Below are 143,519 nucleotides of genomic sequence, written 5' to 3'. Positions count from 1 at the left end.
CCCGGTTTTACAACATTGCCATTATCGCAGAATGAATTACATCCAAAGCTCCAAATCTGCAACCATGGTAGCGAAAACATTGCATGCATGCAATCGAAAAACCAGTGACAACTCATTTCGATTTTGATCGAAAAGGTGTGGAGCAATATGCAACACATTGGGAACTCAACAGAACTCCCGCTTATCTTCACTATTCACATCAATGTTAAACCCTAGATGTTCAGCAATCAACAGAAGTAGACATTCCATCCATGGCTTAGAACAATCACCGACAATGACAACGCAAGGGGGTCTAAGTAGGAATTTGATTCGAGCCCATCAGCAAATTCAAAGTTCACATGTTCATGCAATATTGATATCAGATATCCAACAGCAAATGAACTGCGTCCAATGCCACAAACATGAAAACAGTGGTTAAAAACTTTTGCCGCGTGGATACTGAAAATCCTGCAGTTTACGCGCTCCATCTCTCTGCAGCACACTTCAATATATGAAGTAATTAACATTTCATGTCCAGTATGATCAATGCTGTGGTTGAAACAGATTGTAAACACAATCTGCGATCAACTGATTTTCACCAACAGAATCGTAGAAATCATCATTCACGACAGTCAACAACACACTTGATTCTCACGCTCACTGAAAACAGATCAATCAGTACATCGAATACTCCAAACCTGCAACCATAAGTTCGTAACGGCAAAGATCACCAAAACTCGTTGTCAGAGGTATGGTATGTGAAGCAAATGAAGAGGAGAGAGGAGCAATTAAATCCAAACACGCACAAGAATAATTCTAGGTGAGGGCGAGCATTACACGTGAATGGTGTAACACAAGCCATGGTCTGTATCTTTAAGAATGAATTGCAAAGTAAAGCATACATCTTTAAGCCTGCAACCCTACGTGGCCGAACCTCAATTGTGCCGCAGCAGCTAACTTACACTAATCCTAAACTCTTCCAGTACTCTTCAAAAAAAAAGCTGTAATGCGTGGCCGAGACAAGCAAAAATTGTCGGCGGCTGTGACAGCAGACTGCTCGTCATGGCAAGGAGGAAAATTCAAATCCAACAAAATGGAACTTCCTCGCGATGTAGGCTTCGTTTCAGGGCTCTCGGTGTTCAAAATTACGGAAGAGGACGAATCGCAATCGCTAGAGGAAGTTCTCATTTCGGGCGTGGTTACAGATCCAGTAACAATTGTTCCATTTCGATCACTGGAATTACCCAATGACCATTCAACTTGCGAGACCGAGACATCGACAGCTGGGACAGAATGAATGAGGGGTTTCTTCAAACTTATAAGGGATTCTTGAAAGAGGGTTTGGATCGGAGTTGAAGAAGGACGCTTGGTGGAGTGCGCAACTTCAGCGACTTCACCACGTGACACGTAGGAGTGTCCGACATTAATCCTCATATTCTGAGCCTGAGCGATGTCTTGAGTCTGAACGTGATGGTCTATCGGTGCCATAGCCGAAAGGTTGAGGTCCAGGCACGAGCGCCATGAGGCTGTGTCCAAGGCTGCAGAGGATCCACAATTGGGATGCTGTTGCTTTGGGAGGAGATGCTGGTACTGGCGGTAAGGGTGGTGGACATTATGGCTGCTCGTAGGCGACGTGGACCATGACTCCAAAGTGGAACTCTGGCTCGTGCTCTGATCCTCGCTGGAGAGCGGGCAAGTGAAATTGGTCTTCGCTTTAGACCCCCGCAATGCCCTTGCAGCTGCAGATAACAGTTCCAAGTGTACTCAGAAATCAAGACACGTGAAAATGGCGCAAATTGGGCATCAAAGAAACGCAAGACCAGGTTGGTTAGCTCCAAAAAAGCGTACCAGTATCGTAAGCTCTCGCGGCCCCTTCCGCAGTGTCAAAGGTTCCCAGCCATACGCGCGTCTTCTTCCATGGATCCCGAATTTCAGCTGCGAACCGCCCCCAGGGACGTTTCCTCACACCTCTGAAATGCACCCCTAGGTCGGTCTGATTCCCCTTCGTGATCTCCTTTTCTTCCCTCGAAGTCATATCTCTCAATCTCTCTCACTCCCTTCCCCTACCCCTCTCTGCAGAATTTGCAATAGCCTCCCCCGGCAACGATTTTCTCAAAATCTTCCAATCAAGGTGAAAGCATGCCCTCAATTCTGAACGCAGGAAACAAAACACTCCGCGATTGATGTCGACAAATTTTTCCTCAAATCCTTTCTCGTTCAAGGAAAACTACACAACCATTTAAATACTGCAACCTCTTGGTAAACGTCGAAAACGACAACAACTCACTGAAATGGAGCTTCAGTGTTGTCTTGCTCGGTCACAGCCTCACTCTCTTCTACACTCTGGTACAAGACCTGAACAGACTCAACCCTTACACAGCAATCGATCAAGGCAAACAATGGCAATGCTCTGTCTCTCTTTCTCGTTCTCTATCTCTCTCTATCTCATAGACGCCTGCATCTATATTCACTATTATTTTCTGGAATTCACCCACCGCCCACAACTGTTAACATAAGAGCTATGTCAAGCTATAAACAAGAGATCAGCCTACCGCGGAAAAGCAAACGTCTTGGTTACGACTCTCGATCGGGGCAGGGCAAGCAGACTAGTGATGGATAATTAAGTGAGAATGCGTAGCCCTTAAACCACGTAGCGCCAGCCACTACCCAGCCGACTATTCTTCAGGGTCTACTGGTCTACCTTTGCTGTGTGCCTGAGTGTATAGATACGGCTGAGGCTGTAGCTACAAGTACTTTGGCAGCAATGTACTGCCCTCGTGACAGTTCAAGGGGAGAGAAAGGGTCTGGCCCACATGGATCAACAAATGTGGTGGAAATCCACAATCTGCTCATCATGAGCCGGGGATGAATCGTTCATTCGAAGCAAAGTTGGATTGATCGACAGGTGATTGATTGCGGTTCCGCCGCAGCAGAGCATATGCAATGGAATGGCGGCATTAAAGACGCTGCCGTCCCTGCCTGCCACAGGCCCGCCGGCCAAGCGTCGCCAGGACTCGCCAAGGCCTGACTCGTGCGTAGACTCCATCCCCCTGAAATTCCATGCCTAGTATTCACCGCCTGCACGACGTAAATCCCGCACCTCTTTCGGATTTTGTCTCCAGCGACTCGTTCACTTCGATCGCCTTCCCTCTCTTCCTCGCCACCAAAGCCCCCTCACATTCCACGCGGCCAAGTGCCGCCGGCACAGACGCTGCATAGAAAATGGAGCCCCGCCGTGGACTAGAATCTTAGGCCTGGTTCAGCACTTGTTTGTCCCCTAGCTTTGCTGGGGATGTAGAGCAATGTCCTCAACTCACGACTTCGAGTTTATTTTGATGTATGTATGTGTGAATATATATATATATATATTTATTTATTTCTTTGATTACTTTAATTGAGGGGACGTTTATGGATTTCCTTTCACAGCTTCACAAGTAAATGAGGGTTTATTAAGAAAACTTTGTCTAAAATGTTCAATATACTTTAATGAAGTATTGGGAGTTTTTTTTAGAGGCAAAAATATGCTTGGCTGGTTTACAACAAACAGATGAATTCTCTAATATTGATGTATTGCATGATTTAAACTAAAACTTTTGCATCAACAGTGAATTTAAGTGATGAAACCATTATGATTGAATACTTTTTTTTATTAAATATTGCATCGACAGAATTTGCTTTATTTCAATTTTTTAAATAATAATGCTTCGTTTTATAAGACATAACTTGTCAAAATGTTCTGAATTACTTGGTTCTTTTATAATTCCTAATCAATTTTCAATTCTACGTTTGTTTTACATGTGAACTAAACACAACAACTCTTTATTTTTCTTCTTTGTTTGTCACCTCATACTTTTTCTCCCTTTAACTGCATAAAAATTTAAACTCAAAATCTGAGTTAAATATCAATTCAACAATCTCAAATACACAAATGTATACACAAACAATCATATATATATATGTAAAAACGTGTGTGTGTGTGTGTGTTTATGTATGCACTTACACACCCTTACATTCCCTTGCAAATTCACAAAACCAAAAAACAATCACAAGTTGAAGCCATGTTGTCGTTTTCATGCAAACTCATCCACGTGGACAACAACACCAAAACCTAATGCCATCTAATCCACCTACAAAGACCCATGTGATACCTGAAAACAAAGCGTTTGCCTCTATTAAAAGATAGCCTTGAATATTCCCGTCCAAATATGAAAAATGAGGAGCTACTATCTTCTCTTGGGAGGAAGAGAATGTTGCAACCCCTGTATCCGGGGCTCCATCACTAAACCTATTATAGTGCCTTTTTTGTAACTATAGAAGGGGGCTTGGCCAATAGAGGGTCTTTACCTGATTAGGGCTAATTTGGGTGGAATTAGGCGCCGTCATTAGGGCTAATTGGTGGGGTTAATCCAGGACTAGGTTGTCACTTCCTTTTATGTGCCAAAGGTTAATTTTTGAATTGTGGGGTTTGTTCCATTGCCTTGATTGGCTTGGTATGCATTAAAGGTTGAGGAGCTTCTTGTTGAAGAAAGCCTTTTATCTTTTGTTATGTGTCCTTTGTCAGAATTCATGTTGAGAACCCTTTTGTAGTTAAGCACTCCTCCTAAGTTGGGTTTGGCACCAAAAGCATATTTTGAGATACTGTGAGGTCCCTTTAAGTTTGGAGTGTACTTGGAAAAATTAATATGAAAGCCACCATGATTAATATTGGGTTCATATGATGACAGAGCAACAGTTGGTTATATATATATATATATATATATTTCTGTGATGGTTATATTCAATATTCATTTAAGTGTGTGTGTGTGTATATATGTGTGTGAATGAGAAATTTGTGAGCCCTGCACAACTGTAATTCCCTAGGAACCCAAATTATCTCATTTTGAATAGTTTACAGCATAAACATCAAATTATGTAAAATGCAATATAGAATGCTTGCAGTGCATTATCAGCCCAGGGAATTATCCAAATCTAATGCTCCCACACATATTCACCCAAGCCCAGAAGATTTTCTACTAAATGTAACATTCATTGAAATGCATGCAAATTAAGAGTGAAACGGACAGCACTCACAAACAATGCTCATATTATTCACTATGACAATTTCAACATGCAACACTAAAACAATCGTAAAAAATAAATTATTACAAAGTCTAAAAACAGGTTGTGCTTCAGTTTTCACTCACAGCCAGTAAAGGTTGATAATATGCATACACTTTGGTATATTTTGGGGCCAACAAATCTTGCTATGGGTATGGGGACACTTGGCGTTGCCTTCTAATAGAAGGCAACAACAACATCCATGAGATGCTCATGGGCTGTAGTATGTCTCGCCAATCCCACATGAACAGAGCAGCCAAAAGATAATTATGACAATATTAACGTGGCCAAATAAGTCATTGTTTTGTAGAGCCTGGCTCAAGTAACTCATGGACTTCTCTGCCACCATTGGCTTTGGCCCACAAAAAAGGCTGCATGGCCATTCCCTACAGCCTCTAGGGACTTGGTGTATACTTTAGAGTGGATGCAGCCTCACACAAGACCCTGTATAGATAATGTAATTTTTTTCCTCAAAATGCTTTTGTATTTGTATTTGTTCTGTTTACAAGAGGGGGACTGTGGGCCCTGTATGTTGCATACACTTTTATGAGTTCCATGTTTTGGTAATGATTCAATACCCACTTCACAAAGAGTATATATGCCTATGTGTACATATATATATATATATATATATATATATGTGTGTGTGTGTGTGTGTACATTTACACACATAAAAGAAGTGTCTGGACCAATAGTTCTGTGTCTTGTGTTGAACTGAAATGGTTGTTGTTTTTTAATATACATGGGTACTCAAGTCAAGTTGTTGTTGGTTGAAACTTTTCCCAAGTGCAATTTACATAAGGGTTGACAATTACTATACACATACAAATCATTAAATAAGTAAAATAAAATAGAAATGATGACTACAGGATACTATAAATGTCTTACCGAAGGATATCAAAGGAAACGACATGCGTCAGAGTGAACCCATTAAATATGATAACCGTCAGTAAATTTCTACCCTTTAGTTAAGGGGATCTGCGGGCTGCAGACGAGCAGGCAAAGGCTACAGTGGATGCTTCGCCATGAGTCCAGTCCCAGTGTGAACGCAACCCAGCCGTACGCTGAATGTAAAAGTGGGCCCCTTTTCTGAAGCTAGCGTGCCCCATACTCTTGTCACCGTTCCCCATCCCGTTCTCGTGACGTTCCCAATCCAGAAGTCAAGCACGCCTCCAGCGAAAGCGCCGTCTTGGAGGCATCAGTGCTCCCCTGCGGGGAGCAAAAACGAACAGACTCACAAGATGTTTATCATTCATCCATATTCCCAATCTGACTGCGAGACGACATGCACTTCACCATCGTTTTTCGTCGACCTCATTCTTCATGGACTCGTTTGTTTCCTGGTTGTATTAGGAGTGGTCTTCGTATAGGATAGTATAATAATAATAATCATAATAATAATCTGCACTCATCGGCTGACGCGCGAAAAAAACGCACTCAAAGGAAAGACTAATAGCAACAGTTTACAAATGGAGTAGCAAAATCCATGGTGGACGAGTCTCTCTTTTTTTAGGTTTTTTGTTGTGTGTTTGTGTGTGTGTTGCAAGAATGAAGCTTACGAGACGCATAGTAATTGGAACCTGTAATTGTGGCAACTAGGATTTAATCATAGTTTGTAAGAAAATTGGGTCACAAGCTTTGGTGTCTCGCGATTGTCTGTTTCGAGTGGAAAGAAGGAATGATGGTGAGCTTTCACCGAGTCCAACTCCCATGATCACGTCATTTATCTCTTTCACCAAATAGATGGCTCAAGTTGTTCCGATCTGATATCTCGGTCCCACATTTATTGCCTGCCGAGGCTCCTTGTCAACCAGTCATGGCGAGACGTTGTTTCCTCGACGACGTAGAATGTTGGCAACATTTGAACTGAGGAGACAAGGGTAGAGACTGTCTGCGCCGCTAGGCCCCTAATTTAAGGAAAAGCGGTGTGTGCATTTCACGAGCTGCTGGCAAATGTCAAAGAAAGGCTTCAATTGTGGGATCTCCGAGCTTTTCCCAAGAGCAGTCATCAGGGCACAGGAATAGCAGATTTTTTAAGTACATTAGTTTCCTTTTTTTAAATATTATTATTGTTAGCGAGTGAGTGGGTCCTGCTGCAGGTCTTGGGTCAATAGCAAAACTCGTGCTGTTACAGCCTTGTTGAATTTATACCCTGCGCGATTCGCTTTTCGTGGGGTTTTCTGAAAGAAGGAATTAGAGCAGCCACCTGTAAAAGAAATGCCGTGTAGGGCATATTCAATGTTATATTTTTGTGTAGCAAGTACATATATCGTGTTGCAGAGTGATGAAAAATAAATAAATAAATAAATAAAATTGCTCATCCATGAAGAGGAAATATAGGGATCAGTTGCGAAAGAAAAGTTGCTAAAACTCCTTAGTAGAGGAAAACGAAATTTCCAGAATATGAGGAAGTTATTCTGTTGCAAACATACCAGCTTTGAAAATTAAAATGAGAATGAAGGTCTCCGAATATTCCAGGGTAACACAATTAGTCAAGACGGGATTTCATATTCAAAGTAGATATGTGATTAAATATCCAAAAAGTAACTAGTACTGTAACTCCACTCACACTGACCAGGCGCCACCACTTGTCATGTCAGATGAAGGTGGATGAGAATGGGTGAAACTATTTCCGTTACTAAATCGATTAGGGGCAGGCAAATTTCCAAAAATAGGGATATGAGGCTCCAAGAGTCTTAAATGTCATAGAGTTGTTCGATCCAGCTACGATCATGGAATATCCAGCCCAGACCGTGCTGAGCCTGTTCCCAATGTAGTGAGCAGAAGTTCGCAAATACGAATATGTTTTACTTCGCCGAAACTACCCTTAAATCTCAGCTTAGTTTCTTCAGTTTCTGGGCTATGGTAATCCATTTGTGTGATTGTGTGCTAACAAGGGCAGGTGTCTTGCACCATTCATAGAACAGAATCAGCACCTTGAAACAGGTGTTTATACCGTATCAAAATATTGTATTCCGTTTCTAACTAGTGCTGGTGGGCTAACACAGGCGCCTACAAAAACAGTATGCCAACTCAATCTACATGAAAAGGTCGCCGAAAGGGGCCTCTCTCACGTGAAATATTGATCCCACGAAACCCTAAGTAGTTCAGACTAGTACCCCCAAAATGTACACTAGTAAAGAGACATGGACGGAAAGTTGTCGCACATGTTAGTGTGCGCCAGAGCTGTAGAATTAAATTAGAGAAAGTTTCTAACCAATCCTGGCCGTCACTGTTTGCGAGAGAGACTTCAGTTGAGTGTTCCATGTATCAATCGCTGTATATTTCCTCAACCCCTTGGACCTGAACTCACATATCAGGGCAGAATGCTGAGTCAGAATTGTGCAAGCTATTCATCAAGGCTACAAATGCAAATAATCGATCAGGCTACAAAGGAATGTTCTTAAACATTGCATCGATTTGAAGTCCAACCATTCAAAAGGCTTTTGTGATTTAGGCACTGCATACATAAAGTACCTGTCACCAAGTTCCAGCAATTGGTTTACTTGATCAATATGACCATGTACTCTATTATCCAGGATCAGAGATACAAGGAGTTGCTCCACATCCTTTTCAGGTATGTTCAGCTCCTGCGGGCCAAGTGATAATTAGTCCAAGTCAACCAACTTAAGGAATAGACTAAACACACCATGCTGTTCATTGCTATGAGTTGTGTGTGCTGAAAAATCTTCATGCCTGCAAAACGGACTTCATATTAAAATACCAGAAAAGGGTAACACTTTAGAAAAGGGCTTGTCCATGGGAGATCTATTTGTAGAAAATATTCACAACCACAAAAATGATACGAAAGGTGTACCTTAGATATGAAGGGAATACGTATTCGGGTATAAGGTTTAATGAGCTTCAGCAACACTTGCGTGCGGATTTTACTGAGCAGATCTTCAATGTAGTTCCGAATGAAAGGGTCATCCATTATGGTCTTTCTGTTACTCTATAAGCCAAAAACATCACCAAAACGAAACAGCAGACTAAGTACCATGCATATAACGCATGATCATATGATCCCCACAAAGAATCTCACAATTTTACGTCAGATACCTTACACCATAGGGAACGCGAACATAACTACAATCCCCAAGAACATGTCTCAAATCCAATCTAGAAGAATGTACCTTGAGAATTTTTTCGAACTCAAGAATTTCATTCCTTTGATAGGCAGCCACTAAATTTGTCATTGCCAAAATTTCTGGATCATTCTTGTATCTGTAGCAATTAAAGAAATAAGAAACACAAACAAGGAACCCCGGAGTTGCTGCAGTAGCCCTTGAAAATTTACAAAAAGTGCAATGCTCATGGTAAAAAGGAAACCATCTCGACACATCGATAAGTCTACTACTTTCAATTGCTGTTTGAATTACATCTATCAGTAAAATTCAGAAACTTACGGTTTAGCCTCCTGAGCATCAAATGGGTTCACCTCAGACTCCATAAGCATGTTCGCAAGCACCAAGTACCTGCAGTTCCATTCACAAACCTTCATGAAAAAGAGTCATTCCATTCAGAAGCGACTCTAAATCAACTGCAAAGTCGGCAGATATCCGCAGCCGCTGTGCACCTGTACCATACTTCAGTTACTTCAAATTATTTCTAAAACTTCCAATTACTACCGACTCACAGCTCGAAGCAAGTAACTTGAAGAACAAGCAATTTGAAATTCACATACTTCAAACACTGGATTCTCCTGTGGGTACCAGCCTCATCGTAGTTCTTGAATGCATCAAAAAAGTCAGTGGCTGCAACGGCCCACTGCCGCTCAGCCATGTTCATTTTCCCTCCACATTCGTGGATGATCCCCATAATGCGTGGATGCGGAATAGCAGACTTTATGTTCAGCGCTTTCAGGTATAGTTGCTGCAAGGTTCACGCTAAAAAGAATAAATACTAACTCTTATACCAATATACGAGATTCCAACACTAACGACTTCGAGATCCTATTGCTACAATGTCAAGAATGAATAATTAATTTTTTTAGTTCCACTAGATCTGGTAGCAGAGCTTAGGTCACAGAATTTCAATTGAAGGTTTCACTTGAACTAACCTTAAGTTTTTTGTTGTTCTTAGTCTCTGTATACATCTGAATTTCAATCGCATAAACTTCCAGCAGCTGCGTGCCCTTCTTCTGGTCATCTGTGCCATCTTCCTTTTGACAAGATTTGTGAAGCTCCTTCAAGATCTAAACACACGACCATTGGTCAGCATCACATATGATGCTACTGACGATGCAGTGCAACTATAAAAGTTATTCTACATAACACTGATGTATACCAAGGAGTTTCTTCTTCAAAAACTTAATTTTTCTATAGACTGAAAAATAAAGTGGGACAATATTTGAGGGCACAGAGCTGAAGAATGAACTGTTCACAGCAATAGGATAAGAAAACCATAAGCCATGTGCATGCTTGTTATAATAGCATGCACTCACTAGTCGACAATCCATTCTAACTGAATAAAATGGTAATTTAACTTACTTTGTTCATTCGACCATATTCTCCCATATCAAACCACAATTTGCACAACTTCAAGTTCGTTTTGAACCATAATCTCTGCACAACCAACAAATGCTATCTGAAAAACTACATAAATGCTTAATCAGACCAAACGATTGCAAGTGTTACACCTAGTGCAAGTGGTAAAGTGTGGTGTAGATTTCAATCCAAAGATTATATCATCTTTGAAAGAGTGGTCTGAAGTGAGGTGCGCATGACAAATTTGAGTTTGCCCTATCTTGATGTAAGATGACAGAGGCAATCACGCACGCCAGTTTTGAGAGAAAATGGATCTCCAATCAAGCTAACCCAAACCTGATTACGCAAAAAAATTCTACTCCAAGGTGAAAACGTTGATAATTAAACGAAAGTTGTAAACAAAAAAGTGGCAAGTGCAAGTTCGTACTTATCGAGTCACATGCAATGATAGACGACATATATAGATGGTTGTACAATTATAATGAGCACAAAGATCATAGAACATAGGAGAGCATTGGGTTCCCGGACATTCGGGCATGATATGAAGTGATAGAGTGGCAGATTGACCTCATTCCTAGCTTCTTCCAAGGCCTTTAGAGTGGTCTGGTAGAACTCCTGAAGCAACTCCAAGTTCTGATTAGCGCCATTTGATACAAAGTCAAGGATGTTGTTGATACATTTTTCGCTGTAATTCCGAGTAACAGCCGACTTGATGTAGGTCAACATTTCTCTATACGCATCCATCATCTGCTTGTAATTACCGACCCGATAATGAAGCTTGACTGTTTGCTTCAGCGCCTTGAATCCCCTGAGAACGTAACAAATAATCAGCTTTGCAACCAAAATCTACCACACGTAAGAGTAGTAGCAGTGAAGCAACGATTTAATGGAGCAAAGGTTTTCGTAGATGGTTTGCACGGGTCACTTAGACTACTTTTCAACTTGAGAAAGTCCAACAGATTAATTTCAATACCTCCTAAAATAATCATAAGCTGGCCGAGACTTCTCGGGATGTCCTTAGCACGCAGTCATTTCCGTGGGAGGGGCTCTTAGAAAATCATTACAAAAAAAGGAAAACATAAGAGCTTACCACTCCCCCTTCTCTCCTTCCATCCTCACAACTTCCGCAAACCCCTTTAGCGCTCCTTCAGGATCAGCTTCCACAAGTCCTATAACCGTTGCACCACAGTAAGACACGGAATGCAAAATTTTGGCATCATCATTCAGAAATCACTGCATTCCACATTGCAATTTAGACCGTGCCACACCAGGTCTATGAGAAGCATGTGCATTACGAGGGCATCTTCTATGTAAAGAGGGGCTCATGACAGCATGTACCTTTAGTATTGTAGTACTGATTCTCGATGTCAACATCTTGCTCTTCAGGCTCCTCATCAGAATACTCAAAGCCATAATCTTCCATATCCGCATCTGCAATGACATCCATCAAAAGAAAACCATGAGCTACTTACAATACCTAGTACAATAACCGTCACGCACAGATTCAAGTATATCCTTGTCACGTACTAGCTACTCCATCTTCGAATACTTGCCACCTTATTCATTGAACTTTTCCAACAGACTATTTGCAACTGTTGAATTTGAGTATAGTTATATCTTTCATAAACCACACTTTCTGTACTTCAGCAGTACGGCTTTCCCTCATTTTGTGGAATATATCTCATCAATGATAGCCCACTTGAAAGTGTGTGAGATCAAGTAGCTATATGTCACGAAGTCACAATGTCATTCCTGGAATACCAGCTTTTCAAAGTATTGAACCCTAAAAGAACCCTAAAATTCGAAAAGGACAACGATTATATAAAAGACAAATCAATTATGACGCAAATAGGTAACCACTGACCTCGAATTTTGTAAAACTTGCTGCAAGAGAAACCCTAAGCTATCACGACTGGTACACTTGAATTTCCATAGATGACGAACTATAAACTGCAATTTCGAAGAATTATAATAATGCAAGCTCGAATTGGTGCACAACCGTGTACTGTCCAGGCCAATTAAATATCACCAATATCCGATCTAGAAATACAAATCAAACCCCTCAATCAACATTACAGACCTCAGAACCACTCCTCTAGATTTACACGACTAAACGAGATAAACCCTAAAATTAAAACTTCGAGTCAATTTCAGCCACTGCATCCGCACAAGGACTCAAAACGAGCTCCGTCGATTGGCATGGCTCTATTCCGCAATATTTCCTTGCGTTCCTCCCAAAAATTCTCCAATTCCATTGTTGCAAGCTACTGCAAGAAGCTACGTCCAAGGTGCGCGGAAACACCTAACATAGGTCTCAAAAGAAGCGAAAAAATGGATCGAAGACCATGAGAAGGGCACAAACCTGAATCCATGGTTGATTGCTGCAAAGAGACGTCGGAGACGGCGATTCCAGGGCCAAGAGCAAGCTGCTAGAAAAAAAGTAGTAGCCCTGTTGTGGAGCCAAGTCTTGGGCCTGGGCGGCAAAGGAGTCAGACATGGTGACCAGTTATTGTTTTGACTGTCTGCCCGGTGCTTGGTTCGGAATTTTACACATCCGCGGGCAGGTTGCCCAACCTCAAAACAAAATGTTCACCTCATCAGGGTTTGCGTCGAAGTTTATTAGTATCAGAACCTTGATATTCCTCATCGTAGTACCCAATTCAGATATACACACATGTGTGTATATATATATATATATATATATAGTTGAGGGGATAAATTAACATAATAAACTAGAAGAGATAAAAACCATCTCTAATTGGTAACATATTTCATTGTTTTCATCAGAAGTTAAGTAAAAGTAAAACAATAACTTAATTTTTGATTAAACTCTGCACATGATGTTGTTACAGATTCTATGACTTTCAGACTAATTCAATTCGGTGATGTTAATACTAAAATTGGACACTAATACATACACATTAAGGTAATTACATCCATAAAATTAAAGCAAAATTGTTGTGCGCACACACACGACTCTGAAATCCTGTATCTCCTCCTAATTGTATGGTTGATAACTTCAACACCCTTAATCAAGAAAAATATTGCTAATCCTATTCAAGGTCAACATTAAAGCTTCATTAGACAAGCAATACGGGTTCCCTTATTTGTGATCAAACTCGACGCAGACGGCTGGCTTCCTCGGTCAAACAAGGGATGACCGCCGCCTTAATTTGCAACACGGTGTCGGTCTTGTCCGGACTCACCATGGAAATCGCGACGACCTTCGAAGATTGCCACGAGTTCGGCGAGAATCGCATCCTCTCAGACTATGAAGCCCACTCTGGGTGCGGCTCTAGATCCTCGTCCTCCGCGGTGGAAGCGATCGTGATACCTAAGCGAGGGGCTGAATAATGTTTCTTCAGTTTACGTGAACGCCAGAACAACACCATGCGCAACGCACCATAGTCGTAATCTCCAAGCGGAACGAAAGCGCGTCGTGGAAAATATTGGACGTGCAAGTTAACCGGCGAGTGACCTTGGAAAAATTGAGCCAGAGCGAGTCTGATTAGCAACGATGGCACAAGTGAGGAATCCATTCACACTTTTATGCTGACTTCCGGACATGAGCGTGGAAACTCGTTTCTCAGCATTCGAGGTTGTCATTCACTACTCATAGATTTTTCATGGCTTCAAAGAGCAACAAACTCAGCAGCTAACGCAGGTGGCGCCCAATCTGTTCGATTCCTGCTAGTCTTCCATGGCGAGAAGCAACGCTGTGGCAAGTCTCGAAATCCGTTCAATCGTTCTCGTCATGAACGAGAGAGACTGCATTTAAATGTCCAAAACAAAGTGCATGAACGAGAGACTGAAGTATTGTTAACGAAACAAATGCATGGTCGTGCTTGTACCGAACTTCTGCAGCATCGATGGGTTGATACCTGGGTTCCTATTTATCCACCCACTGAGACTCTGAATTGAATGATTCTGTTAATCATTCAACATAATGGATAAATGATGTGGCCTTGTGATGATAAAACTTAAATATTTATTTTTATTTTATTTATTGTTTATTCTTACATAATATCTTGGAATAATACTCTTTCCTGTAATTGCAAACTAAGTTTATAAATCTATACATGTCTCAATTTAAATTATACTTCCAATTTTTCTTTTATACAATACGAAATTTACATTTAATTACAAACAAGCTGTAATTGTTATATATATTTATATATAGAACACTAAAGAATAATGCCAATGATTTTTGATAAAAATTTGTAAAATACTACAAACAAATTTCCAAAACTAAGCAGACACCATTTGTAGATTGCAATGTTTGTAAGATTATAGTTAACTTTCATGTACTTAATTTTTTTATTATTGTGTTACACTGTTCATGCAATTTGTATTGGTGATTTATTATTATTATTATTATTATTATTATTATTGTATTGTATTACATTGTTTTAGAATCTAAAGTCTTTATTAATATATAAAATTGTCATGCAATGGAGGTCCCTACAAACTACTACAAAAAAGAGGTACAAGAAAATAAAAAATAACTTAAAATGTAAGTGTTAAGAAACAATAGCTAACACTTTGGTTTGTGCTGTGTTCAACCTTAAGAAATGACAAGACTTTTACAAATAACTTAAGTGTTACAAACATTTTTTAAGTTGGTATCTTGTACAACTACCTGTAAATTGTGTGTTACATTTTAGCAAATATTGTATATTTATTTAAAAAATATATAAATATATAAATTTTAAATAATTACAAAAGATAGAATTTAAATAATATGTATTAATTATTCTTGTATGAAGAAATGTTCTTTTCAATTGTATTTAAAACCATTTTTTCTCTAATTATAAGAACTAATGGTTTTGGAGTTAGAAAACACTCTATACAAATATTCAAGCCTAATCTTTGAAGTATACCATTTTTGAAATATTCTAAAATTATGCAATATTGGATTTTTTTGAATTATTTTTAAGCCAATTATATTACATCTACAAGTGGAACTTTTAGAGCATATTATATAGTATCATAATATATTTTATATAAGAAATTAGATATTAATGGAATTAAATACAACAAAAGAAGCCACACAATATAAAAAATAAAATTCTTTTTTACATTCTATATTTTTAGACTAGTTGAGAAACCAAGACAATTATGTAAATGTAAAAATATAAAAGACATACATTAATAGATGTAGTTTAGCATTAGAGAGAAAAAAGAAATAAACCAAATTTTATATTTATATTAGAAAAAATATATAAATAATATAATTTTAATTAGACTTAAATTTTTTTAAGTCTAATTCTTAAATTTATAAAATTAAATCAAAACTTGGTGCAATGTATAAGGAATTAAATAAAAGAAAAAATTTTAAGTCTAATTCTTAAATTTTTAATAAAATTAAATATATATTTAAAAATATATTAAAAAAATCCAATAACTTACAAGAAATTATAGATACGTTAGATAAGTATGATTAGAATGTGAGAGTTTAAACTATTAAATGAAATATATTATTAATATGCTCCTAATACTATTATTTAGTTAGTCTTACAAGATAGGCTTTTTACTCATTATTTAGTTATAAAAAAATCAAAGAATAGAATTTAAGGCTCATTTTTATATAATCTTCAATCATTTTTTTTTTACCACATGTGTCTTCAATTCCTACTTTCTACACTTTGCAAGTACAAGCAGATAATAAAGAAGATTTAATAAGATTGTAATTCTTAGATATTCCATCTTCTATTCTTCTAATAAAGTGTGGTCCATCTTCTACTAATCTTTCTATAAGTCAATGTTATATGACATCTAAAATATCAAAGCTAAGGATATTTTCAAAAGTCTCAGTGTCAATTGGAGAAAATAATAGGAAAATAATATATTTTCAAAAATATTTTAGAAGTAAATTAGAATGAAATATAAAAAGCTATCATACGAGGAGTAATAGATCTTAAGGGAAAAAACTTAATATTAAAAAAGACCAAGTTAAAGTAACCTAATTTAAAATTTGAAGTTCAATAGAAAATTTTAAATTAGGTTACTTCAAAAAAATCTTATGGGAATTGTTTTTTGAAAATCCGCCATATTATATAGAAAAGCAAAAAAACTGTTTTGGGGAGAAGAAGAAAAGAAAAGAAAGAAAATCATATTACAATAACAATGATAGTACATCACATACAATTGCATATTTTTTGAAACACTGAATAAGTTGCTTCATTTTCTGATTTGGTTTCCAGTAAGAGAAAAACGCATCCGTCCCTTACGTTCTTAAGCATGAACTTGAAATCCATAGTGTTGCGGACATGGACTCCAAATCAACCAATAAGAAAGACAGAAAGAAGACAAGTTAAAAAATAAAAAAATGGTCACACTAGCTTAAATACTAAACCACATCAACTACACATACCAAATGGAAGCAGTTGGAATTTGTGAAAAAAGAAATTAATAAAAAAATTAAAACTAATCCTAATCCATAGCAGCAGAGAGCATCAATATTGCAGAATGGGTGATTCTGCGTTCACACTGAAAATATTTCAAGTAAAACTGTGCAAAGAAAATTTATATAATCCTTGATGACCACATGAGCTTAAATAGTCGTCTATATCACGTGTATAAATCAAATGGCAACAGGAATATGAGAAACATATGTTAATAAAAAACCTAAATTCTAATCGCAAGTCACAGCAGTGGAGAGCTAATATTGCAAAATTCGTGAACAATTCTTAATGAGCACAAAGCACATACTTCAAGAACAGCTTTACAAGTCATTCTAAAGAACCCTTGCTGTTAAGAACAGGCTGACACAGAAGAAACAAAGCGAGTTCGTGAAACAGGTTTGACTCAATTCCCAGTCTAGTTTTCTCCTGCTTTTATTGCACAGCTGTGTCAAAAAAATCAGCGTGGATGCGAAAAACAACTACACAACAAACACCATGCTTACCAAAGCGTGTATGGTCAAAACGTTGAAAAACCATAGCGATCAGGTTGACCCTATGAGCAACACTGGACGCATCAGAATGGAAACAATTAATCCCCAAGGCTAACTAGCACCATCACCGCCTTGCTTAACGGAAGTATGACTGGAACTTGCTTCGTACTTAAAATAGAACCAGGAAATGGTTTCAACCCACCTCTCATCCCACCACACTACATTCTCCTACAATTCTGCGGATCTTCTTGCTTTCCCCCTACCATGACACGTTCTTCGGAAGAATACACCTTAACATCTTGAGATTTACTTCATCCTTAGCACACTTTCCTTTCCTCCGCATATTCTCTATCCTTGAAGTCCCCGAAAAGCCCCTCTTCAGTTCGATTCAGACAATAAAGTCCACACGTCAAACAACAGTCTTTCACTGCCAGCAAGTCACGCGGTCTTCAGGACACATATCTCACGGCGATCGAAGCTCCCTCGCAGACTTCCTCCTCCCTCAAAACGCCCTCGTCAGAAGCATAAAAGAACCAGCTCCGCATACAACCTGCTCAAACCAACACACAGCCTCGACCTCCCAAATCGCTTCGCCGCTCACATCCGCAACCTACAACGACTGACCTACAAAAAGCAGCTCATACAAGACACCATCTCTGCTGCTCGCTGCAACCTGCCTCCTCAATCTCTCCGGCGTTGCTCTGCAGTAGAGGACCATCCGATTCCGCCACAACCCCCTCAGTATCTCCGCGATGGACACTTCACCGCGGTTGGCCGCCACACTCCTGGCGCTGTTGTCGCTTGCTCTGTGTGCTGCCGCAACAGCAAGGGATCTTCGGGACTCCACCTCTTCGATCGACATACCTCGCGATGGGTACAAGCTTCGGCACACGCTCCACGCCAGGGGCTACCAGCACTACCGGTTCAATGGCACGGCGTGGGTGGGGTTCAACGCCACGGCGAAACTATACGATCAGCACAAGCAGGAAGTTGGCGTCCACTACTTTCTTCTGCAGGCTGACGCTCTGGGCGGGCGACCCACCTGGGAGTCTCTGCCGAACAAGATGCGCGGTGTGCCTCGCAGCAGAGTGACGTGCAAGAGCGTGGCGCAGGTGGCGGTGGAGCAGGAAAGCATCCCCTGGGTATTGCTGAAGTCAACCGGGTCCGCCGGCGACGAGAAGTATTTCGGCGGAGTGGCGTACGTTCGACGGATCAACACCAAGCACGGCCTTGCGCCAAGAAACACGAAGAGAGCCCTCGAGGGAGATGTGAAGAAGTCGGCATACGCATGCGACTACTCATTCTATGTGCCAGCGTAGCGGAACTGGTCGCCTCATGAGGAGTCCAGGGTCGAATACATCACAGCAAGTTTACGGAATGGCCCTGTTTCTTGACCAAAATGATGTGAGTCGATTCAACGTTGTAGACCGGAGTTGGACTCTATTCCTCAGAACTTGAGCTGCAAGTGCTGTTGCAGTGGCCTGGACTACGATGTCGTGAAACTGGTAACAGTTAATATATACGCGGACTCGCCTTTCCTGTGATTTTGAACCATTAGTCATCCTTGTTTCAATCAATTGACTTGATCGAAGAGCAGCAAACACCATCCCCTTGTGCCAAGCCACTTGCGAAAAGCAGTGACAAGCATTTGACGTTTGAAGCTGCTCTACTGCTGCGTACCACTCCTGCTTCAGATTGACAACTGATGTTCGGTGAGGTGTACTCCTCTGTGGAGTTCAGCCGGGATCGGAAGAGCTGTTCGGGGATGCTGATGTGAGTTGAAGACTCTTCCACGATCGTAGCTTATATCCTTCGGCAGCGATGCGGACATTGGGCTCTCTGCAATGCCCTGTGTCAGTAGCGACAAGTAAGCACTTGCTCTACATGGGCATAGTTACGTCATGATGACAGTGCTGCAATGCAGGGAGCCTTTCATAATCGTCATCGCAACAGTGGATCATTGCCCCTGCAACCTAGTTGAGAAACCGTGCGGGGACGCAGGGCTCATCGAATTTGAATTGCGATTAGCGCCTGTTACCGATGCGAGAGTCTCATAACCGAAGAGTAGTAGTTGGTGATCGGTATTAGGAACTGAAATGGTTCACGAGTTACAGATATTCCACCAGAGGTTGCTGCTTGCGTATGGGATGTAATCCTGTGAATGCATCAGAAATACAGAATGGAAATTGATTTCGTCCTGCTTCAGGTTTATGGTGCATTTACTGCTTTACTCTTACCCACAAATCATTACATGTTCATGTTGTTTTCATATGACTGGGAGTAACACAGTGCGTTTCGTGACAAGGCCACTACTCGGTTGGTCAAAATAATCTAATCAATATTTATACGTATATACGGTGACGAAGGGAGGAGGGTGTTGGATTCACTACCATTTATTTTACCGAGCAATATTTCTATAAGTGTAAGGCAGATTACTATTGTTCTCTCATAAGGTTAAACTACGTTCTCCCATGGAAAAATATCAGACTTGCACTTTCAGTATGCATTATTATTGTTTATTTCATATATCTATGTTATTATCCAATCTGCTGCATTTTCTTCATTCACGCAGTATTTCAAAGTCATGTTCGACTTTCACCTTTAAATGCCAAACGTGTGGTAAACCATGGCGGTAATGTAGCAGTTCCATTTAACATGGCTTTTTGTTCAGTTGCAAAAGAGTAGGAATTGTTATGGTGTAAATTGTTTCCCAATTATTTCAACTACAGTAAGCACCTCATGTTGACAATGGCAAAATTGATGGTTTCATGTACTGGGACAATAAGAATACCACATAATCATCCATAATAGACTAAGATGAGAATTCCCAGTGTAGTTTTCAATTCGGAATTTTCCCAAATTACTGTTTCACATTGCGCGTCCAACTTTCAATGGATTTTTTTCAGAGAGTGAATCTGAGTGGCTCTTGGGAGACCCTTTATCAGCAAGTACAACTCATGTTGCTTGGGAACCACCTGATTGTGCTTTCGAATATCTCTGAGTTGTGAAGGTCACTTGGCTTTCAGTCCCATGACGCTAGTTCAGTGCTGCTCTGAGACATCGAACTACGTCCAAGACTTTCGTTGGAACAAGCTGGCACTCTGTCGGAATTTGGTTCATTACCTATCCTCACCTCAAACGCTTTCTGTCACGTTGAAGTGCTCCTGATTAGTCCAAAAGCCTGCAAAACCGTGCTTCTTTTACAAAATCATCACCATGGCTGTGGGAAGAATGTGCTTCCAGAAATTTCTTGCAACCAGCATCATCAAACAAGTGACCCTGTCGGCGAGAACTCAAGCTTGTTAGCTGTGATGGAATTTTACGCTGATCCACTGGGGGAAAGAGTCTCAAGAAATCTTCTGAACTGGAGGCAGTGGGAGTCATCCCGCAAAACTCGAGGTGGAATCGTCTCTACTGATGGAAGATAGTGAACAATTCTACTTCGTTCCATTCGACAAGCAAAGATCCACCGTCTCAATGAGAAACAACAATCGTCTGAGCTGGATGTGAAGAGACCCTGGAAAAGTCTCCGGAAAAGCGGAAAATGAAACGAAAAAACAGAGAGTTCAAAACGGGGGCCGTCGTGATACCCACCGTGGAGAACTGATCGGCAGTGTGATGTATACAAGATCATCGACTTCCGCACAAATAATGAATGACTAAACTAAATGGACTAACCCAGAGGAGTTGCTCGATTTTATGCGCTCAAGAGGCTGCCTACAGTGATCCACGGAGATGACGCTGGAAACGACAGCTGCTCTTCACCGAGCTGTTTTCATTTTCATTTTCATTTTTATATTTGGCGTTAGTGGAGACAACCTTGGCTTCAGAAGTCAAGCCAGTTCGGCCGACGATTCAGCATGATATATGAGGGGGATACGTCACTAATCCAACAAGCAGGGCCACCCCAATTCATGAAGCTTCACAACGTGGTTCCTCCATGTGTCGACTAGTGTTCCAGCATCTTTTCAACAAACTGCAAAAAGTAAGTCGAGCTTTCGTGATTCGTCGATCCGCGACTGCTTTTGGACAACACCTGCGACGTCCAACAAATCGCTTCGAATACTCGCGGACGCATCCTCAAATCCTTCTCATCTGACCACGCACAATTGTTGGGGACAGTTCCATCATCCAAAATTGTGGTCACCCCCGAGACTCTATGTCCAAAAGCAGTCGCGGATCTTGTCAATGACTTCTTCATTGAAGAAACAGTCTCCGACATCACAAGCATATGATATTATGTGTTTTTCCTTGTTTTTGGTTTCTCTTGGTTGTGGCAAGGTACTGAATAGTGTACCTTGTTTATGAGATTTGTTGCTCAAAAAATGTGATCTCAGAATCGCACATTTTAATGCCAGTTAATGCAATTAGTGCAATGCAATGAATAATGAAAAGTTGACATTGGCATTTTAATCATTGTAACCACTACTGTTATGAAGTTCTTCACAGTAGAATTTTTTCTACAATAATGGTATGTGTTTTTTTACCATGATAGACTTATATTTCATTGCTCAGTGACTGGGTAATGACACCATATAAAGAATTATGCCATCAAATTGTGGACTTTGTGTGAACCAGTATCAAAAGAAGTGGTTCAAAATTTAAATGTTTTTGGAGTCAACATTGAATAATTGAATGTAGAATTACATTAAAAAACAAGCAATCAATTTAATTTTAGACACATCATGGTTGATGTAAATAATATTCTATCAAATGATTTCTAGACCATGGAATTTTTAATGTCGGAAAATTCAAATCTGATGTTCAAATAATTCTATAATTTATTCTAAATAATAATAATTAGTTTTAAAATATTGATGGATAAAGATCTAACAAATATTTTAGTTTAATACAGAATGCACTCTTAATGAATATTTAATTGAAAAGATAATATATACTTGTTATAGATGTGCACAAAATATTATAGACTTAAAATATTGAATATTAATAAAAAAAATATTATATTTATAATTATTTTTATATATGAATATTATATTTATAATAAGTAAAAGAATGTGCTTCAAATCACATATAAAAATATTAAATTTAATATTAAGTCTACATACAAATACTTTAAATAATTAATAACACCTAATAAATAATTATTTAAAAAAATTATAATTATATTGTTATTTATCTTACAATAAATTTTTTATGAACATGTTGTAAAGAATTCCTACATAATTTAAGTAAATAGAAGTAAATGGAAGTGTATAAAATATATTAAGTAGATAAGATAATCTTTAATCTTACTATTGTATTTCTTATATTCTAATCTTAATTTAAAACTTTCTAACCTCTTTATATTTTGTAATAGCTATTTTAGATTTTTATTTTATTTTATATTAAAGAATTTTTTTATTAAATTTTCTTTTTTGATAATAGATGAATGTGTTGTCATTTTACAAATATATCTAAATTTATGTACTTAATAATTTAATAAGACTAATATATATATATATATATATATATATATATATAACATCAAATTTATTTTTTTAAATAAAAAATAATGAACTTCTTTTATTTAGAAGCATCAAGGTACTTTAAAAGTAATTTTTTTTTCTAAAATTAATAATATTTTTACAATGAAGCATTGGTTTTTTATATCTTTTTTATTTATAAATTTTTAAGTTCTTATAATTATGGTAGATTCAATTAAGATGAAGAATTTTGTAATACAAATGCAAAAACAAATAAGAAACATGATGCTTGTTATATATTGAATTTGTCTAGTACTTCAACCAACATCACAAATAAACAATTATGAATATACAAGTTTGATAGAATCTTCTTTAATAAATGCACCACTTCAAATATCTTAAGCAAACACAACTACACCAATTAGAGAGTAAAGAGTTATTCTTGTATAATAGTTTGATGGTACTACACTTAAATTATGAGAATTTATCTATCAAGTGAAACTTTTTATTTATTTTTAATTTGTAGTTGTTTTATTCAAGTATCTCAAGTCAAATATATTGAATATTATTGAGTTGATCAATTTACACTTCCAAAACCATGAAACTTTTATATGCCTCTTTTGTTACTATTGTCGAGGTAGAGAGAATTTGCCTTAAGAAAGTGCTAGGCTTTTGGTTGTCACTAATTGTTCAATGAAGTTTCAAGATAGAAAAACACAAATTTCATATATAAAATTGTCCTTATAGGGGCAATGACATCAATGCATAAGCCTTAAGTACCAAAGATCATCCAAAATGTGATAAAAATATTCTAAAACCTCATATATCCTTAAGGTGAAAATTTTCCAAACTTCAATAGCTCATATCTCATAATTGGACTGTCCAAACAAATTAAATTTTTATATGAAGTACTGATATACTGTAGACAATTACTACAACAAATTTCAACTACAAATTTGTCACAAATCTTGAAATATCACCAAAATCCTAACAATAGCTTCAAATCCTATAATCAAAATAGATAAATCTCAAAATAAATTTTCTTACATCAACTCTTTTTAAATTAAGTTACTAACCACTTTATTACACATCAATTTTTATAAATATATTATATGTTTTAGTTAATTTTTACATACTATAAACAATTACAATATGACATCGTAACTTACATGTAAGATTAAAATCCTTAAGAATCAAATAGATCTATGCATAGGATGATATCATAATGCATTGTGATACCATATTAACATCAATACCCTTGTTTGTATTATCAAGGCTCAAAAAAATACAAATCATCATACTGACCTCAATCCTACTTGTCCAATTTTTCTAAGTATTATTGAAGGTTTGTAACATATCCATCTCTTGAGATTCCACATTACATGGATGATGGGGAACTGCTGCTGTCACCTAGGCAAGAGTTTGTTGAATCCATACTCCTAAAAAGATGTTTTTCAAAGTATGGTCGTGCTTAGCATGTGGCATGACTCGCAGTATCATGCAAGGGAAGAGGGTTCCTTTGAGGACGGCATTTGTCAACTGGGTCTAGGTTGAAAACTCTGAACTCTTTAACCTCCTCCCACCCGCTAAAAGATATAAGTTCGCATCAAACAAAAGTAAACTACTGATTGACCGGACATAAAGTTCAAAAGCCCACACTGCTTCTCTGAAAAACACTTCGCTCATTCGTCGGCTCTGGTTCTTTTCGACACCACGTCAACCCCAAGCATCCCTTGCATGTTGAAATGTCCCTCAATGATAAGGCCGGTTTGAATTAGACCCTGAACTTCAAGTAACAAAAAACATGATCCTCTGACACGCCATGCCGTCTCCTGGAGGAACCCACACGGCGATCGAAGCTCCCTCGCAGACTTCCTCCTCCCTCAAAACGCCCTCGTCAGAAGCATAAAAGAACCAGCTCCGCATACAACCTGCTCAAACCAACACACAGCCTCGACCTCCCAAATCGCTTCGCCGCTCACATCCGCAACCTACAACGACTGACCTACAAAAAGCAGCTCATACAAGACACCATCTCTGCTGCTCGCTGCAACCTGCCTCCTCAATCTCTCCGGCGTTGCTCTGCAGTAGAGGACCATCCGATTCCGCCACAACCCCCTCAGTATCTCCGCGATGGACACTTCACCGCGGTTGGCCGCCACACTCCTGGCGCTGTTGTCGCTTGCTCTGTGTGCTGCCGCAACAGCAAGGGATCTTCGGGACTCCACCTCTTCGATCGACATACCTCGCGATGGGTACAAGCTTCGGCACACGCTCCACGCCAGGGGCTACCAGCACTACCGGTTCAATGGCACGGCGTGGGTGGGGTTCAACGCCACGGCGAAACTATACGATCAGCACAAGCAGGAAGTTGGCGTCCACTACTTTCTTCTGCAGGCTGACGCTCTGGGCGGGCGACCCACCTGGGAGTCTCTGCCGAACAAGATGCGCGGTGTGCCTCGCAGCAGAGTGACGTGCAAGAGCGTGGCGCAGGTGGCGGTGGAGCAGGAAAGCATCCCCTGGGTATTGCTGAAGTCAACCGGGTCCGCCGGCGACGAGAAGTATTTCGGCGGAGTGGCGTACGTTCGACGGATCAACACCAAGCACGGCCTTGCGCCAAGAAACACGAAGAGAGCCCTCGAGGGAGATGTGAAGAAGTCGGCATACGCATGCGACTACTCATTCTATGTGCCAGCGTAGCGGAACTGGTCGCCTCATGAGGAGTTCATGGTCGCATCCGGCGCAGCTCAAAGTGCGCACAAGAGTTACGGAGGGATTCGTGACCATGACCAAAATGGAGGGATTAGCTGAAACATGTCAAGATCACAGAATGCAACGATCGCTCAGACCTGGAGCAGGAAGTGCTGTTGCAACGGATTCTGCGGCAACGTCATGAATCTGGTGGCAGTGGACAGTGCTTCTGAGTTGGTTCTGCAGACAATCCAAATCAGTCAACACTCATGTTTGGTGGAGACAATGATCCTCGTTGAAGAGCAGAAACCAGTCACCCGCACTTACAGTGAAATATGCACGAGACAACACAGTGGCAAACGTCCTACTCGAAAAGCTGCTGCACAACGTTCTTGATTCAGATCGGGAACTGATGTGCAGTGCGATACGGTCCCTTGCTGGAGGGTATCTGCAATCAGTTGAATTGCTCTCAGGAGCTGAAATGAGGTCCAGACTCCTCCACTAACGAAACTGATATCGTTCTCCAGTGATGCCGACATCCAGTTCTGTGCCACATCCTGAGACAGACGCAACAGGTGAACAGTAGGTCCAGTTAGACTTAGTTACTGAGTGATGACACGGAGCTCTTCGTGATTGTCATGGTAAGAGCAGAACGCTGTGCCTGCAACCTAGTTGGGATAGTGGATGATCTTGCAGGGATTTAACGAACAGGAAGTAGGATCAGTGCGAGTCACCGATATAAGAGTTCTGGTATCGAGTTAGAGTAGCTGACCTCCGGCTGCAGAAGCCAAAGCGGTTCACAGATGATTGTAGAATCACCCGGAACTGCTCAAGTGCGGTTGGTATCACAGTATATGCGTATAGTTCATAACTTATTGCATCAATTTTTCTGATGTAAAAGGCGTAACTGATAATGAGAAGTTTTTCAATTGATTTTAGTATGTGTATGATATAGTTTTGTTTTTGTTTATTTTTAATTTTTTTGTGGTGTGTCTCAACTAGAGTTTTTTGTTGTTCTGTATTAACATATATTTTTGGTTGATTTTCTGGATGTTTAATGTCTAAAAGGTTAAAATTCGATGGCATGGTTATTCTCTTCCACAAACACGATTAACTGTAAGTAGGTGGCGGCTATTCAACAAATTGGAAAAGAAATGCTTTTACCAGATCTCATGATTTTTCAGATGGTATGGCTGTATAATGTTGTTGCTAATTTGAAAAAGTTACAAGTTATCATAAAGTTATGTTGTGCCAATTCCCTTATGCACTAAACATATGCATTTTAACAATTAATAAGAGTATTTATTTTTAGAATTTAGATATTTTTTTCTCTTTAATAACTTTTATGTATTTAACCTCAAAAATATAAAATCATCAAAAAATTAAATATAAATTTATGTTTTTGTATATCATCTAATTTTAATTTGAGTAATTTGTTTTTTAATTTTACAGATGTAAAGTAAAAAAAAAGCAAACTAAGAGACATAAAATTAGTATGAAAGACCAAGTTATTAAATTAGAACAAGACTAAATATTAAACTAGGAACAAAGCATTATATGGATGACTTCAAAACATGTATTGGTAAGATTAAGATATCTTTTGTCTTCCTTGTTTGTTTATATTATATTTACAAGGTTTTATATAAGTCTATTAAAAGATTTTTATGAATTATAGAATAAATAAAAAACACTTGAAGCTATAAATTTTAGTGTGTTAATAACATCACTTCTTTACCTAGTAATAATGTATCCAATAAACTTTAATTATATATCTATTCCTATTTTTACACATAATATATTTCTAACTTTTATTTTTTTATTTTAATAATTTCTTTATTATAATTTAGATTTTGGATATATTTTAATCATTAAATATTTAAAAATTTAAAAATTTACTAATTCTACTCTACTTGTTAGTCACTATGATTTTTACTAGTATTTATGATTTTTACAATTTTGACTTAAACATGGTGTTCAAAAAGAACCAATTATATTAGAAACCTTGAGAGATCTTCAAATCTTGCTCCAATTCTTAATTAAAATATAAAAATATATTTATTATATATCTTCAAATCTTCATTAAAAATTTAAAAATATATTTTAAGTTTTTCGAAAATATTTATAAATAAATTATAAAGAAACTGTAAAAAGTCTTATAATATTTTAAAGATTTTTATACAAGTATAAGACTATTTTATTATATATTGGTAGTTTTTGTGAAAACAAAATAGATTTGAATCAACTAAAAAAATCTTATTTTTTACATAAATAATTAAAAAGTCATATTTTTTTTTTTTTTTTTTTTTTTTTTTGCATCTTTTACCTACTAACTTATATTTATGAGTTTTTAATAAATATTGTACATGAATAGAAGAAAATTTATACATTGGTCAAAATAACTAAATATTAATTATTATAATTAAAAAATACTAATTTAATTAAAATAATTACCTCTAAGACTTATTAATACTTGAATTTATTAACTATTTACTTAACAAGATTGTTCTAAATTATAAGATATCTTAAATCTTAATAACTATTTAAGTAATTGAATAGACTCTTTAATATTAGCATTTTTGAATCTAAAAAATGTAAAAATGTTGTTGGCAACAAATCTATCAATTAAGATATATTGAAAGAACTTACACCATATTCTTTGAAATTGCACAATTCTATATATTTGGATTTTTATAAATGTTTGATTTTTTTTTGAACATCACTAAATTTTAAAAAACAATATTTCTTTGAGAAAAAGTGGTATTATAATTTAAAATGATTTTAACAACAAAAACAAATGAACCTATTCTTAACCATTACAATCAAAATCCTCCATATTATACCAAAAAAAATTAAAATTATTATAATTTTGCATCTTAGTAATGAAGTGCTAATAATAATATTAAAATATAAATATGAATGTAATTCTAACATAAAAATAAGTAATTAAAATTAAATTTTAATACCAAATTTAAGGTTTAAGATTTGAGATTCTAGAATAATACAAAATTGTCAACATAGTAGCTAATCAAAGTCGGAGTGTAAATCATATCTTTTTTATAATAACTAATCAATATTATGATATAAAATTTATTTTATCTATGGAAAAAAATAAAATTAATAATAACTATTTTTATATCCAAAAAATACTTAATAATTTATTAATATATTGTCTTTAATCAAAATAGATAGTAATATTTTTTAATATTATATTAAAGGTGATATTTACTTACTTTTGTAATAAATTACTTCTAATTAATAATTAAAATGATATAAGTTATTAATATCTAAGATACTTAGTACCATGAAAAAATGGCTATTATATAATTATTTTATAAAAAACCTTTTATTAAAACCTAGAAAATTTAAAAATAATATCTAAAATCTTATAAAATTATTTTTTAATTATATTTATAAAATTTAAATATCTTTGTAGTGCAAAGTTGGAATCATATAATACTTGGACAACTTATTAGAAAAATGACACTTTGGAGCAATATTAGAATAATGTTTAGAAGTTAATAAAGATTTATGTTTATTACTATAATGACCATGTCTTAGAAGAAAAAAAAAAAGAAAAAAAATTAACACCTCTAATTTTTTTTAATAATAGAATTTTATATTAATAAGAATTTAAGTTTGAATATTTTTTTTAAAGTTGTAATAATTCTAATAATAAAAAATTTTACAAATATTATCCATGATTATTCCTATATATTATATATAACTATGTATAACATATATATACATATATCAGATTATCTTATTTTATATACAAAAGTATTTATAACCATATTATTAATAACAAAGATAATAGAGTTAAAATGTAAGAGATTGAATCTAAAATACTTTAAATCTATCCTATTGCATAAGATATTTCTAAAAAATAAAAATAAAAATAAAATTATTTTGGAATTAAACTTAGGACATAAAAATAATACTAAAAATATCAAAACCGAATTTCTTATTATAACTATTTTATATTTAAAAAAAATAAAAAAATAAAAATTTATTAAAAAAAATAAAAATTCATATATATATATATAAAATTAAAATATCTATTTTTTAATACCATTTAATAATTTGAATAGAATATATATATATATATATATATATATATATATATATATATATATAATGTTTTAAAAATAAATAGTATATATAACATACATGATTAGATGATTTCTTTAATCTAAGATAGGACAATATTTAATATTTAATTAAATTTTCTAAGGCTATTGAAGACTTAAAAAAATCAAAAGTATGTCAATTATATTGTTATTGCTATTAAAAGTAGGATTTAAAAATTAAATTTAATCAAATACATATATTGTATGGAAAGATTTTTTTTTTTTTTTTTTTTTTTTTTTTTAAATGAGAATGCAAATTTATAAAATTATAAACTACTTTAAATTGATGTAAAGTTATCTTCTATTTAAAAAACACACATATATAAAAGCTGTCCAAACTGAATTTTTTTTCAATATAATTATAATAAAAATTATTTTAATTTTAAAATAATAAAAACTTTAATTATAAATTATTAATTATATTCATAAGATATAGATTAATTAATAAAATTTAGATAAGAAATCATACTTTTTAATTAAATAAAACAAAGTTACTTAGGCATGAAGAATAATAATAAAAATTAAATATTTTACTATCAAATAAAATTAATTTAAAAAAATAAAAGATGATCAATTATCATCAAAAGTTTAAACTACATATTTAATAAAAAATTTAAAAAATGTGGTCTCATATAAATAATTAATATTACAATTGTATATAATAAAAAATTAAAAAATTAAAAAATAATTTAATTAAATCGAATATTATTAAAAAAGATATTTACATGAATAGAATGAGTTGATTTATTAAAATTATCAATAATTAGATCTATATATATATATATTATTTTTTATTTTAATTTTTTTACACTTTTTTGCTTTATTATCTTAATTTTTTTTGAAATTGATGAAATTCAAAAAACAAAATAAGAAAATTGTAATTAATAAATTAACTTTAGGATTTGAAATTTTATTTAGATATGAACAAATATGAGAGTGAGCTATATTTAATACTTTATACGACAAATAATAGTTTTATATACTACATTAATAATAAAACGATGAAATCAAGATTTCCACAATAATTTAATTATTTGGAACAAAGTTTATTTAAATTATTCAACACATTGAATTATATCTTTTTGTCACAATACCACTCATACATAGTTTCAAAGTTTTCTATTCTTTTAAATTCTTCATCTTGACATTGAAACCCCTCAATTTGAAAATGTTTGCAATTATCTTTTTTTTCTTCTAACTTAAAATTAATTTCAGTTCAAGTTCCTTACTAGCTAGTTGATTGGTAAGCTTTTTACTTTTGGCTTAAAAATTTGACATACTTGTCATTGCTCTAATGATGGAGTGTTCTAAAAACATCACTTGGTACAATGACCTATTTGTAGTCTTTAAACATCCAAATCAAGTCCATGTTTTAAAACTCTAATATAAGAGATATAATTGATATTGATTTCTATGTAGGATGAATCGAAATGTTTAAATTGACAAGACCATCTTATTTAGATGGAGTTCTAAGACTATTTATAATGTAGTACTTACAGTTACTTCATGAACTAATACTATGTACTAATATCATGTATTAATTTTGCACATACAATAAATACTTTAATTTTGGCATGATGACAATCATCTGCATTAACTATGTATTTCTATGCCAATGGATTAAATATCTTTGTTATTATTTCATTTATGTTTCAAAAATAATGACTAATAATTAGTCTCATTCTTATCTTTAGCCTAATTGGAACTAAGTAAACAAAGCATCATTAGGCTTCAACCACAATTGCTTGCCTTGCCTAATAATTATTGAAAGATTTGTACCTTGTCTCCTACATCCATGCCTATATTTTATGACATTGCTCTTATTGATGTAAGTAGTAACATTGTTGGAGCAATCAACTAAGGGTGCTTTATCTTGCCTTCTTCCTCTCAAATATAGACCATTATAAGAATTGAGTTAGACTAAAAAAAAGGTTAATTGAAGATGTAATATATTGGATGGATTGTAGTATGTATGCAAGTATTTGAGAACATCATCCTTAATGTTGAATTGGCATAGTGGTTGAGATCACAATAAGATTCAATGGATGGTTTGAATCATAAGTAAGTTTTTATCATTTATTAGTAATGATTTAAACCTTGGCTTGAATTTTAGAGTAATATGATTTATTAAATTAGATGAGTTTATTTTGTTATAAGACAAATGTTGAACTAAGTTTTGTATGTTTCTTTTGTTGATGCAAGTAGTAACATTGCCAAAACAATTGACCAAGTGTACTTTGCCTTATCTTCTTTCTTTGAAAAATAGATAGATAAAGAACTAAATTGGACTTAGGAGTGGTTTACTAAAGGTATAGTAGATTGGATGGATTAGAGCTTGAACAAAAGAATATAAGATTAGTTTCTATAGAACCAAGTTGCTACTATTTTTTAATATTATATTTAGTAATTTTTTTTATAGCTAGAAGTATGAAAGTGAATAGATTGTTATATTGATAGTGAGTTGTAAGTATGTTGTATTGATTGCAAATTAAAAGCATGCTATATTATAAGAGAATGGATTTAGTTTTTAATTTAGATAAGAATAGAATAAAAAGAAGTAATATTATAAAATAACCTGACAGGAAATGCAAAGATGTTGAGAAGAGAAGGAGGCACTGATGAGTGTGGAGGACGAGATGCGGCTTAATTTATAGGAGCAATATCAAGAATTCCAGCCGCAACTCAAAAATCTCATGACCCCGAGCACCTTGGTGAGGCGTAGAGGTGGTGGCATAGTGGTGATGGCACCACGTACAAGGCTCGCGAGTATGGTGGTGATGGCAGTGAGGATCTAGCAAGCTTGCAGTGAGGGTCGTGGTGTTTCTCTTTTTAATCAACGATGAGGAACACAGACCACGAGTAACATTGAGTACCACGAGTCACATATTGTGGAACAAAAATATCCCAAGTGTTTGATAGGAAATTCTTTAACTCAAAATCCACAATCTCACTGTGTTTCCTATTCACTTGGTTAGAACCGAGCGCTGTATGCAATCAAAATACCACGCGCCTGGTATGGATCCTTTAGTATTATGTGAAATTCAATAATACCTGTGAATTTCTTTAGTACCTGTGAAATTCAGTTCCTTTCAAATTCGTCTTTGTCCTCAGTCCTCTAAATCGCATACTTTAACAATTAAGAGTAACCAAGCTTATGAGACAATGATCTGTGCAAACAGAATATAGAAGTGGAGGTGGCAGCGAGGACCGCAGCAAAGAGGGGGTGGCAGCAAAACCTTCAAGAGACAAGGGCAGAAACGGACAAAAAAAGCCAAAAAGGGACGCTCACAACACAAGGCTTAGGCCCCATTCCAATGCATAATTGGAAATTTCTTGATAAGTTATCACACATAGGAATAGATCTGATATTATGGTAAAATTGAGGAATATGTGTGCTACTATACAAAAGGATAGTGCCATAGACTGAACCGTATCTTAACCATGCAGCACCGGAGCGCACTCACAATTTGATGTCGATCAACTCGATCTGGACAACACCATCATGAGCTTTGATTCGTATCCAAGTGTGCACATCGTGAAACAGTGCAATTATCAATTCTAAATGGTGTGGACCAGCATTCCAATGATGGCGACAGTTTCACTACTTGCCTCCAACTGCCAATAGTTTCGATGCTCTGTAGCTCTAGAGCTACATTTTTGATTGCTCGACTACTTGACAACAAATCACAATTGGAATGGTTCCACATCAACGCCCAATTTGTGAGGGGATCTCGTTCCATTTCGCAGAAGAAATCTTGTGAATGATATTTTCTGCTCTAATGAGGATTTGCGTGCTTTTCGCAGCCAGGATCGCAATGCGGTGAGGGTTGCTGTGCGAGAAAAGTAGCGGTGGCAGAGTGGGGGTGTCAGCAAGGCTTGCAGCAAAGTATGCGTGCCTCAACAAAAACTTCAAGAGACAAGGGCAGAAACGGACAAATGAAAGCCAAAAAGGAATGTGCGGCACGCAGCTTAGGTCCCATGTGCATAATTGGAAATATAAAATTATATAAATAGATAATATCATTAGACATATTGATCATTTTTTAAAAATGAAAACAATTAAAAAATTTATTTACAAGTCTACAGGTCTAAATTATTTATTATATAATATCAAAAGCATTTGCAGAATAATAAAAAAGAATCAGTTTTTTTTTTTTTTTTTTTTTTTTCAGATAAAACTTTTATCAAAGAATTTTTTTTCTGAAAAAGCAAAAATATTGTATTTTAAAGATTTAAATATGTATAAAAAATACTCAATATTATAAAAAATGAATTTTATTTAGGTTTTGACTTTTTTTCTTATTATTTCTTGTGTAGTTTAGAAATTTTTTAAACTAACTATAATAATAAGATTTGTAATGGAATGGCCATAAATAAAATCCTATTTATGTTGGTGTTCCTACATACACCTAACATAATTTACAGTTATCTTTAATACGTGGCATGAAAAAAAAAGATTTTAACTTCACTAAACAAAATTGATTAAAATTGTTTGATTCTTTTTAATATATATATATATATATATATATACATAGTTATTAGATGTATAATGCTAATAAGATAGAATTATAAAAAAAACTACAAAATCAATTATTAAATACAAAAGATTCAAATGGTTTTGGTCAATAAAATACAAGATTGAAAGTGATTTTAATCTTTTCTTTGTGTACTTAGAATACAATTGTCTCACAGATATTTTTTTAAGATAGTATATCTTACAGGTCAAGTGCATAAATAATAAGTTGCATTTTTTGTAACTTCTTTGGTTTAACAATCTCCTATAAGATTTTTTTATACCTACATAGCAAAGAACATATTTTAAAACATTTGTTGATTCATTATATTTCAAAGATACTTCTAAATTTTTATATGCTTAAAAAACATGTAATCAATTAGTCTTTTGAAAAAATAATACTATTTTAGACTTGTGCAAATAAACCATCTAATATATTCAAGTATAAAATTTAAAATGTTGTCGAATATTCTATCCACCCTCGATAATATCATTAATCATTAAGCATCTCTTTCAAAGTTGTAAAATTAAATTCAATATAACACCTCTTTTTGACAAAAAAAGAAAGAAAAAAGTCACTTTCTGAAATCTTCATCTTTACTTGATATTATACTTTCAAAAGTTGTAACAACTTAACTTGCTTAAAGTTATGACAACTTATCTCATAGTGTTACCAATGTTATACACGAACATGAATGAATATATAAAATGATTGCGCTCACTGGACATGTATGAACCTGAAAAAAACAGTTGCCATCGGCTGTAACTGGAACGACTTCAACACCCAACAAGCCTAATTGTTCATTCAGGCTTGCAATCTCCAGCACCTTATCCTGCACAATGTCACCTACTCAGCAAATGCCAGTGCAACTTCCCCAGTCTGTCATCTGATACCAGTTCATGTTAAACAACAGATAGGTACCACACCATAAAATTGCGAACCCTGAATCAGTCACAGCAACCACCTGTTTGATCCAGAAAACCCGTTACCTGATCGTGTGGAATTGTACCAATCCTATCAAGCAGCAGAACCGTTGCAGACTATGAATAGCAAAGAGCTTTCTGCAGCATACGGTAACCCCAACCAAACCAACTGAATACTAATGATACTAAGGCTTCAACAAGGATAGCTACAAGCAATATTGTTCCATGTACTTGCAAACACCAACAGGCTACTCCACACAAAGTACATGAAATCAAGACAAATTTCACTGCAGAGTAGTTACGAAGAGGACTTGAAGCAACACCTTGTATCGACGGCCTGATGCTCTCATCCGCAGGCCTGTCCGTTTCTGGCCCATGTCACAGAGAAGTAATTGTCTTCTTATATTAAGACTGGCTTCTCTGGATAACCCTTTGCATACCAAAATCTGCGATGCCGCTATCCAAAACCGAGCTAGTGACTTCCACAGCACCAAACTACACGGGTGGCCCAACGAAGTTCCCCTAACTCCTTCCAACTCCAGTGTGAATCAAGTCACACGAACTCGCCCTCACCACCGCAATCACACACCAATTATCCATCGCCTCCGCAGCCTCTCTACCCGCCAAACAAACTGAGAGAGTTCACAAATTTTCCTTGTGGTTGAGGGTAGCCATTTCGTGGAGTTGGCTTCTGTAAAGGAGAAATTTGATTAGCATAATACGTAAACCATTATCTCTCGTACCAACTTCTCACACATCATGATCAAAACCACAGTTTTCTGTTCATGTTCAAGGTTGTACCTATGGAATAGGATGAATTAAGAAATCTAAAAACTACATGTTGCAAAAACCAAGCTCAGGTTCTACAAGAAAATGATGCAAGAACAAATCACATACTAGTCAATCAAAGAATCCAAGCAGTTATGACTGGACAATTCTGAACGCCAAGCATGATATTTTCTCTTGTTAATGATAGAGAACATTCTATTTGTTACGGAAATTAAACCAAAGTGAAGTACAGTATGCATATAACATGAAGCACCATATTAGCATCATACCAAAATCTCTCTGTTGATGTCGCTCAAGTCTTTGACGATGTCCTTAAAGGGAGGTCTTTTGGAGGGATCATCCTGCCAACAACTCTCAACCAGTGATATCAATCTCTCATCATTTAAAAAGTTCTCTTTTTGGCATTCTTTACGAAGGGGTGGTCTCAAAGTACCCTCAATTACGCCTTGTCTCAATTTCTTTCGAGAATGCACGTTACAATAGAGCTCCTCTCCTGTTAGAACCTCAAATGCTACAATGCCAAAGCTGTACACATCAAGAGCTTTCGGAAAACAGATGACCTCTGTCTTGTCACCGAGCCACTTCAATAATTCTGGTGCTGAATACTTGGTAGTTCCCCATCTCGGTTGGAATTTACCTTTGGATTCTTTGTTCATGCTTTGAGCATTATCAAAATCAGCAACCTTAGCCAAATAACGTTTTTCATTCTCTGAAATCAAAATTTCGCTTACAAGAATATTTGAAGACTTCAGATCGCCATGTACCACATTATTTACATGCATATCTGCCATACCTTTTGCACACTGCAGTATTATATCAATAGAGTCATGGTGAGGAAATGGTGGCTCGCTGTCACCCGTTTTTTCCACTTTTTCAATTATCAATTGATATAGATTATAGGGCATGTACTCCATGAATATAGAACTCTTGTTTACAGCATGAGAGACCCCAAAGCAGTAAACAATGTGTTCATTAGATAGTGGTTCCACCACATTGAGCTCCTTCTCTATAGCATCCATCAAGGATTCAGTGTTACGACAATTATTAGTGGAAGATCTTCTTACGCAATCTTTTCTCACAAACAGACCACCTCTCCATGTCACTAACCATACAATCCCACAACTTCCGCGTGCCAACTCTTTCCGTGACATATCACCAGATTCGATATTCCATAGCAACTTTAGAGGATCTTTTTTAGAGTTTCCATCCACAGATCTTTTGAATCCATTCTGACCAAGATCACATGGTTCTTTCTTCTTCCTCCATTCGTGCACATTGTGCATCAATGGGTTCCCTTCCTGTAATGCCTTCTTGAAAATAGCACACGGAAAATGCACTCTCCTACTTGCCTCATTTCTTGTAGATTGCATCTTTGTCCAAAATGGATCACGTGGCAGAATGTTGCTGTGGATGATGATGCTGGAGATAAGTTTTCCACGTTCCTCCATTGTCAATATTGGAGAAAACAATTCTTCAGGAGACTTCTCAGAAGAGATGATTGTCCGCATCCATTGATTCCTTGCAACGCTAAGAAAAAACTCCTCAGACGAACGAGCAGTAAGGCAAATCTCACTCAAGAAATCCAATTGTGGCCCCTTCATATCTAGGATAGATTCACTGAACAACCGGATGAACTTGTGCTCGCTTAGTTCACCACATTCTGCAACGTTTAAAGCTTGATCAACAGGTTGAGCATTGCATAGTTTTATAACTCGATGATGGCAATCAAACTTCTCAACTTTGGGCAGGCTGCGTCTTGCCCCTTCCGCAAGCTCAAACTGCACTATCTTAGCAAGCTCTTCGGTAGGCTTGGCATTCCCACTCATATCAGTACTATGCTCCACTTGCACTTCAATATGCTTGACTTGCTGAGGCAATATGGTTTCTTCACTTGGGAAACCATCAGGTGGCTCTCTGTTCTCAGTCTTGGCGTGCTCTGGCACTGAATAATCAGTAGCTGATAAGTACTCAGTCTTGGCGTCCTCTTCCATTAAAAAATCAGTAGCTGAAAAGTATGCATTCTCGGCGTCTTCTTTCACTAAAAAACCAGTAGCTATCAAGAGCTCAGTCATATTTTTTCCTTCAAATAGACAAACGAAAGGTTGGAAATCTTTTAGCGCGTTCTGCATATGAGCCCCTGTAGTCGCTAAACTCTCCTAATACCTTCACCCTGAGAGCAATTCACCATCCAAAAAGATAACATTTTATATGTGAATAATCAATGTAGGAGACAAGTTTGGATGCAGGCACCCCATCAATCGATAAATTTCACTTTATCGCTTCCTACTGTCACGTTAATCTTAGTACAATCGATACAAAGCTTGTTCTTTTTCCTTCCTCTTCTCAAAGTAAGGCACAGGTGACTCTAACAGCACTGCTAAAGAACACACTGTATCCAAGTTTCACCAAAAAATACTTTTGAATATAGAAAATGAACAAAAACGAAAATGTTGAAGAGCCAAAAATGAAAATATAGTAAGTTATATTTTAGCCATATTTTTACTATTCAAAGCTTTTAAGCCAATTCCAGCACAAGTAGAAAAAAAACTGAAGAAAATTGATTTTTTTACAGGCAAACAAATTTTTTTAAATATAATATTTATATGTTTCTTCAAGGAATTGCTAACCTGCTCTCTGGGTACGGTAATGAAGTGCTTACCTTAATAGAGGAGAAAACTCAGAAGTTCGTCAAGGAGGTGCTATATGTGCACGGATCAGATTCAACCTCCCTTGATCTCTGTATCACAAACCATCAAACCCTGTGCTGGTTATCCTTGTCAGGATATCTGAACCAGTCTTGTCCGCAAACAATGACTCAACTAAACTTAGGTAACAAGTGATGGTGTACTAGGGTTACCCAACTCTGGCGGCAAAAACATAGTGCTAACCTAGTCAAAACAATTCGTAACCCATGTAACCTTAGATCATACAAAAGGAGGAAAGACGTACGATAACCGGCAAGATAGGTCGACAAACTTGTGAACCATCATTCGATGACTTGAATCCGAGTTAGGGATTTACTTGTAGTTGTCCAGAACAAGGACCAGTCTCCAACTTAGACAGCTTCGCCAACTCTTCTCAGAACCAATGGCCGCTTGCATTCTTCTGGTCCTTGTGGTCACACGATCAGAAACGCACGTCCTTCAATTCCACATTGGTTCCTCTGAATGTGGAATGTCCTCCCATGAACCTCTAGAGCTGCTGCACATCCTCTCAAGTGACAATGTTTACAAGTGAGCGGAGAAAGACCAAGAGGCCCTATCTGGGAGGATTACAAAGGCGCCACATTTCTCAACCCACATCCGTGCCTGGAATGCTAAATATGGTCTCCTTGGCGTGGCATCCATTTCCAAAATATAACTTCCGAAAAGTACTGAATAAAATATAAAAAATTAAAAGTTGTCTGCCAAGAAAGTTTGAATTTTTCCCATGCAGACAATGTTGTCTACAAAGTTATAATTGCATGGATGACTGTAAACTGGGACGAGGTCAACGTCATGTGCAACTTTGTTTTTACTTCTATGTTGTTCGGTGTTAGGGTTCCAATTTACTAACTTTCTGATGGATCAGTGCGCCCATAACTTCGCAGGAGCATCCAACACAAAAGATCCACATCCAGCCGCGCAGATCGGAGCTTTGGACCCTTCTTCGGTGAGCTTTCTTTTGCTGAAACAACTTAACTTAAACCCTTGTTGCTGACTCGATTCTTGTTTATCTTTGCTATAGTTTCAGAGGGTTTCCTAAGCAAAGGTGCTCCTGGCGTGGGTCATGCAGGTTAGCAACATCGCCCATGGAGTGGCTGCTGGAGCACCTGTTATCGACGTCTTCCTGTTTTTTTTCCCCAAATCTCCCCGTGTTCGTGTTGCTGCGTGCGGCGGTGTGCTTGTGGTGAGGCGCCGGTGGTGTTCTCTCTCTCGTTGGTGGCTCTGTAGTGGGAGCGTCGGATCTGGTTAGCATTGTTTTTTCTTCTCTTGTGATTCAGTGCTCGTGTTTCTCTCGCTGTTCAATTCTAGAGCGTCGTGATCTCTTGTTTTGTGCTAAGAAGCTGCCTTCATCCCGTTCGTGGTGTGCTGTGAGGTGCCTGTTCTGGTTGTTGAGCACCTGGCGTTGCTGATCTTGTCTAATATAAGGTTGCTGATCGTTGTTGGCATTTTGGATTCTGTCATCTTTTCCATCTGGTTGTTGTCACTTTTAGTCGTAAAATTGCGGGTTTGATTGTCCCCCTTTGGCGGACGGGCTACTTGTGTCTTAGTGTAGTTTATTCATTACTGTGTCGCCCCTTCCTAGTCCAGTTACTGCCGTAGAAAGTGTTTACTTTTTTGCATCCTCAAGCCATTTCCGGGGAGGCGCACTTTCTGTTTCTTTTGTTTTTCTTATCTCTCGCAGTTTCTGCGGTTTGAACTGTTGGCGTCGGCAGTTGTTGCTTCCTCGTCGTTCTGCTGGGCGTCAGGGTGGCTGTCGACAGGGTTTGGTTCCCTCGAGCTGCTTGGTTCTGTGTTTATTTCTTCCCTCCTTGTTCTCACGAGCTGCTGGATTTGCGGAAGTGAGCCGTGGTGCTGGTATACCTGTGGAGGTGGTTACTCATAGTACTGTGGAATTCAACAACGGTTTACAATGAACATGGAGTGACAGCTTAGTGACGCCTTCAGACTCCCATGTGTATGGGAAAGAATTGGTCTATATCGTCAGTGGGTTCGCGCAAGCTGGAGACAATCAGCGACTACCTCCGGTGAGGTGATAAGTGCGAGTGTGCTTTATCACGACTTAATATCCTAGTATCAAGACACATTATACACACAGACAAAGCTTGATTATACACAGCAATTCAGGATCACGGATTTGTTAAGATTTCCAGTATTTGATAAATACTCATCCAAGTCACGCTCTCCATATGTCCTGCCGGACGTGTTCACTTCGTCTTCACGTGCTCTTGGTTGTTCGTTTCGTTCTGTCGCTGTGAGGCGAGGTTCACGTTGCTGGATCTAAGTTGACAAGGACCCTGTCTGAGGTGTTTGGCGGACTAACGAAGGATCGCGTGACTGGTAGCTCTATTGCTGGGAAACCTGTGGAATGCGGCTTCTAGGAGTGTCAAGTTTGTCTATCAGTACCGAGTGTAGAAGAAGTTGAACGAATGTTGCGTGGGCTCATGCTATTGAGGAACGGTTTGCCGAATCCTTCGCTCTGTGCGATAGATCTTCGGCTTGGTGTAGTTGAAGCACGATTTGTGGTGTCGAAGCATTAACTAGGATTTGTTTCGAGTTGCTGCTGTGACGATGCTGCATTGGTGGGGAAGGTGAATGTATCCAGCAGTGTGGAAGTGGAGTGACAATCTATCGTCTCCTCTGATGAACAGACGATTGTCTTCTACGTGATCTGCCCTTGTTCCAGTCGTCATCACCTTCATGTTCTTGCTGCCGATGCTCAAGGCGTTTTGTTGTTCTACGTGCTGTCTTCAATCTCACTTGCACCTGCACTGGACACTTGAAGCAGGCGCCTCGGAAGGTCTTGTGGGTTAGTTACTCCGCATAGGATGATAAAATAAATGTTAAAAGTATTTAAAACGATTGTGGTATCAGCAGCATAGCACTGTTGAACTCAATCAAGGTTGATTCTGTAAGTCACTGGTCATCCTAGTTTTTTTCCAATACTGTCTCGTTCGTAAACCGTAAGTGTCGAGAAATCCTCATCGTAGACCAGAATAGAGAGAGGAAGTCTTGTTACCACAACCCATAGGAAGTCGTAGGAAGTTGCAAGAATGATCAGCACTTAACAATTACACAAGAGGACACATTAAATCTGCAGAAAGATTGAAGGGATCGTGTGAAGCTGAGTGCAAGAAGATCGAAATTTCTACCTTGTTCCAATTAGCCTTCGACGCATTTTATTCTTCAGTGAGAATTTCTAGAATGGATGAAATTGTACATGTACTTGGATAAAATTTGGGTGGATGAAGTAAGTTTAAGATTTGTATGAATTAGGGTTGGATAGATTAGGACTCGATGAATTTTGATTAAAAAATCAATAACTTAAAAAAGAAAACTTCATTCACATGAATGAGAACTTTTGTAAGACATGATCGTGCATAGATAAGTGTACAATCATGAGAGAATAATGGCAATTTAGTTGGATTTTTAATTACAAACATGACTAATTTGCTATATACTTAAAGTTGGATGAGTTATGTGGATTATGACAAATTATCAATTAATGGCATTTGTTTTAGTTCACAATTGGATGGATTGCAGCATGAGTTTAAGTATTTGAGAACATCTTCAAGACTTAGTTAGCAAGGTGGTTGAGATCACAACAAGATTTTGAGGGTGATTTAGGTGAATAGAAGGTTGGTTCACATGCACTTATTGGTAAGGGTTTGCAACTTGGCATGAGTTGTAGAATGTAATATTTTTTTATATTGTTATTAGTAAGGTCTATACTTGTGTGTATTAGTAAAGTACTAAGTGACTAATGCATTTTTTTGATGTTTTGATTTAAGTGAAGAATATTAATATTTGGTAAGAATACTTGAAAACTTAGATTAAAGTATTGTTTGTATGTGCTATATTTATGAGATTGAAACATGTAATTAGTTGTGGATGTAAATATTTAATGTAGAAGAATTTCTATTTTTTAATAGAAGGATGTATTTTTGCTTAATAGTTGAATTATGTGGAAGAATGAACATAAGCAAAAGTGTGGAAATAATTTTGAATCAATATACAAAGTGATTCTTTTATTTTCTTTATTGCCTATTTTATCATGGTAAATTAAAAATTACGAGTGTGGTGATGAGTCAATATAATAAGTGCTTCTAGGTCTAGCATAAATTGTTGTTGTTGTCTTAAATAGTAAGTATAGTACATGAGATTTGTAAGTTTTAAATTGAGATTGTGGATTTAGTATTAAAAATTAAAATTAAATTAATAAACTTGATTTGAGAAGAAAACTATTTTGTCATGATGAGTTAGAAATCACAAGGATATAGTAATGAGTTAGTATGATTAACATGACTTTAAATAAGCATGGATATAGTTGTATAAATAAGTATAATAAAATCAATTTTTTAGTATAAATTTGATATTAAGTTAGTAGAAGTTTAGTTAATATTGAATTTGAAATTAATATAAGTTTCAATTGCAATAATTTAATCTATAGAATTATAAAGATAAAAATAAAGGTAATTGAAAGTTATGTTGATTAAAAGTTGCAAGAAGATTTCATGGTGTAGTAGGTTGATGTGTATATAAGATATAATTTGGTTAGATGAATGTTGAAATTTAAGTTGGTTTTTTATTCAATCAAAAGGTGGATGTCTTTAAAGAACTTTATATCATAATGTTGCATTCATATTGTAAATGTTTTTTGAGAATGTTTGCAACTTGTTGAAAGATGGTTTTAATTGTATATCTAAGTTTGTAAGGTATATTTGATTAAGTAGAGGTCATTTAAGGTTAATGATTATTAAATTCTACTTTGAAGTTGTGGATTAAAGGTATGTTATAATAATATTTAAAGAGCTAAATTATTGGTTTTAGGATTATCTAGAATTGATGGTTTAGTCTTTAAATTATGGATTTGATGTATAGGGTAGAAAATTGTATGATGTATAAAGCAATCTAGATCAAAGAGTATTTGATGAATATCTACATGAAAAAAAATAAATTCAATGTATTATTTTATAGGTGGTGAAATAATTAGATTGGAATATATTTGATTAATTCTTCATAGCATGAATTTTAGATTCAATTAAGAAATATATTATGGTGCAAAGGAGTTTTCATTGCATTTGGAGGCAAAGATTTTTGACTAGTATGAAAAAATTCAATGATCAATTACAAGATATTGGTACAATATTAAATATGAAAGGTATTAGTAGAAATATTTGAAGAGAATGTTAAGCCTATGATGCAGCATTGCAAGTTTTATTAAAGAAAAAAGACTTGTTGAATAGAAATCAATGTACAAAATTATACAAGATCATCAAGCATATTATGAAGGTTTTTGAGTATTTATTTTGCTTGCACCAATGGTAGATTAAAATTTGAACTTTTATTAAGCGAATTATTTCTTATATTAAATAAAACCTATTTTTTAGTTTAAAAATGTGAAAAATTGAATTGGTACAAAACAACTCTATTCTAGTTGAATAATAAAGAAACTTTTAGAGAACTATTAGGGGAATTGAAATGTTGTTGTGATGTAGCAAGTGATGTGCTTTTAAAACATTATTCCAACAAATTTGAAGACATCACATCTATCACTTTTGATATTACAACACATGATGAAGTAGAAGAAGATGTTGAATTTCTATGGAAGAAGTTGATCCATAAAAATAAAGAAGAAGATTTTAAATATCATGGATTAACAAAGTATCTACTACAAAGGTTGGAAGACTTGCATTGCATGGAAGGTAGACATTTAAAATTATTATCAAATACAAAAGATCTTGAATTTATAGGACCCATAGATTAAGGAGCTTTGGGAGCAATTTATAATTCAAAGTGTTTGGAAATAGATTATGCAACTAAAAAATTTGATGTTATACTTGATAAAATATTTATCAAAGAAGTGAAAATTCTAGCAAGTTTAAGCCATCTCAACTTAATAACATATTATTTTGCAATAAAAAATAATGCTAATAAAAAATTTGAGTTTTTTGTAAAAAAACATAAAAAAGATTATCGTTACTTAGGAATGGAATTGATATAAAAAATACAAATAAATTTTAAAACCTAGATTTGAAATATATACTCTTTTTATTTTTTTTATTTTTTTAAATATCATTTTCTTTCCCAAGATTATGACACAAAAATTATTAATTATTTTAAAAATAAGAATAAGAACATAATAGAGAATATAAAAATGGTCTTCTTTTTTTTGAGAAAATAAAAATGTATACTATAGCCAAAGTTAGAATAATATTAATCTATATCTAAGAATATATTAAGAGAAGAATGATGTAAATATTGATAAGAATCTATGTATCTATATGTTCTATTATGTTATTGATGTATCACAATTGAGGGATCACATTTACATCCAATGACAAGGGTAGTTTGATCCTTGAGAAGGTCAATGGTTAGTCTTATCACCCTTGCTAAGAATAATAATAGTATCTTCATGCTTTTTCCTTGATATGTAAATATATTTACAAAAGAAAACATTTTTTTTCTAAAAAAAATATTTACAAAACGAATTGTGCAAAGACAAAATATTCTTGGAATTATAGAAATTAAACAAATTTTTTTCTAAAGTTAGATAAATAATATCTTAGTATTATTTGTAGAAAATTCTAGAATTACAAATAATAATAATAATAATAATAATAAAATCATTGTCACATTTAGATTCTATTGGAAGTCTTGAAGTAAGTGGACACATTATTGTCTGAATTGATTTTTATGCAGCTTTAATTTTTTTTTATGATTTAGAACATAATTCATAGTAAATCATTGAGGTAATTCTGGCTTTGAAAGTTTTTGCTTTAGATTTTCTTCATTTCATATGTAAGATTTCTTTGTTTACCCAGAATTACTAAATACCCAATTAATTGTTTTAGTGAACTGATATAATTTAGTAATCTATTTAAGCAATGGTACTTAAATGATTTTCAATCATGATTTCGTTCTTGACTGCAAATTGGTCTCTCTATGGCAGAAACTGAGGTTTTGCTATTTTGCTAAATTGGCTGTATTAAGGAAAATGTCAAAACTAATTAATCCACTTAGTGACAGTGATGTAAGATCTTCTTTGTTGTTGAGTTCTACAGTAATATGATTGAAGTTTTATGGACCTTTCACTATTCATAGCTATGTTGAGTTTTTTAACAATTATAATGGATGACTGAACATGAGCAGTTTCGTAGAAGAAGGCAGGAACCCTAATGAGTATATAAAGCATCTACTAAATGGTTGTATTCAATAGAATCAAGCATGAAAAGGCAAGGTGGATTTTTTCAAGATAAGTGAATGCATGGAGTATTGTGTATGGTTCAAGGACTTGGTTTCGGATGTAGGAGGTATTTTACGTTAAGATTGGTTCATTCCTTTATTTTGGAGATATTTCTTAATATATATTTTGGTGGTACACATATTGAAAAATGGCTCAACTGTGGCTTTTGAAGTTTCAGGCACTACAGAATCATTTGCCAGAACAAATTGAAGTTTTTCCAGCCGAAACTGAGGCATATTGAGACATATGCAATCAGTCATCCTTTGTAAGTACATTAGCTTTCCCTATTATTGTTTCTCTTTATAAAATTTTAATGATTATTATTATATTCCTAGGCAGGTCCGCCATCCACTTCAATGGTTATGAGCTCAACATTCATACAATGTGCATAGAAACCTTTTGTATAATTTTGGTCCATAGTTGTATTTTGCTTGTTCCAACACAGTGCTTATTTACTATTTTAGTTTTGAAATATTTGCTTTGAGGTCAATTGTGCATCTGATTATATAGGTAAATAATATGTCTTTTCAAGTAGTTACTAATCTACCTATTGCTTAATCATGATTGGATCATTTAGTTTATTTGGAGTCTAATTTATGAATTGTTTTATTATCATATCCATTCCAACTTAGTATATCTAGTTGACATGATGGCATAAGAAATTTTGCATGATTTTTTTTGAGATATTCTATAATCCCACACAAAATTAATGTTTTAAGTTAGGACTGTAAGAAAGTCATTACAATTATAAATTTAGAACACTAGTTAGATTGCATGATTGGAAGCATTCCTAATAGAGCATTTCTAATAGAACATAATGCTATATGATTTTTTTCCTTTTTTTATTTTTAATTTTTTGTAGGAGTCATGAAGGTTAGTACATATGAAAAATTCAATATCCAATGGAGATATGAAATTAAAAATAGAGCACTAACTTTTTCTATTAATATGATCAAATGAGTAGTGCAGATAAATAATAATACATATTGAAGAAGTTCATCTGAAGACATGAAGAGTTTGCTTAATTACAATTACTCCATGTTGGTTACATTCACTCTATGTTGGTTCAATGTGTGTGATCCAAAGATGTTTTATCCACCTCCATCACATATTAGATTTTATGCATTTATATTTTTGATTGCCAGGACCATTACGTTTTCAATTAGTGGGAAGAAGTCCTTGCAAAAACTTTATAAATGTAGGAATTAAAATCAATACTATATTACTTCTAAATAGTATAAATTGATAAATTTCATATATTTTTTAATTATTGTATATATGTAATTTTTGAAGGAATTTCAAGTAATTATAAAAAAGATATACATCTTTGGTAGTAAATACCTCATTTAACTAATCTCTAAATACTCATACTCAATTTTTTCCAATTTTTAGTTACAAAAGGTACATTGTGCCAAAGCACATCCATGTGAGTATCAAAATAGAATGAGCAATTGAGTGACTCTATTTATTTAGAATCAACTATCATAGAAACAATTCTAATCAAAATTTTGTTCAATTCAATTCAGTATTTTAGAACATATAAATCAATCAATCCTTGATTCATTTTCTTGATAACAATGAAGTTGGTAGTTACTAGTTACTTTAGTAGAATTAGACTTGGCTTAGTAGTTGCATATTCACCGTCCTTAAACTATGCAATATGAACAAACTGTAGACTTTATAAGAATGCTAATTGAAAGTGGAAGAAGTTGGAAATAGAAAAATTCAGTTAGGAATCAATGTAACTCAAATGATGCAAAATAATGGCAACCACTAACATTACTAAAGCTTGTATCAAACCTGGTCTTCTTAATAACCAATTCTCAGCACATTGTGCTTGGTTGGTAATGTCAAGGACAAGAACATGATAAAGACAAATAAACAAGTAAGACTTCTCTCATAGAAAGATGAAAAAATAGAAATAACTTGATATATATATATATATATATATATATTAAGAAAGAAACTGGAATGCCTATTGCCAAAAGCCAAGAAAACTAGAGACCCTTGAAACTAGACTAGAAGTAAGAAAGGAGTTGACAAGAGTGAAGAAGGCTAAACTCTTGTCTCTATATATACTATCTAACTAGGGGCTACGTGGCGACATTCTATAGGACCTTCAATATATGTTGACTTTGTAGGACACATGCCTTGACTTACAAGGCAAGTTTTTCTACGTGTGTGCCACATAGTTAGCTTGGTCTTCAAGCTCACAATATGTGTGGCACATGGCCAACTTGTTGACGACATTTCTAATGCCAAAAAGTCAATTAAAGACAACTATAAAGTCAAAGCAGTGTCTATAAAGCTTTTAGAAAGCTTTCATACCAAATACTATAGAATTAACTTAATTTTACCTATTTTTACTTAATTCTACCTATTTATACAAGTAATTATTGGCTTATATGTATATGTCCATGACATTACCCTCCCTTCTAGGGACGAGTTCCACGAGGAGTGGTCATCATAAGTTGAAAAAATCTATGATGCAACGAATTATATTCGCCACATACTCTGATCTTTGTTCTCTTTGAAGATGATTAATAGGGCCTCTCAACCATCGGTAGTGTCCCATACGAAGGTAGAAAGACCACCCAGTTATTTGATCATTGTTGAGGCCTTCATAACTTCCTTCGAATAAAATATTTGGAACACCATCAGGAGTTGTTCCTACCTTTAGTAAAATCACCAAACATCATGAGTCCCTTCCAAGGTCGTGATACCAAACGTGTTGTATCTCGCCATCTAATTGAGGAAGAACATGTCGTTCTTCAAGATCTTCATCTCGATTGCGTTGTCTTGAAGGTTGTGACAATTGTAATGTCTCGTCCGGTAGGTCAGCAAACAAAGACTCTTGAGTCGAATCCGATGGCTATTGGTTCTCCATTTTCTGAGCGTCACAACTATAAAGAAGCTACAAACAAGGATTGCAAGTAGAATGTTATCTTGCCTAGATCTTGTTTCTTTATAAGGAAGGTTTACATCTTGATTTTAATGGATGTTGTCGATGAAAAGCCTCCACCACCTTTACTGTATTTGCAAGATTCTTTACGGGCTTTCATGTGCATTCACTAATATCATATCCGCACCTATCGACAAGATATTCTAATTTATTTTGGTGTTGCCTTGAATCTAAGACTTCTTGTACTTCAAACTCTTTATTATTATCCACTTCTATAGGAAGAAGTGGAGCTTGTCTTCTCTTTAGTACGTCCACTATCTTGTATGGTTCAAGAAGAGACACGTAGAATATTGGATGGATTTTCATTGATTTTGGTAGATGTAAATGATATGCAACTGGATTGATTTGTGCAGAAATAGAAAATGGTCCAAGCTGTCGATAGTCCAACTTGTGACAAGGATGAGTGGTCTTGATATTGCGACAAAGTAATCATACCTTATCACCTATGTGGAATAGTGGTTGTTCATTTTGATAGACATCCGCATTGTTCTTTCATTGTTCTTGAGCTTCTTTTAAGTGCGCCTTCATCGTTGCATGTAGCTCAGACAAATGAATTGCAAAATCTTTCGCAACAGGATTATCAACTTTTGAAAAGTCAAAAGTATCAAGTCATGGATGATAACCATAATTAGCAAAGAAAGGTGTTTGTTTTGTAGAAGAATGTACCGTATTATTGTAAACTCTGCCAATGGTAAAAGAGCTGTCCAATCATCTTATTAGTAGTTAATGGTACATCTTAAATACTGTTCCATAACTTGATTAACATGCTCCATTTGTCCATCAGTTTGAGGATGGAATGACGAAGATAGTTTTATATCTACTTTTAGAATCTTGAAAAGAGTTCGCCAAAATCATGATACAAATTGAGTTCTCATATCTGATATAATATCCTTGTGTAATTCATGATAGCGATAGATATTGTTAACAAAGAGCTTAGCTATTTCTTCACCTATGATAGATTTTGTATATGGTACAAAATGTGCCATCTTGGTAAAACGATCTACTATCACGAATATAGAATCATAAGAACCTGAGATTGGAAGATCTGTGATGAAATCCATAGAAATAGAAGACCATGGTTGTTCTGGAATGGATAATGGTTGAAGAAGTCTGTAAGGTTGATGATGAGGAGTTTTTGATCTCGAGCAAACATCACAAGATTGTACAAAAATTTTAACAGCTTTCCACATTTGGAACCACCAAAAGTCCCTGGATATTAGTTCCAAAGTTTTATTGTATCCAAAATGTCCTGCTGTTGGAAAATCATGACGAGCTTGAAAAACATGTAATCAAGCTTCACCTTCTAGAACATATAGGCGTCCCTCAAAATATAATAGATTCTTCTTGAATTCAAACTTAGAAGTATCATGAGACTTTGAAGGATTTTTTTTCATATCACGAATAAGAGGATCAAAAGACATACTTGAGAGAACTTGCTTAATGAAAGTTGAATCAATAATTAGTGTTGATTTCATTGCTCAAAGATGAAAATGCTCTCGCTTCAAGAGAATTACTTGTGGTATATCAAAAGTAACATCTCCTTCCTTTGATAAAAGATAAGATCATCTAGAGAATGCATCTAACAAAGCTTGTTGTTTTCTTGGTCAATAAGTGATCTTGAATTCGAATCTTGACAAAGACATACTCCAATGGGCTTGGCGATGATTCAAAATACGTGTTGACATAAAATATTCAAGGTTCTTGTAATCCATATACACTGTGACTGTGCTAGAAGCACCTTCTAGATAACAGTGCCATTCTTGAAACGAATCCACGATTACAAGAAGTTCTTTATCGTAGATCTCGTAGTTGATTTCGATTGCTAAAAATTTTCTAGAATGAAAAGCTATTGGATGAAGTTTATCATATGTTCCCATTTATGACAATACGACACCCAAAGCAAAGTTTGATGCATCTGTTTCCATAAAAAATGGCTTAAAAAAATCAATGCAATATAAGATTGGTGCAAAAACAAAAGCTATCTACAAAGCTTCAAATACTACTTCTGCTTCTTGATTCCATTGAAGGTTGTCTTTACATGTCAAATGTATAAGTGGAGCTGCAACTTGAGAGAAGTCTTTGATGAAGATCCAATATTAGTTGGCAAATCTTAAAAAGCATTGGACATCTCTTATTGTTTTTGGGATCTTGCAATCCATAATAGTTTGAACTTTTTTAGGATCCATCATAAGTCCATCATTTGAAATGATGTATCCTAAGAAGTTGACTTGAGTAGTGTAAAATATACATTTTTCTATCTTGGCATAGAGTCCCGCATCTCCTAGTTTTTGTAATACTTGGCGAACATGAAGTTCATGTTCTTTTGGGTTCTTAGAATAGATTAAGATGTCGTCTAGGTAATACACAACAAAATCATCTAAAAACTCCCGAAAGAGACATTTATTAGATGTTGGAATGTTGCTAGTGCATTTGTAAGTCGAAAAGGTATGATGTTGTATTTGAAATATCCATACCTTGTTCAAAACGTAGTCTTCTATTCATCTCATTTTTTGATGCGTACTAAATTGTATGCTCCCTATAGATCTATTTTTGTATAGATCTTAGTTTGATTCAACTGATCAAAAAGTCCAGATATCAAAGATAACAGGTACTTGTTTTTTATAGTCATTTTTTTGAGTCCTCGATAATTGACACACATCCACTATGATCCATCTCTTTTCTTCACAATTAAAATTGGAGCTTTTACTAGAGATTTGGAATGGCGTATGAAGTTCTTCGCCAAATTCTCTTCAATATACTCTTTGAATTCAATAAAGTCATTTTGAGATAAATTATAGATTGGTCCAAATGGCGGTTGTACTCCTTCTTGAAGGTCAATTGAACAGTCATAGAAAAGATGTTTTGGAAGAGTATCTGCATTCTTTTTTTCAAATACATCTTAAAATCTTAATATTGGCTTGGAATGCCACTTGAAGTCTTTTCACTAATAGAAACAGTTGTGACATAAATGACACAAGATGATCCTTCTTTTACAGCATGCAAGAAAGCACTTGCATCTACAAATATAGATTTAATTATACTAGACTTATGACTTTCTACTTGATTAACTACACTCTTAGTTATACTTTCAGAAAATTCATGACTACAAGAAGTCTAATCTATTTTAGGACTATATTTTTTTAGCCATGATAAACCTAAAATGACTGAATTAGAAGGAGATCTAATGATATTAAATATTATAAAGCTACTATGATTATTAATTATTATTTCTATAGGAAGAGTTTCATGAGTAACATCTCTTGAAGACAACGGATGACCATCTATGACTTCTACATGAACAAGTTTAGTTTTCTTTACTAAAAATATGCTATATCTTTTAGCAAATTTTTCATTTAAGAAACATACTGACACTCCTGAATTTAGTAAGGTAAAAGTTTTGAGATATTTAGGTACTAGAATAACATTTATTGTAAAACAAGGAGATGGTTTTGAGGAGAGAATAGGACCTTCACTAGGCATTGTACAAGGTTCCAATCACACGGTCTCTATTATAGCTGGACAAATTTGTTTTCCGACATGCTATCTTCTTTGATTGTTGTACTCCTCATTTTATGGTTGCGTTACTTCTTTGGATAATGTTGAGCATTGTGCTTAGATTCTCTACAATATAAGCACAATCCTTCTTGATAACGACAAGTCTTTTCTTGCTCAGTAAGAGGTTTGAAAAGTACTGCATCAATTTACATATCCTGTACTTTCGAATGTATGTGTTGAAGAGGTATTGGTATTTCCATTGAATTATAGTAACGTTGAGGTCCACTTATACGGTTCTCATATCAGAATAAATTAACTTTAACTTTTAAAGTTTATTATTTAAATTATAAAATAAAAAAGGTTAGTGTTTTAGATTGTGAATATTAAAATAATACAATTGGAAGTATTTTTTTGACTTCTAATACTCAATAATTCTACCAACTTTATAATTTTTTATTTTAATTATAATAGACATTTGAATACTATTAATCTATTATAATTGAAGCTTTTCAATAGTAATCATTTATATACTATGATTTGATTCTATTCATTTTAATATGTATATGAAAATTGTACTATTAAACTTAGGATTTTTAATTAGTACTAAAAATAAAAATATCTATTTTATTACATAAGAAATAATTTTTAAAATATAAAATTAAATATAAGTAAAAATATAAATTTAAATATATCAATTTAGAATAGAAGTTTGACTCTAAAAACTATGATGAAATAAGTAAAAAATTTATATGATAAATTTATTGATAGTTATAAATTAGATAATATGTAGTATTAAGTTTACTTTAAAGGAAATTTAAAGAAGAAGTAGAATAACAACCAATAACAATCACTTATAAAAAGCCATTTTAAAAGATTAAAATAAGATCTTTTAAAAAATAATTTTATTTAAATACAAATAATAGTTTTAAAAAGTCTAATATTAGTTGGATTCAAAGTGTACATAAATATTTTTGCTGTTTTAGATTATACAAATATTTTTTGAATTTTTAAAATATTTTATTTTTTAAAACTCAAATTTATAAAATTATTATCAAGCTAACATAAATTATTTAAATTTATTTTAAAAAACAAGATGTATTCAAGACTGATTATGCAAATTAAATATTTTAGATTTTATAATTTAAAGATGAAATTATCTTGATTTTAAAAATTAATAATAAAAATTAATTTTTATTTTATTTACAACTTCTATTATATTTATATCTTCAGTTTTTTTGTTTTTTTTGCAAGATTAAAATCTCTAAGAAAAACATATTATAATCATTAGGATTATTAAAAATAATATATAATATTAAATAAACAGCTTGAAAAAAAATTCGCATTAAATCTAAAAATAATAACATACACATGCCAAATAAACATCCAAGGTTGTTTTGCAATCCACATTGATTTTAGTTAGATTAAATTATCTTCTATGACATAAAGATTTTTTTTTTTAAAATCTATTTTTTTAAGGATGTCTTTTTAAAAATAGTTCTGTAGAATTATAATTATTGAAATCTTTCTTAACAAAAGAAATTCTAGAATAAATTTTAATATCAAAATATATAAGGCAAAACATTTGGCTCTTCTCTTTAGTAGTATGATTTGTTATGTTATATTAGAAGTTGATTTTATAAGAATAACAAGAGGTCTATTACTACATTAGATTATTTAATGATACATTATCTACTTCTTGATTGATTGACCCTCTACTTTCATTAAAATAAAATCTCTTCAAGTGATGTTAAAATGATTAAATAAGATGGTTCTATAGTATCTATAGAACATATGTTTTCAAAAACATTCAATAACATTATATTTAATATCATCTTTCACATAAATAAAAATGGGTCATTTGATTTAGTAGATTAGTATGAATTGTTAAAATTAACATATGTACATTCTATTTATAATCCAAAACAATTTTATTATCTTTTACAACTGAGTTACAATTCTATTTTAGTTTTTATAATTTGACATTTAATATACAACTATAATTTTATACATAAATTTTTATACACTTCTTTTTAGACTATATGGGCCAATACTAGTTTAATAGTTAACTTGGTGTCTTTTAAAGGAATAATCTATAATTCATATAATCAACAATGCACAATAGAAAATTACATACAGATACACTATACATTATATAGGTCATTAATCAAAATTAATATTATTTATTTTATAATCAAAACATAATATTTTATTATGATTCACATTCCTACGCTCTATTAGAGATACTTCATGCACTAAACAAAGTTATTTTTTTACCAAAAATATCTTCAAAATTAAATAATAAATAATATATTTCTACATTGCTTTACAAATGTAATGATCTATTGTATATACTCCTTGATCAACATAGATACTAACTTCCCATCTTTGCCATTATTAGTCAAGAACTACGTTTTTAGTAATACACTTAAACATCTTCTCCTTATAAGTTCCTAAGTAAACTCTCATTCCCTAAATTATTTTTTTGTATACTTTTATTAAGATAGAGGCTTATAAAGTTCAAATCAAATCCAACTAAAAAGAGAGGATCTTCTTCCTCTTTAGCAAATTGCCATAGTCATGTTATAACAGGGCTATTAGATAAATACATATATATATATATATATATATATATATATATATATAAAAGAACTTAATTAAAAATATTATAGTAAATTATTTTAACAATAAAGATAATGGTTAAAGAGATAGTAGAACTAATAAGTTTTAATGTTGCCTTTTTGTAAAAAAAAAAAAAAAAAAAAAAAAAAACTACTTATTTTTTAGAATCATAAATAAGATAAAATAAGATAAAAAAAAAATACTACAACCTTCTTTGAATGATAGAAATGAATAGATTTTTATCAAATTTTACTTAAAAATTTAGATGTTGATACTTGGAGATAATTAGTTTTGAGCCTAAATTGAAATCAAACCTTAAGGCATAAAATTGCAATCTCATAGCAAAATCATGATTTCATAATTTTTTATTAGGGTTATATTAATATTTTATTAGGATTTTATTAAGAAAGAAAATCGGTAGAAAAATAGGCAGCTCAAAAAGAATTGTAGATAAGAAGAAGATAAGGATAGAGAGCTAGGTGTTGCTTTTTATCAATCCTTACGTAGAAGATGTCACGTGCATTTGAACAACTTTACAACATGTCAACAACTAATATTTGCAACCACCACAATCAATGCAACACTTTAGCGGCACTATCCATGTAAGTAAGAATTCTTTATGCATTAATGAACAAATGAGAGTAGCATTGATAAAGTATAAAGAAAATAGAAGAATAAAATAAAAATAAAAATAAAATAGAAATAAACCATGATATTCTATATGCAACTTCAGAGAGTGGTATTATGGAATGCTATCTACCTAAAATAAGGGTAGTTTAAGAGATGCTAAGAATAAGGGAAGAAAACAAATTCAAAAAAATTCTAAGTAAATTCTAACCAATTCCTATAGCCATTTTAAAATCTCAAAGTATTAATAGAATCTTTAATCTTAACTAAAATTTTACCGACATTTTAATTCATAAGCAAATAACAAGCACACAAAAGTTTAGGAAAATCAAACTCACCAATTGAAACAAACAACTCTTCAAACTCTTGAATGTTGGTATCTTTCCTTCTTCAATCCAAATATTAAACTTTTAGCAATGATTTCTCCTTGCTAAACTATTCAATTGCTTTATAAATTGATTCATATGTAGATATCTAAGTTTAAATTGCTCTCATCAAATTTTATTTTAATCAAAGTAGTCTATTTTTCAAGATCACAAAAACCTTCATTGGTATTTAATTTCAAATATCCAAGACTCTAATCCAATATAACTCTAATATCTTATAATTTAATTGCTTGATCGATATAAAATTTATTGATCACATTTAAATCAAGCATGATAATAATTTCACTAAATTTTATTTATAAATTTAATACTTATATAATCTTCAAATTTATAAATTTCTTTTTATTTTTCAAAATTCAAAAATATTAAGTATAACTTGCACTTTGAAAAGTCCTTAAAATTTTAATATGCATTCAAATCTTTTAAAATCTATGTTCAAACAATCATTTTGAAGTCTTTTCTCTGAATGCACTCTTTGATCATCAAAAGAGCCCTAAAATTACGATAAGTGTGCAATTTTGTGCCTTGAGGTTTGATTTTGATCCAAGTTCATAATCATTCCTCTTTAGGTATCAATTCTTGATTTCTTAAGATAATTTTTGCAAAAAAATGTTCTTAATTCCTTTCTAAAGATTCCTATATTAATTATTTATTTCATCTATTTTAATTTTTCTTATTTATGGCTCTAAAAAATAAATAAAATTTTCTTTTATAAGAAGGTAACATTAGTACTTATTAATTTTTATTACCTCTTTTCTTATTATCTATATCTCCAAGATAATTTTCTAAAATAGTTTTATTTAAGCTCCTTTATAATATGATCTTTTCTTTCTTCTTTCACCTAATGAATGTGTTACAACAACATTGCTTCCTAATGCTACCTACCATCACATCTACATTGAATTCAAAGAAATGCAATGTAGATCTTATAGTAAATTTTTCTAAATTTTTAATGCTAACCTTGGAGGTATTTTGTAGCAAATATAAGATCAAAATCTTGAATAGAAAAGAAAGAAAGAAAGAAAGAAAGAGCATGAATTAAAGGAAGAGAATCAAAATACAAAAGATTAGTAGATATAATATAGAGGAGGCTTTAAAGAAAAACCCATAGGTTGTTGTGGCAAAAGAACCGGCCTGCAAGTCACTTTAGCAAGATACTTTGGCACAAGAACATATCCGTAAGGTACTTGAGTTAAAAACCTTGTACTTAGTTGAGCATGAAGTGATTGCTTGTGCAAAGGAGATACAATGTTAGGATTCATAAGATCAACAAGAGTCATTGCACTAAGCTTATCTAGCTTTGCAAGTTAAATCTCGCATGTTGCAATCGGCAAGAAGATTGTAAAGACCATCAAGGTGATTTGATTCTTTCATTTCTACATAGAGTGTGTAGAGATGTCTAAACAATGTTAATATTATAAGAAATATTCTAAAAAAATATTCTTAACATTGCAAGGAAATATTTGCAGCATGTCAATGTTGTAAAGAGGTCTTCTATCAAATCTAGTACTATATGAGTGTTGCTGGTTTAGGTTGGCATTAGAGATAAGAGAAGGAAGAAGAGAGAGAAGTCCACGGAATTTGGCATTGTGGAAGTGTTGTAGAACTTATTCAATGTTGCAAGAAGCTCTTGTATAGGGCTTGTTAGTTCATGAAAGTCCAACATAGAGTGCAATAGGGCCACATAATTTGAGGCTTGATCAATGCATATAGACACCAAAATTGGAGTTTATGAACAACTTTCATTTATTGTTTGGAAGCAGGTTTCAAAACTACATTAATTCTATACAATCTATAAGCACAAGGACTTGACCTGCAGTGTGTCGATCACAATGTTGAGCACCTTTGTTAATCTTTGATACCCCGCTTCTCACTTTCTTGGTTTGAAAATGTAATATGAGCTAGGTGGTAGATCGATTCAAGTTCACTCATAACCCATTGGACGTCACAGAAACAGGAGATGTTACATAATAGATGTTACTGTGCCATTCTATCACTTTCAAAGACATACACTGACTGTTTGAATTGGCAATCGGTTTCAGGACCTGGCACTTGAAGCTTTCTCATTCATCTTACCAATTGCTTTTCAATGTCCCTGAGAAAAATAGGAGACATGACATTTTGGGACAGTTTAAAACATAATACAACTTGAAGTTTGTGAGGTCTGTGACGACAGTGAAATTGTACCACTGGGTTTCTCCGAACTGCTGTCCGTGACTCTGACGGCTAGAAATGGGTGTGTTTTTGTGATAAGGATCTCCATCAGGGTTTGAATTTGCGTTTTCCACAGTTGGACATGCTTGTGGATCTGTGACATACGATGTGTTATCAAACTCTTTATTTAATTATTGTTCTTTCTTTTATGTCCTCTTCTTTTGAAAAAGTGTCAACAATGTGTCGTTCAAGGTGATTATCTGCAAGGATTTACACAATAGCCTACACGCACAGGTCATTGAGTATGTGCCACTAGTGCCACCAGAAGTGAAGCTTGAAGCATGTGCAGACACAATTCTCGGTTCACACAAAGGTGATCACTTCGAAGTAATTGAAAGAGAGCCCGTCTGCTTCTGCCTCCAACACGTATAAGTCTTGGAGCCTCCCTTCCATTCAGCTGCTCTACACGTGCTCCAAACATTTCTATGACGTCCCGTCCCTCTTTCCCATATTTGTCTTACTTCGGTTTTGACTCGAACTTTGATAATCCTGTCAGCAAGTAGCAGTATTTGCACTTCACGGTTGCTGGTACTACACCCAAGCAGCGATTGAATCACATCAAGCGACTGTGTAGACATAGTCAATTCTCGAAGTAAATTTCATCAATTGGATCTAGGGTAAGCCAGTTATTCATCCAACGAAATTGTTGGATGTTGAAAAGTACTACTCGTCTTGTCCTTGTTGAAGCTTTTTATGTGATTTTAAGATATGTGGTACCATCAAGCAAGACCCGAAGAAACAGATGACGGTGATGGATATGCTTTATAAGAAGCTGATGACTTTCAAGTAAGAATTGCGCAATTATGAACTTACTGGTGTTCTGTGGATGGCAGGTGACGGCTATACAAATGACAACACCAGTCACCTCACTGAAACTGGGGAGAAAAATTGACAGAGGACATGATCAACACTCACTTGCAGCTTCCTCCAGAATGTTACCAAGCAGCTCCAAATATTCATATTGCTCAAGCAGGGACATATTTAACCGGTGTTTTGTCTCTGTGAGTGCCTTGAGAGGAGATTGCGCCTGCTCAAGAGGTCCCCTTGGATGGGATTGCACACAACTGGTGCATTCTTCCTTTGTTTCTTCCGTGGTCATGGTATGTGATTGCTTCAAGGATCTTCTGGCCCTCACTCCCCTTCTGGTACAAGCAGTGTTTACAGATGTGCTGATACCTATGTCCCTACACCCCAATCCCTCAGTTGATAAGGTCTGAGTCTGAGAATCACAATCTCTGGGTCTAGTATCTTTTGTTAATATGCTATGGATGTCGATGCTTGTTTTTCGAACAGTTAATTGTGGCCCTCCGATGCTAATACTTTCACAATCTTCCTCTTCCCTGGTTTGGGTACACGATTCTGGATTTTCCAGTTGCTAAATCCTGATCCTCCAATACTATGCTTCTTCTGAGAAAATACTCTTTTCTCATGTTCCGTTATCTCTTTAGCAATCGAAATTTCCCCGCGAAGGAAGCGTTTGCACGATTTGCACACTTTTCCTCGTATGATGTCGTATGTGTCCCTCGCAATGTCTCTCATGGTCATCGTCCTTTTCAAAGGAACAAAAATCCTCTGCACCATCTTCATCACATCCATCCAATAATGTCCGGCTTCTTTCAGATGACTTACCTTCAGGACGTCTACAAAGATCTACCTGGGTTCTCGTGGAAATATATTCATTATGGAGGTGAGCATTCTCTATTGTCAAACCAGGTTCATTGTGAGCTTCACAGCATTTCTCACAAAAACAAAACAGCTGATCAGAAGTCGACAATCCTGTAAACACAACATTAGATTTTGAAATACGAACTGGTGCCCCACTCGCATGAGATGGACGTTAAATTAGAGGAATCTCACACACGCTTAAATCGGCCAACTTGACAGCTGCCTCGTTGATATCGTCAGATGAACCGGGACCAGATTCTGCACTAGATGATGGCTGAATTTGTGATCCCCAGTCTCCACTTCTCACCAAGTTCCTGTCAATGATAGCCTCCGACACCATGGTGAAGTCAGAGGAAGGATTTTTTAACGGTGTCATATTGGAAGTCAATTTTTTCGTCTCTGCTGTACTGCTGTACAGTCTGCCAGCTGATCTATCAACATAAGCTGCACCGGAACTAGACGCCGTAGTAGCCGTTGAAGATTGGATCTCTAAATCAGAAATTCCAATGATGGTTAGGTTTTCACTCTCGAGTCCCTCAGTGAACGTGTTCACGCGAACAGAAGAGTCGAGACGGCGAGAAGGTTCAATATCCTCAATCAGAAATCCAAGGCTCATCACGTTGTCAGGTTCCAAGCTTTCATTTCTACAGCCAACAATGGAGGTTGGACTTAGAACCTCACATTGAGAGGTGTGATCTTCATCAGATGTATCCTCGTCGACGGAAAGTGATACTTGACTTTCCATGTGATGATATTGAGGTCTCTTAATCTTGCTGAACATGACGTAAAGGACTGTGGCAGAGAAGGCGACGGCAGTGAAGGTTGCGAGATTTTTTGTCAAGGTCCCAGGGTCAAAGGTAATTGCTGCTCTTAACATCCATTTCATCTCTTGTTCACCAGGTAACTCGTCATTTGAAACTGATGCTTGAAATGGATTCAAACTTCTCATAAGTCACCCCGACCTGGGGAAGGATAATCTGAATTACACGGAAGTGTTCTTTCGAAAGTTCTACAAAGATAATATACTTAGTCCTTGTACCTCTTTCATGCTATGAATCGATCTGTAGTTTAGGCTAACAGATCGTGCAAGTTATATATTGCACGTAAGTAATGCAATGCAATGCATGTGGACAGAAGATAATAACCTCAAATTAAATGCTGGATACAGCGTTAATACTTAATATATGGCCATGTATGTTAGAAATTGCAGAGGTCACGGCTAATTCCTCATGAAACCAACTGCAAAGCTTGACCCGAAAATTCAAAAACATTAAAACCTTCACACCAAAATAAAAATAAAAGTAATCCATTTCCAACCCTCAAATTTCAAATCACTTGCTAAACTGGACAAACACGCAATTTACCTGGAAAATCGAAGCAGGAGAATGTAGTAATCGATAGTATTCTCCGCATCTCGAAAAATTCGAGACTGAAACCCACCCAATTCAGCCCCGAATAAACTACACACCGCGAACCTTCTTCAAATTAAACAACAAATACCCTAAATTTTCAACCAAGAACCATCACGCTGCTCCAAAAACCGGCGATCCGATCCGGCACCTGCTTCAGAAGTTTTTCTGCCGTCCGGTGATAATACTTTAATGGCAGTCGATTGTCCACATCCACCTTCTTCGTCCTCTGCGCAATGTTCAGAGTGCCATCCATTGTGACCGCTCCCGCCCTCACACAAGACGCAACATACAGCAACCCCAGAGAAAACCCAACATGCCAAAGCACTGTAGCGTCACCCGCTTCTACTTCGACACACAAATTGAGCCTGCGTATCACTCCTACGATCGCAGCATCGCCATAACCAGGCGCACAATCACCAAACAGGGGCCTGCGAAACCCTAACACTCTTCCCCGGCAATGATCCCGACTGGATGAGTTCCTGGCCCAGCCACCAGGTTCGAGCCTTAGGCTCGAACCTGGTGGCTGGGAGTCAGTTCCGTTGGTGTGAACCTGAGGCTCGGATCGAGCCTGCAGGTTCGTTAGAAAGTAAATATATGGTGTTATTCACAGGAAGCAGTGCGGCTTTTCTCGCCGAGTCAAGCTCTTTTTGTGGATTCTCAATTCCATTTTCTGATTGAATGTATCATTGACCGGAGAATATGAATGATTTCAAATTGAACCCATCAAAGAAAATCGAGGGAAACCTCCCACTCTGTTTCATATTGAGTCTAAAGGACCTCTCGCACTAGGTTTGATAGACACGCGCAGATGTTTCTGATCAACGAAAACATGCACAGCAGTAGGATTGATGCTTAGGATCGGTGGATTTGGAGATGGGTTTGTGGAAGCGGAGACACAGATTGGGTACTGAGTGGGTACTTGCTTGATTCGGTTTCATGCTTGAGATTCGGTGTTTCTTTTTTATGATTTGTATTCACTGAGATGGTTAACTAGTTTCTCCTATGAATTTCTGGGTCTCATAGTGCTCACTCCTAATGTGAAGATGCAATATCATGTGGTGACTAGTGTATCAAGAATGTGCCAGATGGACACGGATTCTCAATGTCAAGAAGGAATCGAAGTAAGGATGAGTCGACTGACTGCAGGTCTACTGTCTTAAGTCCAACATTCAATTTACTTTGCAGCAAAATGATAATATTTTCAACCAACATCACTTGTCTAAGAGTCTCTCGAATGGGTACATGAATCATTTTATTCTTTTATTCTTTTCTTTATTAAAAGCCACAACAATTGCAGTCAACAAATAAAACAAATAATACACTCATTATTAGAGATATGGAAGGGCACATGGAATGGCCCACAAATATTGGTGTGATGGTGTAATTAAGTATTTTGGGTTAAAACTTGAAAGGCAAAAACTTTACAAAATTAATATATAATTGTAGCACACTTTATGAATAAAACAAATTGAAAAGTAAATATAAGGCTATCCTATTTGGTTGATTGGTAAGCCTTATTTCAAGAAGAAACTAAGAAAGAATAGAGCTTCTTTTACTAAGTTAATAAGCCTGGACTTAAAATTGAATTCTACTCAAGATTACTAGTGCTGGAGAACCAGAATGTTTTATTCAAGAATAACCACATTACTACTAAAACATTTTCTGTGATGTTACAAAAATTATGACTGAAGCATTTTTTAGAGACAACACAAGTTTTTCATTTTAATAACAAGAATGACATCAAAATATCACGTTGAAATAATGAGTTTATATACCCATAATACTGTAGCATTTACTTTTTTAACATTTACAATACATTCCAATACTAAAGCTAGTAACATCGTATTTCCTCAGTTTAGATTTGAGTGTTTTTTTTAAAATACTGCTTGAAAGTATTATTTTTTGTAAAACAATAAAGGGATCAAGATAATTAACCAACCAGTCTGTACCCCAACGTAAACAAGAAGCAGATTGTCTTCTATTACAATATTCAAATTTATAAGTCACCTACATGAACACTTTTAAAGTCTTATTTTACATAACATACAAATAACTTCAAATTAAGATAAAAAAATTATCACCATATAAATATTATTTATTTATTGAAAGTAACTCTGAAACATCTATACACAATCTAATATACAACCTTCACAAAAGTTAAAAACAATACAGACGCAGACGTACTACATTGAAAGTTCAATAACAGTTGAGAAGTCTTCAATTTTTTTCCAAATTATACTGAGATATTCTTCAAAATATTAAATTCATACAATTTGTAAAATCCTAATAAATAAATAAATAAAAACTCATACATACATTAAATTAGAATTCAAAACTAGAATAATACACCCATTGATTGATTGGTATTTAAGTAATTTAGTCTTTGTAATTTTTGTAATTTTGTAATTTTTTAAATCAATTAAATTTAAGTCAATTAATTAAAAGCATGCAGACACACACATTCATATATATGCATATATATATATATATATATATATATATATTATTACTCTACTAAACCAGGATTTATACCAATGTCTTTAAATTAATAATTGTTCTTAAAAACATTTAAAAAGATAAAAATAAGAAGAGGGGCCCTAGTTTTCAAATGCATTTATGTGAAGTAATATTTATGAATTATTATACCACAAGTGAAAATAACATACAAAATTAATAACAAGGTTTGCTACATCACCAAATAAATTGTGAATTGAATATTACTATGGAAATTAAACATCATTTACAAGAGTATTTTTTTAATTTCATATACATACATATATATATATATATATATATATGTATAAGTGAATATAGTGCCAATTGTTTTTGCAAAATACACTTAGATAGTTAGATAGTATAAAAAGAAATCTTTGAAGAAACAATTGTTTATAGAAGTACATATCATACATGAACAAGAAAAATTGGTGACCATGCTTAGGACAAAGAAGAAAAAATACTATTAGATTAGCAATAAGAAAGAGTAACTAAGAAACTTCTGTCTAAGATAACGATTTTCTATCTATCCATGCTTGACCTATTCCACAAAACTCAAACAATTTTTGTCATCTTTTTGCTAATCTAAATACAACAATTATTAGTTTATCAAAAACCTTTTTTTAAAGTGGCTCCAAGACTACCAAAATATTATAGCAGTTTAAGATATTGTATTTAAGTATATATATAGTAGAATAAATAAATAAACATATATATATATATATATATATATAACAAGCTTAATATACATATATATTATTTAAGATTTATAAAAACCATGTTTTATTAATTTTACTTTACATAGTTGTATTTTAATTATTTTATGATTCCTTGCTGTTAATTTTAATTAAGTCATTATTTGGAATCCTAAAATAAATAAAAGTGTAAACTATATATTTTTATAGTTTTTTTATAATATTTTATATACCTTAAATATCACTTTAAAGTTGTTGTTGTTGTATGTGTTTTTTAACTTGATACTATGACATTCTTTAAATAATGATGATTTATAATAAGAATACAACACTATAAAAATGATATCATTATATGAATTCCTTGCAAAACAAAAGGCATACAAACATTTAGCCTAGAAGTTGATACAAATAAAGATGAAATGGATACATGTTTTGTTTGTCTATATCAAAAACATTTAAACAATGCTCTCTTTAAAATATAAGTATTTAAACTTATTTACTTTTATGTAACTTTGAAGATTTTTTAAGAGATAACAATCATTATTTGTGTTATTCTTTACAATTAGCACATTTTTTTATAATTATCAAAAAATACATAAGTAAATATTTTATTTATTAGTTTAATTGAACTTAAAAATTAAAAATTGTATATATGTGAAATAGATTTTTTTTTTCTGTTTGAAATAAAAAGAGATTGTCCCGAAATCAAAAATGATTGTATATATATATATATATATATATATATATCACCAAACATAAAAACAAATGAAATTATAAAAATTAAATATTAAAAGTAAAAATATAAAAAATTTATTTCAAAAGAAACATTTGTTTTCGTAATACTAACTTGAAAGTAGCTAGAAAGGACTGTATTCTTGCAAAAGAAATTGATAAGAACAACAAATCTTTTCAAAATTCATAAGTTTTTAAAATTTTGAATCAAAAAATTTAGACCAAGTCAAACAAATAATGTGGTGTTTGATCCTTTTGGATGATGAAAGAATTCTATGCACTGGAGCCTTATATTAAATGAGTGGAAATGATGTTTTATGTAATAATTTCATGAACAATATGGAAATTCTTAAATCCTCAAAACCTGTAGAAAGCCCATAGTGTTCTGAGTTGGGCTTACAATGCAATAGGTGCTCATTGTGGAAGGACATTAATGTGATTACAGAAGGACAAACATGATGGGTCGAAATGCAATGCAGTGTAGCAGATTTATGCAACAAACGAAGATGCAGATTTATGATGCCCCTCCTCCCTAACCCTAACCGAAGGAGACTTGGCAACGCAAACAGCAATGGAATCAATACCACATCATCGAAGGCGTGAATGCTGGTGGAAGCACACATCCGAAGGAGGGAGGGGGATTAACAGCACAGCAATGAGAGAGTGAGTGAGGAAAGTCGAGGTGACGACTTTGTTGGGTTGAGTGGAAATGCATCAATGCCATCATCTATAATCGGTCTAGCTGCGTCTCCTCATCTGGTCTTGCGGCCTTGACAGCTTACAATATGCCCCTCGTCCCTACCCCTACCCCTAACCCTCCCTCCCTCTCTAGCCCTAACTCTGCTCTTCCCTGCACTGCCGTGCCGTCCTCCTCCCCCTCCGCTCATTTCCTCCTTCTTTATTGCTCTCGTGACTCTCGCCACCCCTTCGCTTTCCCGATGCCTGTAATCTTACGAACGCATCACTGCCATCTCCACCCAAACGTCATTTGCACTGCAACTTGCCCCTTCCCTCGCCTCTCGTTTCCCTGCCTGCCTGCGTCCCAGGTATGTATGCTCTTCTCACCTATCTTCTCTTCTCTTGCTCTTTCGATCTCTGTTTCTGCACAGTGCTCCCTCCTCTCTCTGCGGTGAACCGGGCCTCACAGTTCCCATCCGAACCTGCTCTCTCACATTCCTCGTCTGTTAACTCCTCAACACTCCTCCACTTGCCTGATTTCATGGCGTTCTGGGGATCTCTTGGCAGCCCCGGGTTCGTGTGCCGTATGCTTCCCAACTTTGATTGTTTCCAATTCTTAGGTCCAACGTTGCAAATGCATATTCTTATGTCGAGTTGAAACTTAAGTGACCGTAGGCTGATACGTTTTGACATCAGCACTTCGTTTCTAGTTAGGAGGGTCTACATGCAATTTCGTTTTATTGTTTGCGAGTGCGCTTTTTTATCAGGAACGAGGGTCTATCGATCTGTACCGTGTCACTTTCGTTGCTGTGGGTAGCTATATGTTTGTCAACTACATACCTAGCTAGCCTTAAAGCAGTCACAGATCATTTCAGGTTATCCCTGCATCATGCTATTTGGAAACGCAAACATGGATTCTTTCTGCCGACGGTCTACTTTCTGGTTTGAAGCAATTTTAGGTTGTCTGAGTCAATGAAGTTCTGAGCTGGTGATATTGAATCTGAATCTTTTGAGGTAGGAGCTCAATTCAGCAAGAACTGCTTATCGTGCTTGATATCCAGTTCAACTAGTGCACCCCCCCCCTCCCCTCCCCGTATAGATCGAAACAATTATGTAGTTTGCCTGGGATTGGACGAGAAAATTAACTTAGTTGACCGTTAAACCATTTACACCTTGAAATTTCAAGCCTTGATGGCTTCATAATTCATTGGGTTGAAAAACTGGTGCCTGAAAGAAACAATTAATGTATTGATTCCCGTTTCACATGGGTAGTTCCATGATCAGCATCTCGTCCGTAATGAAGATGTCACCGAGTGGTCGGAATCTGTGCTCGGAAATTTCACGGATGGTTGGCTTCCAAAATTTGTTACGTCTTTCAACCAGAGTGTTGTACTGGTAACTTCATTCACGTTCTTAGTTTCTCATCGATGACGTTTACTTGCGCAATTGTCTTTTTTGAAAGATCATAACAATTTGTCACTATCACGGCGTCCGGTTTTACGGAAGTTCCAGGAGTACGCAAGTGGAACTGATGTGGGTGCGAATTTTTTATTCGGGAGCTTGTTTATGAGCAGATTTCCTCCTCCACTAGTGCATGTGCGGTATCCTTTAAGCTTATCGTTCACACCAGCGTCGACTGCTCCGTCTGTGGACACACTTTCTTATGAGGTGAATGTTGTGGGCAGTCGCATGTTTCAAATGCTTGTGCAGATGTATGAGATCATAGTAAAATGTGCCGAAGGTACTTGTACAAAACGCAGGATCTGCATCTGATTTGGAATGGGTACGCCAATTCATTAGGTGGACATGATGGACGTTATCGTAGTGAATTATAGGTTCTCTTCTTTGAGCACCTGGGTATTGCTAGAAAGATACATGTGTTGTGTAGGATAGAAGATGATATGCTTGCTCTAGCAATGTAGAGAGGAGAGTGTAGAATAGTCAAGAAAGTAAATGTAATGTACAATTGTGAGTGTAGAATAGTCAAGAAAGTAAATCTAATGTACTTTTGTGAATGTATGTGAACATGAACAGGTTGAATATTGGAAAATTTGTGAGCAATTGAGTATGGCATATGTTTTGGAGTTGATCAAGAAATATATTGAGGTATACACCACCATGTATATGGAAGGAAAGATATCTAACTAGTATGAAACAATCTAATGATTGTTTCTAAGATATTGACACTATATCAAACATAGAAGGTATCTATGGGAATGTTTGGAGAGAATATCAAGCCTATATTGTAGCATTGAAGGTTTTGTTGAAGAAAGAAGACATATTGAACAAAAACCAAGGTTGACATCATTGCTAAATGAGTTGGGCGACTTCATATCTTTGACTACCTTAATTATAAATAAGTGCTCAAGCTTGACATCATTACCAAATGAATTGGGCATGCTCACATCTTTAACTACCTTAAATATGAAGAGTTGTGGAAGCTTAACATCATTGCCAAATGAATTGGGCAATCTTACATCTTTGACTACCTTAAATATAAGGGGGTGCTCAAGCTTGACAACACTACCAAATGAATTAGGCAACCTCACATCTTTGACTATCTTAGATATATATGGGTGTTCAAGCTTGACATCATTGCCAAATGAATTGGGCAACCTCACATCTTTGACTACGTTAAATATGGAATGGTGTTCAAACTTGACATTATTACCAAATGAATTGGGCATGCTCACATCTTTAACTACCTTGAATATGAAGTGTTGTAAAAGCTTGATATTATTGCCAAATGAATTGGGCAACCTTACATCTTTGACTACATTAAATATAAGGGAGTGCTCAAGCTTGATAACACTACCAAATGAATTGGGCAACCTCACATCTTTGACTATTTTAGATATATATGGGTGTTCAAGCTTGACATCATTGCCAAATGAATTGGGCAACCTCACATCTTTGACTACCTTAAATATAAGGGAGTGTTCAAGCTTGACAACACTACCAAATGAATTAGGCAATGTCACATCTTTGACTACCTTACATATAGGGTGGTGCAATAAGTTGACATCATTGCCAAATGAATTGGGCAACCTCAAATCTTTGACTACCTTAGATATGGGGTTGTGCACAAAGTTGACATCATTGCCAAATGAATTGGGCAACCTCACATCTTTGACTAGGTTAAATATAGAATGGTGCTCAAGGTTGACATCATTACCAAATGAATTGGGCATGCTCACATCGTTAACTACCTTAAATATGAAGTGTTGTAAAAGCTTGACATCATTGCCAAATGAATTGGGCAACCTTATATCTTTGACTATCTTAGATATATATGGGTGTTCAAGCTTGACATCATTGCCAAATGAATTGGGCAACGTCACATCTTTGACTACCTTAGATATGGAGTAGTGCACAAAGTTGACATCATTGCCAAATGAATTGGGCAACCTCACATCTTTGACTAGGTTAAATATAGAATGGTGCTCAAGGTTGACATCATTACCAAATGAATTGGGCATGCTCACATCATTAACTACCTTAAATATGAAGTATTGTAAAAGCTTGACATCATTGCCAAATGAATTGGGCAACCTTATATCTTTGACTACATTAAATATAAGGGGGTGCTCAAGCTTGACAACACTACCAAATGAATTGGGCAACCTCACATCTTTGACTATCTTAGATATATATGGGTGTTCAAGCTTGACATCATTGCCAAATGAATTGGGCAACCTCATATCTTTGACTACGTTAAATATGGAATGGTGTTCAAGCTTGACATTATTACCAAATGAATTGGGCATGCTCACATCTTTAACTACCTTAAATATGAAGTGTTGTAAAAGTTTGATATCATTGCCAAATGAATTGGGCAACCTTACATCTTTGACTACATTAAATATAAGGGAGTGCTCAAGCTTGACATCATTGCCAAATGAATTGGGCAACCTCACATCTTTGACTATTTTAGATATATATGTGTGTTCAAGCTTGACATCATTGCCAAATGAATTGGGCAACCTCACATCTTTGACTACCTTAAATATAAGGGAGTGTTCAAGCTTGACAACACTACCAAATGAATTAAGCAACGTCACATCTTTGACTACCTTACATATAGGGTGGTGCAATAAGTTGACATCATTGCCAAATGAATTGGACAACCTTACATCTTTGACTACCTTAGATATATATGGATCTTCAAGCTTGACATCATTGCCAAATGAATTGGGCAACCTCACATCTTTGACTACCTTAGATATGGGGTTGTGCACAAAGTTGACATCATTGCCAAATGAATTGGGCAACCTCACATCTTTGACTAGGTTAAATATAGAATGATGCTCAAGGTTGACATCATTACCAAATGAATTGGGCATGCTTACATCGATAACTAAATTAAATATGAAGTGTTGTAAAAACTTGACATCATTGCCAAATGAATTGGGCAACCTTACATCTTTGACAATCTTAGATATATATGGGTTTTCAAGCTTGACATCATTGCCAAATGAGTTGGGCAACGTCACATCTTAGACTACCTTAGATATGGAGTTGTTGTCACGGACACAAAATATAGACTTGAAATCTAACAAGAAGTTCAAGAAGAAGTAGCAGAACTAGATTAAACAGATGAGTACAAGAACAACACCAGAAAGGTGAGCTAGAACTCTAAGAGATGTGTTGTCGAGACTGAAGAACCTTTCAGCCTCGACTCCTATATATACTACTGAATAGGAAGCTTCTCGAGCTACTTCCGCTAACTAGGACGCTTCTCCAACAACTTCTACTAATTAGGAAACTTCTCGAGCAACTTCCTAGAATCTATCAGAATATTCTAGAACCTTCTAAGAATATTCTAGAACCTTCTAAGAGAATCTTTAGGGAATATTCTAAGAATCTTCTAGAACCTTCTAAAAGAATCTTTAGAGAATCTTTAGAGAATATTCTAGAAGAATATTCGAAGAATCTTCCAATGTATGTCCATGACATCACCTCCTCTTCTAGCTTTGAGGTCTCCGAGAAGCAATGTTGTTATTAGTCAATACCAACGCAAGAAAATGAAAATCTGTCGCATCACATCCGCTATGAATTCCAATTGTTGTTCGCGAGGCAAATGATTCATCGGCCCTTGGAGCCAACGGTAGTGACCAACACCTTCAACCTCTGACCAAGCGTGGACTTCTATGTCTCCATTGTGAAACTGTCCTCCAAACACACCTTCTGGCTGACCGTCGTAGGCAGGCTCGACCTCAAATACAATTACTAGCGATCTGTTGCTCGGTATCCTTCGAGGTCGTCGTGGTGCAGGCGGTTCTTCATCTCGCGGTCGTCTTTGTGAGCTAGTCGCTTGAGATGACATAACAAGTGTAGTATCTTGACTATCCATGTCTAAAGGCTAAAATGATGAGAGCAAACTATAGTTGCTAACAAAGTTCTACACTATCGAACTATGGGTTTTGGAGGTGCCCTCTCCCCTTTTTATGCTACTTGATGAGCAAGCTTCAGCAAGAAGCTATCGTTGAATCGGCTTAGGTTTATGAGGATATCGTTGATGAAATTCTTGTACCTTTTTTGGTGCATTGGCAAGATTTTCGGCACGCTCCCACGTTCGTTCATTGATGTCGTATCCACTCCAATGCACTAAATACTCCAATTTTCTCCTATTACGCCGTGAATCTAGTACCTTTTCCACCTCGTATTCCTCATGGTTTTCAATTTCGATACTTGGTGGCGGACTTTGTACTCTTTGGGGAAAAGCTGACTCTCGATAAGGTTCCAACAAAGACACGTGAAAGACTGGATGTACCTTCATAGTAGCTGGTAACTCCAGACGATATGCCACCGGATTGATCTGCTTCCCGATAACAAATGGCCCTAATCTCCGATAGTCCAATTTGTCACATGGCCGCTTGGTCTTGATATTCCGTCGAAGAAGCCATACTTTACTTCCAACTTTAAAAGTAGGTGCCTCATTTCGATATTTATCTGCAGATGCCTTGTAACTCTCTTGGGCAGATTGCAATTGAAGCTTCAACGTCGCTTGAAGCTCCGATAGTTGCTTCACAAATCCTTCAGCTGCTGGGTTGTTATTTGCTGAAGAACTCAATAAATCGAGCTTGGGGTGGTATCCGTAGTTGGAGAAGAATGGTGTTTGTTGAGTTGACGCATGAAGAGTATTGTTGTATGCGAACTCAGCAAGCGGTAGATATGCAGTCCAATCATCTTGTTGATAGTTGATGCTGCATCGTAAATATTGCTCCAAAACTTGATTCACCCGCTCCGTTTGACCGTCAGTTTGAGGATGAAAAGCCGAAGAGAGCTTAATATCCACCTTCAATATCTCAAAGAGGGACCTCCAAAACTTGGATACAAACTGAGTACCTCGATCCGACACGATATCATCTGGTAGGCCATGATAACGATATATGTTATCAAGAAAGAGTCTTGCGGTGTCTTCACTTGACGATGTTTTCTTGCAAGGCACGAAATGCGCCATCTTTGTAAATCGATCCACCACAACAAAGATGCTGTCAAATGAATTCGATGGCGGTAGGTCCGTAATGAAGTCCATAGAAACTGAAGACCATAGTCGGTGCGGAATAGGCAATGGCTGGAGAAGTCCATACGGACGATGTCGAGGGATCTTGGATCTTGAACAAACATCACAAGAAAGGACAAATTCCTTCACATCCTTCCACATTTGGGGCCACCAAAAATCTCGTGAAATGAGCTCCAAAGTCTTGTTGAATCCAAAATGTCCCGCAGCTGGAAAGTCGTGGCGAGATTGAAGTACTCGGAGTCGAGTTGGTCCTTTCGAGATATACAACCGCTCCTCAAAATACAGAAGATCTCCCTCCACCTTAAACTTGTCATTATCGACACGTTGTTTGATGTCAAGAGCTATAGAATCCTCAATGGTCGCAGTACGTACCTCGCTGAGGAAGCCGTCATCGATAGTTGCAACAGTAGTAAAAATCCTGAATTTTTCTAGTTTCAACAATGTTGTACATTGTTGATCAAATGCTGCTTCTCCAGCCTTTGGCGCAAGATACGATCTCCTCGATAATGCGTCAGATAATCCTTGCTGTTTTCCAGGGCGGTAGGTGATAATAAAGTCAAATCGTGATAGAGACATATTCCATCGAGCTTGACGACGATTCAAAATTCGAGCTGTCATGAAGTACTCCAACTTCTTGTGGTCTGTATAAACAGTCACTAGATGTGCAGCTCCTTCGAGGAAGTGACGCCACTCTTGGAAGGCATCCACTATAGCAAGCAGCTCTTTGTCGTGGATCTCGTAGTTGATCTCAGCAGCAGAGAACTTTCGTGAATAGAACGCAACTGGGTGAAGCTTCTTGTCTATGCCCATCTGTGAAAGCACAGCTCCCAAAGCAAAATCTGAAGCATCGGTCTCTAAATAGAAAGCCTTTGCAAAGTCAGGGTGTACCAAGATTGGAGCCGTAGTGAATGCCGTCTTGAGATCTTGAAATGCTTTTGCTGCTTGTAATCTCCATTCGAGCTTGTCTTTGCTTGTTAGACGCGTGAGTGGTGCAGCAACTTGAGAATAATTCTTGATGAAGATCCGATAGAAGTTAGCAAATCCAAGAAAACACTGAACATCTCTAACCGTCTTCGGAACTTCCCAAGATATAATTGCTTCTACCTTTTTTGGATCCATCTTCAAGCCCTCTGTAGTCGTAATGAAGCTCAAAAATTCCATCTCATTCTGGTGAAATTGACACTTCTCCAACTTGGCATAGAGTCCTCCTTCGCGTAGTTTTTCAAGAACCAAACAAACGTGCTTCTCATGTTCTTCTTCATTCTTGGAAAATATCAAAATATCATCCAGATAGATGACAACAAAGTCATCGAGGTACTCCCGAAAGATGTCGTTCATCATATGCTGAAAGACCGCTGAAGCATTGGTAAGACCAAAAGGCATGACATTGTACTCAAAATGGCCATACCTTGTACGAAAGGCTGTCTTCCATTCATCTCCTTCTTTGATTCGCACAAGGTTGTAGGCTCCTCTTAAATCAATCTTTGTAAAAATCCTTGCACGTCCAAGTTGATCTAAGAGGCCGGAGATCAAAGGTAAGGGATAGCGATTTTTCTTGGTCACCTTGTTGAGTCCTCGGTAGTCCACGCACATCCGCAGTGAGCCATCCTTTTTCTTCACGAATAGGATTGGTGCTCCAGTTGGCGACTTTGAATGTCGAATAAAATTCTTGGCTAGATTCTCATCGATGTACTTCCGCAATTCTGTCAACTCCGTCTGCGATAGGTTGTATATTGGACCAAAAGGTGGTTGCGCTCCTTCCTCCAAGTCTATGGCGCAATCATATGGTCGATGTTCCGGCAATATATCGGCGTTCTTCTTCTGAAACACGTCTTCAAAATCCCTATATTGCTCTGGTATATTCGATGTTGAGATATTCTCGCCGCTAGTTGGAGCTGCATAAATGACAAATGGTGCGCCTTCCTTGGACGATCTTAGGAACGCTCTCGCTCCAATAAACATGGATTTCTTCATGTAGGTTCTACCAACAGGTTTATTATTATTTTTTTCAGGGAATGTTATCCTTCGTAGCCTCCAATCAATGGACGGATTATGATCTTCTAACCAAGAAAGACCAAGGATAACAGGGCTTGATGGGGTTCTAATAATATTAAAAACAACGTGACTACTATGGTCCTTAAACACCACTTCTATAGGTTCTGATTCGTGGGTAACGTTGCCTGACAATAAGGGTCGTCCATCTATCACCTCTACGTGAACAGGTTTGGACTTCTGTACTAAACGGATCTTGTGGCGTTTAGCAAACTCTTCATCTAAAAAACAAGTAGATGCCCCCGAATCCAATAAAGCTAAAGTTTTTTATTTTTGAAGGCCTAAAAACAAAGGAATTGTAAAACAACAGGCAGGTTGGACAGAGAAGGAGGAACCTGATTGTTGTCGTGATATTAGATTGTCTTGCCACACGGTTCCTACTGTGGCTGGGCGTCGTCGTTTTCCGGAATCATCGCACTTCTAGTCTTGACAGGGTGCCAATTTTGCTTCTATGGGCAATTTCCAACCTTGTGACCTCTTTTTCCACAGTACAAACATAACCCTTCCTGCATACGCCGTTTCTTCTCTGTTGGAGTAAGAGATCGGACACGCGCCGTGTTGATTTGCATGTCTGTTGCCTCCGAATGTGAGTTTAAGCTATTTGCAGACATAGTCACGTCGTAACGAGTCATTTGGTGTCTTGGACGTTGGTCTTGGCGCCGCTGGAATAGGCGGTTGTCACACTTTACAGCTTGGCTAATAGCTTCATTGAGCGTTTGAGGATCAGGAAGAGATAACAGCAAGTCCTTCACATCATCCTTCAAGCCCCAATAAAACTGACTCACCAACGCCTCTTCACCCCAATTAATGTCACTTGCCAATTGTCTGAAATCCGAGGCATAGACTGATGCAGAGCGTGTTCCTTGTCGTAGCGATCGGATCTTTGTTGTAGCCCATCGAACTTTATCATGCTCGCCAAATGCTTCTGCAAACGCCTCCAAGAACGTTTCAAAGTTGCTCAGGATTGGCGATCGCTTCTCGAACAAGGGAGTAAACCAAGACAAAGCTTGTGTTGTAAGCAAGGTTCCAACAAGCCCAACACGCGCTTCCTCCGTCGGATAACGTTCGGGCTGTAAAATTGTTATCAACCTGATTTGGTTGACAAAACCTCGAAACTTGGAACGAATTCCATCAAACTTATCCGAAAGACTAACTCGAGGCTCCTTTCGTTGTAGGACTACTCGATCTTGTTGAAATGGAGGTAGAACTGCTTCTTCTGGTGCAGAAGTTTGAGGCTGATATGCTTTAGATGGCGCTATCCAAGATGCTCCATTGTTATGGAGTCCTACCATGACTTCTTCGATCTCTGTTGTCCTATGTGACAACGAGGCAAGAGCATTTATGATGGCGTCTAGTTTGGATTCCAAACTTTCAGCCATTTTAACGTCTTAATCTTCGGCTAACCTTTAGAAAGAAGAAAAAAGAGTTTTGACAAGAGGACAATATTGGTTTAGAGGAGAATACTCCGCAAACTCTAAAACGCATTAGGACTCCAAGATGAGGGGTAATCCATTCTCTCCAAGAAGAATAAGACTCCAATATTGAGAAAGAAGAGATATCAGTTTAGAGGAGGGTAATCCGCAACCTCTAAAACACTAGCACACCTTCAAGAAGAGGGGTAATCCACTCTCTAACGAGAAGGAACTAGCTCTGATACCAGTGAAAATGCAGTCTCGACAAACTGTCACGGACACAAAATATAGACTTGAAATCTAACAAGAAGTTCAAGAAGAAGTAGCAGAACTAGATTAAACAGATGAATACAAGAACAACACTAGAAAGGTGAACTAGAACTCTAAGAGATGTGTTGTCGAGACTGAAGAACCTTTCAGCCTCGACTCCTATATATACTACTGAATAGGAAGCTTCTCGAGCTACTTCCGCTAACTAGGACGCTTCTCCAACAACTTCTACTAATTAGGAAACTTCTCGAGCAACTTCCTAGAATCTATCAGAATATTCTAGAACCTTCTAAGAGAATCTTTAGGGAATATTCTAAGAATCTTCTAGAACCTTCTAAAGGAATCTTTAGAGAATCTTTAGGGAATATTCTAGAAGAATATTCGAAGAATCTTCCAATGTATGTCCATGACAGTTGTGCACAAAGTTGATATCATTGCCAAATGAATTGGGCAACCTCACATCTTTGACTAGGTTAAATATAGAATGGTGCTCAAGGTTGACATCATTACTAAATGAATTGGGCATGCTCACATCATTAACTACCTTAAATATGAAGTATTGTAAAAGCTTGACATCATTGCCAAATGAATTGGGCAACCTTATATCTTTGACTACATTAAATATAAGGGGGTGCTTAAGCTTGACAACACTACCAAATGAATTGGGCAACCTCACATCTTTGACTATCTTAGATATATATGGGTGTTCAAGCTTGACATCATTGCCAAATGAATTGGGCAACCTCACATCTTTGACTACGTTAAATATGGAATGGTGTTCAAGCTTGACATTATTACCAAATGAATTGGGCATGCTCACATCTTTAACTACCTTGAATATGAAGTGTTGTAAAAGCTTGATATTATTGCCAAATGAATTGGGCATGCTCACATCTTTAACTACCTTAAATATGAAGTGTTGTAAAAGCTTGATATTATTGCCAAATGAATTGGGCAACCTTACATCTTTGACTACATTAAATATAAGGGAGTGCTCAAGCTTGACAATACTACCAAATGAATTGGACAACCTCACATCTTTGACTATCTTAGATATATATGGGTGTTCAAGCTTGACATCATTGCCAAATGAATTGGGCAACCTCACATCTTTGACTACCTTAGATATGGGGTTGTGCACAAAGTTGACATCATTGCCAAATGAATTGGGCAACCTCACATCTTTGACTACCTTAAATATAAGGGGGTGCTCAAGCTTGACAAAACTACTAAATGAATTGGGCAACCTCACATCTTTGACTATCTTAGATATATATGGGTGTTCAAGCTTGACATCATTGCCAAATGAATTGGGCAACCTCACATCTTTGACTATCTTAGATATGGAGTTGAGCACAAAGTTGACATCATTGCCAAATGAATTGGGCAACCTCACATCTTTGACTAGGTTAAATATGGAACGGTGCTCAAGCTTGACATCATTACCAAATGAATTGGCCATGCTCACATCTTTAACTATCTTAAATATGAAGTGTTGTAAAAGCTTGACATCATTGCCAAATGAATTGGGCAACCTTACATCTTTGACTACATTAAATATAAGGGGGTGCTCAAGCTTGACAACACTACCAAATGAATTGGGCAACCTCACATCTTTGACTATCTTAGATATATATGGGTGTTCAAGCTTGACATCATTGCCAAATGAATTGGGCAATCTCACATCTTTGACTACGTTAAATATGGGGTTGTGCACAAAGTTCACATCATTGCCAAATGAATTGGGCAACCTTACATCTTTGACTACCTTAAATATAAGGGAGTGTTCAAGCTTGACAACACTACCAAATGAATTAGGTAACATCACATCTTTGACTACCTTACATATGGGATGGTGCAATAAGTTGACATCATTGCCAAATGAATTGGGCAACCTTACATCTTTGACTACCTTAGATATATATGGGTGTTCAAGCTTGACATCATTGCCAAATGAATTGGACAACCTCACATCTTTGACTACCTTAGATATGGAGTTTTGCACAAAGTTGACATCATTGCCAATTGAATTGGGCAACCTCACATCTTTGACTAGGTTAAATATAGAATGGTGCTCAAGGTTGACATCATTACCAAATGAATTGGGCATGCTCACATCTTTAACTATCTTAAATATGAAGTGTTGTAAAAGCTTGACATCATTGCCAAATGAATTGGGCAACCTTACATCTTTGACTACATTAAATATAAGGGGGTGCTCAAGCTTGACAACACTACCAAATGAATTGGGCAACCTCACATCTTTGACTATCTTAGATATATATGGGTGTTCAAGCTTGACATCATTGCCAAATGAATTGGGCAATCTCACATCTTTGACTACGTTAAATATAGGGTTGTGCACAAAGTTCACATCATTGCCAAATGAATTGGGCAACCTTACATCTTTGACTACCTTAAATATAAGGGAGTGTTCAAGCTTGACAACACTACCAAATGAATTAGGTAACATCACATCTTTGACTACCTTACATATGGGATGGTGCAATAAGTTGACATCATTGCCAAATGAATTGGGCAACCTTACATCTTTGACTACCTTAGATATATATGGGTGTTCAAGCTTGACATCATTGCCAAATGAATTGGACAACCTCACATCTTTGACTACCTTAGATATGGAGTTTTGCACAAAGTTGACATCATTGCCAATTGAATTGGGCAACCTCACATCTTTGACTAGGTTAAATATAGAATGGTGCTCAAGGTTGACATCATTACCAAATGAATTGGGCATGCTCACATTATTAACTACCTTAAATATGAAGTGTTGTAAAAGCTTGACATCATTGCCAAATGAATTGGACAACCTTACCTCTTTGACTACATTAAATATAAGGGAGTGCTCAAGCTTGACAACACTACCAAATGAATTGGGCAACCTCACATCTTTGATTATCTTAGATATATATGGGTGTTCAAGCTTGACATCATTGCCAAATGAATTGGGCAACCTCACATCTTTGACTACCTTAGATATGGGGTTGTGCACAAAGTTGACATCATTGCCAAATGAATTGGGCAACCTTACATCTTTGACTACCTTAAATATAAAGAGTGTTCAAGCTTGACAACACTACCAAATGAATTGGGCAACCTCACATCTTTGACTACCTTAGATATAGGGTGGTGCAATAAATTGACATCATTGCCAAATGAATTGGGTAACCTTACATCTTTGACTACCTTTGATATGCATGGATGTTCAAATATAACATTTTTATCAAATGAATTAGGCAACTTGACATCTTATTTATGTGACCAATCAAATATTCATAAATTGGATGAAGCATTTGATGAGACTATACAACCTATTGTTCACAAATTCGATAAAGCATTTGATGCGAGTATACGACCTAGTGTTCTCAAATTGGATGAAGCATTTCATGTGAATATACAATCTATTGGTCACAAATTAGATGAAGCATTTGATGCGACTATACAACCTAGTTTTCACAAATTTGATGAAGCATTTGATGTGACTGTTGACCAATCAAACGTTCACAAATTGGATGAAGCATTTGATGCGACTATACAATCTAGTGTTTACAAATTGGATGAAGCATTTGATGCGACTATACAATCTAGTGTTTACAAATTGGATGAAGCATTTGGTGTGACTATACAATCTAGTGTTCACGAATTGGATGAATCATTTGATGCGACAATACAATCTAGTATTCATGAATTAGATGAAGCACTTGATGTGACTGTTGACCAATCAAACGTTCATGAATTGGATGAAGCACTTGATGCGACTGTTGACCAATCAAACTTTCACGAATTGGATGAAGCATTTGATGCGACTATACAATCTAGTGGGATTGATGCAAAATCCTCACTATCTATTTGGATAATTAAGGAATTTGCTGCAGTTGGGGACTTCACAACTGCAAACAACGATGTTGTTTCAAACTCTAATCAAGCAATTTTATTTCAATTGCAGTCGAAGGACTTACCCAGCAAGCGTCCATTAGGCAAAGGCTTAGCCGGCTACGGATATGAGACAACATGGAAAAAAAAGAGGTTTGCAAGAAAAGTTTTCGTTGGAGTACCGAGGATTATCTTTGAGAGAGAGGCAGTTGCCTTGATAGCTCTTGATGATCACATGAATATTGTGAAAACATATGGCTGGACTACTGACAAGAGGAGTTGCTCCCTTGTCCTAGAGTACATGGATGATGATCTTTTTAGCTTATTACACAAGAGAATTGAGGCTAAACACGATCTAGTTGGTTTAAGAGCCGACACGCAACCTTGCACGTCGACTACCCCGGAGCCTTTTGACCTACCGCAGGCAATTTACATTATGTTGAAAATTGCCACAGGCATGAAGATCCTGCACGAGCAAAGAATTGACCACGGGGATCTAAAAACAAAGAACATTCTTGTCTCTTATGCGAACCAAAGAGATCCGAATTTCATGACAGTGAAAGTAGCCGATTTTGGTCTTGTTTGCTCCAAAAGAAAAAGCGAACTGATTGTTTCACGTCAGGCACATAAGCTGGATATGGTCAAGTGGAAAGCACCAGAGTATTTGAAGGTACAATTCAAAAACTTCACTTCATCTTGCAATCAAGATGAAGCTTGTTCAGAGTCGGATTCCAGTTCGGAATCCGAGTCAGAAATGGAAGGAAGCTCAAATTCTCCAGTCATCAATGTGAGGCTCCCTGGAGTTGATGTCTTTGCAGCCGATGTTTACAGCTTCGCTCTGATATGCTCTCATATCTTGACTGGGAATGATCCATATCCAAATATGAACTGGAAGAAATTGGGGGTTAAAATCTTGTCTGGCCTGAGACCCAACTTGCCCACTACATGCCAACCCTGGTTAAGAGACCTTTTGCAATCATGTTGGGCTGAACCTGATCGACGACCTTCCTTCTCCGAAATCCATACGAAATTGGAACATTTTCATGGCGAGTTACTCTGAATAGATAGTGGATTCCAGCTTTTGTACTCATTCAAAGTTGTTGATCATTGTAACTTTGATGACTTAAACAGCTGTGAGACTATTGTCAAAGTACAGTGCAACTCTTGTTTTGCTTATTGTTCGTATCTGGTTTCTTTTTGCTTGTATTCATGTTCGATGATAAATTGGGAATATGGTGTACGGCACTTCCGAAACGCTCGAGTAGAAAAATTCTGATGGCGATTTTGTCGGAATGAATGAGATCCTTCTGCGAAGATTGGGGAGATGATTGGATCTATAACAAAGTCGGGTCTTGCGCAATTACTTCAATTACATGGACATCCACATAAAATGGTGCATGAAAGTGATGAAGTATTCAGTCCCTTGGAGCAAATGTGTGGTGTCTCCAGTACTTCAAATTGTGGCAAGGATAGTTCGAGTTCTATGACTGACAGTTCAATGCGTGAGTGTGTAGCAACTAGTGCAGCCCAAAAAATACAGAAAGCATTAAGAAGCCATAATGAGAGAAAACAACAATTGTCGGCTAGTCAAATCCAGCAGGACAGGAGTTGGAAGGTGCAGAAGGATTTTTTGAACCTGCGCCAACAAGTAGTGAGAGGACGATATGGGAAAGTTTATGAAGCTACTTGGCTTGGAGGCATGTCCGCTATGAAGTCCATGCCGCGGTTGGAGGAGGGCTTAGGCATTTCTTTGGGAAGTGCCAAAAGTGTACTTCTCGTCCGTAGTTAAGGTATCAAAATTCCGCGGTTCGGCAGCAATCAGGTGTTCCATAGAAACTTCACATAGAAGCCATTAAATCTATTTTTTGATAGATTGCTGTGTATTTCAACTTTTGGTGGTTTACCTCGGCCCTTCAAAGCTGGTGAAACGCAGGTAGGTCAGAATGTTTTGAACTCTCGCACTGAAGAGGCACACAGCAGTATACGATGTAGAAACTAAACGTTTCTTCGATTTGAAATGCTGGTTTGTGAGCTTTGTGATGCCGGATGTCCGTGTCATCCATCGCCATTCTGTACTTACTGGTTTGAGGTATGAATCCAAAAATTCCACGTGAGAATTCTTTTGTAAGCTATGTTTAAGATAACTGTCTGTACCATATCAATCACTCACAAGATGGAATTGAACACTGAAGGTTAAACTAATTATGAAATCAAAGCAACCTAAACAAGATGGTTTATAGTAAATAATTAAAAATAACTCTACCACCTAAGGCCCAAGAAATTCCTTAAATTGAGATGGAAAAGCCACCAACTTTCAAATTCTTTAGCTGAATTTGTCAGCACACCTAGTGCTTTGCATGTAATAATCATTTCAGCCAAAGATCATATTAGCAATAGACTACTGTAAGACTAACGTCATCCCTATATCACATCCACACTGCTTGACTGTCGTAACCCTAAGAAAGAAATGCTTCTATTAGCTCTACACTGGAATTAACGGAACCAAACGCGAACTTCTTCAAGGGAGTTTCCCTCTTCTGAAAGATGGTCACTTACAGACGGCTCTGAAGTGCTCAGTGTTCTCTATTCAACATAATGACCAACTTGGGCAAGCGAATCTAAATGTGTAAAAAATAATTCAAATTTAAATGCCTTCTCCATGCTCTCCAACGACCACCAATAATCATTTAATCCTTACTTCCCTGCCCTCATCGTTAAGTCCGGCCGAGGTTGCACCCAATCAAATACTGAGACAGTACAGCCACCGAATACTGTAAACAACGATGATTGCGGGGCCCCACAATTTCGTTCCGACACTCGTAACCTCCGTTAATCGAAGCGGGACACCTAGATATTTGCAGCTACAACAGCTTCATGTTCATATCCATTAAGCACTGACAGAAATCGGTTCCTCTGCTTTGACAAATACAGACCAGACCTTGAAATGCTCCACCAGAATTGACCAAGTTCTAACGCTGACGGATATCCTCGGGTAGTAAACCGTGTCCCAGGTCTTCCACCTCCAGAGGGAAAAAAAAAAAAAAAAAAAAAAAACGATTCGAAATTATAGATTTTCAAAACAAATTAAAAATGAGAATAAAATATAAATTTGAAGTTTGAACAGATCAATCTGACTTCGACGCAGACAAACAGTGACGTAAGAAATTATCAGGCAGAGCCGACCAAACTCAGAGGGTGCGACGCCATCTCTGACTCACGTAGATTCGGCCAAGCACAGAATGTTACTCCTCGAAGTCCCCACCGTTCACGGCACTAACTTGGAGACAACGACCAACCCACGACGGGACTGTCTTGCTCGTGGCCTCTGCCAGACTCACTGCGACGAAGCTGACACTGCAACAAAACCTGCACAATATCATCAAACTCAAGTCCTGATGAACTCAAACCCTAATCTGGAAGTCAAGTTCATTGAACGTAGAATCTCCGATCATCAAAAGCAAGATCAATCACTCCCGAGTTTGAAGAAGTTGCCACTTCCGCTAATGAAAAGATCAGAAAAGGTGAAAGGTGGCATGGAAGATGGTGGCTTGGGAGGGCAGCAATTGTAGTGTTCATTCTTTTCTATTTAAAGTCAACTTTTTTTTATCATGTATGTAAATAGATTTTCAAATTCATGGTGCTCGACTGGCGTTGGAAAGAGTTTTATCCCACTTATGCAATCTAAATTTAAGTTAAGGTTTTTTTGAAAAGAAAGGTTAAGATTATTGGAATTAGTTACAATCTTGTTTCAATGCTTGGATGGCTAACATGACTTGTGTGGACATGATATAAGGCAACCCAAAATCTAAAATAGTGGTAATAGAAAATACCAAGTTTAGGTTGAGCATGAGACATGATTTGTAAAGAACCACTAGTACAAAAGACATGTTTGACAAACTACGTTACAAAAGATACAATTATATAGAATTAAGTAGACAAAGGTCTTATAGAAATTGATCTTTATAAGAATAATTTATGAAAAATGTTTATTTTAGGTATTTCCATAATTTTAGAAAATACTAAACTTCTAACATTATATCAACTTATATCATCCTATATCATCTTTTTAAAAATCGACTTATATCATCTTTTTGAAATAAATTTTGACACTCTTTCACATAAATTGTAATTTTATGTAAATTTGTAATAATTATTATTTTTGTGGTTGGAAGCCTTTGAACTTAGTATTTGAACAATTGTTTCATCAACTTCAAAGGTAGTTGGCTTATGCTCTTTTCTTAAGAACACCCTAAGACAAAAGCATATTCTTCATCAAATTAAATAGCTTAGAAATAAAAAGGATTCTACAATTACTTAATTTTTTTGAACTATTTATTTAATAAGCACATTTTAAAAAGTATATCCATTTCTTCAACTACAAAATAAATTAATATTGTAATCTCTAATTAAAATAAAAGAGTGTTTTATTTTAATTTAAAATATAAGAAATAAAATAAAATAAAATAAAAATCTTGTATCAATCAAGAAGCTTTAAACTTAAATCTAAAATATTATGAGATTAGCCATCTCAAATAGATAACAATGACTTAACAATTGCAATAGAAAAAGATTGACAAAATAAAAGAAATTTTCATCTCTAAAATTTATTCTTATCTAAATAAATTAAAAGTACTTTTGTCATACTATTTAGTTGAACATACAACAATTTTAACCATAAATTGAATATATAGCCTAGTAGTATAATCTTGTAAGACAAGTGATACATCTCTTAGAATTAAAAGCATATAATACACAAATAAAAAAAATCTAAAGCAATTAAAATAATAATAATATTATAAATAAATCAATATTAATATATTATTCTAATAAAGTGAAAGTAACTAACGAAATAGGAAGGCTTCATATAAAATCAACCAATACAACCAATCTAATATTACTAAAATCTAAATGAAATCCATTATAGTTGTTATGAAACTTTTCTAAGTTATTAAAAAAAAAATGTAATATTTTATTTATTTGTTTATTTTATTGTATTATGTATTTTATTTATTTATTCATTTTATTGTATTATGTATTTTTTTTATTTTATGTTTTCTACAACACATCAATTTCAAGCCAAAAATATTTAAAATGGATATCTCAAGTATTTTACAAATCAAAACTAGATCAAAAATATTTTGGTCTTATAGAACTAAAATAAACTTTGTTACAGTAATTCATTAAAATATCCTATTATTGTCTCAATAGTATTATTTTATTTTATTTTTCCTTGACAATGAAGTTCACTACAAAAAAATTAAAAAAATATGTATATTTTTATTTTTTTAATAAAGAATTAAACATATACAAAGTTCTTTTCTAAAAACACATACATGTTTGTTACTTTAATCAAATTTAGTATAAGCTATTCAAAACTCTAACAATTAATTCTTCAAAATTATATGTATTACCTCTAATGTTTAATTGTAGAAACTATGCATAGTTTATAGATAGTAAGTAAGATGAAAGAGCATTTATTTATGAAATAACTTTGTATCCATTTCAATAATAGAAAAAAATCAATTAGAATAATAAGATTTTCTAATTAAAAAAGGAGAAAAAAAAGACGCTCATTCTTTCTTTTCTCTTTTATATTTTAAAATCTATTTATGTCCATATTGAACTATTTTTCTAATTTATTGTATTCAAATTCTTCTTTTCTTCTTTTCTTTTACAATATATAATGTTTAATTTTGATATAATAGAATTAATCCTCTAATATCTTTAATTTTTATCATTGATAATGTGATCCTAAAACTTATAATTAGTGAGAATAAGTAAAGAAATTTATTCTCTTTAGAAGAATGAAACAATATATTTTTTACTAAACTACATATAATATGGCAAGAATGACATCTTATTTATTTTTTATATTTTAAAGACTCATCTGAGATTTAAATTTAAATTTAAAAGAATTTATTTCATTACAAAAACATGCTTGAGCAGTAACCTAAATATGCAATTGATATTTATTTTCAAAAGGGGTATTTTTAAACAAAGACATTAAATTCTGTGTCTACTTTTTCTGCCATTATTTTTTTTTCTGTACTATTGCAATAAGTATATAATTGGTCCATATTTTACATACCATTTTTGTGGAGTTCTGTTACATGTTCTGATAGAATGTGCACATCAAGAAGGGAAAAGCTTGAGTCCTATCACAGCAATCAGATCCATACTTTATAAACAGTGAGAATGTGTTTGTGTACGCATGGTTGAAATCAAAGTAAAACGTTGATAGTTCACACATTATCAAAAAAAATCCCCATTAATCCATTTGTTATATCAATTGAGAAATGTAATATTATCTGTCCGAGTCCTTGACCAACACATATTACAGTATTCAAGAAGGATCCGGAGCGTCCCAATGCACACCGTGAAAGCCGTCCAGCTGCATCTTTTTCAGCGACAAAAGATGGAGAAGTATGAAGATTCCGTTAGCATCACAGAGTTTAACCAATCTGGATCTCTGCAATGGGTCACGGAAAACAAACAAAAAAGAATAACATTTCAATAATGGCAGCGTTATCTGTAAACACTCGGATCATCCGAGTTCCATGAATTTACAGGCCTCACCACAAAAACCTGGCTCGCCCCGAAACTACCTCGTCGGGTACACACAAACGGTGGAGCAAGTTTATCGATCATAGGCGGGTGTCGATGAGCTTGCAGGCTTCCAGAACCTGATGCTAGGATTGGAAGCTGGCCAAGGGAGAAAGGATTCTGCCCTTTGTTGGGAGATTTGACGGGCGAGAGCCAAGCGAATGGATGGAAACAATGACTTAGCTGATGCACATTTTTTCAGATTTGGATCCGATGCAGCGAGCGTCGTGGTGATGGTAACGACACCATGGAATGATAACAGGTCTTGCTCTGTCAGTGGACCCGTGCTTGGAATCGAAACAACAAAGGGAGATGTGCGTCAGTGGTCGGACGTCACGACGTGCCTGTTCAAGTCGGAGCTTCACCAGCAAAAACGGGAAACTAACCTGACATTGTTACATGCTTGGTAAACTCGGAGATTCAACTGCAAAAACTGCTAACTGTGGCCATGTACTCACCTTTCTAACCAATGCATCGGGTATACTCCGGCTGTGTCTTAAAAAAAAACAGAAAGCTGGTACCTGTGCCGCATCGATGCGTGATTAAAGAATCGCGAGCTCGAGGGTCGCAATGGGCAGCCTCCAGTGCTGTGAAGGCAGGTGGGTGTGCTAGAAGACACGAGCGTCGAATGTCTGGAAGGGAAAGGCATTGATTCGGTGCCACCTTGTCGATCAGGGATCACGAATTCGTGATCCCGTTCGCCAGGCTGGGATTTGGCAGAGCGTCGGTGGGAGCCAGCTGGGGCACAATAATTAGCTCGGGTCTGGACAGGCCTGCACGTGGCCGGGGGTTCTAATCCTCTTCTCGAGAGCCTGTCTAAAACGGCATCGACTAGTCATTGCTGAGGAGTCTCCGACCGCGGGTCGGGAAGAGAGATTCGCTGATCGTCTGTTGGACGAAGGTTTTCTGCGATCTGCTAATATTGGGAGTTGGTGGAACCGATGGCGAAGCGGGGAGAGAGGCTCGGGGAGGCCTTGCAGATTTGCGGAGAAGCGGACGAGGCTCTTGTGATGTTCCCTGTGGCCCTCCACGATCTCCCGAACGGTTCGTGTTGGTTGGGGCTCATCACGATGTTGGCTGATGCGGATGGAGTGAGCCAGTGGCGCAATTTGTTGTGTGGTGTGTCGGTGGTTATGGTGGATTTAGGATGCATTGTTGTCTTAGTTTCCCGGTGACGCTTCGATGAGTGTAATCTGTGATTTCACGGGATTTTTAGGCATTTACATGGATTGTGGAAGATTCTCTGATGTTTCAGGGAGTTTTTATGCATTTTGACGAGGCGGGATAGTTGTGATGAGTGGCTGCATTAAGTGCATCCCGTAAGTTCTCAAGTTTCTGTAGATCGTCGTCTCTACTTTAAATGCCTATTTCATTTTTATGTAATTTTCTTTGAGTGGTGTAGTATTTTACAGGGAGGCAGAACTTCTCCACTTTACTAGAGTTTGGTCCTAGTTTTGAGGTATTGCCACGGCGGGAGCGGGGCCTGAGAATTGTTAGACTTTTAATATGACGAATTGCTGTGTATTGTCAAGTATCGTTGTAAGTTCGTTGGTTGTGGATATATTTGGGTGCGAAAGATTTTCATGTTCATTAGGCGATTGGAGCTTGTGACGGCATTCAGGGCTTTATAACCGCTGCAAGAGTGCTGGGGCATTTGACTTATGGTAGTAAGTTTAGGGTTATGATGAAGGAAGAGGTTGGTTTATTAAACGGACACTAGCAATACATCTTGTTAATTAGTTACTGGATATGCGCCTGAAGTGTGCGAACATTTGGTTGCTATGCAGGTTTTCTATTTGAAAGGGCGGAACGCACCTTGCTCAAGGTAAGAGAAGAGAATAATCTCCATTGCACAACTTCGTTCTCATTCTCGAAGCTCAAAATTCTCCCACACGATGCCTTTAGCAAGAGTATTGGGAAGCTTAGTAGCTTGTACTGAATACCCATTGCCATCGACAGCCTTAAAATAGTTCTGAGAAGAAATCTGGATATATAATAGTAACTGCCTGTATTGAATTCCGAGTGGGAGTATATACGCAGTTTGCATTATCAACTCCAAAGGTACCAACAGTTCATTCGTCATTCCTTTAGCTGCTGTACACTACGTGTACGGCCTCTATGTTCGTGGAACAAGACCAAGCATCATATTTTGGCCCTGCTTCCTACCCCAACAGGACGGGTTTTCGAAGCGTTCATGCACTCTGCTGGTAGGAAGTTTCTCTTTTGCTCCCGCATTGTCGTTTATGCTAACCTTACATTATTTCTCCACATTGCCTCTAGTTCTTGTTTCAATGCTGGGCATTGCTCTGCATGATTAAGTCATTGTAAGTGATGCTATGTTAGGTCATACTAGCTAGAAATGAAACCTAATGGTCGCAATTTCTGCCATTTTCTTCAATTTGTGTTCTGTTTTGTTTCTGTCCAAATCTAGTCCTCACTCATCAAATCGTGCTCGCCCTTGATTTTTCTGTGGCCACAGCCAGTATGATGTCGTTCTTTACTAGGTGATGCTCTCCCTTTGCCATGAGGGACGGAATGGCGGGCGACATGGGAGCTAAGCTCTACCAGCTCACAACCCTACAGATTAGGTAATTTTTTTGTTATCACTCAATGGTCTTGATGTAAAGAGCATGTTCAAGATTTCTCCACATCCTTTCGTAGAAATTTTGGAGTAGCGGCTATGAGGGTGTTATTTGCTTTCTTGTGGTCAAGGCTTATGAGAATTTGAAATTTGTGTGGAATGCAGAGATCTGCAGTCTTATGTCTCCAGACTTTTTGTGCTAGTTGCGAACGAGAACTCCAAGCTAGTATTCTTAGTAGACAATGAGCCTTGGACATTACCAGAATATCGTTTTAGGCCTGCAGAGCTTTGGCAGCTTATGGTCACCCAGGTATACAGCATTTTCCCTGTTTTTTATGCTGATCCTTCTTTTTCGGGAAATGTTATTTTCTTCGACGATTTCAAATATGGTATTTATTGCTGATGCTTGGGTTGGGTCATCGCACTTATCTTTTGCAGTCTAGAGTCTCTCCTTTTGCTAACCGACGAAGGAGGGAGAGTGTCGAGGACTGCTGTGGTGCACTGGCTAACCCACACCAGGGCTTTGAAGAATTATCGACCTGGTCGAACTTTAAGAATTTGTTCAGGTCTCTTCCTCTTGTGAAGACCTCTCCTCAGGGGCTACACGGTTGCGTGGCCTTCGAGGTGGAGTGGGCCAGTGTTCGTGGCATAAATTACAGCAATGAGCTTCTGGTGAGTTGTGTGCAAGAGATAATCTCAAATTTCAATCCGAGGTCCATTCATGAATTCATTACGTTCATCTTTCAAATAAAAATTAGGCTGAGATCTGAAGTGATGATGAAAAACGATGTTTTGAGGACAGACGGACACGTCCGTTGCCATGGAAGTAAAGACAATGGAGAAGAGGGAATTCGACAATCTGGAACAAGCTCAAGCCTGGTATTCTTCAGAAAGGCGTGAACCATCCATGGAGACTATCTCATCAACTGCTGGAACTTTCTTAGGAGAGTGCTCTGTTGCCAGACTTTCGGCCAACTGCTCGGAGGGATGCTTTTGTAAAGTTTTTTCTCCGCGTTTGACTACGGACGACAGTGTCAGTATTGATGAGAACTCTGATGCGGATGAACGTGACGGGTATGTAGAGGATGATGTCAGTGATTATTGTACTGTGACATCCTTTGGTGAGGACATTTTAGACTCTGAGGAAGATTTTAACGAGAATGACCAGGAGTATTGGACTCCCCCTTCGTCGCCACACAGTATCCAGCGTCAATGCTCTTGGAGTTGGGATGTCTTCAAAGACAATCAGCAATACTTTTCACATGCAGTATGTAATTCACAGTTTGAAGAGGGGTATGACGAAGAAGATCTTGTAAATCGTGAACGGAATCATTGCGCTACTCCTTCGTCAGACGTTTTCGAGGGAGAAATTGATAGTAATCGGATTTTGTTGCCGTTGGCATCAAGGGAAGTTGTGGATATGAGTCAAGCCCTTGCCACAGAATCAAATAGCGCAGGTTTCATTTCGGAAAGGTGTTACTTGGCAGGGATCGATGATTGCCCTACGGAGACTTATGGAGACGTACTCATTGTTTTTAGGTTCAAGGATCCTGTGTTGCCATTTGAGCTGCAAAAGATTGCTACGGCGGATCCGCGGCTGCTGAAGATGATAGAAGCCGGGTTGCCCTCGTGGGTGGTTTTTTTGCAGTCATATCCAATTTTCTGCAAGCTATATCGTCCGTGGATGCGGCCGCTCTGTGCAACTGTCTACTTCATAGTTTCTATAGTGACAGTGTTAATTGGATTCTATGACTTATACAAGAATGTCCCTATCCTCAAGGCCACAGCAGCGCGCTTGTGCGGCCCGCTCTTCGAGTGGATTGAATCTTGGGAGATGATCTCACGGCTTAAGTATCTTGGGACCATGCTGATGTTACAGAACTTTGAGAAAGGTTTTCGGTGGTTGCTTATGTCAATCAAAGCTGTCAGACAATTATTCCAGTTGCTGATGTGGCCTTTTGTGAAGCCTCTGTCATTGTTGGTTGAAGTAGCACTCCCTGCCTGGAGCTTGCTGCTTGGAGTACTTCTGGGTGGCTGGAATCATTTATCAATGACACTGCAGTCTTTTTGCGATCTTTTTTCTTCGGTATTCATGGCTTTCAGCAGTCTTCTACGTTTCATAATTTGGCCCTTCTGCTTGCTGCTAAGCACTGTGTGGAACCTCGGTGGGTGCTCTTGCTTCAAATTAACTGTTGGAGGTTTGATGTTCTAGTAAAACTTTGCCTCTAGTTTAACTAGAACTGTACAGGACTTCTCATGTTTCAAATATTTATATAATCAAAACGAACTGTTTTCAAAGCATGTAGTGCAGTTTGATAAACTCCTTGTTGCAATTATGAATATTTTGCAGGCATTTACCCAATTTTGGCGGCAGTTTGGACATTAGTGAGTCTGCCTCTACAGGTGGTGCGACTTATCTTGTTACTTGCAGAGAACCTAACCGATGGGCTCGTGGACTTGATGCAATTTATACGTATTAGCATTGCTCCTGCTGCTTTAACTATCAAGACTGCCAAGGCGGCAACGCCTTATCCCTCGTTATGGCGTGCCCTTTGGAACGACATTTTTTCTAAGGTGAGGTCTCGTGGAGAATGGGCTGTTGAGTATAATTACGGCTGGTCAACCTCCGAAGGATGGGGGATTTTTGCCAAATATCAGTTGTATTGTAAAATGTCTCTGTGAAGTTCTTCTGAAGTTTGTGTTAGGTACCAGCTAATGTGCAGGTCACATCACAATGTTCTATACCACAATACTTCTTTCGATTTATGTCAAACTAATTCTCAAGGCTTAATTTTGAGAATGCAGCAAATGTTCAGCTTTCATTAATCTTATGTTTAATTGAAGTCCAGGGGTTCTTCAAATTACTGAAACTGAACATGATTTACATTAGCTGGTTTATGGTGACCGAGGCAAAGTCCCGGTGTTCATTGCCTTCTGCTCATCCTCGCGCCTCTTTGGTTTTGGTGCATCCTCCACAGGTCTTTCGTGCTATCAGAAGCATTCTAAATGGCTTGGTGGCTTTTTTAACAGCATGTAATCGGCATCGGCTCAGGTCTGTTGCAGACACTCTTATACACGAGATTTTCTGAAGCTATTTGTTGAGGCTAAGCAACGAATATGGTTGTTTTTCTGCTCCGGAACATTCTCTTTTGTAAATAATCAGAAATAAGGGAACTTCTATTTTGACTGTGTTACTGATTCATGTTCTCGTCTGCAGTATATACAATGAGGCTGTGGCCTGCCTTTTCCGTCTCAATTTAATGATTAAATATGGACAAAGCGTTGCTCTGCGAGTGTGGCAACAGATGATTTTTTTGCATGCCCCAAGTCCACTGGAGTCAAAGGTCAAGGTATGTACTCGTTAATTGAGCAATTTGTCACTATTACAAGAATCATCAAATGAACTGAAGTAGTATTCTTGCTATTTACTAAGAAATATAATTAGTACGTGTCGCGGTGGCGAGTGCATTATTTAGAATCTGATAACAGTGAAAACTTTTATATGAGTTTCTTTTTAATATGCTCTAAGAATTCGTTAGTCAATCCTTTGTGATGTCTGGAGATTTTAGTAGTTACTTTCGTAGGGTTTTCGCTCACTATGCTGCTTTTCATACGTACAATCACTTATTAATGCTTGCTCATGTGTTGAGATCCATCGATGACATCTATCATTTATGTCCTTCACAACTGTCAAATGCTCTTATTCATCACGTAAATTCTCCTTCATTTGCAGGTGGTTCGTGACCAAGAGTTTCGATGTAGGTATTTTACGCGCGCCCGAACAGCTCTAATTATAAATATTATCTACCAACATAATATTATCATGTAGGACATCTTTGTGTTGCGGGAGCGTTCAGATTTCTTACATAATATCTTGATTTACATTGCCTTGGGGTGTTTGTTTTGCAGTCGAGAAGTTATGAGATTAAGAAGGTGTGTAAGTGCGCAAGCGTGACGAATTCTTATCTTTAACTGCAATTCCGTCAACTCTAACCTGTACATAAGCGAAGAACAGCGACTAGAGTGTTGGCGTTTGAGCCGGAGTAGATCTCACTAAACCTACCAAACTGTACTAATAGACTGTATATTGCTCATTAAAATAGAAAATTATGTCAAAGTATGACTTTGGCAAGGGCTTATCCAGCTCTAAGTAATTTAGAAGCACAAAAATGGCTACACAAACCTCATATGCAGTGGTAGTGACCCTTCTCAACTGGGGTTTAATCCTACTAGATTGCGGAGGGGAGAAGATTTGGTTGCATTTGCAAATGCAATATTCTGCTATCCTTGAGAGCTTGTTTGAGAGTTTATCATCAGATTGTGATGATACCTCGAAGCATCGTTTAGAATATGAGGGTTTTTAACTAGCTGGCCAAAAAGGTGGCGGTCTTCAGCTCACCGGTGATTTGTTCACTTGGCTGCCTCTTGTATGCTATCTTTAAACATTAATTTTTTTACCCAAATGGGTCTTCCTGGCTTTGAGTTGTCAGAGTTGTGGTTTTGCACGCACTATTGAGTGAATATAATTTGGTTTTTTGCTCCTTCATCAACCAAAATTTGTAATATTTTTCTTGATCATGCTCATCTTTTCCAATGCGAACTGTTTGTCATGCATAAAGTTCTCGCCAGACTCATGCAGGCTGAGGTATGTTTTTCATTCATTTCGGAGAACTAATAATGATATAGGTAACATTCAACAAACTGTTAAACAAATTCATATTTTATCCTAAAAACATAATTTCTTAGATTATGAAATCTTTCAATTTGTCAAAAACAGAATGGTAATACTATTGTTCTCTTCTCAATTACAATTTCATGTAATATCAAACCATTTTGTGATATTCTAAAGTTCCATATAATTATTTTTTGTATATTATACTCAATTAAGTGTTTTGCTATCCATGATTTATTCCATTTTTTTAATAGACTAATCATGTGTGTCAAGTATAAAGCAAGTTTCTAATTAATTTATCTATATTCTATCAAACCTTTCTAAATCAAACTTTTCTATGGAGGTCACTCTTTATATCCTCTTCAAAAATGAGTTGGTTTCTTTAAATCCAAATGGTCCATAAGCAAATTTTCCTTGATTGTGACCAAATCTTGTAAAAAAAATTAAACAAAGAGATGTTGTTAGTAAAAATAGCTTGCTTCTATATGAAGGCTTTCCATGGCCTCTATTTCTAAGGATTAGATGCCAACTTATATAAGATAAAGGTGGACTAATCTTAATTCTACAATCTTAGTGATACTCCTATAAATAGTATAGGATGGCTTTGGAGTTTGGAGAGGTTAAAATACACATTGAATATTTATTTGTATACCAACTTTTTATCTCTAAGTATTGATTGCAATGCCTTTGTGCTTCTGTAATTATCTTTTTTCTATGAATTTGATTTAGCTAATATTTCTATAGATTCAATTATAAAGAGATAGATTGCCAAATAAGAAAGCTAAGACAAACATAAGCATTTATCAATTAGTTTAGACTTAAACATTGTTTTAATGCTTTGGAATTTGTGAATGATACCAATTGGTATTAACTACAATTGTTACAATCACACTTGCCAATGTTTCTTCTATCCTAAATTTAAATTAATTGGTGTTGATATCCAATTTAAATAAAGAAATTATCTTCTTCTTATTTTTTTATAAACTTCTTCAAGTTAATAGAAAGTCAAATTAGAAAGCTCTTAGCTTTAAATTCTAACATAAATCAATGCAATACTCTTCCAATTGTTAATATTAGTTTGATGGATTTTCAACAATAGAAAAGTCAAACACCAAGTAAGCAATCCACTTAAAATATAAATCTAATCATTTCTTGACTTTAAAAATCTCAAGTTGCTACAACATACCAATTGGATCTAACACAATAACAACTGAAATTTAATTTAACTTCTTGATAATATTACCAAAAAGTTGTTAATTCTAATTTGGAAACTTAACAACAAAACAATGCCAATTAAATAACCACTTATCTCTAATTCAATAATACAATTTCTTCTAAATCTTGCTCTATGTAAACTCCTTGAAACAATTCACTTTTTCTTTTAATATAACCTTGCAAACTCACTTAAAACATCAAAGATCTTTTAGTTTTATTTTAGGAAAATATATTTTATTACTCAAAGATCCAATCCTTATTGGTGACATTTCTTCAACTAGAGTGTGTTTTTTCTATTAGAATTTTTTTGATTTTATATGGTGTTTGGTTACAACAAGTAAGTAAAGCTTAACAACCTATTTAGTGATCCATATTTATCTAATAATCTACTAATAAGCTATTAAAAACTAATTATCTGATTTAGAAATAAGAACTTAAAACTTTTTTTTTTTTTTTTTTTATCTATTAGCTAAATTATGTGATGTTTATAGTGCCATATAAACCAAATAAAAACTCATTTTTTACAAGTACAAAATTTGGACCACATGTCATATTATTTTTAAAAAAAAATCATGTTCTATTAAAAATTTGTCTATAATAGGAGAACCACCATCTTATGAGCCATTCTAAGTGTTTGTTAAAAATTTGAGAATAAATATAGAGGCTTTAGATATGATTAAATAAAATGTATTCAAGACTTTTCATATAAAAAAAAATGACATACTACATATTATGTATACTTATTTGATACAATTTAAATTGAATCATAAGATGTATTTGCTAAGAGTCAACTTGTCAAGATCTTTTTGTCCAAGATTAAAAAGTGGCTTTTGGAATTGGCTACATTAAGAATTATTCTTAACTATAATGGCAAAGCAACTTTGGCACACAAATTTGATAAGATTAAGAAGTATAATATGGCTCTTTGTCAACTTGATACTACTGACATGGTTGCTTAAATGACATATATTTTTAAGCTTAAAAAGATTACTACTACTAAAAATAGCATAGTAAAAATCTAATTTGAAAAGACTATATATTATTAGAGATATGGTGAATTTGGCCACACCAAGAATAATTCTAATTTTTTAAAAAAGAAGAAGGCCTAGCACATAAAAAAAACCTACACAAAAAATAAAAGTAGCCAAGATAGAGAAGAAATCCAAAAAGAAGTAATTGAAGCACAAACAATGTAGTAAATTCAACCACAATAAGGATCATTGCTTAATTATATATCCAAACAAGCAGCATGCATCGAATAAAGAAAAAAATTTAAAAGTCAAGATTATAAAGTTAGAGAAGAGATTCAATGATGTCGCCTTACTGAACTAAGACACTCAATCTCATGTAACTTCTTAGAATAGAACAATTTTATTAAATCCAATTATTTATATGCTTGGTGTATTATGATAGATGGTAGATACAACTATTAGATGTTCTCAAAATGTAGCCAAGACTATAGTGTCTTTTGTATATAAGGCATTAGAAAATATCTATGATTGTAATAGTAATAGTGACAATTCTATTATTGCCTTGGACATACATATTTTTCCAATAACTACCTAGATAATAATAAATAAATAAAAATAAAATTAGATAAACTTCATAATATCTTAAGGAGAAGCTTCATAGATGCAGATTTACTTTTATACATGTTTGTAGGTGATTGATAGCTTGAAATCTTAGCCAATAAGTTGGCCATACATTTGTCAAAGATAAGAACTCAATGAAAGCAAATAAACAAGTGAGACTCTCTCAAAGAAATATAACTAAATAAAAATAGAGAAGTATGTATATTAAAAAGGAAATTGGAATGGCTATTGTTAAAAGACAAGAAAATTAGAGACTCTTGAAACTAAACTAGAAGTAAGAAAGGAGTTAATAAGAGTGAAGAAGGCTTCACTCTTGCCTTTATATATACTATCTACCTAGGATCTATGTAGCGACGTTCTATAGGACCTCTAAAAATATGTTGACTTTGCTTGACTCATATCTTAACTTATTGTCATGGACATACATTGGAAGATTCTTCGAATATTCTTCTAGAATATTCTCTAAAGATTCTCTAAAGATTCCTTTAGAAGGTTCTAGAAGATTCTTAGAATATTCCCTAAAGATTCTCTTAGAAGGTTCTAGAATATTCTGATAGATTCTAGGAAGTTGCTCGAGAAGTTTCCTAATTAGTAGAAGTTGTTGGAGAAGCGTCCTAGTTAGCGGAAGTAGCTCGAGAAGCTTCCTAATTAGTAGAAGTTGTTGGAGAAGCGTCCTAGTTAGCGGAAGTAGCTCGAGAAGCTTCCTATTCAGTAGTATATATAGGAGTCGAGGCTGAAAGGTTCTTCAGTCTCGACAACACATCTCTTGGAGTTCTAGCTCACCCTTCTGGTGTTGTTCTTGTACTCATCTGTTTAATCTAGTTTTGCCACTTCTTCTTGAACTTCTTGTTAGATTTCTTGTCTGTATTTTGTATCCGTGACAATTTGTCGAGATTGCATTTTCACTGATATCAGAGCTAGTTCCTTCTTGTTAGAGAGTGGATTACCCCTCTTCTTGAAGGTGTGCTAGTGTTTTAGAGGTTGCGGATTACCCTCCTCTAAACTGATATCTCTTCTTTCTCAATATTAGAGCCTTATTCTTCTTGGAGAGAGTGGATTACCCCTCATCTTGGAGTCTTAAGGCGTTTTAGAGGCTGTGGAGTACTCTCCTCTGAACCAATATTGTCCTCTTGTCAAAACTCTTTTTTCTTCTTTCTAAAGGTTAGCCGAAGGTTAAGACGTTAATATGGCTGAAAGTTTGGAATCCAAACTAGACGCCATCATAAATGCTCTTGCCTCTTTGTCACATAGGACAACAGAGATCGAAGGAGTCATGGTAGGACTCCATAACAATGGAGCATCTGGGATAGCGCCATCTAAAGCATATCAGCCTCAAACTTCTGCGCCAGAAGAAGCAGTTCTACCTTCAGTTCAACAAGATCGAGTAGTCCTATAACGAAAGGAGCCTCGAGTTAGTCTTTCGGATAAGTTTGATGGAACTCGTTCCAAGTTTCGAGGTTTTGTCAACCAAATCAGGTTGATAACAATTTTACAGCCCGAACGTTATCCGACGGAGGAAGCGCGTGTTGGGCTTGTTGGAACCTTGCTTACAGCACAAGCTTTGTCTTGGTTTACTCCCTTGTTCGAGAAGCGATCGCCAATCCTGAGCAACTTTGAAACGTTCTTGGAGGCGTTTGCAGAAGCATTTGGCGAGCATGATAAAGTTCGATGGGCTACAACAAAGATCCGATCGCTACGACAAGGAACACGCTCTGCATCAGTCTATGCCTCGGATTTCAGACAATTGGCAAGTGACATTAATTGGGGTGAAGAGGCGTTGGTGAGTCAGTTTTATTGGGGCTTGAAGGATGATGTGAAGGACTTGCTGTTATCTCTTCCTGATCCTCAAACGCTCAACGAAGCTATTAGCCAAGCTGTAAAGTGTGACAACCGCCTATTCCAGCGGTGCCAAGACCAACGTCCAAGACACCAAATGATTCGTTACGACGTGACTATGTCTGCAAATAGCTTAAACTCACATTCGGAGGCAACAGACATGCAAATCAACACGGCGCGTGTCCGATCTCTTACTCCAACAGAGAAGAAATGGCGTATGGAGGAAGGGTTATATTTGTACTGTGGAGAAGAAGGTCACAAGGTTGGAAATTGCCCAAAGAAGCAAAATTGGCACCCTGTCAAGACTAGAAGTGCGATGATTCCGGAAAACGACGACGCCCAGCCACAGTAGGAACCGTGTGGCAAGACAATCTAATATCACGACAACAATCAGGTTCCTCCTTCTCTGTCCAACCTGCCTGTTGTTTTACAATTCCTTTGTTTTTAGGCCCTCAAAAATAAAAAACTTTAGCTTTATTGGATTCGGGGGCATCTACTTGTTTTTTAGATGAAGAGTTTGCTAAACGCCACAAGATCCGTTTAGTACAGAAGTCCAAACCTGTTCACGTAGAGGTGATAGATGGACGACCCTTATTGTCAGGCAACGTTACCCACGAATCAGAACCTATAGAAGTGGTGTTTAAGGACCATAGTAGTCACGTTGTTTTTAATATTATTAGAACCCCATCAAGCCCTGTTATCCTTGGTCTTTCTTGGTTAGAAGATCATAATCCGTCCATTGATTGGAGGCTACGAAGGATAACATTCCCTGAAAAAAATAATAATAAACCTGTTGGTAGAACCTACATGAAGAAATCCATGTTTATTGGAGCGAGAGCGTTCCTAAGATCGTCCAAGGAAGGCACACCATTTGTCATTTATGCAGCTCCAACTAGCGGCGAGAATATCTCAACATCGAATATACCAGAGCAATATAGGAATTTTGAAGACGTGTTTCAGAAGAAGAACGCCGATATATTGCCGGAACATCGACCATATGATTGCGCCATAGACTTGGAGGAAGGAGCGCAACCACCTTTTGGTCCAATATACAACCTATCGCAGACGGAGTTGGCAGAATTGCGGAAGTACATCGATGAGAATCTAGCCAAGAATTTTATTCGACATTCAAAGTCGCCAACTGGAGCACCAATCCTATTCGTGAAGAAAAAGGATGGCTCACTGCGGATGTGCGTGGACTACCGAGGACTCAACAAGGTGACCAAGAAAAATCGCTATCCCTTACCTTTGATCTCCGGCCTCTTAGATCAACTTGGACGTGCAAGGATTTTTACAAAGATTGATTTAAGAGGAGCCTACAACCTTGTGCGAATCAAAGAAGGAGATGAATGGAAGACAGCCTTTCGTACAAGGTATGGCCATTTTGAGTACAATGTCATGCCTTTTGGTCTTACCAATGCTTCAGCGGTCTTTCAGCATATGATGAACGACATCTTTCGGGAATACCTCGATGACTTTGTTGTCATCTATCTGGATGATATTTTGATATTTTCCAAGAATGAAGAAGAACATGAGAAGCACGTTTGTTTGGTTCTTGAAAAACTACGCGAAGGAGGACTCTATGCCAAGTTGGAGAAGTGTCAATTTCACCAGAATGAGATGGAATTTTTGAGCTTCATTACGACTACAGAGGGCTTGAAGATGGATCCAAAAAAGGTAGAAGCAATTATATCTTGGGAAGTTCCGAAGACGGTTAGAGATGTTCAGTGTTTTCTTGGATTTGCTAACTTCTATCGGATCTTCATCAAGAATTATTCTCAAGTTGCTGCACCACTCACGCGTCTAACAAGCAAAGACAAGCTCGAATGGAGATTACAAGCAGCAAAAGCATTTCAAGATCTCAAGACGGCATTCACTACGGCTCCAATCTTGGTACACCCTGACTTTGCAAAGGCTTTCTATTTAGAGACCGATGCTTCAGATTTTGCTTTGGGAGCTGTGCTTTCACAGATGGGCATAGACAAGAAGCTTCACCCAGTTGCGTTCTATTCACGAAAGTTCTCTGCTGCTGAGATCAACTACGAGATCCACGACAAAGAGCTGCTTGCTATAGTGGATGCCTTCCAAGAGTGGCGTCACTTCCTCGAAGGAGCTGCACATCTAGTGACTGTTTATACAGACCACAAGAAGTTGGAGTACTTCATGACAGCTCGAATTTTGAATCGTCGTCAAGCTCGATGGAATATGTCTCTATCACGATTTGACTTTATTATCACCTACCGCCCTGGAAAACAGCAAGGATTATCTGACGCATTATCGAGGAGATCGTATCTTGCGCCAAAGGCTGGAGAAGCAGCATTTGATCAACAATGTACAACATTGTTGAAACTAGAAAAATTCAGGATTTTTACTACTGTTGCAACTATCGATGACGGCTTCCTCAGCGAGGTACGTACTGCGACCATTGAGGATTCTATAGCTCTTGACATCAAACAACGTGTCGATAATGACAAGTTTAAGGTGGAGGGAGATCTTCTGTATTTTGAGGAGCGGTTGTATATCTCGAAAGGACCAACTCGACTCCGAGTACTTCAATCTCGCCACGACTTTCCAGCTGCGGGACATTTTGGATTCAACAAGACTTTGGAGCTCATTTCACGAGATTTTTGGTGGCCCCAAATGTGGAAGGATGTGAAGGAATTTGTCCTTTCTTGTGATGTTTGTTCAAGATCCAAGATCCCTCGACATCGCCCGTATGGACTTCTCCAGCCATTGCCTATTCCGCACCGACTATGGTCTTCAGTTTCTATGGACTTCATTACGGACCTACCGCCATCGAATTCATTTGACAGCATCTTTGTTGTGGTGGATCGATTTACAAAGATGGCGCATTTCGTGCCTTGCAAGAAAACATCGTCAAGTGAAGACACCGCAAGACTCTTTCTTGATAACATATATCGTTATCATGGCCTACCAGATGATATCGTGTCGGATCGAGGTACTCAGTTTGTATCCAAGTTTTGGAGGTCCCTCTTTGAGATATTGAAGGTGGATATTAAGCTCTCTTCGGCTTTTCATCCTCAAACTGACGGTCAAACGGAGCGGGTGAATCAAGTTTTGGAGCAATATTTACGATGCAGCATCAACTATCAACAAGATGATTGGACTGCATATCTACCGCTTGCTGAGTTCGCATACAACAATACTCTTCATGCGTCAACTCAACAAACACCATTCTTCTCCAACTACGGATACCACCCCAAGCTCGATTTATTGAGTTCTTCAGCAAATAACAACCCAGCAGCTGAAGGATTTGTGAAGCAACTATCGGAGCTTCAAGCGACGTTGAAGCTTCAATTGCAATCTGCCCAAGAGAGTTACAAGGCATCTGCAGATAAATATCGAAATGAGGCACCTACTTTTAAAGTTGGAAGTAAAGTATGGCTTCTTCGACGGAATATCAAGACCAAGCGGCCATGTGACAAATTGGACTATCGGAGATTAGGGCCATTTGTTATCGGGAAGCAGATCAATCCGGTGGCATATCGTCTGGAGTTACCAGCTACTATGAAGGTACATCCAGTCTTTCACGTGTCTTTGTTGGAACCTTATCGAGAGTCAGCTTTTCCCCAAAGAGTACAAAGTCCGCCACCAAGTATCGAAATTGAAAACCATGAGGAATACGAGGTGGAAAAGGTACTAGATTCACGGCGTAATAGGAGAAAATTGGAGTATTTAGTGCATTGGAGTGGATACGACATCAATGAACGAACGTGGGAGCGTGCCGAAAATCTTGCCAATGCACCAAAAAAGGTACAAGAATTTCATCAACGATATCCTCATAAACCTAAGCCGATTCAACGATAGCTTCTTGCTGAAGCTTGCTCATCAAGTAGCATAAAAAGGGGAGAGGGCACCTCCAAAACCCATAGTTCGATAGTGTAGAACTTTGTTAGCAACTATAGTTTGCTCTCATCATTTTAGCCTTTAGACATGGATAGTCAAGATACTACACTTGTTATGTCATCTCAAGCGACTAGCTCACAAAGACGACCGCGAGATGAAGAACCGCCTGCACCACGACGACCTCGAAGGATACCGAGCAACAGATCGCTAGTAATTGTATTTGAGGTCGAGCCTGCCTACGACGGTCAGCCAGAAGGTGTGTTTGGAGGACAGTTTCACAATGGAGACATAGAAGTCCACGCTTGGTCAGAGGTTGAAGGTGTTGGTCACTACCGTTGGCTCCAAGGGCCGATGAATCATTTGCCTCGCGAACAACAATTGGAATTCATAGCGGATGTGATGCGACAGATTTTCATTTTCTTGCGTTGGTATTGACTAATAACAACATTGCTTCTCGGAGACCTCAAAGCTAGAAGAGGAGGTGATGTCATGGACATACATTGGAAGATTCTTCGAATATTCTTCTAGAATATTCTCTAAAGATTCTCTAAAGATTCTTTTAGAAGGTTCTAGAAGATTCTTAGAATATTCCCTAAAGATTCTCTTAGAAGGTTCTAGAATATTCTGATAGATTCTAGGAAGTTGCTCGAGAAGTTTCCTAATTAGTAGAAGTTGTTGGAGAAGCGTCCTAGTTAGCGGAAGTAGCTCGAGAAGCTTCCTAATTAGTAGAAGTTGTTGGAGAAGCGTCCTAGTTAGCGGAAGTAGCTCGAGAAGCTTCCTATTCAGTAGTATATATAGGAGTCGAGGCTGAAAGGTTCTTCAGTCTCGACAACACATCTCTTGGAGTTCTAGCTCACCCTTCTGGTGTTGTTCTTGTACTCATCTGTTTAATCTAGTTCTGCCACTTCTTCTTGAACTTCTTGTTAGATTTTTTGTCTGTATTTTGTATCCGTGACACTTATAAGGCAAGTTTTCTATATGGGCGTCACATAGTTACCTTAATTTGTAAGCTACCAACACATGTGGCACGTGATTAGCTTGTTGACCAAGTTTCTAATCTATCAATCAACTATAAACACATGTAAAGTCAAAACAACATCTAAGAAGCTTCTAAGAAGCTATTTTAGAAGGTATTATGAAATTTATCTACTTTTACTTACTTCTACATATCCATATTATCTAGGTAAAGATTATAATATATATATATATCTGTGACAATATTGTACAATAAGTTGGCCATATATTATACATTTATTTGTCATTCATGTCCTTAATACTTTGATAAGAGTGCTAATTCATTGTTCTTGTTTTGTTTTAGAAGTAAGTGGATTACTCCACTATTATTGTTGTGTTTATAAAAGTTGTGGACTACTCACCTTTAAACTATGATTTAATTTTTAAACACTCATTTCTATTTTAAAAAGAATAAACTACTTTTTTTTGTAAAAATTTTCATTTGATATTAGAAGTTGTGGATTATTTTTTGTCTTTAGTCTAAGATTAGAATATTAGAATATTTTGGCATTTTCTTATTGTACAAAAACATCATATGAACCATTTGCTTACTTGAAGATTAAAGAGCAACGATAATAAGGCAATCGACTCTAAGCTAAATAAAATTGAAGTATTTGAATTATTTTTTTGCTTGAAGTAGCATACTACAATTGAACTATAAGCTCAATATATTTTTGTTGCTTTAACCAAAGATTTTATAAAATTAGATGCTTAAAACATGCTCTCATGAATATTTCTATAAGATATTTTATGTGCTACTAATATTGCTAATTCACACATAAATTGTAGTTATAAAGTTCCTCATTTGATTCCAAGTGAGGATGTTGGGAGTACATGAGTTGTCTCTTCTATAAATTAACAATTAAAGGTTGTATCAGCATATAATGATGCTCCATTGGAAAAATTAAAATTAAAATAAAACCATAGACTTCAATAATTGATCATTGAAATCAAAATCTTAATGGTACTAAGCACAAAAGACATGGACTTTTATTTTTTCAAATTGCAATAGTTTTTCCTTTAGTCTCAAAGACCTTAAAGACTATAGAGACAAGCATGTTCACATTGAATTAAAAGATAATCACCAAACCTCAATCAATGTCCTTATCCATCATAGATTTGAGTTACCATTGGTCTTTGGACTTTGTTGGACCGCTTGTTGTCACTTCATGTGGAACTAAATATGTATTAATAATGGTGTAGCATTTTAGAATATGGATTGAACTTGTGGCTATATTACGAAATTCTTTAGAATTAGCAACTCTAGTTTTTCATAATTATAAGTTTGTACATTTAGAAGTGCCTACAAAAATCCTAAAGAAATAAGAAAATAAGTTGTTTGGAGCTTTTGAAGCTTTGTATACTAAAGCTTTTATAGATGATTGGACCACCTTTAGAAATCATCCTACAATGGATGGCTTAGTTGAACGGGTTGTTTAGACCATCAAGCGCAGTTTACAAAAGTATGGATGGCTTCATAGCAACCATCATGATTGTAAGTTGATTTTCTTATAGATTGTGATAGGTTATTGCTTTACTAAGCAAGCATCTTTGATATCTTTTAGTCCTTACGATTTGTTGTATAATTGGAAGTCAATTCTACTAAATTGAAGATATGAGAAGTTAGTTTTAAATGTAGACTTAGATGACCTCAGCATTTGAGTTGAATGTCTACATAATCAAACAAAGTTCTTGAAGAAGGCCATGTCTATGGCCATAGAGAACTTATCTATTGCTCAACATTGTGATATTTTAAGATATACTTCCAATAGAGCAAAGCTTATTAATCTTAGTTGCCTAAATTTTTCAGAGAGATTATGTGTATTTGGAATATGAAGTACCTATGACACTTGGTGTCAAGGCAAGGCGCATAATTCTTTATGTTAAGGATGTGTTGCTTAGTGGTATTTTGTTGCTTGAAGGCAAGGATGAATAAGAGTGTCAAGAATATTAAAAGAATTGAGTTCCTTGCCATTTTCTTATTGATAATTATAAACATCCTAAACTTAAAGTTGTACTAGATGGCTTTCCTTGTTTTGTATGTGATAAGAAGAAAGAAACTACTATCATATTATTGTGTGATCCATGCCAATGTGGGTGGCATATGGCATATTTGAAACTACATCTTTTGACTCTTCCTTTAAGAGATTGGATTTATCATTGTTGTAGAAAGTCTTCCAATTGTGTCTCATCTATTAATAAGGGTTGATGATTCCTTCTAAGTTTGAAATGTTTGCATTCTATTCTCTAACTACATTAAGGCTTTACTTGAAGGAAATTTAATATATCAATAAATAAAAAAACTTGTTTATTCATTTAAGCTTATATATATATCCATGTACCAAATATCAATTAAATAAATATATATATATATATATATATATATTTATTTATTTAGCCAAAGTTACACATGTTTTAATCTATTATTGTGAAGAATGTTTTTACTTTGTTTCAAGATTGCCTTGAAATAATAATTTCCCAAATATCTAGAATTCACATGTATAGTCATATCAGAATTATTTACAAAATAGCAAACTACTTTTTGCATCATGTTTAAAATTTTAATACACAAGAGAGCTTTATATTTGCAGATTTTGAATTTCCTGTAATCTTATTGCCACATTTCTTCAAACATGGTTATGATTTCTTGTCAACTAGACAAGACATAAGAAAGCCCAAAATAATACATATTGCTTGGCAAATCAACTGGCCACTACATAACTTACCGGCATTACCTGCCAACCAACAATGAAATGTCACAAATGCTTGCATTTTGGTTGCGATTCACATGTGAGGGAATACAATAATGGGCTTTTCTTTTGCATGCATAGCCATTTTCAAGAAAATGAAAAGCATTCACTCTGGCACTTAAGAATTGGCTTGTGCATTTATGATACAATAATGAACAGAAAGATATGAATAAAAAACTACTGAATATTAAGAAATATAGTTCAGTAGGTCTTAATACAGGATCCAGAAAATTGAACAAGTACCTATACATGAATTCTACATCTTATAAGTCAGTGTAGCGATCCCTACAGCAAGTGACAGTGGTTCAAGCTGAATTTGTGTACAAATTTCCTTTACTGGGAATTTTCTTCAGTATAGTTACATTGGAGGCTTTATCACCAAGTGGCTTTCCTCTGGTCCAGCGGTACAGCATTTCAAGCGAGTTCTTGGGTTGGTCCATGGGTACCATGTGACCGGCATCATGTACCTAGTATGGCACACCATTCAAGAACATCAGCAACTTATTTGGAACAATCCTGGAAGTTGAATATAAGAAGAGGATCCATCCACATAATCAGCAGGATCACAAGAACCCACAGTGCTAACCCAGGTAGGAATTTCTCAGGGCAATTATTGTCGTAGGTTGCAGATCGTTGTAAAATGAGGTTAAAAAAAATGAAGGAAAAAGAAAAAAGGAAAAACAAAGGGGGGGGGGGGGGGGGGGGGGGAACGCCATTGGAAGTAGGTGTAAAAATTGTAATCAACGGATAATCCAAAGGTTAGTAATAGCTTTCAATGGTTACGAGTCAAGCACCTTCAAAGCCACTATTCTAAATCAGATGGACACAGGGAAGGATACCTTGAGGAATTGCAGAGGTCCATAGCCCGTTGTGAGACCGGCTTCTGCGCCATCAACTTCAAACTTTTTCCAATCGGCCTTGGCATACTCTACTTGACCTGACCAGTCCATAGCAGTTACCCACCGAGAATTCCCTGCAACCGGGTAAAAGGAATCCAATACATGCTCAGAACCGGAAAACCTACTCTAGTCCTCAAAAAGAACAAAATATAATCATGCTACATCCTTAGGTGGGTTGCTGATTTATCGAACTAAACCTTGACTAGAGCAAGAAGCAATCGTTCAAACAACTGGGTGTCGGAATGTCATGATACTAACCCAACCAATTGCAAATCAGGTCATATTCTCCCGCATAGACAAGAAGCTCAATTCCGTCCTCCAAAAGCTCCGGAATCCCCTTCTCAAGGTTCTTCATCCAATCCACAATCATGGCTTCATACACCAAAGGACTACATGACACAAACTTCCGGTTTCCAACGCCTAAGGCCTCTCGCGTTGAGGCGTTGTTCAAGAAGTTGTCCAGATTAGAGAAGTCATAACAAAGAGAGCCTTGGCACTCCTTCCTCACATCGTAGTACTGCAAGAAATCAACGAATTGCCATTAACTTCACGGTTGATTCAACTCATCAATAAGACCTCAAACTCATTAAGTAGAGTTGAAATACAATGCTCCTTTGAAATAAAATAAATAAAAAGAACTGAATTACAAGAAACACAAGTAGTAAACGATAGGAAGCTTTACATTGATGTTTCCAGCAACTGCCAAGATAGAGTTGAAAATACTCTGGCAGACTAAGTAAGCAGCAAGGCAACCAATTGTTCCTTTTGGACCTGCAAATTTTAATTAAAAAAAGTTTCCTGGTCCTCGTCAGGTCCTCGACTAGGAGGTCCAATGCACTTATCTTTGAGATAAGTTATGATTTTAAACTAGAATAGAAGTAATCAAGAAATGACAATGTCTTCCTAAAGTAAACAAAAAATTCGCAATAAGCTGCTCAACCCACCCCATACACATGATTTCCAAGCTTTTTTCTGAATTTAGCCTTACCACAGAGTTTGATTGATGCGGCACAAGCTGGATACAATTTGCTCATCTTGTTGTAATCATCCTCCGTAATAAGATTCATATCCAGGGCGTAGTCAGCATACGCTTCATACTGAATGTCAGGTTGAGTAAGACCGTTTCCAATTGCGAATCCCTGCACAAGAAAGCAGCATAAACGACGTAAGACCTCAAGACAGAAAGAATTAAACTTGATTTTGAATTGCAAGAAGCGAATGTTTGGTACCTTCAAGTTGATGGGAACACCTTCCTTGTTCTTCAGCGCCTTGTGGAAACGTCCAGCAACAGCAGGGACGTAGTGGCCTGCATAAGACTCCCCAGTAACAAAAAACTTGTTCTTCGCATATTCAGGGTGTGCAGCAAAGAAAGCCTGCACAAGACATGCATAACCATATCAAATCAAAACCTAGACACGAACCTCGTCAGTCATTTGTAAGTAAATGATGTTGAATTGACACGTAGCCCAGAAAAGTATTAAAGGAGCCTCGAACCTGAAAGAAGTCATACATGTCTTCACCCACTCCCTCCTCGTCGTGACGAATATCACGAATATCAGTGCTGTAGCTAAAGCCAGTTCCTACAGGTTGATCCACAAAGATAATGCTCGACACTTTGTCCCATCCAAAATCATTCCAGACAAGCGTAAGATTGTCGGTGATCTTGAACGGACCATTCTCGTAAAACAAAGCAAGCTCACTTGCACAGCCTGGACCGCCGGTCATCCACAGCACTACAGGGTCGTCTGTCTTGTTCCCCCGCGACTCGAAAAAGAAGTAGAACATGCTGAAGTTTGTTCGAACCCACCATCCAGTCAGTGATACGTACCAAGAAAAAAAAGTCCATATAATGTTACACAGTATCAATCATGAGCAACGACAGGAAAAGGACAACGTCAATGCATGATTCAATACTTCTTGTCATGCATATTCAATGCTGAGAACAATAGGGTAAAAAATGATTGACCTAATCCAGGACAATAACCAGAATAAAACCAAGCTGGGACACAAACGTGAAGACGAAGGAGTGGTTAGAAAAAATCAAAAAACTAAACAAAGCCCATTATGTGTTCAGTGATTGCAAGACCATAACATGCATTCAGAAAACGAACTCCATCTCGGTCAGTACAGTTCCCATAAAAAGCAACTACAGGCAAATCACAACCTCAAGATATGATTTTACATCTATGTCATACCATTCCAATGATATCCGTAGCAGGTCAACGAAGGCAAAATGCAATCTTAACAATTGACACAAACCAAAATTTAAAATAAAATAAAGAATCAACAGCCTTACTTTGCAGCATGCGTCCTCGCCAGCTTGAAGTATCCAGCATACTGTCCAAGCTCCTCGGTACTAATCCCAGCATCCCCTTCGATGTTCAAATTAATCCTCCTCTCCTGCAACCTAGCTCCACCGAGCATCTCGTCCACACCAGGTCCATCTGAAGCACCCGGAACCAAGTTCAACGCCTTGATCAACCGCTCAGCTTGCCCTTGCGGAAACCGCGAACTCGTCGGAGAATCAGAGTGTATACGATCACCTGAAACAACACACATCAACGCCAAGAGGAGCGCTGCACTCAAAAAGCTTCCGGAACCCATGTCTTAACTTCGATCTCTCGTCACAGCGCGCACACACCATGCTCCAAATCCAAGCCCCAAGAGCATGAAAACGTGATCAAAAACACGGTTCACAGGAATTTTGCTGTGAAAGCTTCGTATCGGAAATAAAATTTATACTTCTGTCGCGCCATGAAATGTATCTTCCCAGTGCGAACACGTCGAATGCGGAGACATCATCTAATTCGGGCACTTAGCGTCGGGTACAAGGTGAGACCCACCTCTGCATCGATCAAATTCGCCGCAAAATCGCAGAGATTGACGGTGCTGCGAGGGGGAGGACGAAACAGGGGAAGTGCACCATGGTAAGGAAGATTTCGTTCATTCATCTCAACATATTGTCATTCATCTCCTTCTGGTAAAGTAAAAGACCACCATGATCAGGGAGATCGTGGAAGGCATCAGACATGCACGGAATTAGGGGAGTTAGTTACCCCTTCACGCTGGATGAATGACCGCTACCCGATAGAATAATGGCGTGTGGATGATAAAACTTTTATGATTTGCAACGGATGTAATAGATGAAAAGGAGGGACTGACACGTGGCATAGTTTGGGTGGGTCGATCGTTTCTACGTGGTTTCAGGAGGATTTTGGGACCTGGTTGGCCCAAAGAAATTAGATTATAGAAATAAATAATTTTTTTATGATGTTGTATGACTTTTCAAAGGCTATGTGCAGTCTTTTATTAAGTTGTTTAATTTTGTTGCATGATCTTCTTATAAATATCAAACTTGTAAATTTGTGGTCCACATACATCTAGAACTTTGATTGTGGAAATTCTTGGTCAATAAGGTAATGCTCTATTTGTTTCTTTTGCATATATATATATATATATACGAGAATGTTAAATAGACCCATGTTTTTACTAAATAGACCCACTCTTGATGAAGAATATGATAACCATGATGAATGTGGTTGGTTTTTATTGGTTGCAGATCCAATAGTGGAGAAATGAATGTGGAGGTGATTTTTTACTTTTTATTTTTTATTTTTTTCATGATGGGTAGATTGATTTAGTAAAAACTTGGATCTATTTAACATTCCCATATATATACACACATATGGAAGGGATGTATGTATGAATATAGAGATGTATGAGAATTGGACAAAAAATCTTAAATCATATATACTATGTAGGTGAGTTTTGTATTATTTTAGAAATATGTATATTTGTATTTTTTTGAAATTCACATTTGATATCATATCCCACTTGGTGTTTAGATTTTTATAATTATCAAATTAATGAATCTCTTTCATAAAGTTGAATTAGCTAAATTCATATTGAAATTTACAGATCTTTTGAAAAATAATGCAAAAACAAATCTTAGATATTTTTACAACTCAATATATAATTAATTAAAAGTTCTTTATACATTTTTTTGTGTATTTCTATTTGTGTGCATGTTCTAAATTGAAATTTAAAATTTGTTTTTTTAAAAATAACACTCAAAGTTTGTCCTTTAAACCTTTAAAAGAAATGTTTAGAACTTTTTGAAATGTTTTGAGAGAGTACTTCAAATTTGGTTGGTTTGAAATACATTGCACAGTAAGTACTGCATTTCCTAAACTTGTACATTGTTTTGTTGATTGTTGATGTTTTGTATGAATATATACATACATGTTCTCTTTAATTGTTTTTTTTATTATTTTTTGTTTTATGGATGTGATATCAGGACAAACATTTGGAAGTTATCTTTTATTCATTTTGTAATTAATTGTGTGTAAAATCAAAGCTCAATTAACTTCAAGACATAGAAAGAAAGAGGAAAAAAAGACAGTATTGATGTTTCTTACTTATAGCATTAGAATGGATTCTTAATGTTGAAATGATAAGTTAGATATGTATAAATGTAAATATAGATTTATTGCTAAAATGAATAAAATTATATTGTCTTATTTTTACAACAGCTTAGCCTCTTCACCAATAATTGTATTTATAGTTCTAAAGGCCAAAAATGTACTTTTAAAAAAATTAAAATTAAACACATGAATCCATACACTTCTTTAGTTTTTTCAAAAAATTGGTCTCAAATTGTTCAAAATATGGAAACACCAACTTCTCAGTTGCACTAATATGCAACACCCTAACGGATACCATTCACTGGTTGTGTAAGTCTCGGTGGCCTGTTCGAATGTGAGCTTGAGCTTGAGCTTGATGAGGCATGACTTGAAGAGCCCCATTGTCGCTGCTGTGTCCGGCACATTGGCTGTGAACATTTTACCTTCAGGGATGAGATGCGGAGTTGAAACGGGCATGGTGAGGGACCAAGCAGGATCGGCGAGGAATGGCTCCGCTGTGGCGGTTTCCTCGTCGTCGTCCTCACACTGGGTTGATAATTTGGTCGCAGGCGGAACAGCATCTCTGTGTTCAAAGCTTGTGTTGCAGCCCCTTGACATTGCCAAAACGATTTTGCAGGTAATTGACTCAGTTGGAAATCTCGGTCTTAGAGCTGAACTGGTAGTTTTCTTCAGGCCCACACGGAAAACGATCCCTGAAATGGTTCAGACTTTTCAGAGTGAATTTTTGTACATTAGGGGTTTCCATTTTATGTCATTTATTCTTTTTTATTCTTTTGAATTGTTTTCAACGTTGAGTGTGATCACTGATGTCAATTGCTTATGAAGAATTGTTGAACAATTCAACATGTTTTGGTTTTGGTGCTTGAATTAGGTACCCTCGAAGACTCGCTGTTAGCTGACCTGCTTAGAAATGTCGACTCGTGTATGTAGATGTTGTCTCGCAATTTCAAAGCTAGTTTTCAACGTGAAGTTCATGAAATTAGGGTTTAGGGTTTAAGACTTTATCTCACAGGTTATGATTGAATATCCCATAATCAAACATGTGAAGGAATTTTCAAAGAATGCGTGCTATTGTGTTGTCTGACTGTACATGAGGTGCTCTTGTGCGTCCGTGTTGTAGGTTTTGTTTCCGTTCAGTATCGTAACTTCTAATTCTTTAGGTACATCACTTGGAGATTGTGAGACACTAAAATTGATACTTGCGTGTACTAGGTGATATTTCTGTTAAAATTCATATCAGGCTTAGAATTTTAACTTAACATGGTTGCTACTTGGAATTGTTTGGAATTTTTCACAGGAAGGGACTGCCGTGAATTTTAGCAGGTTATGGTTTTGGGTTAACACTTTGTCACGTTGATTCTGATTCTTGACCCTATAATTTACGAAAGAGTTATTTTGGAATTGAGTTTGTGACTGTGTTTGAGGGTCAGGCTTCTGCTGAAGTGAGAGGGAGTTACAGCAACTTAGCACAATGCCTGGCCGGTATTGTGCGAGACGGAGGCATCCCTAAATTGTACACAGGGTTCATTGCATCAGTTGCTGTTTCAGCTCCGTCATCGGCAGTCTTTGTGGCGTGTTATGAATGCTCCAAGAATGCCATTGAGAGGGCATCTTCTAGTTTCCCTGCCCCCTTTCAGACCTTGGAGGATTTTGTTCCTCTCTTGGCAGCTGCGGTTGGTAACGTAGCAGCAAGTGTAGTTAGAGTGCCACCGGAAGTGATTAAACAGCGAGTGCAGGCTGGGATCTACAGGTACGCCAACCATCTGAATGTTAGGCTGGCACTAAATGTCTGGATAAATGTTAATTTTGATGCTTGTGGTTTAACTTTTGCCTCATAAAAGTGAAAGTGTGAATGAAAATGTTTTAGGGATATATTTCAAGCTACTCGAGCAGTGTGGGCCACCGAAGGTCTGCCAGGTTTCTACTGCGGCTATTCCATGCAAGTAAATTGTCTGGTTATCCGTCTCTTAGAGTGATTGCGTAAGCAGTGCGTTAGGCTAGGGTCCTTTTCATAGACAATGTGGCCAGCTTAGTCTGGTAAATCCAAAATGCCTCCACGTTTGCCCGTGAGTACGCAGGGTTTCTGTTTATTATGATTCGAATTCGATGTAGTCTGTGATGACTTGTTTGGATTTCGTAGTAGGATACCTTTGTGATATGGAGGACAAAGGAAGTTTAAGTATTGATTACTTTTGCCGTTGCAGGTTGCCAGGGATATACCCTATTCAGCGCTGCAATTCATGACCTTTGAATACCTGAAGAAGCGATACTCACATAGAGAAAATCTCCACATGGATCAAAAAAATTCAAAACGACTTGTGCATGATCTCTGCATTGGTGCAGTATGTCCTATCACTATCGTCACTTCGTTTTCAGGTTTAGGGTTTAGGATCAGTCCAAGAGCTAGGAAATGTTGTATAGGTTGTGCTCTTGTCAATTACTTTAGCATGTAGAAGTTTATTAATAGCAGATCTTCAATTGTCAAGATTCTAAGAAGAAGGGGTGGTAAAAATGCACTTGGGTGAATGAACTAGTTAGCTGGAGCGGTGGCCTGTACCTTGACTACACCATTGGACGTTGCGAAGACTCGAGTGATGACTCAGAATCCATCAGATCCATTGGTCTACATGGGCTTGCAGGCTACTCTACAAAAGATATGGTTGGAGGAGGTAACTGGATTGCTTAGTAATGATTGTGTCTGCTGTGGAGTTGTAATATAATTATTTGGTACCTTCAATAATGTAATGTCTGAGAATGTCAGGGTTGTTTGTTTGTTGTTTGATCTCAGGGTATCGCTGGATTCGGTAGAGGGATGGTACCTCGCGTTCTGTACAAAGTTGGTATTCTTTCTTTCCTTTTGTTGTATTTTAGCCAGTTGTTGTAACTTAAGTTTCTTCAACAAAGTCAACTCATCAACCTATATTTCCTCGTCCCTACGTGGACAGACTTCACAACAGACAGAAAGTGGTAGAGAGCATGGTATTAACATGAAGGAAACTTCAAAATTCTGAAAACTTGAATACAAGTAGCAACGAGATTAGGCTGACTCTACTTGCATCATTGTCCAGCTGCCTGTCCTGAGAACCTAACTCATGGATTGGGAGCAGGTTCCAGCATCTGCAGTCTTCTTAGTGTGCTATGAAGCCATTAAGAGGTTTTTGGTCACTACCCGGAAAGTGCGTCCAATTCGACTTGCCAGCAGGTACACACCTAATTCTTGTTCCCTGTTGCTTGTATTTTGACTATTGCAGCTCATCATCAACATGGCCCTTCACATCAAAGCTTCGTAATAAAATACCATCAATAAACTATAGATGTTGAGTTGCCGCCTCTTGTGATGTTGCTCTACACATTTTGATTGTGACACTTCGTGTTGGATGTTGCTGTATAAACCACTCTCTGTACCGTGAGAAGAAAAGAATTAGGTGTGTACCGAGGTCCTCGAAGGGTTTGAGGATGTCGTATCAGCCGTGTGCTGGTGCCAGGGGATAAATCAGAGGACCTTTTCTGTAATTGTAATAGGGGAAGCGAGCGTGGGACATATGGTCACATCTGTTAGAATTGACCAGATGCTTTCTTCTTGGGTCAGAAATTCACCACTCTGGTTGCATGGGTTGGTCTACCATCCTTATTCAATCTTTCTGTCAATTCTGAGATCCTTCTTTATAGAAGGAGTTTTGTTATATCTTCTCTGGTTGAGCGTAGCAAACAGAAACAGTAGTCATTACATTCTAGGTCTTCAGATCTACCTTTGAAAGGATGCAGTATCCTCACGCGCTCCACCCAGATTTTAATGGTTAAGTTTCATCAATTCCTTGGATTAACATACTCACCAACTGAACTCGGGCTGGAGTTACAATTCATCACATTCAGACCCAAAATAGATTTTGAACAGCATAGAAGACTTGTAATTGTCGATAGATGTTGGGAGCCCGACTTAAAACACCCGTTGTAGAGCACCAAAGAAGATTTGTTCGAGGAAGATTCTAAATTGTCCAAGGTATCCTGTGTATTGGTTTAGCAAATTCCAATACTCTGATTAGGTTAGGGTGTCAACAAATTTTGTTCGGATGACAGCTCTAGTATCGACAAGCATATTATTCGTGCCATTTTTGATAGGCCTAATACCCCAGATGTTAAATATTGTAAACTAGATCAACTTCAATTCTGTTTCTTTTTCATTTTAGGTATTAGCAAGGGTCAGATCCATGTCAGACACGAGCCTTGCAATGTAAGAATGATAGTTCTAATTAAAGCACTCCTCAGATATTAAGTCTCATGTGGTCAAGAAGAAGGTATTTTTAGATGTGAATATGTGTAATAGTTGTTCATCTTAATCAAAAAATTGGGTAGGTCCAAATGTTTTTGGCATGTCCTCTTACATTGTTAGCTCAATGATGATGAGCCCAATTAAGGATGCAGTACGTCGAACTGGTTTTGTATGTATGAAATAAATTATCAAAAAGGTATAGCAAGCAGCTAGTGGAGAGCTGGGTCCAAACTTGAGATCTTATGTGTATCAAGAATCATCCATGTCATGCATACAAAACTCCAGCATCTACTGTCCTTTCGATATTATGAAACAAACATGCAACTCGGGATGCAACGGGTATTAGTCTGATTCATCTTGTGATCAAGGTTTGTTTGATAATAATATTCTAGCTGTCAACTATACACTCTATCCCACTGTAACTTGGAAGAGGAAGAAGGTTCCAAAACGTCCAGGCTTTGCCTCCCACAGTGGGTTTCAGGGTGTAGGGACTTTTAGCACATGAAAGCCACGACGGATCTGTTCAAAGTCAGCATTCCGAGGTACAACTCCAACCAATACTGTTCCGTCTCCACCTTCTCTCTCAATGCAAACGCGGATGCCCTGAAACCCACACCACGATCTGATCAAAGTTTCCTCAGAGCTGCCAAAGCTACGCTCAGTATGACGACTCACTCTTAGAGCTTCCAACCGATGACGACCGTTGAAAGCGAGAAAACTAGAAAACTAGCGTCGTATTTTGAAGCATCCTTGTACACGATAAAATTTCAGAGGAAGGCTCCAACACTGAAGCAGTGTACTTGGTCTTCCTCTCATTCTGGTACAAAGCTCAGGATGAGCTTGCTGAATCAGCTAAGTTGCAACCAAGTGGGGCACCCATTCGTACGTTTTCTTTTCCTTCTCTCAATAAGCCGGAGCTTTAGGGACCCATGTTATGCCATAGTTGGTGAAACTGCCGTTCCGTTGTCTCAAGCCGGACGCTCCAAGAGGACCACCAGGCACATTTTGCATTCAGTTCGCCAAAGCACGACCTAACCCTAGCTCCGAAAACACGTCAAAGTCCACCTCATGGATGAACAGATGTTTGGATTTGTATGTAGAGGAAAGTCGTCTACTTACATGTTGAGCCCTCTCTTTGTGTCTTTAATTGGCCTTTTAGTGCTTAAAGATCTATAAAATATATATTGTGGCTCCTTAAACATTTCTATATTTTTCATGATTTTTTAATATATATATATATATATATATATATATATATATAAATATTTGACAATGATTTTTGAAGATTGAAATGTTTTAAATAGGGGGACTTTGTACTAAGAGAGTAAGATGAGCATTCACAACTTAAAAAAAAAAAAAAAAAAAAAAAAAAATTGAAATTGAAATTCATCATTAAATTGGTCTTAAACGTAGAAAAATCAATCCTAGTAATTGAAGAAGAAAAGATGAAGCAGAATGTATTTTTATTACACATAATATAAATATTGTTGTCTCCTAAAGTTTTCGTTGGGCCTATGTTAGGAATATCTTATATTAATGTGACAAATTGAGAGGTCAAAAGTTTTAAATCCTTTGATTGGCTGAAATTGAGAAGTCTCACTAAGTTGACTTCATACTTAGAAAAATTAGTCCAAAAGCTCTAAGAGAAAAATATGAGGCAATGCTTTCTTTTCTACATAAATAATATTGTGCCCTAGAATTCCCCTTGGGCTCATTTTAAGAGGTAAAATTTAGAAAAAATTGAGGAGTAGTGTCAAAAGCTTTTAAAAATAACCAAGTAAAAAAAACCACTTCTAGGTATAAAGACCCCCCTAGATTTACATGGTCAAAATAGATTACCTTTCTTTCCATGGCTCTTCTACAGTTTCTTTTGACAATGGAAAATTAAAAAATTAAAACTGGACATTATCACAAAAAAATTAACTTAAAAATTTTCACCTCCTCACATCAAAAAATGTAAATAAATCTACAATTTTCTATAACAAGATTACAACAAAATGCCAACTTTTGCTTCAAGTGGCATTAACTAAATTCACAAACTTTGATTTTGGTTTCTATTATTTTTCACTTCACAAAAATAGAGTAATTGTTGAAACACCGTCATGGAAACATCTAGAATTGGATCATGCTTTGAGAAGACACGAATTCTACATTGGCAAGCATTTTCGAGATAGAGTTGGAGTTGGTGTGGCCGTCTACAGGGCACTCTGAAGCCCTACGACCGTGGTTCTCGACCTCCCTATAAAAAAGAGGAGAATTTGAAAGGTACTTTAGAGTTTTGGGGGAAAGGACCTACTCCCTTCATTAACAACACCCAGGGCCTACACTTTCCCCCATGACAAATATCTCTCACTCAGTACTGCCTGCACCCAACGAGACGCCGGTCACCAGGAACCAATGAAAACGAGCCCCTACCCACTCAGTCAGTACTGCCTCGCACCTACCCACTCAGTCGCCCGCTGCTTCGCCGGGTCAGTCCCCGACACTGTGACGTTGACGACAATCGCAGCTGCAGTGTAAGCCTCGATCGTCGTCTGCCTGGACTTAATGCTGCTGGCTGTTAAATTCTCCCTCTCGCTTGTTCGGTTTTGAGAAGCTGGAAGTCGCGTTTCATGTAGAATTCGCCTGAATTTGTAGAAATTCGGGCAAGTTGCTGAAACAGGAACTCAAGCTCTCTGAGAAATGATAGACTGAGCTTGGTTAAGCGGCAGATGGCAGTTGCTGGTACTGCGTCTCGAGGCTCTGTGGCTGTTGTTGGCATTGCAAAGTGATGGAGCTTAATCCTGAAAGGTTTTTATGAAGTTTTGAGGTGACTGTGTCATTGCATTTGCTGATTTTGTGGACTGAGGATAGAGTTTGAATTTGAGGATATGGTTATTACGTTCTTTTCTGTCGACTTGGGAGGCTTGTGGGCCGTCTGTGGAAATCCTTTTTTGTCATGGCGCCGCGGGGTAATTTTATGCGTTTCGCGTGTTTGAGCTGTCTGGTTGAGTTGTCTAAGTTGAATCCTAGACAGGGAGATTCCTAATCTGTATCAGTTGGCTATATGGTTCACATTCCATTGTTGAAAGACTTGGCAAATTTTGAAGTAATTCTGTGAGTCCAGAATTGGCGACAGGCATTTCATAAATATGAGTTTCTACACGCAACTATGCGTCGAATTTGTAGTTGATATGACACTCAAGTGGACTTGGTGCCTTATTTCTTGTGAAGTCTTTTTGAGGTTCCGTTGGAGGTTTTGAACGTTGATTGACCACATTGCATATATGTTCGAGTTTATGAAGGGAAGAACTTCTGTGGGGATTTAATGGGGTTTAGATATGTGATCAGAGTATTGGTTACTCGAGTACATTAGTAACTGTACCGAATAGATCAGGGTCTACCATGTTTCAATTGGATTTCCTTTTTTTTTAGTGATATTTGGTATAATTGGTTTTTTTAATGAGTTGGAACCCATTCTTAGCTTGAAGTTCTTGCTTCTGGATCTTAAGCACATCAGAGTAGGGATTTGATTGCTGCATTATGCAGCAGAAGAAAAAGTTTATTATTGAGTCCTTCCGGTGCGTTCATTTATTTCAAAATTTATTTACTGTTGAATGTGAAAGATATTACGTATCCACATAATTAGTATATTCTGAGTTGACATCATTGATCATCACGGATTTTTGTAGATTTCTGTGTGATTAATTCTCATAGCACAATTCATATACAGTTGACGTACGATTATGATAAGCGCTTAGATTTGTCTTTGTATTTTATTTTTCACAAAAAAATTGGATTGAGGTGAGCTAAATACTTCGTCTGTATAGATAATTCTTTTTCAAGATTTTTTCAAAATTTTATGCAACTTTTAGCTATGATCTTGTCTCTGTGTGACGTCCGCTTGGTTGTTGTTATGTCTTGACAGATGTGAGAATGAGATCGTGATTTCTTCTGTGGAGTGGGTTTTCTTATTATCGTGTGCAAGTAACTCCCCTGCTATGGATTTACATCCTAAAACGACTGGATCATGCCTATACGACTGGATTTTCCAATAGCTAATACCCTGTATTCTTTTACCAAGCCTTTCTCTGACAATACTCAATCTCGGAGTTAAGCCACAGGCTTGGTAAACATGGCACCGTGTGTGCATACATTGTGTTGCCAAGGCAGACCAAACTGGCAATTCGCTTGCGGACTCTCTCATTCTAAAACGATGTCTATCTCTAGTGCTACTACACCTATGTGTCGTCTCTCTGTTGAGGGGATCGCTGTCACTTCCAGGATGATTGCGACATATCCTTTAGTTGTTTGCTTCAGAGAAGATGATGCCCCATTTCCTGAGTATTTGGTGGAGAGGAATTGGAGTGATATGAGTGTGCGCACCAACTTGGAGATACAGTATAGCCCCTGGGCTATACAGATGATGAATGGGTTCGCGGAGGAGGCCAAGCAGAAAGAGAGCACTGGTAAGCTTCTGTTTTAGGTGTAGTTTTATTGAGAGATTGAGGTTGCATTTGATGAAGCATAACATCTTTCGCTTACCGGTGTTGTGAAACACTGTACTCTCCAAATCCATCTTGCCAACTCGCTGCAGATTGTTATCACACTCGTTGAAGGATTTCTATCCGTGAGCAAGTTCCCCTGCACGTCTGTTCGTTATCTTTTATAGCTTCTTCCACATCATTGGGAGAGAACATGTTTTTCGTGTTGTGCATCAATGTTTCTGTGAATCGCTTAGCTGTCCTTAATGTGATGTCATTTCTTCAGGTGGTCCTCCTGGTAATGGAAAAGGAGGTGACGACGGGGATGGCCACGGTGGAGGTGGCGGAGGGGACGACGATGCCGACGATCATATATTTCTCTTGCCAATGTTGACACTTGCCTTCGCAGCATTCCATTTAGGTTACTGTATTGCCATTTGGGTGAAGGATGATGGTTTGAACCTTGAGTTCATCCGAACAGGGCTTGGTCTTTTTTTCCTGTTGGCGGTTTCAGCGTTACGTCTCAATGTGTGAGTTCCACAATTCTCGAAAGTTTTGTCTGGTATTTCAGAAATTAATGCTTCGGGTTTTTTCTCGTATTATTTTTATTTACTTTTCTTCTACTTGTTTTTCTTCCTCTAAAAACGTTTCCTGTTTTATGTACAATTAAAAAAAATATATTTACTTTATATTTATTTATCATTTTGGTTTTGCTCATGGTGGTTATGGATGCAGAGAAACTGGCAAAGATGCCCACGTTCTTGGGATTGTATCATCCTTGGGTGTTATGGTCTGGACTGGTAAGAGTTTAAATTTATTGTAATCTCTCTAGTTGATCAGAATCCAGATATGTAAACAAATGTTTTCTTAACCAAATTCGCTTTTGTTTTGTTCACACCATTCGTTTGTTTCTTTTTAGTGATTCTAACCAAATTACCTCTTTACCTCTAGGAACAAATAAATTAAAAGTCACACTCAAAAGAATGGAGAAGAAATCACAATCATTTTAATACGATGTGTGTAGAGAGAATTTGAGCAGTAAACTACATCATGCTGAGTCTGTTTTTGACTTGAATCTCCAAAAGTGAATATTACTCAACCAGTCTAGTTCACACACCAGACTGCAAACCTGATCTTTCCATGGTAGCTTATTATTGAGATCGTCTTCCGGTTTTCTAGAAAACTCTCAGTTCAGTTTCTTCCTTGCGCATTACATGTTTATGTTATTTGTATCCAGGCGAACGCTGCCTAATAAAACGGGAGGGAAGCCTAGCAGGTGTTGTGGCCGTGTTTGCCGCATCCATGGCTGTAACATTCACTGTCGCCCTGTACCAAACGTTTTGAACTTGAACAATCAAAGCCATTCAACAAACCTGGCACATTACAGACACCCTCTAAATCTCCACGTTACGTCAGTGCATCACATCCGAATCATTTCCTGGAGTCTAATGCCATTGGAGATGCTATTTCTTTGTAGACTAAAAAACTTGTAAATACTGGAATGTATAGAGATATGTGCTGAGGAGCCGGCAGCATAGTAGTGGTATTTTTTTCCTAAAGATTACTAAAAAAATTGAAAGATAATTTCTGGAAGACCAGCCAAGTGTCTGGGTCTTAGAATAATGCACCAGGAGCTTTGAAGCTAGCTTGCACTAACGAGGGCGAGAACACCAGACACATTCGTTCCAACCGTATCCACTGGTGCACTCCGTAGTAGAGAGCACATTAACGGAAAGGAAGTCGAAGAAACGGAGACTCTCATCTCGGGTTCTAAATCCATATTACCCTCCATCCGAAGACAGCAGCATCAACGAGTGGTGGCGGGGATAACCCATTTGACAAACCTAAACAGAATTTGTGCCGGAACTTAACTGTCTCAATTGTGCAACGAATATCAATGCAATGAATGTTATAGTTTTCCCACCGCATCTTTCCTCCCCTGACCTGCCTCACCCGATGCACGCGTCAACTTCTAATCTCTTTTCGTCGTTTGCCTTCCTTCACTGTCATTATCTGTCATATCCACAAACTGAACAACCCATTTTTGCTGTTAAACTTATACAACTCCTTCCATCTCTGATAACCTAATTACCCTCGTTTAACTCCTGAAAGAAACTGGTGCACTAGACAACGTCCAATTCCTCAGAAAACTTGAGTGCTTGAGCTTCACCCACAGTCCGTTTGCAATTGTGAGCCAGAGTTATTCCCAACATTGACCTTTAAAATAAAGAGGTCAAAGTTTGTGATGCTTGTTTTTGTTTCCAGTAAGATTGTTGACAAGGGAGCTAAAGAAGTGAGAAAATTCTATGTTGCATTTGATCTCATACATCTCACATTGATAGAATTTTGAAAGGCAGGATCCTCAGTGTATGTTGGGAGCCTTTTGAAATAATGACTTTGAATGTTTCTAACGTCATCATTGGATTTATTGAGATTTTTCATAGTAAATTTTTAGATTGAATTAGTGTGGCATGGATAAATGATATGTTGGTAATTTTTTGAAAAAAAACTACATGTAGACTAATTTTATTATAATAAAAATTTAAAATGATATAGATTGGTTCATGCAAATGGTAGTTGGAGTAGAATTTGGGATCAAATCCTGCTTGGTTCAATTATATATTTTTAAAGTTTTATAAGCAGTTATGAATGCTGTTTTTTAATTTTTTTCTAAAGTACCAGTGTATGAAAACGTATTAATTTGGTTTTATCATTAATTACAATTATATTTTGCAAATCTTTCTAAAATTTTAATTTGTAGTTCTTAATTAGTCCACTTAGTGCATTTTCTTACTCTTCTAAGTCATCTTAGCACATACACAATACTCTAAGTACTTGGAAGTATTTTAAATTGTTACTTTCATAATCAGATATTTAAATAATTTAAATGCATCACCTCTTTAATTTCACCACTATCACTATATGTTATGATGCTTTTAATCTAATAAATTGTCTAATCTAAATATTGATTTCTAATTAAACCAATAATCAGAGAACCAAATTCAATTTAAGTTTGTACCAACAATGATATAATATCATACTTAAATAAGTTGCAACTTATAGATAAAGTAACAAAAACTTGTGCCATTTGGCACTACAATCTCTAGCACATCGATCCATTTTTTCATTCATTCATGCTTCTTTGTTTCTATGTTCCCTCTTTTCCACCTTCCTTTGTTTCCATGTTCCTTGGTTCCCATGTTCTCTAGTTCCTATGTTTTCTAGTTCCCTTGTTTTCATGTTTCTTGTTTTCTATGTTTGTTCTTATGTTCTCGAAGTTTCTCAAGTTCCTTTCTTCTTAGCCAATCAAAAGACTTCTTTATCTCTTTGGGATATATCCAAATCTATATAATAGATGTGTAAAATTTAAATATTAACAAATTTAAATTATAAAATATATTTTTTAATGTTTTTATGTTACATCAATATCAACATGTGGAGATTCAAAGCAAAGTTGGAAAAAATATATAATTATTATAAGATAACTTTGTATACAACATGATTTTTAAAATGGCAACAAAAAAGATGTTGATAGTGTAACAAATGATAAAAATTAAGACTATCTTAATAAAAAAGTTGTATTAAAAAATTTGATTATTACTATTATTATTATTATTTTATAAAAAAATAAAATATCATGGAGCAATGGTAGGATTTAAAAGAACAAGTACAGTTTTTCATGGACAATTTATAAGTAACTGACTGTTTTTATGATATATATATATATAAATATATATATATAAATATATATATATAAATATATATATATATAAAGACAAAAAAAGTTATTGCTTTAATGAGATTTAGCACAAAAATTTACATATTATATAGCAATTAAAAGTTGGTTTATATCAACTAATCTTTTTTCTAAGAAAATAACTAAAGAAGAATATTAATAAAGGTATGATCAAAGAAGAACAATGATCCTTACAAATAAATATTGTTTCATCTAATAATTAGAAATTAATGTTATTTTGGATTTTAAATTTTAGGTCTATATTAAAATAATAAGTAATAGTTTTTATTATTAAAACTGATTGAATTACACAGACACACACACAAACACCCACTATGTTTAAAACATTGATACTGTTTTTTTTTCAAAAAATGTTCAAAGTTAGAATGGTGCTCAATGTGAAAAATTCAACCTACTTTGAATGCAAACTATTGTCCATCCATCCATTCATCCACTGAGGTTGTTTCTTTGTGGAAACAAACGCAATAAGTCTTTTTTTATGAACATGCATGGATTTGAATGAACTAGGAAACATAATATCAAACTACTACATCTAGATTTAGAAGGGAAATAAACAGTAAAGGTTAAAAATCTAGGTGGTAATAATGGTACCATCAGTAAAGGATGATAATGAACGAAGTAAAATGATAGTTCTTTATCCCCTAGAAAAGGGTAGGGTTGTTCAGAGCCTTTATTTATTGCTTTGTCATCCCCTCAATTAAGTCGTTGCTTGAGGGGGGGTTTGTCCCTCTTGGTTAATTAGTGTTTGTTCAAAATTAATCTGTGTGAGTGGGACTGGAGGCGGGGTTAGATCCAGCCGGGCTGGGCTGGGCTGGGCTGGGCAGGGTGACTTGTTATCACCCGGGCCACAAATACCCGGTCGTCGTGTTCGCACTCTTGGTCTTCAGACTTCTACCCCTTCTTTTTCACCTCGCTGTGCTTTACTGAGCATTATCTTGTTGTTCTCTTGAGGGAGAGAGAGAGCGAGAGAGGCGTGGTTAAGGTTAAGATTCTGATTATTGCTTACTGGAAGCACTTAAAAAGACGGGGAAGGACTTGCGTTGTGGTGTGTTCTCGGTGTTGAACATTCGGGGAGGAGATTCAGTTGCTCGTGGAGATAAGAACGGCCGCGGGATCCAGCTGACTGTCGTGGTGGATCTAAGCAGCACTTCGGCAGGTGCCAGGGCGTATGTTCGAAAGTATTGTGTGAATGGTACGTGGAGTCATTGCAGTGTTCTGAGCGACGGTTTGAGACAATAGTGCGGGTTCGAAGAGGAAGACTGCGGGAGAATGAACAGGATCCGAATTCTGCTGCAGTATGCCATTCGGTTGCAGCCTTCCTGCTTGCACGTTAGCGCTGTTGCAAACAAAATCGTCACAGTTGGAAGCCAAAAATGTCACTCCACCGCGTACCGGATTGTACGTGCCGTACTCCGCAAAGTTTCTTTCGGGCAATCATTTGCGCCGTTCTCTTTTTCAGCTCGCCAATAGATTTTTTTGTGCACGCGGAGGCTTTAACAGGTCTGAGCTTGAGACTTCACATCTCATTTTATTCGACAGTGACGAATTGCAGTCTATATTATTTTTAGCCTTCATTGTTTGCAGTGGCAAGCGCACTGAAGTTCTCAGTGGCTGTTGATCTGATCGTGCCTATTCTGAATGACGCGAATCATGCCACTTCTTGTCACAGGTGCGGAGAGTGACCTTGAGTTGCCTACTTCCAGCATTCTTAGTGGTAAGCATTTCATACAATATGGCACACAGAGGACAAGAGCGGATAGCAGACCGAAACATTGGAATCGCATGTCGGATTCTCGTCATGTTATCGGTAATGACCTTAAATTGTTTATCTCCATGTCGATGTGTCCTTGCTCGTTGGATGGCACAACAGTACATTAGAGTGATTCTCAAGATATTTGTAGTTCGGATTGCCTGATCTCGTTACTGAAGCGGCCATTTTGACGTTGCTTCGTTATGACGCCCAAGTCTCGTACGATCTATGTATAACCCTTTAATTTTCGTTTTGAAGACTCTGATACTAAAGAGACACCAGCTAGACATCCGACTCCAAATGATCAGGAAACAGATTGTATCAAACAAACTGCCACGGAGTTGGATATTTTGGAAGCATGCTGGAGTTTAGAACAGGTTTTGACAACTTGTCTCATGACCCGTTTTAGAGTACTGATTCATATTCTGTGAAAATTCCTGGGCATTATACATCTGATGATAAAGTCCAGCCACTTAATTGACCATGTTTATGCTCATTTACCTGGGGCACACGCAATGGAAGACAGTAAATTGGCGAAAGAGCACATCACTTAGTATTCAATTGTGACTGCAGTTGGTCCAATTTTTTTTTATAAAAAGATCACCAAGCAGAATACTAATTGGTTATTCCAGCATCCCCAGTTTGAATTCTGATGACTGAACAATCCTTAGTCTTCGACTCTCGCTGGGCGAGTAAGATTAGTATGCTTGCGCAGATGATTCAATTATCTTCGGAGAATTAGAGACTTGTTTTTCAAACATCGCTATCATCGTGTTGCCTTTGGTTAGATATGTGTGGCAGCTGATAATTTTTTTTGTCAGATTGCCTCTGAGTTTTCAAATTTCCATCTGTTCCAATGCAACGATGTTTGTTTTCAAGAATATTATCGAGCATAATTAGGGTGTGACTTCTACGATGCGTGTAGGTACTGAGAGAAGCAATGACTTAACCAAGTTCTACTCCGACCTGCCAGAGATTGCAACGTGGGACAACGCCATGCTTGGTACCGACATCGACAACAAATTCTTTGGGAGAAGCTTTAACCGTAACCGGCGAATGCTACAACAAACAAGAAGTAAGTTTACTTATCTTCTTGATGGGAACTTGTGTCTAATTAAAGGATGATCAATTGTCAAAGAGAGCAGTTCGCCTGAAACTTTTTTACAAGGCGACTATTTGGGCAAATGAATAGTAATGCTGTTGCATGTGCGATGTTATTGCAGATTTGTGCACCAACAAAGACATAAGCATTTCCCAAGGCCCTGATGGTTCTCCTGGCATGCCACACTTTTCCGTGCAAATAGTGAACACGTGCATGTCTGGCTGTGCTCCATCACAAGTCCATGTATACTGTGGCTGGTTTGCGTCAGCCTCACTCGTTAATCCTAACATCTTCCAAAGACTAGCATATAATGATTGCCTCGTCAACGGAGGAAGACCTCTTAAGCAAGGGGAAATTGTGAGATTCACATACGCTAACTCTTTTATGTATCCTATCAGATTTAAATCTGCTAGGTTTTGCAGATGAAGTCCCTGTTCGGGAGGGACTCCTGAATGTTTCTCATAAGATTTAAAACTGCTAGTGTAGGTTTTGCAAATAAAGTCTCAGTACAGGAGGGACTGATGCATATGGCTTTGACCGTGTGTAACGTTAGACGGTTACCACACTGTCTTTCGTACAATGTTTTAATGTTAAATTGAATTTATAGGTCTTGCAGCTCATGTGCAGATGATTGGAATAACTACAAGAACACCTGAACATATTAAAAAGGGTGATATTTGCTAGATATATCCCGGAGAAGATATAATTGCTAGTGCTCATGATGTTCTGAGCAACTTTATTTAAGATGCTCCACTCTTTGATATCCTCAATAGTGAATAATCCAGTGCCCATATTTGTGCTGGAAACTGCAGATGTGCGCATCACTACAGACGTTAGGATAACGCACGGACTTGATGGATCAGGAATTCCTCTCTTCAGTGCTAGATAGTCGACAGAATCGTACCTTATTCCGCACCAGCAGGCATTCACGTCTTTTGTGACTGGTTGGCCAAGTCTCCACCTCCCAATCCCAACATTTTCCACCACAATTCTAGTGACGATTGTCTCGTGAATGAAGACAGCCCACTGTTTCACGGCGTCATAATTTAATTTCAGTATGCAAATTCCTTTTTGTATCCAATGCGGTTACGTTCAGCCAGGCTCGGCAGATAGTCTCTTATCTTATTGCAGTAACAAGGATAGTTCTTGTACCAAATGACGCATTATGACCGATTGTTTGTAATCCTGCCTGTGATTGTATACTGATTGTTTGCTAGGACACTGCATACACCGTGCATTAGAATTTCTTAATGCTGGAAAAAGACAACGAGGTGGAGCATGCAGCTTCAGACGTTCTGAGTACTTTCTCTGAAGACTCATGATTTGGTATTGATGACGATGATTGAATGAAACAGTAAAGCGGTTTCAAAGAACCCAGTTGTCGCAAGACCTCAGACCTCGTCACCTGAAGTGGCAGAGGGGGGAGCTTCGTAATCATTTACGTTGTTCAATTTGGTCCAGGTTGCGCAGTCCACCTGCTTTGATTTTTCTATGGTGTTTTGCCTTGGGCACATACAAGTTATCAGTGGACATGTGTGCTGGAGATTGAATAGCTCTACAGTTGGAGTCTTCTTTGCTAAAAACAACAGCTCAACTCTGCCTTTAACTGTCATGAGAAAGAATATGGATATCCACGGACTGATTTTCCAGTTAGCTGATTACACTGGCTAGCTTCGTCACAAAGCGATATCAGAGCACTTCCTAACGATTACTGTCAGAAGTCATTTATTTGCACAGTATCACTGTTTACCATGGAACTCTGTACATAATGAAAGTTCTGTCAGTTTCAGAAGCTGACAAGCTGTAACATTCAAGAAGTTTTTGCCATAAAATGTATTCATGTAGGTGGGTTGGAGGCAAGGACAACTGCAAGATTGTGGATCTCCTGCAGAACAGCCTACCATCGGTTTGCCCTGGTTCACTTTTCTATGAAATTATATATTACTTGCAGTCTCGTAAACTCATCTGCAAGATTTACTCGCATCAATGTTACTTGGCTGTGGATTCTATAAAATTTCACTTGAAGGTAAGATCATCTGTATGCCATCAAATCCTTCTCAAGCTTTTTAGTTGGGTGGATGCTGATAAGAAAAAGGAGACATCCAATCTGGTGCCTTGCCAAAATTGCACACTGATCAGAGCATGACAAGACTGGGTTGGCACATAAAAATGAGCCTTGATGATGGTTATATTGCAGAGACTGAGGACTGCTGTGTTCCATCAAGATTCCCAGTTTGCTTTTGGCTGTGATCTGATGACCAGGTGATATTCAATCTCATGGCTTCATAGTATACCTTGTTTAGAAGCCAAACTTTGGGTTCAGTGAGTGGAGACTTAATCTGTGTTATTACAACTGTGGGACTGGAAGTAGAGAACAATTGCTCTGGAGTTTAAGCTTGGGTGATGGAGCAGTGTTGAGTAAGACCTGGTGCAGTTGTGCAACAATCACAATCACCACAAATTTTGTTAGTGAAAATTTAGTGTTTCCTTATAGATTAAAATTTAGAGTGCAAATGTTGTCAGTATATGTTTAGGGCGTAAGTACGAATTAGAATTATTTTAGTGCTTGTTTAATCTAAGAGTAATCATAAAAGAGACAAGGTATTGTAATAAGTAGATTCTTAGAATTTATTCAAGGTTGCAAGCATAGCATCATATGTAAGTAATGAACATATGAGTTCCAACATAATGTGTGGTTTTTAAGAATACAAGCAAGAAATATAAGTTTGAGGGGGTGGAGGTACATCAAAACAATTAGGGTAATTAATACATTGTAGAAGCTTTTAACATCCAAAAGTAGGTAGAAGGTCCACACCATACTAAAACCACAATTAATAAATTATTCTAATAGTTGTTAGAAGAAGCACTTAAACTGACTCAACTTTTAGGATAGAATCAAGATAAAAATCTTAAAAAGAGATGTGTTTTTTTTTTTTTTTTTTTTTTTTTTTGAATAGATTGGAAATTTACAACATATATAATATCACAATTTTAGAAGAGTCTTTTGATGCTTAGTGATATTGGTCGAAGTAGATAATTCACATTATAGGATGCAAAATATATTTTTTGAAAGTAGTTATGATGGCTTTGACAATGATTATATAATTATGTGGTATTTTTGTCTGAATATGAGGAATTATTAATGATTCAAAGAACCTATCAACTACCATTATATAAAATATAAATTAGAGTTTATTTCTAATAAAATTTAAAAAATATTTAACTTTATTAATTTATGAAACTTCTTATTTGTTCATCTTCATTTTTTTTTAATAAAAAAATACTATAATGGATGTTTATATTATTTAAATAAATAAAAATAAATAGAAGTAGATTAAAAAAATATTAGATAGAAAATATCTTCTTTAAATGCCTTTGAAGGAGTTTTTTTAGATATGAATTAGATATTTAGACTCTTATAGATATGCCACATGACTTACAAAAAATTTCCTACATATTTCATATTTAAAAAAAATTCCATTAGCTTTTCAACAATAAAAATTCAAAGAACTTGATTAAATAAATGAGACATATATCAAAGAGAGTTGATAATATATATATATATATATATATATATATATATATATATATATATATTTATTCAAAAAGAAACTAGAATAGTTGTTGCCAAAAATTAAAAAAACTAATGTCTCTTGAAACCAAATTAGAAGTAAGAAAAGAATTAACAAGAATAAGAAAAGTCTCAATCTTGCATCTATATATACTATCTAATTAAGAGTTACATGGCAATTTTCTATAAAATCTCTAAGAGGTGTCCAACTTCTAAAACATATGTCTAACTTACTAGGTAAGTTTTCTATATGTGCACTACATGACCAAATTCTATTATAAATAGCTAATATAAGCAATACATGGCCAATATGTTGTCTAAGCTTGCAACCTATCAATCACGTATAAAGACATGTAAAATCAAATCTGCCTTTATGAAGCTTTTTCATAAGATATTATCAAATTTATTCAATTTTATTTACTTCTATCCAACTCTTCTTATTTAGATAATTATTAGTATTGGTTATATCTTTGACATTATATCCTCTTCTAACAATGAATTTTTATAAGAAGTGATGATGATATATGAAGAAAGTTTAAGATACAATAAATTTTATTTGATACATACTTTAATTTTTGTTTTCTTTGAAGGTAGTTTATAAGTCCTTTCAACCATTAATAGTGTTTCATACCTAGGTATAAAGACCACCTTATTATTTGATTATTTTTGAGGTATTTATAGCTTATTCCAAATAAAACATTTGAAATACTACTAAAAGTGATTTCTACCTTTAATAATATCACCAAAGATTGAAACTATTTTTTAAGGTCATAATATCAAATGGACTATATTTTGCCTTCTATTCAAAGAACATGTTGTTCTTAAAAGGTCTTTATTTCTATTATACTATCTTAAAGGTTGTTACAACTTTAGTGTCTTATCTAATAACTCAACAAATCATAGCTCTTAAGTTAAATTTGTTAATTATTGATTCTTTATTTCTTTAATACTACAAGTAAGAAATGATTCAAGTGTATTGTAATCAAACTTATTAAAAAGGTGGATAGTTTTGATATTATAATAGAGTAACTATACCTTGTTATTAACATAAAATTGAGGTTATTCTTTATACTAGGTATTTTTATTATTTTTTTTATTCTTTATTTTTTTTAAATTATGGTTTTATTTTTGTATTTAGTTCTAATAATTTTTTTTTCCAAATCTTCTACTTTAGGATTATTAACTTTTGACAAGTCAAAAATATCAAATCATAGATGATAACCATATAACAACCTTTTGGATTACTCAAAGTGGTTGTTGTTAATACAATGGCAACTTAAAAGCTTGATTATATAATTAAAAATAATTATAGAAAAAATCCAAAGATTAAATTAGGATTAAATTAAGAATTAGGATTAATTCAAGAAGGATAAAAGATAATATTTTAAAATCTCAAGAATTTATATATTTTTTTATTCTACATTATTATACAAGTCATTAAAATTTTTTTTGTGTAAATTTTGTCTTATACTATGTATTAATCTCTTTGATTTATTCATTCAGTGTTTTATGTAGAAAGGCCCCAAAAATGAATTATTGATAAGTTGGATGCTTATACAAGCTAAGACAGACTTAAGTAATTTATAAAGGAATTCAATCTCTAGAAAGATATCTTTAGACTCTATTTTAGATTATGCCATTATATTTGTAATCATATGAATTTATTGTTTAATATCAATTTTTTATTAATCAAGAAAAAAATCTTAATACAAATTAAATCTTTCTATTTGATATAATATTTGTTGCTAATCTATGATAATAATAAATATTATTAATTTTTTTTTAAAAATTAAATTATTTTAGCTTCAAAAGAATAATTTTTTATTGATTAAAAGCTCTCTTTCATTCTTTTTTTACAAGATAAGAATATTTAAAAATGACATCTAATAAACATTGTTGTTATCATAGCCAATAAATGATATTAAATACAAATCTCAAGAAAAACATGTTTTGACAAACTTGGCAATAATTCAAAATGCATGCAAGCATAAAATACTTGACGTTCTTGTAATCTATATAAATAATAACTAGATTCGAAGCACCATTTAGGTAATGGTATTATTTTTGAAAAGAATCAAAATTTTCAAGAAATTCTTTATTATGGATCTTATATTTGATCTTAATTACTAAAATTTTTCTTGAATAAAAAAATATTAAGTGGAATTTATCATTTTCTCCTATTTATAAAAAATATTGTATCTAAAGCAAAGTCTAATTCATTTTTTTGTATAAAAAATGCCTTAAAAAAGTCAATGTAATATAAGATTAGTAGAAAAGTAAACATTATCTTTAAAGCTTCAAGTGCCAATTTAATTTTTTTTTCTACTCAAGTTTTTCTTTATAAGTAAAAAATACAAGTAAAGCTACAATTTGAAAAAAAAAATTGATAAAAATCTAATAGTAATTTATAATTCTAAAAAGTATTAGATGTCTCTTACTAATCTTCAAATCTTTTAATATATATATTTTAATATCCATTATATGGCCATTATTTGACTTTAGTTATATAAAATAATTTTTTTTCATCTTGATGTATAATCTTGCATGTCTAAATTTTTGTATTACATAAAAAAAATTTTTTTTTTACTCTTTTATATTTTAAGAATAGATTAAAAGGTTGTTTAGATGAAGAATGATAAAATCATCAAAACTATTTTAAAAAAATATCATTCATTAGATTTTGAAAAGCAATTGATACAATTGTGAATCCAAATGGCATAATCTTATATTCAAAATATTCATATGTGATTCAAAATACAATCTTTTATTCATCTCTTTCTTTATTACATATTTGATTATATATTCTTTATAGATTTATTTTTGTAAAGATCTTTTCTTGATTCAATTGATCAAGAAATCTTGATATTAAAGGTAGAAGGTACTTATTCTTAATGGTAATCTTATTGAATTATTAATAATCCACACAAATTTGTAGTTATTTATTTTCTTTCTCCACAAACCAAATAAAAGTTTCAACTAAAGATTTTAAATTACATATGAAGTTTTTGACTACATCTTTATCACTGTATTCTTTAAATACAACCAATTTATTTTATAATAAATAATAAATTGGTTTAAATATTGATTGAGCTTTTTCTTGAAGGTCAATTGAACAATCATGAGGATAATATTCTGAAAGTTTTTGTGCATTTTTCTTCTAAAAAACATCTTGATAGTCTTAATATTAACTTAGAATATCTTTTGAAGACTTTTTATTATTAAAAATAGGTATTTTATAAATAATAAAAGATGAAATTTTTTTTACAACATACAAGAAAATTCTTATACCTACAAATAAAGGTTTGGTTGTACTAGATTTATGAATTTTTTCATGATTAACAAAATTCTTAGTTATACTTAAAAAAAAATTAAGACTACAAAAAATCTAGTTTATCTAAGGTTTATATTTTTTTAGCTACAAAAAACTAAAAATAAATAAATTAAAAAAATATATAATAATATTGAATATCATTAAGCTATTATAATCATTTATTATTATATCTATAGAAATAATTTCTTAGGTAACATCTTTAAAAGACATAAGACTACCATCTATTTTCACAAATATATATAAATAATTTAATTAATACCTATATAATTAAGTAGAAGTAAGTAAAAGTAGATAAAAATATATTAATTTTATAATACTTTCTAGAAAAGCTTCTTAAAAGCTTCAAAGACGCTGCTTCGAGTTTATATGTGTTTGTAATTGATTGGTAGATTAGAAACTTTGTCAACAAGTTAACTATGTATTAATAGCTTATGAAAGAAGCTAATTATGTGGTATAATTATAGAAAACTTGTCTTGTAAATGAAGATACATGTCTTGTAAAGTCAACATATTTTGGAGGTCTAATAGGACATTGCCACATAGCTTCTAATTAAGAATATGTATGGAGGCAAGAGTGAAGCCTTCTTCACTCTTATCAATGCCTTTCTAGTTCTTAGTCTTTTTTTAAGACTTTCTATTTTTTTATTTTTTATTTTTTATTTATTTTTTGGCAATAGCCATTTTAATTCAATAATATATTAGCTATGAGTGACTTTCTAATTCTTTTTAGTGTCAAAAGTATGTATTGAGGATTTTTTTCTTTGAGATTCCTATCCTTGACAATTTGACAAGAGTACTAATTTAATATTTCTATCTTATTTTAAAAGTGACTAGATTAATCTAATTTTATTATTGCATTTTGAATGTTATAGACTATCCACCTTTAAACAAATAATTTTGTTTTCTAACACTGATTTTTTTCTTAAAGAGAGTGGATTATCCCTCTTTCTAGAAATTTTTAATTGATATTAGAGGTTGCAAATTACCCTCTTCTAGTTTAACTTTTTGAACTTGTTTGAGTTGTCTATGGAAGAAAAGATTATGGATGCTACTTTCAATAGAAGTGAGAATAGATTTCCAACTATTGCAAATCTTCATGAGCTTATCAACACTTTAAGAGTAAAAATTTCATGTATTTTTAACGTGAATCATAGAGCTACTATTCCTACGCATATAGAAGAAGTTCAAAGTTTGTGGCAAGAAGTTGTGCAGTTGAAGAAAGCAAGTAGATCTACTTCATAATCAAACCTAGGAAATTTTACTTCTACAAATATGATGGTGATAAGGATTACTATTCCTCAGAAGTTTGTTGGAATAAGATCAAAATTTTGAGGATTTTTGCAACAAGTCAAGCTCTACTTAAAGATGCATCCCTTCCAATATCTTAATGAATTTACTCAAGTTCAATTCATAGGCACATTTTTATCAAAAAGTACTCTCTCTTGATTTATACCTTTAATAGAAAAAAATTTGTGACTCCTTCTTGATTTAAATTCATTTTTAGAAGTATTTACGGTAACATTTAGAAAAAGTGATCAAAAAAGAGTAGCACAAACCAAGCTCTTATCTTTGTAGTAAGGATCAAGCTCAGCCACTATATATACTGTTGAACTCCAAATCCTTGCTTGCAATGTAGAGTGGAATAACAAAGTCCTTATTAATCAATTTTGATATAGGTTGAAAGATAATGTCAAAGATTTGTTATTGACAATAATAAAATAAAAATCTTTTGAATAATTTATTGCTCAAGCTACTACATGCAGTAATTGATTATTTAAAAGACATCAAGAACAAAGACTTGGTTAGAGAAGAACAAATCAAATAATGATGGCAGCTTTTAAGTTTTCAAAAACTTATTCATCAAGGCTAAAACCAATGCAAATTGATATGGTATGTTTTAAATTTCTTACAAAGCAAGAAAAGACTTGACAATATTAAGAGGGCTTATGCTTATATTATAGAAAAGCTTAACATAATGCTCAACATTGTCTATTCTTTTAGATGTAGCAATTAAAGATCATAATAGCATAGTAATATTTAATATAATAAAATCTTCATTTAATTTTATTATTTTAAGATTATCTTGGTTAAAAAAGTATAATCCTCAAATAGATTGGATTTCTTGTAATTTTTATTTTCCTAAGTTTAACCTAAAATCTCATTAGTCAAATAGAAAGACATAAGTCATACATCCAAATCTTATTGGTAGGTGTAAGAGCTTTTATGTATATTGCAAAAGAAAGATTATCTCTTGTTTTATATACTACATCCATTTTTGATGGTGATGAGTCGTCAAGTCATATTCCTAGCAAGTATCAAGATTTCTAAGACGTTTTTGGAAAGGAAAATGTAAATATTCTTCCAAAACATCATTCCTAGGATTGTTTCATTGATCTTCAGGAAAGAGCTCAACCACCATTTCAACCAATCTATAGCCTATTGCAAAATGAGTTGGCTACACTCAAGGAGTACATTCATAAAAACTTGGCTAAAAATTTTATATGTCATTCTAAATCTCTATCCAAGGCTCCTATCTTATTTGTGAAGAAAAAAGACGGATCTTTGTAGATGTGTGTGGACTTTCGAGGACTCAATAAGATTACCATCAATAATAGGTATCTTTTACCTTTAATTTTAGTACTTTTTGATCAATTCAATTAAGCAAAGATCTATACAAAAATAGATCTATGAGGAACATATAATCTAGTATACATTAAAAAAGGAGATGAATGGAAAATTCAATTTTAAACTAGGTATGGGCATTTTGAATATAATGTCATGCCTTTTAGACTTACAAATGCACTAACTGCTTTTCAATCATGTGATATTTTTTTAAGATCCAAAACTCTTCACCATTGACTTTATGAACTTTTTCAGCCATTACCTATTTTAGAACAACCATGGTCTTTTGTTTCTATAGATTTTATCACGAATCTATATATTTCATGTTTCTATGATTTTATGCTTATGATAATAGATTATTTTATGAAGATGATACATTTTATACCATGTACAAAATCTATCATACATGAAGAAATGACTAAGCTATTTCTTAACAACATTCATTGCTATTATGGATTGCCTAAAGATATTATATTAGATAGAGAGACTTAATTTATATCAAGATTTTAAAAAATTATTTAAAGATTTTAAATGTGGATATAAAGCTTTCTTTGGCTTTTCATTCTCAAATTGATTGACAAACAAAATAGGTGAATTAAGTTTTAGAGCAATATTTAAAGTATACTATCAACTATCATTAAGATGATTGGAGAACTCTTTTACCATGAATAGAGTTTGTATACAATAATTTGATACATTCTTCTATTTAAAAAATATCTTTTTTTTACTAATTATAGTTATCATCTATGACTTGGTACTTTTGACTTTTTAAAAATTGATAATCATACAATGGAAGATTTAATAAATCATTTATAAAAGCTACTTACAATAATGAAGGCACAGTTAAAGAGAGCTCAAGAATGACAAAAGATTAATATAGATGCGTATTGCAAGAAACAACTATAATTCAATGTAGGTGATAAGGTATAATTACTTTGTTACAATATCAAGACTATCCATTTTTGTGATAAGTTGGATTATCATAGCGTTAGATCTTTTCCTATAAGTGAATAAGTCAATCCTATTGCTTATCGATTATATCTACCAAAGTCTATAAAGATCTACTTTATATTTTATGTATCTCTTCTTAAGCCATATAAGACAGTGAATATTTTGAAAAGAAGACAAATGCCACCTCATCCTATAGAAGTAGATAATAATCAAAAATTCGAAGTAGAAGAAGTTTTAGATTCAAGGCAGCACCGAAATAGGTTGGAATAACTTATTCATTGGCATGGATATGATATTAGTAAATGTATATGGAAGCCAATTTATTTTTAGAAAATTTTAAAGCTTTAGAAGCATAAATATAATAATTTTTTAATATTTCAACATATTAATTGATAATTTATATCAAAATTTATTTCAAGAAATGAAATAATAATTATATATTAAGTGATTAAAAATATATATATATATATAATATAATTATTTATATATAGATATCAAATAATTTATTTATAATTTATTTATAATTTTATATAATATTAAAATATAATTGATATAATATGTATTTTTAATATAAAAATCATATAAGCTAATTAATGATTAATCAAGAAAAAAAAATCTTTGTACTTTCTAAAATAATTTTTATATCTAAATTTTATTAAAATTGGATTTGGACAACTCTAGAAATTATGTAGATTCTTATAGTATTTCAATTAAACATAAATAAGTTGAGAAAAAAATAAATTACAAATTAGGTGGTATAAATTTATATTATAAGTAAAAAATTAGTTGAATATTTTTAGAATTAACATATTTTAGGATTAATATGGCTATTTATGTTAAAAGTATTATAAAGGAAAAAACTAAAAGATAGACATGAACTCAATACATTGTAAAGATATTGAAATAATAAACCAACTTAGATAATCATTGTCAAGACTTACTAAGATTCTATTTTGACGATTTTTTTTTCTTAAAAGACTCTTGTAACTTATAAACACTTCTAAATTTTAATAAATACTTAAATAATCAAATATAATTTTTTGTAATATTTTAAATCTAAATAACTTAAAACTATTTCTTTTATCAATGCACCAATTAAAATCCATTATTGGAACTTACAACTAGCCAGATTAATAGTATATATTACTACAAAAAGAAAAAAAACTTATTATTCAAAAAATTTAAGGTTTAAATTTTGGCTTTTTAAATAGAAGTAGGTTGAAAATTTGGTAGATTAGAAAGTTTTTCTTAGAATTGGCTTTGGTTTCAAGAAAACTTATTGATTTTTTAAAATTATTATTTAATATATATATATATATATATTATTAGATATTTATTTATAAATATTAATTCTATAAATATATATATATATTAAAATTAAAATATTATAGTTGAAATTAACATATAGAAGAATTATATATCAATTATTAATTTAAATTGAATTACATATAAATCTAATTTAGTAAAAAGACTACTAGTTCTAAATTTAGATGAAATAATAGAATAGAAAAATAGTAACTTAAAAAATAAATAATATTTATGATAAAATTTAAAAAATATATAAAATAAAATATCAACAATAACAAAAATAATAATAGTAATTCCAAAAATTATCTTTGGTGGCTATTTTTACTATTTTAATTAATTATTAGTAGCAAGCCACCTTATTGTCAATACCTACTTAATTTCTTTATCTAAATTATTCTAAATCAAACCTTGGCATGTTCAATTCTTACATATTTTAGAATATTCAACTATTAAAATTAATAAATAATTACTTAAAAAAATAAAATAAATATGGCTTGTTAAATTTAGTTACAATCTAATAGTATAATTAAAATATTTTTTTGATAAAATTCACTTATTAGAATTTATGCAGAAGGTTTGAATATTTTAAAAAAATATTTTTAGAAATAATAAGAAAAATTAAGATCCAATACTAAAATAATATAAAAGTCAAAATAATAGAATAATATATTTATTTTTAGAAATAAAAATATCAATCATAATAAAAATCGATGATCTAATTTTAATATTCTTTATTATGATTGATGAAGAAAAAAGACTTAAATGAGAACAATTTATACTAAGTCTTTTTTTTTCAACAATACGTATGAATGATAATATAGTTGTATCAATGTAGAGTTAAGTATAAATAAAGAATATATACTATATATAGAAAATTTAAATATTAAATTAATCTTATAGAAATTTTAGAGTAAGATATCTAATACAAGAAAATAAATGATATAATTTTAAACAAGTACAATATGGTAGGAAAAAATTGACATAATTATAAAATAATATAATTAGACCAAGGACTACTTATTAAAACCTAAAAAAAAGGTAGTGGAATAAAGTAAATATAATCCACTAATTATATAAAATATTGACTAACATTAATAAAATATAAATATTTACAAAAAAAGAAAAAACTATCCAAAGTAAGATAAAATTAGAAGAAAAGATCTACGGTAAAAATTATATTTATAAAAGATAATAGGTAATATATTTTAGCTACAAGTAGATGCAATTAGACTTTTAAATTATTTTAAGTACATCAGTGGTTTTTTTAAAAATATTTATACTATTTTCTTTAATTTAAATTCAATTTATTTATAAATAAGGCTAATATTTAAATGAATTATTTTAAAGTAAAGTAATCAATAAATAAATGTGGTAAATTATAAATAATTAAAAATTATAAGAGAAATCTTAGCTCTTTTAGATGTCAAAGTTACAAATCTAGACAATACTTTTGAAATTCAACATATTTTTGAAATTGAATAAGAAAAATTCTTTCTTTGTTGAGAATATAATTGTTTAAAAATATAATTTTCTTTAGAAAAAAATACTTTAAAGATACTTATATTAATATTAAAAGTTATAAAGATAGATTTTGAATATTGGTAAGATTTTTAAAATATTTTGTGAATGATTTTTTATTCTTTAAATAATATCTTATTACATATAATAAAAATTCTTATTATATCACTAGATTAATTTTTAATTAAAATACCTATCTAATTACATTAAATATCTATAAAAAATCTTTATAAAGATGATTATTTTATTTTTAATTTTAATTTTTATATATAGATCTAAGAATTATAATTTAAGTGAATTAATTTTTTTATAATTTAAAATTGAAAAATCATTTCTAAATCAAATTTATCAACTTTTATATTTCAAAAATTTATTTTTTTAATATTATAATAATTAAATAATTAAAAAGAAGAAAAATTAAAAAAAATTCTAATAAAATTTAATCAAAGTTATAAAAAATCTTCAAAAATTATTCATTCAATATAAATTAAAATGATTATAATAAAAAATAACAAGAAGATTTTTATTTCTAATAGAATAGGATTAGAATTAGTTTTAAAAAATTAAATTATATTGATAAAGATTATATTGATATAATTAATTTGATATTATTAGACGATTTTTTTAAAAAAATAATTAGAAGATATAATTATATTATTAGAAAAAAGATAAAATTATAAATTATTAAATAACTAAAAGTCTATTATTTTATTAAATTATTTTATGTAAACTATATGCTTAAGCTTTAAATAAAATAAAATAAAATAAAAAGGTTTTTATAAAAATCATCAATATAGATGATTTTTTTATTATATATATTATCAAATCTATCTACATCATGTGTCAATAAATTATTATTGTATTATCAAAAAAGTGGTTTAATGAGACTTATAAAGTCCAACCCTCAACACATAAATAGAATGAGTGGGAGTATGGAATGTAATGGAGCCTATTTTATTTGAACAAATCTTGGTTTTGTTATTTGACATGCATAGCATAAAAAACGTACTCAATATATATATACCATCAATATATATGGTAAAACTTTTCATACAAAATTAAAATAATGCAATTTTATAAGTATAAGCAGGATTTGTTGAGTAATAAGATATTCAATAATATCATGCATCTTATTATTTTTAGGCAATTTTATATCCACATTAGTACTTTGTATATATAGATCCAAGAATAATTTTTCAATATATGAATTCAATATAGGAGTAGGTGTTCTGAAGAGGTAATCTGCAATTACATTTTTTTTTTCAAGCATGTAAACAACTTCAAAGTCATATTTTATGAATGGTATTATTTATTTTTCTATTTTTTTAATAACCAACGATTGATTTACTAAATAGAATAATACGTGATGGTTGATTACAAAGTAAAATCTATTCCTAAGCATATAATGCTTGTATTTCTTTATAGTATGGACCATTATTATAGCTTTATATTCTATGGTCAAATAATTTTATTTTACTATGTTTAACTTTTGGCTTGTATATGTGATAGATTGATCTACTTTTTCTTGTATAATTTTGTATAAACATCACTCTAATGGTAATATTAGAGGTACTAATATATATTGAAAAAGATTTTTTTTAATTAAATACAAGGAATATTAGATGGTTTGTATATGCATATTTGACCTCCTCAAAGGCTTTAATAGTTGCTAAGTTCTAATGAAGTTTGTAATTATAATTAGATTTATTAAGTTCCAATAAGATAGAGACAAGACGTGCCAATGTTTTTATAAAGACTTTATTAAATTGAATAATCTTGAGTTTACTATATATTATTTTTTAATTACAAGGCTTAGAAATATTTTGGATTTTCTTGATTTTTTTAAGGTCTAGCAATTTATTCAAGTAATAGATGATGTATCCAAATGTAAGTCTAGAAAAAAAACAAAACCATGTATTTATCTATTTTGAGATTGATACCATATTTTTGACTAACTTCAAAGATTTATCATAGATGTTGTATATGATCTTGGACATATAGATTGTACCATCATTAAGATGTATTCTAAAGAATATCTAGAGGTATGACTTAAAAGTAAATTCTATTATGTGGTGGAATGTCATTGGTGTATTTTTTTCATCAAATGATATTTGTTTAAATTAGAATGGCTCCCATTCCATGGAAAAAGAAATTTTATGTTTGTCCTTTAGTTCTATAGCTACTTGATAGTATTCTAAAAAGTAATTTATAAAGCTATATATCTTGTGGCTGGCTACCTCATTAATGATCTTTCTTATATATTAGAAAAGATAATGATCTTTTTTCATAGATATGTTTAGCTTAAAAAAATCCAATGCAAATTTTTAGAATCCTTGATTTTTTTGGAATAATCACCATGGCTATCAATTATAGGACAAAATCTATAGGTGAAATAAATTTTTTTTGTAAGAGTTTGTCTAACTCTTGCCTCATGATTTTCATGTAGTTGAAATTCATTTAATATTACTTTTGTTGAATTAACATGGCATTTGAAATAAGATCTATCCAATATTTTACTATTTCCATAGATATTTTTTTCAAATCATCATGAGACAATGCAAATATATCTCAATATTCATGCAACAATAAGATTGTAGTAATTTTTATATCACTAGATGTATTCATATTTATCTTTACATATTTGAATTTTATAAGTATCCCAAGGTTAACAAGACTTACTTTTTCTTTTGAATTATGTGGCCATCTTGTGATCATTTTTTCTTCTGATTTGATATACACTAGTTGTTTATTGATGATGAGGTAGTCTTGGAGCTTAATAATAAATTTTGTGGATATATCTAATTATTTGTTATTTATTATTTTTGCAAGATTGAATTCTATGACATAAACCAAGTATAGCTCTAGTGCAAATACTAGCAATTTTTGATTGAGATTCAATCCAACAAACCAATTGTTGAAGTTATTGATGAAGCTATCAAGGTTTTTTTCTAAATTTTGGAGCTATCACCATAAATAGTTGTGTGTTGATGTTGGCAATGAATTGAGATTTCATTACTAAACTAGTTGTGAGATGCATTCATATCTTACAACCATGGTCTTTCTAAAATGACTAAGAAGTGATGTTTGTTAGGCATCTTGATTATTAATAAAATAACTAGTATTTAAATTTCTTGAGTTACAATGATTTTGTTCTGTATTCTTAGATAAAAAATCATGCCACAAAATAATGTGGATGTTATCATCTTGGATGAGTAATAAGTACACATCTTATTATATTATCAGTGATCTTGCTTGAAAATGCACTAAATGACTAGTTGTGAAAGGTAAGTAGAAATGCAAGAAAAATCCTACCAAGTCTAATAGAATCTTAAATAATCTTAAATAGACTTTAATAATCCTAATCAAACTTTGACCAATCCAAAATAAATCTAAAAGAAGTTATAAAAGAAATATAAAGA

The 143,519-nt window shown here is 35.1% G+C and overlaps 12 protein-coding genes and 2 long non-coding RNA genes across 37 annotated transcripts; 8 read left to right on the top strand and 6 right to left on the bottom strand.

The window, feature by feature from the left end:
* Positions 1-793: 793 nt before the first annotated feature.
* LOC112294078 (ethylene-responsive transcription factor ABR1) lies at positions 794-2,666 on the bottom strand. The gene is made up of 2 exons (XM_024544215.3): positions 1,828-2,666; positions 794-1,718 (listed from the first exon to the last, which is right to left on the bottom strand). The coding sequence occupies exons 1-2, from the start codon at positions 2,012-2,014 to the stop codon at positions 949-951; spliced, it is 957 nt and encodes a 318-aa protein (XP_024399983.1). The 5' UTR covers positions 2,015-2,666; the 3' UTR covers positions 794-948.
* Positions 2,667-7,997: 5,331 nt separating this feature from the next.
* On the bottom strand, positions 7,998-13,057 carry LOC112294048 (COP9 signalosome complex subunit 2). 2 transcript variants are annotated; one of them, XM_024544156.3, is made up of 12 exons: positions 12,925-13,057; positions 11,901-11,993; positions 11,653-11,731; positions 11,130-11,370; positions 10,566-10,640; positions 10,136-10,270; positions 9,761-9,948; positions 9,483-9,551; positions 9,210-9,300; positions 8,894-9,028; positions 8,554-8,666; positions 7,998-8,379 (listed from the first exon to the last, which is right to left on the bottom strand). In XM_024544156.3, the coding sequence occupies exons 1-12, from the start codon at positions 12,932-12,934 to the stop codon at positions 8,289-8,291; spliced, it is 1,320 nt and encodes a 439-aa protein (XP_024399924.1). In that variant the 5' UTR covers positions 12,935-13,057; the 3' UTR covers positions 7,998-8,288. The 2 variants fall into 2 exon arrangements, with proteins under 2 accessions (XP_024399924.1, XP_024399925.1); XM_024544157.3 differs by having other exon boundaries at positions 11,536-11,731; positions 12,925-13,001.
* Positions 13,058-25,013: 11,956 nt separating this feature from the next.
* On the top strand, positions 25,014-25,580 carry LOC141046407 (uncharacterized). Its single transcript, XM_073540164.1, has one exon. The coding sequence runs from the start codon at positions 25,014-25,016 to the stop codon at positions 25,578-25,580; it is 567 nt and encodes a 188-aa protein (XP_073396265.1).
* A 9,210-nt stretch (positions 25,581-34,790) lies between these two features.
* On the bottom strand, positions 34,791-39,241 carry LOC112294001 (uncharacterized). 8 transcript variants are annotated; one of them, XM_024544062.3, is made up of 6 exons: positions 38,946-39,241; positions 38,584-38,661; positions 36,194-38,094; positions 35,459-35,826; positions 35,202-35,273; positions 34,791-35,044 (listed from the first exon to the last, which is right to left on the bottom strand). In XM_024544062.3, the coding sequence occupies exons 3-4, from the start codon at positions 38,051-38,053 to the stop codon at positions 35,752-35,754; spliced, it is 1,935 nt and encodes a 644-aa protein (XP_024399830.1). In that variant the 5' UTR covers positions 38,054-38,094; positions 38,584-38,661; positions 38,946-39,241; the 3' UTR covers positions 34,791-35,044; positions 35,202-35,273; positions 35,459-35,751. The 8 variants fall into 8 exon arrangements, with proteins under 8 accessions (XP_024399830.1, XP_024399825.1, XP_024399829.1 ...); XM_024544057.3 differs by having other exon boundaries at positions 38,874-39,237; XM_024544061.3 differs by having other exon boundaries at positions 38,584-38,683; positions 38,946-39,082.
* A 154-nt stretch (positions 39,242-39,395) lies between these two features.
* LOC112294026 (uncharacterized) lies at positions 39,396-41,815 on the top strand. Its single transcript, XM_024544110.3, has 3 exons — positions 39,396-39,575; positions 39,699-39,873; positions 40,342-41,815. Exons 1-3 carry the CDS (start codon positions 39,486-39,488, stop codon positions 40,509-40,511), a joined length of 435 nt encoding a protein of 144 aa, XP_024399878.1. The 5' UTR covers positions 39,396-39,485; the 3' UTR covers positions 40,512-41,815.
* Positions 41,816-58,284: 16,469 nt separating this feature from the next.
* Positions 58,285-59,274, bottom strand: LOC149987536 (uncharacterized). Its single transcript, XR_016497892.1, has 2 exons — positions 59,091-59,274; positions 58,285-58,706 (listed from the first exon to the last, which is right to left on the bottom strand). It is a non-coding gene; the product is annotated as an uncharacterized LOC149987536 (long non-coding RNA).
* A 6,539-nt stretch (positions 59,275-65,813) lies between these two features.
* Positions 65,814-68,184, top strand: LOC112294151 (uncharacterized). Of its 3 annotated transcripts, none has more exons than XR_012219329.2 (3): positions 65,814-66,218; positions 67,536-67,633; positions 67,885-68,154. XR_012219329.2 is itself a non-coding variant. In XM_073540027.2 (3 exons), the coding sequence occupies exons 1-2, from the start codon at positions 65,958-65,960 to the stop codon at positions 67,515-67,517; spliced, it is 354 nt and encodes a 117-aa protein (XP_073396128.1). In that variant the 5' UTR covers positions 65,814-65,957; the 3' UTR covers position 67,518; positions 67,885-68,154. The 3 variants fall into 3 exon arrangements, 1 of the variants encoding a protein (XP_073396128.1); XM_073540027.2 differs by lacking the exon at positions 67,536-67,633 and adding an exon at positions 67,425-67,518; XR_016497891.1 differs by lacking the exon at positions 67,536-67,633 and adding an exon at positions 67,313-67,518 and having other exon boundaries at positions 65,997-66,218; positions 67,885-68,184.
* A 427-nt stretch (positions 68,185-68,611) lies between these two features.
* Positions 68,612-70,239, bottom strand: LOC149987535 (uncharacterized). Its single transcript, XM_090243887.1, has 2 exons — positions 69,204-70,239; positions 68,612-68,623 (listed from the first exon to the last, which is right to left on the bottom strand). Exons 1-2 carry the CDS (start codon positions 70,191-70,193, stop codon positions 68,612-68,614), a joined length of 1,002 nt encoding a protein of 333 aa, XP_090100013.1. The 5' UTR covers positions 70,194-70,239.
* A 17,197-nt stretch (positions 70,240-87,436) lies between these two features.
* Positions 87,437-89,127, top strand: LOC149987534 (uncharacterized). 3 transcript variants are annotated; one of them, XR_016497890.1, is made up of 4 exons: positions 87,437-87,651; positions 88,395-88,432; positions 88,648-88,814; positions 89,087-89,120. It is a non-coding gene; the product is annotated as an uncharacterized LOC149987534 (long non-coding RNA). The 3 variants fall into 3 exon arrangements; XR_016497888.1 differs by having other exon boundaries at positions 87,440-87,926; positions 89,087-89,127; XR_016497889.1 differs by lacking the exon at positions 89,087-89,120 and having other exon boundaries at positions 87,440-87,926; positions 88,699-88,802.
* LOC112294660 (uncharacterized) lies at positions 89,087-93,665 on the top strand. Of its 2 annotated transcripts, none has more exons than XM_024545369.3 (9): positions 89,087-89,195; positions 89,354-89,498; positions 89,627-89,860; positions 89,991-91,353; positions 91,539-91,762; positions 92,167-92,240; positions 92,406-92,538; positions 92,922-92,946; positions 93,098-93,665. In XM_024545369.3, the coding sequence occupies exons 1-9, from the start codon at positions 89,131-89,133 to the stop codon at positions 93,109-93,111; spliced, it is 2,277 nt and encodes a 758-aa protein (XP_024401137.1). In that variant the 5' UTR covers positions 89,087-89,130; the 3' UTR covers positions 93,112-93,665. The 2 variants fall into 2 exon arrangements, with proteins under 2 accessions (XP_024401137.1, XP_024401135.1); XM_024545367.3 differs by having other exon boundaries at positions 92,922-92,950.
* A 12,635-nt stretch (positions 93,666-106,300) lies between these two features.
* Positions 106,301-109,732, bottom strand: LOC112294904 (serine carboxypeptidase-like). Its single transcript, XM_073540371.2, has 8 exons — positions 109,330-109,732; positions 108,528-108,819; positions 108,263-108,406; positions 108,022-108,172; positions 107,716-107,804; positions 107,292-107,550; positions 106,974-107,107; positions 106,301-106,601 (listed from the first exon to the last, which is right to left on the bottom strand). The coding sequence occupies exons 1-8, from the start codon at positions 109,635-109,637 to the stop codon at positions 106,440-106,442; spliced, it is 1,539 nt and encodes a 512-aa protein (XP_073396472.2). The 5' UTR covers positions 109,638-109,732; the 3' UTR covers positions 106,301-106,439.
* A 2,025-nt stretch (positions 109,733-111,757) lies between these two features.
* Positions 111,758-115,734, top strand: LOC112294082 (uncharacterized). 7 transcript variants are annotated; one of them, XR_016497887.1, is made up of 8 exons: positions 111,760-112,073; positions 112,888-113,207; positions 113,325-113,400; positions 113,662-113,799; positions 113,992-114,126; positions 114,246-114,297; positions 114,565-114,659; positions 114,877-115,140. XR_016497887.1 is itself a non-coding variant. In XM_024544227.3 (8 exons), the coding sequence occupies exons 1-8, from the start codon at positions 111,813-111,815 to the stop codon at positions 114,909-114,911; spliced, it is 1,113 nt and encodes a 370-aa protein (XP_024399995.1). In that variant the 5' UTR covers positions 111,760-111,812; the 3' UTR covers positions 114,912-115,734. The 7 variants fall into 7 exon arrangements, 5 of the variants coding, with proteins under 5 accessions (XP_024399997.1, XP_024399999.1, XP_024399995.1 ...); XR_016497886.1 differs by having other exon boundaries at positions 114,872-115,140; XM_024544227.3 differs by having other exon boundaries at positions 114,246-114,293; positions 114,872-115,734.
* Positions 115,735-118,219: 2,485 nt separating this feature from the next.
* On the top strand, positions 118,220-122,118 carry LOC112294211 (uncharacterized). 4 transcript variants are annotated; one of them, XM_090243664.1, is made up of 5 exons: positions 118,220-118,243; positions 119,635-120,175; positions 120,477-120,720; positions 120,926-120,990; positions 121,428-122,118. In XM_090243664.1, exons 2-5 carry the CDS (start codon positions 119,842-119,844, stop codon positions 121,532-121,534), a joined length of 750 nt encoding a protein of 249 aa, XP_090099790.1. In that variant the 5' UTR covers positions 118,220-118,243; positions 119,635-119,841; the 3' UTR covers positions 121,535-122,118. The 4 variants fall into 4 exon arrangements, with proteins under 4 accessions (XP_090099790.1, XP_024400230.1, XP_090099788.1 ...); XM_024544462.3 differs by lacking the exon at positions 118,220-118,243 and adding an exon at positions 118,284-118,451; XM_090243662.1 differs by lacking the exon at positions 118,220-118,243 and adding an exon at positions 118,286-118,536.
* Positions 122,119-124,868: 2,750 nt separating this feature from the next.
* LOC112294314 (uncharacterized) lies at positions 124,869-127,875 on the top strand. 2 transcript variants are annotated; one of them, XM_024544609.3, is made up of 5 exons: positions 124,869-125,447; positions 125,617-125,754; positions 126,623-126,772; positions 126,921-127,156; positions 127,612-127,875. In XM_024544609.3, exons 1-5 carry the CDS (start codon positions 125,321-125,323, stop codon positions 127,639-127,641), a joined length of 681 nt encoding a protein of 226 aa, XP_024400377.1. In that variant the 5' UTR covers positions 124,869-125,320; the 3' UTR covers positions 127,642-127,875. The 2 variants fall into 2 exon arrangements, with proteins under 2 accessions (XP_024400377.1, XP_024400376.1); XM_024544608.3 differs by lacking the exon at positions 127,612-127,875 and having other exon boundaries at positions 126,921-127,414.
* Positions 127,876-143,519: the final 15,644 nt, after the last annotated feature.

This window comes from Physcomitrium patens, chromosome 17 (assembly GCF_059467195.1).
Source record: "Physcomitrium patens ecotype Gransden chromosome 17, ASM5946719v1, whole genome shotgun sequence".
NCBI lineage: Eukaryota > Viridiplantae > Streptophyta > Bryopsida > Funariales > Funariaceae > Physcomitrium > Physcomitrium patens.
The sequence above is the reverse complement of the archived record's forward strand: the minus strand, read 5'-3'. Positions and strand labels throughout refer to the sequence as shown.

Bases quoted from the DNA above. Each gene is read 5' to 3' on its own strand.
- LOC112294048 (XM_024544156.3), bottom strand. The intron at 11,371-11,652 runs GTAAGCTCTTAT...TTACGTTCTCAG, and splicing joins GAAGGAGAGAAGGGGGAGTG to GGGATTCAAGGCGCTGAAGC. The intron at 9,029-9,209 runs GTACATTCTTCT...TTTGGCTTATAG, and splicing joins AGTTCGAAAAAATTCTCAAG to AGTAACAGAAAGACCATAAT.
- LOC112294314 (XM_024544608.3), top strand. From the start codon at position 125,321: ATGTCACTCCACCGCGTACCGGATTGTACGTGCCGTACTCCGCAAAGT. The intron at 125,755-126,622 runs GTAATGACCTTA...CGATGCGTGTAG, and splicing joins GGATTCTCGTCATGTTATCG to GTACTGAGAGAAGCAATGAC. The intron at 126,773-126,920 runs GTAAGTTTACTT...ATGTTATTGCAG, and splicing joins AATGCTACAACAAACAAGAA to ATTTGTGCACCAACAAAGAC.
- LOC112294151 (XM_073540027.2), top strand. From the start codon at position 65,958: ATGCCCCTCGTCCCTACCCCTACCCCTAACCCTCCCTCCCTCTCTAGC. The intron at 66,219-67,424 runs GTATGTATGCTC...GTTTATGAGCAG, and splicing joins CCTGCCTGCCTGCGTCCCAG to ATTTCCTCCTCCACTAGTGC.
- LOC112294001 (XM_024544062.3), bottom strand. From the start codon at position 38,053: ATGCAGAACGCGCTAAAAGATTTCCAACCTTTCGTTTGTCTATTTGAA. The intron at 35,827-36,193 runs GTATGATGCTAA...TCTCCTTTACAG, and splicing joins ACATCAACAGAGAGATTTTG to AAGCCAACTCCACGAAATGG.
- LOC112294026 (XM_024544110.3), top strand. From the start codon at position 39,486: ATGGATCAGTGCGCCCATAACTTCGCAGGAGCATCCAACACAAAAGAT. The intron at 39,576-39,698 runs GTGAGCTTTCTT...TGGGTCATGCAG, and splicing joins GAGCTTTGGACCCTTCTTCG to GTTAGCAACATCGCCCATGG. The intron at 39,874-40,341 runs GTTAGCATTGTT...TGGCGTCGGCAG, and splicing joins TAGTGGGAGCGTCGGATCTG to TTGTTGCTTCCTCGTCGTTC.
- LOC112294211 (XM_090243664.1), top strand. From the start codon at position 119,842: ATGGCACCGTGTGTGCATACATTGTGTTGCCAAGGCAGACCAAACTGG. The intron at 120,176-120,476 runs GTAAGCTTCTGT...TCATTTCTTCAG, and splicing joins CAAGCAGAAAGAGAGCACTG to GTGGTCCTCCTGGTAATGGA. The intron at 120,991-121,427 runs GTAAGAGTTTAA...ATTTGTATCCAG, and splicing joins GGGTGTTATGGTCTGGACTG to GCGAACGCTGCCTAATAAAA.
- LOC112294082 (XM_024544226.3), top strand. From the start codon at position 111,813: ATGAGGCATGACTTGAAGAGCCCCATTGTCGCTGCTGTGTCCGGCACA. The intron at 113,800-113,991 runs GTATGTCCTATC...TGAATGAACTAG, and splicing joins ATGATCTCTGCATTGGTGCA to TTAGCTGGAGCGGTGGCCTG. The intron at 114,127-114,245 runs GTAACTGGATTG...GTTTGATCTCAG, and splicing joins AAAAGATATGGTTGGAGGAG to GGTATCGCTGGATTCGGTAG.
- LOC149987535 (XM_090243887.1), bottom strand. From the start codon at position 70,193: ATGCCCAATTCATTTGGTAATGATGTCAACCTTGAGCATCATTCTATA.
- LOC141046407 (XM_073540164.1), top strand. From the start codon at position 25,014: ATGGACACTTCACCGCGGTTGGCCGCCACACTCCTGGCGCTGTTGTCG.
- LOC112294078 (XM_024544215.3), bottom strand. From the start codon at position 2,014: ATGACTTCGAGGGAAGAAAAGGAGATCACGAAGGGGAATCAGACCGAC. The intron at 1,719-1,827 runs GTACGCTTTTTT...TGTTATCTGCAG, and splicing joins CGCGAGAGCTTACGATACTG to CTGCAAGGGCATTGCGGGGG.
- LOC112294904 (XM_073540371.2), bottom strand. From the start codon at position 109,637: ATGGGTTCCGGAAGCTTTTTGAGTGCAGCGCTCCTCTTGGCGTTGATG. The intron at 108,173-108,262 runs GTACCAAACATT...TTTCTTGTGCAG, and splicing joins GTGTTCCCATCAACTTGAAG to GGATTCGCAATTGGAAACGG. The intron at 107,805-108,021 runs GTAAGGCTAAAT...TAAAATTTGCAG, and splicing joins CGCATCAATCAAACTCTGTG to GTCCAAAAGGAACAATTGGT.
- LOC112294660 (XM_024545367.3), top strand. From the start codon at position 89,131: ATGAGGGACGGAATGGCGGGCGACATGGGAGCTAAGCTCTACCAGCTC. The intron at 92,539-92,921 runs GTATGTACTCGT...CTTCATTTGCAG, and splicing joins CACTGGAGTCAAAGGTCAAG to GTGGTTCGTGACCAAGAGTT. The intron at 92,951-93,097 runs GTATTTTACGCG...TTTGTTTTGCAG, and splicing joins GACCAAGAGTTTCGATGTAG to TCGAGAAGTTATGAGATTAA.